We start from the raw sequence: 109,723 nt of genomic DNA on the forward strand, positions 1-109,723 counted from the left end.
GATACAGAGCAGGTTACAGAAGGGGATGCTCTGAGCTGCGAGTCACTAGACATGTTCCCAGAGGCCCAGGTCGTGACTCTCAGGGCAGGGGCTGTGGCTCTCCCATGGCCGGTGGCACCCTCAAGTGCCTGTGGAGATCCTCAAGACATGGCTGCCTTAGTTCTGAGGAGTCTGTGACCTACAGTACCCTGTTAAAAGGGGAGGGTCACCCTGACCCGGAACATCCCGTGAAATGACATCAGCAGGGAAGTCGCCCACTTCACAGCAGGTGGCCCAGACTCTCCCAAGGGCACAAGCCTAATGAAGGGGACCTGAGAGTGAAGGAGCTGTGTGTGGAGACCCCAAGCAGGGATGTTCCAGGCATGGCCCCTGGACACCTCGGCCCAGGCTGCTTCATGAAACCAGGAAGCTTCCCTCCACGGAGATGACTCTGAGCTGCCCCAGACCACGACCTCACAAAGAACAGAAATTGGTTTAGACAGAGATCAGGCTAAGAATCTCTGCTCCAAAAATAACACTTGTGTCCTACAGGGAGAGAATTCTCGGGCTTTTTCTTCACAAAGCAAGGCTAAGGCAGCTTAAAAACAAAGTCATTCAGTATTATGCCAGAGTGTTTAAAAGGGAAAAAAAGAGAGAGAGGAAGGAGGACGGAGGGAAAAAAAAGAGCTGGTCAGTCTTTTTCCAAACAAACAACCTCTAGCACACTCTCTGTCAAAACATCACTGTGATGGCCATGGTGGGCCTGAGCAGAGCCTGCCACCTGGCCCCCGGAGCAGATATGCGCTTGGCCTCACGCTACCAAGAATTATGTAATGAACTCGTGGGTGCCCTTTGGCTCTGCACTGCTGCGCTGTAAACCATCGGACCAGTGCAGAGGTGGAGGATCTGCATGAGTGACCACTGTTCAGAACCATCATCTGCTTTGCAACCCACACTAAAAATGTTGATACTTTTTTTTTTTTTTTGTCTTTGACAGGTCATCCCAGGCTCACATTTCTGAGTAGAGAAAAATCAATCGGAGACTCTCCCCTAAGTGGGAAATGGCTTTCCTGTTTTTTTGTTTTTTTGTTTTAAGAGTAAGGTTCTTTTGTTTATTTTAAATGTTTATTTACTTATTTGTCTGTGTTGTGTCTTAGTCACGGCATGTGGGATCTAGTTCCCTGACCAGGAATCAAACCTGGGTCCCCTTCTTTGGGAGCTTGGGATCTTAGTCGCTGGACCACCAGGGAAGTCCTTCCTATGGTTCTTATGAATATAGTGGCAATCCAGCAGGGCAGAACTTTGAGAAAATGGTATGGCTGTCATCACATCACTATTTAACCTCACTGAAAAAAAGATGTTTTTCACTGATGCCTGTATCTGCTATGAGCTGCTTGATTCCACTGGCATGGATACTTACTTTAAATCGCCAAGTGATCACTTAACCCTGCACTGTCCAACACATAAATGCAAGGCCACAGATGTAATTTCAGATTTTCTAGCAACCACATTAAAGAAACAAGTGAAATTAACCTTAATAAGATATTTTACTTGGCCCAATATGTGCAAATTATTATCATTTCAACTTACATTTGATATAAACATTGCTAATGGGATATTTTACATCTTTTTTCGTGTCCTGAGTTTTCAGAATTGACTTTGTATTTTACACTTGCCAATTCAAGTCAGTCACATTTCAAATGGTCAGTAGCCACATGTGGTCAGTGGCCACCTTGTTGGACAGTATGGACAAATTTTCTTCATGTAGCTTTGTCATTCATAAGTAAGAGAAAGTTTTTCTTATTTTTTTTTCTAATTAGTAATACTATAGACCATCTGGGTAAAAAAACTTTCTTAGTAATTAAACATGATCTGACTGATGAGAATGGAATTTAAATAGTATGTTACAAAGTTTAGAATTTATAAAATGATTATACATCAACTACTGCAATTTTAAAGAGTACCATTATTTTTAAAATTTTACCCACTTGAAACAAAAGAAAGGTCTAGTTAAAAATGGAACACTTGGTGTGATTACTAACGATTAGGATTCAGGGGTTTTCCCAAATTGATGAAACAGTAATTGTAGATCAGTTAAAGAACAGCACTAAATCCTTAGCTTAGAAGCAGAGCCAAGTGCTGGGCACATTCAAGGTACACTGCACCAGTGGAGGAAATCATCAGAGATCTTGGACTGGAGATGTGGCCCTATGGATATAAGCAGCCCAGCACAGCTTGGGAGAGCTGAGTCCTGGTTTTAGCAAGTCCTAGCTGTGTGACCTTCTGCAAGTTAGTTAACTTCTCTGAGTTTCAATCTAATTATGAGAAAAGAGAGATGATCTATATTTATGCTTTTAAAAAATTATAGTTGGTATACAATATTATATTTTGCAGGTATACAATATAATGATTCCCAATTTTTAAAGGTTATACTCCATTTATATCAATGTTGATTTTTGAGTAAGTTCTTGAGAGAATTAAATACCAAACAGTTACTGGCACAAAGTTGCCAACAAAGGTCCGTCTAATCAAAGCTTTGGTTTTTCCAGAAATGGTATGGACCTAACAGAAGCAAAAGATATTAAGAAGAGGTGGCAAGAATACACAGAAGAACTGTACAAAAAGATCTTCATGACTCAGATAATCACGATGGCGTGATCACTCACCTAGAGCCAGACATTTTGGAATGTGAAGTCAAGTGGGCCTTAGGAAGTATCACTATGAACAAAGCTAGTGGAGGTGATGGAATTCCAGTTGAGCTACTTCAAATCCTAAAAGATGATGCTCTGAAAGTGCTTCACTCAGTATGTCAGCAAATTTGGAAAACTCAGCAGTGGCCACAGGACTGGAAAAGGTCAGTTTTCATTTCAATCCCAAAGAAAGGCAATGCCAAAGAATGCTCAAACTACTGCACAATTACACTCATCTCACACACTAGCAAAGTAATACACAAAATTCTCCAAGCCAGGCTTCAACAGTATGTGGACCGTGAACCTCCAGATGTTAAGGTGGATTTAGAAAAGGCAGAGGAACCAGAGATCAAATTGCCAACATCCGTTGGATCATCGAAAAAGCAAGAGAGTTTCAAAGAAACATCTACTTCTGCTTTATTGACTATGCCAAAGCCTTTGACTGTGTTGGTCACAACAAACCGTAGAAAATTCTTAAAGAGATGAAAATACCAGACCACCTTACCTGCCTCCTGAGAAACTTGTATGCAGGTCAAGAAGCAACAGTTAGAACCAGACGTGGAACAACAGACTGGTTCCAAATCAAGGCTGTATATTGTCACCCTGCTTATTTAACTTATAGGCAGAGTACATCATGAGAAATCCTGGACTGGATGAAGCACAAGCTGAAATCAAGATTGCAGGGAGAAATATCAATAACGTCAGATATGCAGATGATACCATCCTTATGGCAGAAAGTGAAGAACAAAAGAGCCTCTTGATGAAAGTGAAAGAGGAGAGTGAAAAAGTTGGCTTAAAACTCAACATTCAGAAAACAAAGATCATGGCATCTGGTCCTATCACTTCATGGCAAATAGATGGGGAAACAATGGAAACAGTGAGAGATTTTATTTTTGGTGGCTCCAAAATCACTGCTGATGGTGACTGCAGCCATGAAATTAAAAGACGCTTACTCCTTGGAAGAAAAGCTATGATCAACCTAGACAGCATATTAAAAAGTAGAGACATTACTTTGCCAACAAAGGTCTGTCTAGTTAAGGCTATGGTTTTTCCAGTAGTCATGTGTGGATGTGAGAGTTGCACTATAAAGAAAGCTGAACCCAGAAGAATTGATGCTTTTTTTTTTTAATTTTTATTTAATTTTTAAACTTTACATAATTGTATTAGTTTTGCCAAATATCAAAATGAATCCACCACAGGTATACATGTGTTCCCCATCCTAAACCCTCCTCCCTCCTCCCTCCCCATATCATCCCTCTGGGTCGTCCCAGTGCACTAGCCCCAAGCATCCAGTATCGTGATGCTTTTGAACTGTGATGTTGGAGAGGACTCTTGAGAGTCCCTTGGACTGCAAGGGATCCAACCAGTCCATCCTAAAGGAAATCAGTCCTGAATATTCATTGGAAGGACTGATGGTGAAGCCGAAACTCCAATCCTTTGGCCACCTGATGGGAAGAGCTGACTTGTTTGAAAATACCCTGATTCTGGGAAAGATTGAAGGTGGGAGGAGAAGGGTATGATAGAGGATGAGATGGTTGGATGGCATCACCGTTGCAATGGACATGAGTTTGAGTAGGCTCCAGGAGTTGGTGATCGACAGGGAGGCCTGGCGTGCTGTAGTCCAAGAGGTCACAAAAAGTCAGACATGACTGAGCGACTGGACTGGAACTGAATCAAACAAAGTCCACAGTTTACACTAGGATTTCCTCCACCACTCCCCCTCTTTTTTGCTGGAATATTTTAAAGAAAATCCCATCTGTAAATACTTTGGTATTATGTATATATATACTGGGTACATATATGTACATAAATATTACATACCTTGTGCAATACAGACAAGTAGGATTTGGTGAAGCAGCTCAGAGATGAGCTTGAGCAGAAAGCTACTCCCAACCAGGTGCTGGGGAAGTGTGTTCCTAAACCTTAGGGCCACAGACACCCAGTGATGGGGTTGTAGGAGGTTGAATGAAGCATTCAAGTCCTAAACCCCAGTATGTGTGAATGTGACCTTATTAGGAAATAGGGATTTTCACAGATGCACTCAAGTCAAGATGAGGTCACACTAGATTTGGGTGGGTCTTAAGTCTGGTGACTGGTGTCTTTTAAAAAAAGGAGAGATCTGGATACAGAGACACAGAGGAGATATACAGAAAAAAAAAAAAAAACAAAGACAGAGATTGGAGTAATGTGCCTATAAACCAAGGAACATGAAGGATTGCTGACACCCACCAGAAGTCAGGAGAGAAGCATAGAACATGTTCTTACTCAGAGGCTTCAGAAAGAACCAACTCTGCTGACAGCTTGATCTTGGACCTCTGGTCTCCTGAGCTGTGAGAGAGTGAATTTCAGTTGCTTAAGCTTCTTTAGTCTATAGAATTTTGTCAGCAGCCCTAGCAGGTTGATACAACAAGGGAGGCTGGGAGGTGAGTCATCTGAGATGTAGATCAGAGAAGGGCAAAGTTAGAGGACATATCTGAGAATAAGCAGATGGATAGTCAGCGTAAGTATCATGCCATTATCCCCCAATCACTGTTACCAACAATTCCTTAATATAATCTCATATCCAGAATAAACCTATATGTATTAAGTATTGAGATTTGGACGTTTTGTTTCCTATCAAAATGGCAGACTTTCTAGTTGTCAGGCTTCTGAGGTATTGTGGTATAGCACCAAGAATTTCATTCAGCTCTATTGCAATTGATAATGAAACAGTCACTGTGCATCTGAAGGAACAATCCTTTCATTGGCAGGAATCTTGACCTTCTTTAAAAGCTATAACAGATTTCCTTAGTGGTCCAATGGGTTGAGACTCCATGTTTCCACTGCAGGGAGCATGGGTTTGATCCCTGACAGAGGAAGTTCCACATACTATGCATGTGGCAAAAAAATAAAATAAAAGCCATACCAAGAAATTTTGGTTTTGAGGCTACTTAGACTAGAAGATTGGAGAAGGTAATGGCACCCCACTCCAGTACTCTTGCCTGGAAAACCCCATGAACGGAGGAGCCTGGTAGGCTGCAGTCCATGAGGTCGATAAGAGTCGGACACGACTGAGTGACTTCACTTTCACTTTTCACTTTCATGCATTGGAGAAGGAAAGGGCAACCCACTCCAGTATTCTTGCCTGGAGAATCCCAGGGACGGGGGAGCCTGGTGGGCTGCCGTCTATGGGGTTGCACAGAGTCGGACACGACTGAAGTGACTTAGCAGCAGCAGCAGCAGCAGACTAGAAGATTCACTGGAAAAGACCTTGATGCTGGGGAAAGTAGAAGGCAGGAGGAGAAGGGGGCAACAGAAGATGAGATGGTTGGATTGCATCACTGACTCAATGGACATGAGTTTGAGCAGCTCCAGGCGATGGTGAAGGACAAGGGAAGCCTGGTGTGCGGCAGTCCATGGAGTTGCAAAGAGTCACACATGACTGAGCGACTGAACAACAACAATAAGACTAGAAGAGGTTGCAACAACCCAAAGAATCTGTGGACATTGTTTAAATTCATAAATATTGATTCTTAAGAGCCATAATCTGGTATTATATAAACATCTTCCTCTCTAAATAAGACTCTGATTGTTCTAATAATGACTACACACCCATAACAGAAGATATTCTTCTTAAACAAGGAGTCGAAAGAGCTGAAAGAGAAAATTAAGTAATTGGTATATTTGAAGGAAATAGAAAATACTTCCTGATAGAGGTTTAGTTTGAAAGTGGATCATGACAGATGCACAAAAGAAAATGAACTGTGTATATGTTTGCACAATGATACTTTAAACATTTATAAACAATTCTCCAGAGAGTAAGATATTTTATTAAAGAAGGCTAAGAGGTTATTAGAGAAGACCAAACAATATAATGTTAACAAAGAAAAAGCAAAATAAAGTCTACTAAAAATATTACTATATATTTGATATATGGGGGAAATGTGAGAAACAGCAAGAAAAAGTTCTTGTGGTTACGATGAAGAGTAAAACCAAGTTTTGGTAGAACATAAAAGACTATTGTGGAAGTATAAACTATCAGGTTGAAGATAAGCTACAAAGATATAGCAGACATAAGGCTTCCCTGGTGGCTCAGTGGTAAAGAATCTGCCTGACAATTCAGGACACATGGGTTCAATTCCTGGATTGAGAAGATCCCCTGGAGAAGGAAATGTCAGCCCACTCCAGTATTCTTGCCTGGGAAATCCCATGAACAGAGGAGACTGGTGGGCTACAGTCCATGAGGTCAAGAGTCAGACACGATTTAGCGACCAAACAACAGCAAGTATATTGTACAACACGGAATATGGCCGATATTTTATAATAACTATAAATAGAGCATAACTTAAAAAATTGTAATTCACTGTATTATATGCCTGTAACTTTTATAATATTGTACATCAACTATACTTCAATTTAAAAAATCAGTTGTAGTGAGTCCCAGTTTAAAAGAAAGACTATATTGTGGAATGGAATGGAGAAGTGTTAAGTGTTTGCCACAAATCTTGGTAAGTCTGCTTCTAAAATATTTTCTTTTTTCATATTCAGCAAAGAATAAAATATTAATAATTATGAGTTGAGAAAATAAGAGAATTATAAGGAGAAGTGAACCAGCCAAGCATTTGATCCCAGCTCAGGGTCATCTCGGAGAAGGCAATGGCACCCCACTCCAGTACTCTTGCCTGGAAAATCCATGGACCGAGGAGCCTGGTAGGCTGCAGTCCATGGGGTCGCTAAGAGTCGGGCACGACTGAGCGACTTCAATTTCACTTTTCACTTTCATGCATTGGAGAAGGAAATGGCAACCCACTCCAGTGTTCTTGCCTGGAGAATCCCGGGGACGGCGGAGCCTGGTGGGCTGCCGTCTATGGGGTCGCACAGAGTCGGACATGACTGAAGCGACTTAGCAGCAGCAGCAGCAGCAGCAGGGTCATCTGGTGGGGAGGGGAAGTTATATTAAAAATATTTTCAAGTATATAAATACTGTCATGTTTGATTAACAGTGGTAACACTGGGGTCATTTGGTAATAGCAAACAAGATGAAAGCTTTATTTCCATATACAGTGCATGCATGCTCAGTCCTGTCAGACTCTTTGCAACCCCATAGACTGTAGCCAGCCAGGCTCCTCTGTTCATGGAATTCTCCAGGCAAGAATATTGGAGTGGGCTGCCATTTCCTCATCCAGGGTATCTTCCCAATCCAGGGATGGAACCCGAGTCTCCTCTGGCTCGTACATTGGCAGGCAGATTCTTTACCACTGAGTTACCTGGGAAGACTTCCATATACGGTAGGGGCCGTAATAGAAGGCTGGCTCTGGCATGGGGTAGCCTAAAGACAATGCAACATGATTCAGCTGGTGAGACTTAAGCATCTCAAATCTGATCTTCCATTGCAATAATGACCTTGATGTAAAAAAGGGGGATTAGGAAAGGTGGAACTGAGGACTAAGTCATGCATATCAACTAAAATCCTTATATCACTCTCCTGACATCTTTTCATTTGTTTGTTCTGTGTATTCATTCATCCCACTGGTAGAGATAGATAGATACATAGACAGGAGACTTTTCTGGCGGTTCAGTGATTAAGAATCTGCTTTCCTTGCAGGGGACAAGGGTTTGATCCCTGTAGGGGAACTAAAATCCCACGTGATGCAGGGCAATTAAGCTGGCACACAGCGAGTACTGAGCCCACACACTGCAACTAGAGAGAAGCCCCAAGCACCATAGCTAAGACCCAGTGCCACCAAGTAAATGAAAAATAAATTGAAAAAAAAAATAGACAGATAAATAAAACATATTATGTCAGATATTGTTCTAGGCACTGGGTGTGCAACAGTAAACAAAAGAGAAAAAAAAATCCCTGTCTTTATGGAGATTACATTGAGTGGATGAGAATATCAACAAACAAAATAAGTAAAATGTATAATGCATTAAATTGTGGCATTACAAACTACCCCAAAATATCATAACCTAAAATAATGATTTATACCTTCTCAGGACTTGGTGTTTCATTGGGCAACTCTCTTCGAGTTTCACTCAGTGGGCTCATTTACCCGGTCAGCTGGCAGATGGCTGAGCTCGGCTGGGACATCTGGAAGCCACTGGAAGTTTTCAGCAGAGGAATGCTCTGCGTGGATGGACATTTTAACAGGAGCACAAGCTGAAGGGGCCAAGGCTAGAAACAAAATCAGTTTGGAGTCTGTGGTAGTAACTCTGATGAGAGGTCAGTGGAAGGGGTAGGAGGGTTTGCTCCTGAGTTGAATGTGGGGTGTGGCAGGAAAAAGATCAACTCTGGGGTTGGGGCCTGAGTAACTGGATGGATGAATTTCCTATAAATGCAGCTGGAAATCCTCCAGAAGGATGGGTTTCAGGAAAGATGAAGAACTCCGCCTTGCACCTGTTAAATCTGAACTGCCCGCGGGGCAACTGAATGGAGATCTTAATTCATCTGCTGGGTCTGTGAGTCTGGAGTATAGGGGAGAGACCTGGACTGGACATGTTCGCTGTCACCAAGCATATAAATGGCATTTAAAGCTGTAGGACAGGATTGCGACACAGTGGGGTGAGAGCAGAGAAGTTAAGGACTGAGCCCTAGAGGTCAGAGGGCAGAAGGGCAGAGGATGCTAGCCTAGAAAGGATGTCCAGGAAGAGTGATGACAGATGCTGCTGATAGACCAAGCAGGATAAGCATTGAAGAACTGATCGTCGTTGACAGTTTTATTGGCTTCCTTGTGTTGGAGAAGACTCTTGAGAGTCCCTTGGACTGCAAGGAGATCCAACCAGTCCATTCTGAAGGAGATCAGCCCTGGGATTTCTTTGGAAGGACTGATGCTAAAGCTGAAACTCCAGTACTTTGGCCACCTCATGCGAAGAGTTGACTCATTGGAAAAGACTCTGATGCTGGGAGGGATTGGGGGCAGGAGGAGAAGGGGATGACAGAGGATGAGATGGCTGGATGGCATCACCGACTCAATGGATGTGAGTCTGGGTGAACTCCGGGGGTTGGTGATGGACAGGGAGGCCTGGTGTGCTGCGATTAATGGGGTCGCAAAGAGTCGGACACAACTGAGCGACTGAACTGAACTGAACTGAGCTGTGAAGCTGACAAGGAATATCAAATGGGATAAAAAAAATGCTAATTTTACTTATAAAAGTGGGTACTTATAAATGAGAGGTTATGCTATGTATAAAGGAAAGCCAACCAACTAGCGTTGTAGTATTTTCAGAGTGGCACACCAGCATTTACTATTTGGGCAGATAAATGAACTCTGTTTGACACTTTTAATTCAGAATTTTTCCAAGGTGTTTTTAGTGGCAAACTTGACTGAACTATTTCTGTTGGTCACCGTAATCAAGGGTATTGACATCACTACTATGTCATACTGCCTATTTTGGCAGGGTAAGGCGGTGGCAGGCAAGACAAAGTTCATATAGTTTCGATAAACAGTGATTAAGTATGTTATTTTAATAAGATCCTGAAACAAGAAATTTGCAATTTAAAGCTCACTGGGGAACTTGGCAAGAGCAGTTTCAATGGAGTGATGCGAGGAAATACTTATTAGACTCAGTTAATAGGGAATGGAAGGAGAAAGTTGGAACCAGGCAGTATAAGCTTCTCTTTAAAAAAAAAAAAAAAAGTTATTTATTGATTTATGGTTGGGCTGGGTCTTCGTTGCTGCTCAGGCTTTCTCTAGTTTTGGCCATGGGGGCTAGTGTCTAGTTGGGGTACATGGGCCTCTCATTGCCGTATTGTCTCTTATTTCAAGCTCCAGGGTGTTGGGGCTTCAGCAGCTGTGTCACGTGGGCTCAGTAGTTTTGGCTCCCGGGCTCTAGAGCAAAGGCTCAGTAGTTGTGGCACACTGGCTTAGTTGCTCTACAACCTGTGGGATCTTCCCAGACCAGGGGTCAAACCCACGTCTCTTGCATTGGCAGTCAGATTCTTTACCACTGAGCCACTAGGGAAGCCCAGTGTTAGCTTTTCTTTTAAGGAGTTTTGCTCTTGGATGTGACCACTGGAGTGAGTGTCCAAGGTAGGGGTGGAGAGCACACGATTACTGAAGGAGAAGAGATCAGGGGTTGAGAAACCAGGGTATTCGTAGCATCATTCATGTGAATGTTGAAGTCACTAAGAACGACCCAAAGAGTAGTGATGAAGAGATACACAGAGAGCCAGGAGCTAGAGTCTTCATCCAACAAAGGGGAGTGATTATGAGGCCATTAGTGAGAGGTGGAGTCTAATGATATAAGCATCAAAGCTGGGTGGTTTTAGGGAGGGAAGCAGCAACAGAGAGAAATTAAGACATCCCACATATTACCAGGCCCATCCATACGAATAAGCAGAAGGGTTGAGAGGAAGCAGTGTTCTCGGGGGAGAAGAAGGCTTGAGAGAGAAGAAGAAAGTGAAGTGGAGAAGGATGAAGATGGAGGAAACTTTTTAAAATAAATTTAGCTTTATTTTATTTTTTTTGGTTGTACTGGGTCTTAGAGCATGCAGGATCGTCAGTCTTCGTTTTGGGTTGTGGGCTCTTTAGTTGTGGCATGCAAACTCTTAGCTGTGGCATGTGAGATCTAGTTCCCCAACAAGGGTTGGATGCTTACTCCTTGGAAGAAAAGTTATGACCAACCTAGACAGCATATTAAAAAGCAGAGACATTACTTTGCCAACAAAGGTCCGTCTACTCAAGGCTATGGTTTTTCCAGTGGTCATGTATGGGTGTGACAGTCAGACTACAAAGAAAGCTGAGCGCTGAAGAATTGATGCTTTTGAACTGTGGCGTTGGAGAAGACTCTTGAGAGTCCCTTGGACTGCAAGGAGAGTCAACCAGCCCATCCTAAAGGAGAGCAGTCCTGAATATTCATTGGAAGGACTGATGTTGAAGCTGAGACTCCAATACTTTGGCCACCTGATGTGAAGAGCTGACTCATTTGAAAAGACCCTGATGCTGGGAAAGATTGAGGGCAGGAGGAGAAGGGGACGACAGAGAATGAGATGGTTGGATGACATCACTGACTCAATGGACATGAGTTTGGGTAAACTCAGGGAGTAGGTGATGGACAGGGAGGTCTGGTGTGTGGCAGTCCACAGGGTTGCAAAGAGTCAGACATGACTGAGTGACTGAACTGAGGGATGGAACCCAGGCCCCATGCATCGGGAGCTTGGAGTCTTAGCCACTGGACCACCAGGAAGTTCCAAGACAGAGGATGTTTCATTAGTATGAATATCAGAGGTCACAGAGGAAGAGTTTCAGAAATTGAGGAGGAGTGGGACTGTGTGTGTGTTTAATTGCTCAGTCGTGTCTGACTCTTTGCAACGTCGTGGACTGGAGCCAGCCAAGCTCCTCTGTACGTGGAATTCTCCAGGCCAAAGAGTGGGTTGGCATTCCTTTCTCCAGGGAGTCTTCCTGACCCAGGGATTGAACCCAGGGTTCCATCTCCTGAGCTGCAGGAGGATTCTTTACTGTCTGAGCTACCAGGGAAGCCCCAGGAGTGGAGATGAAGGAATAAAAGGGAATGTAAAAGACTACTTGGGATTAGATTTAAGAGAATGGGAGGTAAGTTGGAAAGCCTGGGTTTCTTCAAGGGCAGGGTGGTCTCAAAGCAGAGGGTGGTACCCAGACCCTGAGTTTTCCAGGCGGGGAGGGGTGCACACGGAGTGCTGGAGCTCCCACTGGAACGATATGGCTGGAGTCAAGGGAGGTCTTATGTGCAGCACTTGGGCCCCTCCACCTGGTCTATGTAGGCAGAGCTCGCAGAGGTTTGGTCTGACCTAAGCTGGGAGGACCTGGTGTATTCACATGGTTAGATGATGGGTTTGAGAGCAGCCTGTGAGGACCTCATAAGGGCTTGAAGAGTAACTTCTTGACTTTACATCTGCCTTAAGGACCAAATGGCAGGGCTGTGGAGGAATTGGAGGGACTTCAGCACTCCTAAACTTCAGTAGGTATCTGTATGCACTCATAAAACTCCAATTCTGGATCATCAGTCAGACAGAAACTCAACACTACCAGCCTCAGGGCTGTTGAGGGCTATTTTAAGCCCAAGGTCTGGAAAAGATACATATCCATATCTTTATCCTTAAGAAGATTTAAGCCTATTATAAAAATTCAGTGTTAGTGTGTTCAATTTAGAGTTCAGTGAAGAATTTCAGGCTACCCTAAAATCTCCATCTTATAATTGGGGGAAGCTGCAAGATTCTGTATGTTTAAAACCCTGAAAAACATACTAGAAGAGAGTTGGAATGAATAAAATGTCTGCTCTTTTAAAAAGTCACTTCTTCCTTTACTTATTTCTTCTGTATTTTGATAAACTTCTTGAAAATGTAGCCCTTCTAATGAACTCCAAGGAGCTTTCTCAAATTACCTCCACAGGGGACCAGAACAAGATGAGAAACACAATTATTTTGATTTGAGTGCTTTCTTGAAGAGTTGAACAATAAGACAAATGAAACAACCATTAGTGAATTTTCTTGTATTTTCCACTTAGTAACAAATGTAAAAAGGTGTTGGTTATGATCTTAAATAATAATATCCATTTCTGTTTTTAAATGCAGGTTTATTTTATATAGATTAAAATGCATAGCTCTTAAGTGTACAGTCTAAGAATTTTGACAAGTATGTAAACTCATGTATCCATTACCCAAGTCAATTTATAGAACTTTTCTTTCATCATTGAAAGCTTTCTTGTGCCTTTTCCAGTCAATAGCCCCTCTGAAAGGCTACCATTCTTCTGATTTTTTATCACTATAGTTTAGTTCTACTTTTTATTGAACTTTGTAGAAATAGAATCATACAGTTAAATACTCTTTTATGCCTGGCTGCTTTTGCTCAACAAAATGTTTTGAGATTCATTCATGTTGCACCATGTATCACTTTTTCCTTTTATTTTTTTAGACTGCTACTCTATTCATTCCATTCTATGAATAGAATGTTATTCTTCTATTGATGGACATTTGGGTTGTTTCCAGTTTGGGGTTAGTATAAGTATGAAAAGTGCCTTTAAAGATTCATCGACATTTTTTTGTGGTCAAATGTTTTCATTTTTCTTGGGCAAATACCCAGGAATAGAATTGCTGGATCATAGGATAGATGCATACTTAACTTTTTATGACCCTGCCTTTTATTTTCCAAAATGGCTGTTTCATTTCTTATTCCCACCAGCAAAGAAGGAGAATTCCAGAGCTTCTGCATCTTCACCAAGACTTGGTGTTATCAGTCTTTTAAACTGGAGCTATTCTCTGGGGTGCATAGAGGCATTTCATGGCAATTTTAACTTACATTTCTGATGGGGAAAGTTAGGCATATTTTCATATGCTGACTGTCTATTTGTATATCTGCTTTTGTGAAGTATCTTTTTAATTCTTTCGCCTGACATCTAGTTCTTTAATTAAGCTTTTGTTGACAATATGGCCTCATCAGGCAGTATTCTGTTGACTGACCACGTTCTTTAGTAGAGAAGCTGAATGTTTTGTAGACCTTGAGGCAGTGAAGGCAGCAATAAGATAGTTAGATAAGAGCTTTAGGTTTATATCTTTCTAAACAGTTTACATTTCTCAGGAAAATTATAGAAGCAATCAATTTTATCTGTGAAAGATTTCATGCACTATTTCAGTTCAAAGTTTCAAAATATAAAGACTAATTACTCTACAATCTCTGCATAAAAATAGAGTCAGGAAAAATATCTAAAAGTGGTATTATAGCCTGGATGATATGATTTTTATAGAGTTATATTTTTGAGACATATAATTTTATTCAAGAACTATCCAAATTCGTGTCATAAGGAACATGTACTCAGGCTCATTAGAGTTTTTTGCTTTCCAAGTCAGCATATTAAAAAATACAAACACAAAGCTGTCATTTCAGAGAGAAAATGAGCTCTAAGATCCTTTCCAGTTCTAGGAATCTATAAAAAGAAAGTGCATGTGTTACAAAATCAGGCTGGTTTGCCTGATGCATAGCAAGCCAAACCCTGAGATGCCAAGGGTTTGCAGCAGAGAAAGTATTGACGAGGCAGCCAAGTGAGAAAATGGGAGAACAAGTCTCAGATCTGCCTTTCTGAAGGCAAGGGACCTGAGACATTTATGGGATAAATGAGTAGAGTGGTCTCAGGAGTGGAGAAAGGTGATTGGAGGTAGGGAAAGAGTGAGGTGATCGGTGTTCTGTACAGGTGTATCATGCTTCTTGGGAGACGCATGGTCAAAAATAGAGGTGCTTAGCATGTTCCAAAGGTGGAGTTTTTGACCCTCTGACATCTAAAAGAGTCATTCATGGACACCTATACAGGCCCAGTTTTGTTTTTTTTTTTTTTTTCAGTTGCAGCGTGTGGAATCTAGCTCCCTGACCACGGGTTGAATCCAGGCTCCCTGCATTGGGAGCTCAGAGCCCTAGCCACTGGACCACCAGGAAAAGTCCCAGGCCCAGTTATAAGATCAGTGGTTCCAACCAGTCTTAGCTGGCTTGAACTGGACAAGAGCTGACTCTAATTTCCTAAAAAACAACTTATGTTCCAGTTACTAGCAAGCCATAGGTCAGAGGTGTCATCTATAAAGGTGGTTTATGACTCTTGTGATAGATTACCTAGGCTATGTGAAGATCAGAGGTAGACAATTAAGGAAGAAAAAAAAAAAACTAAAGCAAGCTTTACTTTGGCCACCTAATGCAAAGAACTGACTCATTGGAAAAGACCCTGATGCTGGGAAAGATTGAGGGCAGGAGGAGAAGGGGATGACAGAGGATGAGATGGCTAGATGGCATCACTGACTTGATGGACATGAGTTTGAGTAAGCTCTGGGAGTTGGTGATGGACAGGGAAGCTTGGTGTGCTGTAGTCCATGGGGTTGCAAAGTGTTGGACACAACTGAGCAACTGAACTGAAATGAAAGCAAGCTTAACCAGTAAGGGCAGGTTACAAGCAGAGGGGTTTTAACAAGTTGTTCCCTTATTTATTGTTTCATAAGACAAGCTCAAGAATTTCTGTTAGTCACCAGCTTCGTGGGGCATGGTTTCACATGTAACAACAACTCCCCAAGTATAAACAATTGTTAAGTTACTTGCTAACATGAATTGTGGCAGATGATATAGGTTGATTCATCCAACACCTGTTCCCAATGACTTTTCCTTTTTAATTCCTCTACTGTAAAACTTGGTAAGTCAAACTTTTTTTAATATAAATATATTTATTTTAATTGGAGGCTAATTGGAAAATCAAACTTTATCTCCCTTTCCCTTTGCTTTAGAAGGGGCTGTGTGACAAAATTCTGGCCAATGAGAAATAGACTAAAGACAGTGGGAAGGGTGGCCCTTCCCAAGTAAAAGTCAAAGTCTCCTTAAGGAAAAAAAAATCCTTCCCCCACACCTCCTCACTTTTCCCCAAGAATGTGAATATGAGGCATGCAGAACAGCAGCAATCCTGGGACCATGGGGGAGAGGGCGTGAGAATGAGATTTTAAGATAAAGATGTCAAGGGCAGAAAGGAGAGAGTCTGGCTCCTGATAGTGCCACCGACCATTGTATTAGCCCTGCTTCCTACCCCGGCCTTCTCATTGTGAGACAATTACCCCCCATCTTTTAAAGCAAATGTGCTCAGGTTTTCTGATATTTGCTGCCAAATGTATTGCCAGCTGGTTCACTAGTGTTTAAAAGATACCAGAACAAACATGCAATTAACTCTACATTATGCACCATTATCTATTTGTTAAACCTGACTTATTAAGGATATAACTAGGTTTTCCAGGAACTCCAAGTCTTGAGACATAATTATACTTTTACATGGGAAGAAGGGCTTAACATTTTTCAGCATATTATTTGCCCCAGAACTTCAGATGTACAAGCTGGATTTAGAAAAGGCAGAGAAGCCAGAGATCAAATTGCCAACATCCACTGGATCATATAAAAAGTGAGAGAATTAAAAAAAAACACAAAAACCTGCTTCATTGACTATCCTAAAACCTTTGAGTGTGTGGATCACAACAAACTGTGGAAAATTCTTAAAGAGATGAGAATACCAGACCACCAGACCTGCCTCCTGAGAAACCTGTATACAGTTCAAGAAGCAATAGTTAGAACCGGACATGGAACAACAGACTGGTTCCAAATTGGGAAAGAAGTACATCAAGGCTGTATTTTGTCACCCTGCTTATTTAACTTATACGCAAAGTACATTATGCGAAATGCCGGGCTGGATGAAGTACAAGTTGGAATCAAGATTGCTGGGAGAAATACCAATAATCTCAGGTATGTAAATGACACCACCCTATGGCAGAAAGGAAACAGGAACTAAAGAGACTCTTGATGAAGGTGAAAGAGGAGAGTGAAAAAGCTGGCTTACAACTCAGAATTCAAAAAATGAAGATAATGGTATCTGGTCCCATCACTTCATGGTAAATAGATGGGGAAACAATGGGGTGACAGACTTTATTTTCTTGGTCTCCAAAATCACTGTGGATGGTGACTGCAGCCATGAAATTAAAAGACGCTTGCTCCTTGGAAGAAAAGCTAGGACAAACCTAGACAGCATATTAAAAAGCAGAGACATTACTTTGCTGACAAAGGTCCATACAGTCAAAACTATGGTTTTTCCAGTAGTCACGTACGGATGTGAGAGTTAAACCATAAAGAAGGCTGAATGCCAAAGAACTGATGCTTTCAAACTGTGGTGTTGGAGAAGACTTTTGAGAGTCTCTTGGACTGCAAGGAGATCAAACCAGTCAATCCTAAAGGAAATCAACCCTGAAAGTTCATTGGGAGGACTGATGCTGAAGCTGAAGCTCCAATACTTTGGCCACCTGATGCGAAGAGCTGACTCACTGGAAAAGCCCAGGATGCTGGGAAAGATTGAAGGCAGGAGGAGAGGGTGACGACAGAGGATGAGATGGTTGGATGGCATCACTGACTCAATGGACATGAGTTTGAGCAAACTCCGGGAGATGGTGAAGGACAGGGAAAACTGGGGTGCTGCTGGCCTACAACTCGACATTCAAAAAATGAAGATCATGGTATCCGGTCCCATTGCTTCATGGGTGGCAAAGAGTCGGACATGACTGAGTAACTGAACAGCAACAAAATAAACTTTTGGGCTTCCCTGTGGCTCAGGGGCTAAGAATTTGCCTGCCAACGCAGGAGACAAGGGTTCAATCCCTGGGTTGGGAAGATCCCCTGGAAAAGGAAATGGCAACCCATTCCAGTATTCTTGCCTGGGAAATCCCATGAACAGAGGAGCCTAGTGGGCTACAGTCCATGGGGTTGTGACTAAACAACAAACCAAATTTTAAAACACTGATAAATCTAGTACTAATAATAACCTGCTTCAGTATTATTTGACCATTTATGAAAAATGTACCACTTTAATATATTACTTTTTTTTAAGCCAAAGATTTTGTCATAAGCACCTACTCTTTTTAAGTAAACATAAACTCCCTTTTCAGCATATGAACTTCTGAATTTATTTTTTTCACTTTTATTGAAGTATAGTTGATATACCATATTATATGTTACAGGTGTATGATATAGTGATTTTTAAAGGTTATATACTCCAGTTACAGTTACTATAAAATATTGGCTATATTCCTTGTGTTGTACAATATGTCTTTGGGTTTATTTTATACATAATAGTTTGTACCTCTTTTGAGTGTTTGAATTTAGGTCATATATGGCAGCAGTATGCTAGGGCACAATAAAATGATGCAGGACACAATAAAATGGTAGAGAACACAATGAAATGGCTTGGCCAATATACCGCAGAATATACCGCTCTAAAACACAGTTATAAATCGAGAAGTATCTTCACAGAATTGAAAACAGAAATGTGTGAACAAACTTTAGAAAAGCAATTTTGGAGAAAAATATGTTCAAATAAGGTATTCTATTAGGATAATATAAAGTAAAAAGTGTTAGCCACTAATTCATGTCCGACTCCTTGCGACCCCATGGTCCATAGCCTGCCAGGCTCCTCTGTCCATAGAATTTTCCTGGCAACAATACTGTAGTTGCCATTTCCTTCTCCAGGGAATCTTCCTGACCGAGGGATTGAAGCCACTTCTCCAGCATTGGCAGGTGGATTCTTTACCGCTGAGCCACCAGGGAAGCCCACTGGGATAATACGGGCTAGTGATAAAAACACAGATTCTGGAACCAGTCTGCCTGGATTTTCATCCTGCTTTTCATTCCGTGGTGTTTTAAAGTTGGGCAGGTGTCTTAGCTCAGGCTGCCTTAACAACATACCATAGATTGAGTAGCTTAAACAACAGGAATGCATTTTCTCAGTATCTCAGAAACGTATTTCTACAGTTCTGAAGGCTGGAAATTCTAAGACATCAGCGTCAGTGTCTGGTGAGGGCTTTCATGGGGTTGCAGATGACTACAGACACTGTGTCCTCACATGGCCTTTTCTCAGCGCATATAGGAGTGCCAGGGTAGGAGGAGACACACACACACACACACACACACACACACACACACATACAGAGATGTCTTTCCCTTCTTAAAAGTTCATCATTTCCATAGGATAGAACATATACATTAATTTTGGGGGAACACAATTTAGTCCATAGCAATACTTAGCCTCTTATGTCTATGTTTCCTCAGCTTAAAAAAAAAGAGTTAATGATAACAGAGAAGGGTTTTGTGAGGATTAAATGAGTTAATACACGTAAAGCTCTTAGAAGAGAATTTGGCACATAGTGTTATACAAGGTTTATCATGGTTACTGACCATGTTTCAGCAGGCTTCTAATAGGGAATTCTACCTTCTCAAAAAAATGATCAAAATGTATATAAATTAGCATTAACCAGGATTTCTCAACCCCAGTGCTATGGGGCCCCATAATCCTCTGTTGTAAGGGACTGTCCTGTGCTCTGTTGAGTGGTTAGCAGCATCCCTGGCTTCTACCCACTACATCCCAGTAGCATCCCTGATCCTAGTTGTGACAACTGCAAATGTCTCCGGACATTGACAAATGTCCCATTGCTATAAATCTATCAAGGACATAGAAGCAGGTACTTGAATTTACAGTTTTATATATATATATATATATATATGACCAGGAATAGGACTGCAGGATCACATGACAACTATATGGGGCTTCCCGTATGGTGCAAGTGGTAAAAAACCTGCCTGCCAATGAAGGAGATGGAAGAGATGTGGGTCAGGAAGATCCTCTGGAGGAGGGCATGGCAACCCACTCCAGTGTTCTTGCCTGAAGAATCCCACGGACAGAGGAGCCTGGTGGGCTACAGCTCTTTGGTCGCAGAGAGTCAGAGATGACTGAAGCAATTTGGCAGCATAAAAAAAAAAAAAAATATATATATATATATATATATGCTGCTAAGTCACTTTAGTCGTGTCCGACTCTGTGCGACCCCATAGATGGCAGCCCACCAGGCTCCCCCGTCCCTGGGATTCTCCAGGCAAGAACTGGAGTGGGTTGCCATTTCCTTCTCCAATGCATGAAAGGGAAAAGTGAAAGTGAAGTCGCTCAGTCGTGTCCAACTCCTAGCGACCCCATGGACTTCAGCCCACCAGGCTCCTCCATCCATGGGATTTTCCAGGCAAGAGTACTGGAGTGGGTGCCACTGCCTTCTCCAATATATATATATATATAATGGACTGTTGCTGAACCATAAAAAGAATGAAGTCGTGCCATTTACAGCAACATGGGTGGACCTAGAGACTATCATGTTAAGTGAAGTCAATCAGAAAGAAAAAAGCAAATACTATACAATATTACTTACATGTATTAATAGAATCTAAAATACAGCACAAATGAATGTATCTATGAAACAGAAACTGGCTCACAGACATAGAGAACAGGCTTGTGCTTGCCAAGGGTAGGTGGGGTGGGGAAGGAATGGAGTGGGAGTTTGGCATTGGCAGATGCAAACTATTATACATAGAATGGATAAACAACAAGCTCCTACTGTATAGCACAGTAAAATACATATGATTTACGTGAGAAACCATAATGGAAAAGTATATAAGCATATCATCTTAGTCGCTCGGTCATGTCCGACTCTTTCCTACCCCATGAACTGCAGCCTGCCGTGTTCCTCTGTCCATGGAATTTTCCAGGCAAGAATACTGGAGTGGGTTGCCATTTCCTTCTCCCAGGGCTCTTCCTGACCCAGGGATCGAACCTAGGTCTCCTGCACTGTAGGCAGACTCTTTACCGTCTGAGCCACCTGAGCCACCTTTACCGTCTGAGCCACCTTTCATGCGTGCGTGCGTGCGTGCGTGCGTGTGTGTGTGTGTGTGTGTATGACTGAATCATTTTGCTATAATAGTAGAAATTATTACAACACAGTAAATCAACTGTACTTCAAAAAGAACATATTTTTAAAATGTTTAATTCTTTCTTTTTTGCCAAGGATAATATTTATTAGTAAAATAAGGCTCATGTTCAACATTCTAGTTTCCAGAGATAATCTTTTAAAGGGAAGGTGGAAGGACACTTAAAACAGAATTGAATATACCTAAGGCTCCCATGGAAAGACCTAATGGAAAGACCCATTCTGATGGAAAGACCTTATAAAATGGATGGTCTACACCACCACTGTCCAACAGAACTTTCTTGCATGAGGGAAATGTTCTGTTTGTGATATCCGGTATGGAAGCCATCATCTACATGTGACTGCTGGGTGCTTGAAATGTGGCTGGTATAACTAAAGGACTGAATTTAAAGTTTTACTTTAATTAATTTAAATTTATTGGCTAGCAGCTACATTATTTTTTTTACAGCCTTTTATTTTTAATTGGGGGATCATTACTTTACAATATTGTGATGGCTTTCTGCCATGCACCAACACGAATCAGTCATAGGTATATATGTGTCCCCTCCCTCCTGAACGTCTCGCCCACCTCCCTCCCCATCCCACCTCTCTAGGTTGTCACAGGGCACTGGCTTTGGGCTCCCTTTGTCATACAGCCAATTCACACAGGCTATCTACTTTACATATGGTAGTATGTATGTTTCAATGCTACTCTCTCAATCATCCCACCTTCTTTCTCCCCAGCTGTATCCAAAAGCCTGTTCTTTGCATCTCCACTGCTGCCCTGTGGATAGGCTCATCAGTACCATCTTTCTTGATTTCATACATATGCATTAATATACAATATTTGTCTTTCTTTCTGACTTCACATTGTATAATAGGCTCTAAGTTCCTCCACCTCATTAGAACCAACTCAAATGCATTCCTTTTTATAGCTGAATAATATTGTATTGTATATATGTAACATAACTTCCCTATCCATTCATCTGTCAATGGACATCTAGGCTGCTTCCATGTCTTAGCTATTGTAAATAATGCTGCAGTGAACATGTGTCTTATTCAATTATGAAAAAGACATAATTGGTTATAAGGTAAGGTTATAAGGCCAGTAGTGGGGTTGCTGCATCATATGGTTGTTTTACTCCTAGTTTTTTAAGGAATAGCCATACCGTTCTCCATTGTGGCTGTATCAGTTTGCATTCCCACCAACAGTGCAAAAGGGTTCACTTTTCTCCACGCCCTCTCCAGCATTGATTGTGGACTTTCTGATGATGGCCACTCTGACAGATAATACCTCATTGTAGTTTTGATTTGTATGTCTCTGATAACGAGCAATGCTGAGCATCTTTTCTGCTTATCGGCCATCCGTATGTCTTTGGAGAAACGTCTGTTTAGGTCTTCTGCCCACTTTTTGATTGGTTGTTTTTCTGGTATTGAACTTCATGAGCTGCTTGTATATTCTGGAGTTTACGTATTTGTCAATTGTTTCATTTGCTATTATTTTCTCCCGTTCTGAGGTTTGCCTTTTCACCTTGCTTATAGTTTCCTTCACTGTGCAAAAGCTTTTAAGTATAATTGTGTCCCCTTACACTAGTATGTGTATTGCTGTGGTTTATGTCAGAGTGTTTTGCCTATGTTTTCCCTGAAGTTTTAGTTTCTGGTCCTACATTTAGGTCGTTAATCCATCTTGAATTTATTTTTGTGTATAGTGTTAGGAAGTGTTCTAATTTCATTCTTTTACATGTAGCTGCCTAGTTTTCCCCGGAGAAGGCAATGGCACCCCACTCCAGTACTCTTGCCTGGAGAATCCCAGGGACGGCGGAGCCTGGTGGGCTGCCGTCTATGGGGTCGCACAGAGTCGGACATGACTGACGCGACTTAGCAGCAGCAGCAGCCTAGTTTTCCCAGCACCACTTATTGAAGAGACTGTCTTTCTGCAGTGTATATTTTTGCCTCATTTGTCAAAGATAAGGAGACCATAGGTGCGTGGATCTATCTCTGGAATTTCTATCTTGTTCCATTGTTCTATATTTCTATTTTTGTGCTAGTATCATACTGTCTTGATGACTGTAGTAGCGACACTACTAAACAGCGCAGATCTATACCTTCAAGAAAGAAATGATTTCACATGCTTTCTTCCTTAAGGGAGTCTGATTCGCCCATGGGCAGGCCCCCCTTCTCCCCTTACCTTACATAGAAGGATACTACCAGGCAAATATGAGGGTGTGTGCAGTGTTGATAGAACCGAAGGCGATGTCTTTTTGGAGATTTTTTTGTGTGTGTGACTGAAAACTATAGACTGCTTCATGTATTGGCATGTCATTCTTGCTCAGTGGCCATACTAATCTTCTCTGTATCATTTTTTGGAATCCTGGATGTAGGAACTGAAGATATGGACGGCTGACTGTACTGTATATGTTGCGAGAGAATGTGTTCTGTCCCTTCTAATTCCTAGAGCACTGAGTGTCTCTTAGACGGTACATTACATTCTACTACACAATGCTGTTGTAAATCTAACATTCCCTAACAGACCTGCCACCTCTGAAGAGAGAAAATTTTGTATTTGTATTCAAATTCCTTCTATTGGTATGCCAAGCAAGAAATAATAAAATTTTATTATAAATATGTAATGTTATTCCCAAGTGGAACAGTGGTAAAGAATCTGCCTGCCAATGCAGGAGATGCAAGAGACTGGGTTGGGAAGATCCCCTGGAGGAGGAAATGGCAACCCATTCCAGTATTCTTGCCTGGAAAATTACATGGACAGAGGAGCCTGGCGGGCTACAGTCCATGGGGTCGAAAAGAGTTGGACACGACTGAGTGCGCACACACATTTACAATGTTATATATAACTTTTTATAAAAGTAGAGAAATAGCAGAGTAGGAATTAGCATTGTAGGGTTTAATGTACAATAAAGGTCTAAGAATTGCTATTATAACAACCACACAAAGCTTGTTTTATGCTATGTATTATTTGGATTTATAAAGTCACATCCATGGTGGTCTGGCAAGAATTATGATTATTCTATTACACTAAAATTTTGGGATAAAGAATTTAGTTATATCTTCTTTGTAAGTCCCAATAAGTTAAGACAGTAGGCATCTTCTTACAGGCTAGGATAAAATTCAACTGGCATAGAACATTTCATCTGTGCTAAAATAGTTCCATTTTTTTTTTTTTTTTTTCTTGGCCGAGGTGAGTTAGTAGCATGCGGGATCTTAGTTCCCCAATCAGGGATGATACTCGAGCCCCTCAGATTGGAAGCTCGGAGTCTTAACATTGGACAACCAGGAAAGTCCCAGTTCCAAAATTTTTACCTAAGATTGTCATCTGGGTATTTTTTCCTAACTCTTCTCCCTGCCCATCTGCTACACACATCCTATTTTGAGAATCTTTCTGGGAGATCCCATTGTTACTGATGAAATGTGCTTTTCAGATGTGTTGAGGTGGTTAAAAAATAAAAGGTTGAAAACCATTCTTCTAAAAACCCATGTTGACAGTTCCATACACGTTGTAGGGACATGCAAACATCAGGATTCTTACAAGAAGCAAACAATAAACCTTTCTGAAAGGCCATTCTCTGATTAAGGCAGAGATGGGCAATGGCAGTAGTGACCTACTGGGTTGGCTAAAATTTCCTTCAGGTTTTTCGTAACATCTTGCAGAAAAATCTGAAGGAAGCTTTTGGCCAATCCAATACAAAGATGGCTACCATTTATTGAGTGTGTACTCTGTTTCAGGCATTGTTCTAGGCAGTTAACATCACTAATTCATTTAATCTTCATAGCGGCTCTATGAGGTAGATAATATTGTTATTCTATTTTAGGTGAGGAAATAGGCACAAAGAAGTTAAGGACTTTGTGCAATATCACACAGATGCAGCTACAATTCCAAGCCAGGCTGAGTGGCTTCAAAACAGGCGGTCTTACTACTATGCTGCGTGGCAGCTACAGCCACTCAGGAAGGCTTGTTTCCAGCTAACCTAGGAAAAGCAGCTTGAGTTTCAACCGTTGACTCAGGTTTAACAAGTGCATGGGCAAGAGAAAGTATCAGATTGATCGTAAAGCTTATTCCTAGAAAATCTAGGAAGATGAAAACTGAGAGCAATCAAAAAAGATACATTTTTCTAAATGTGTGGATACGCCCCAAATCAAGTGGTTGAAAAATATACTGCTTGATAACAGAGAACAGATTTGTGGTTGCCAAGGGGGAGATGTGAGGAGGGAGGGATGAACTGGGAGTTCGGGATTAGCAGATGCAAATTATTAAACATAGAATGGATAAACAACAAGGTCCTATGCATCACAGGGAACTTTATATGGGCTTCCCTGGTGGCCCAGAGGTAATCTGCCTGCAATGCAGGAGACCTGAGTTTGATCCCTGGGTTGGGAATAACCCCTGGAGAAGGGAATGGCAACACTCTATTATTTTTGCCTGGAGAATTCCAAGGACAGTGGTGCCTGGTGGGCTACAGTCCACCGGGTTGCAGAGTCCGACACAACTGAGTGACTACTACTTTCATACACAAAACTGAATCACTTTCCTGTACAGCAGAAATTAACTGCTGCTACTGCTACTGCTAAGTCGCTTCAGTCGTGTCCGACTCTGTGCGACCTCATAGACGGCAGCCCACCAGGCTCCTGTCTCTGGGATTCTCCAGGCAAGAACACTGGAGTGGGTTGCCAATTCCTTCTCCAATGCATGAAAGTGAAAAATGAAAGTGAAGTTGCTCAGTCATGTCCGACTCCTAGCGACCCCATGGAGCCTACCAGGCTCCTCTGTCCATGGGATTTTTCAGGCAAGAGTACTAGAGTGGGGTGCCATCGGACAACATTGTAAATCAACTGTAATTCAATAAAAAATTTTAAATGTACTGCTATATTCATATCTGTAAGGTCTGATGAAATATTTCTGAGATGGGAAACCTAAAATTAAAGAGAGCTCAACATTTACAAAACCTTTTAATATAAAATCTAGAAATCTTGACGTGAATGATTAGAAAAAAATTTAACAGGCAAGTCATGAAGGTCTCATTACCATCCTCCACAAAAACTCACAGCGCTACAAGAAATCTGTTTATAACAATTTTTCCTCAGAATACTTTTATTCAGAAGTTAGGAATGTTTTGCCCCATAACTAAAAGCACAGTATTTTTTAAAGTTCCACTTCTGTTAAAGCATCTTCCAGAAATCACTAAAATGAAGTAACAGCAGCACTTACCATGCACTAGGAGCTGTTTTCAGTTTTACATTTGTATTAACACATTTGGTCTTCAGTCCTCAAAACGATCTGGTGAGGGAGGTATCGTTATTGTTATCTACATTGTACATGAGGAAACTTAAGTAAAGGGAGAAGCAACTTGTTCAAGGTCATACAAGAAAATGTTGGCACTGGGATGCAAATCCAGGTGTTCTGGCACTAGAGTTTCAGCTCTCAGGCTTTAAACTCAATATCAACATGTAGAGAAAAGACTTCCTGAAGGCATATTTTTGCTGAACAAAACCTGACCGTGGTAGAAATGGAATGACATAAAGATGGCTATAGAGGAACCATTATGTAAGCTTTTCTCATGTATTTTGTTATACCATTCAAACATCCAATACAGAAATAACTTACATTTATTTGTATTTAATTCTAATTTTCCTTACATACAAATCAGTGATATTTTTAAAAATAAGGATTCACTAAGCATGGAATTTTTCTTTCTTTTCAGAGTATTACTCAAAGATAGCCCTTGGCAATATTCTAAAAAGCAACAAAGCATTGTTTTAATATTTCCTTTCTTATCAGATGTCTACTAAACTTCTAAAGGAACACTTAAAACACTTTTCTCTGATTCTAAAAGCTTTCTATATTAGTGTCACTTAAATAATTTAAGGCTTATTCTTTAAGCCTAAAGTGAATATTCACCATCACATGTATCCTAGGTATTGCACACTAATTTAATAGTGGTTCACACCTTTAGAGATGAGGGCACAGATCAGTAAGATTTGGCTCTAGGTAGAATAGCAGCTATTCAAGATTCTGAATCCTATATATTTAAAACAATGTATTTTCTGTGTCATATTAGCATGTTTCTCCAAAATAGTGCCAGCAAAGTATACATCGCAATCGCCGGTACAAGCACTGAAACCAGTGTCCCCCCAAACAGCCACTGCTACCTCTAGAGGGGATGGTTTGGAAATGTTTTCTTTGGATGGCACCACTGGTGTTTGGTGAGTGGAGGCCAGAGAAGTGTGGTACCTTGTAATGTATAGTCTCACAGGAAGAAACATAGTTCAACATCCTACATGACTTTCAAATGTCCACTCATGCAGTTGAAAAATCTGATTATCTGTGGCTAGAACCTGATTTCTTTCTACATGTAGACACAAAGCACAGTTCTGCCTAGCTTTAAAATCCACTGAAGTTACCAAATATGCAGTTAAAATGTAAATCAAGATTGTACATTGGTTTTGTTCAGAACTTTACTAGCACAATCCACCATTTTGGGAGGAAAACATCTTATCAGTGGAAAAGCTCCTCACCTTTCTGAGTAACAGCGGTCTACATTGTTGCTGTCTTCCTGCAGCGATTACACACACACACACACCACACACACACACACTCACCAGCCTACTTCATTACGTCTTCTGGTGTAATTGTGTCTAAGAATTTACATACTGAAAAAGAAATGAATTATACTTTCATTTCTACTTTATATTACAATTCAATTATTACTATATACATTTTAATTATGTGTGGAGACATTTACGTTAGTTTACTGCAGGAGAGAAAACAGGACATATTTTATTAAAAAGCAAGTAATAGGTTTGGTAGGATGATATCTTCTTAGATGTCAGCTGTAATACAAGAATACAACTTGCAGAGATAGAAAATTAAATAGCCCAAGCTCACAGATGTGTTTCCAATACACTGCTGCTGCTAAGTCACTTCAGTCGTGTCCGACTGTGTGACCCCAGAGACGGCGTCCCTTAGTGAAGTAAAATTCAACATTGTTTAACCAAATGGAAAGAAAAACCTGTTCACTGCTTAACTTCTGCACTGGAACTCATGTCACAGTGTGCCCTTTCTGATGAAACAACGTATATTCAACCTTCAGATGGCTATGCAGATGAGCTGGTATCACCCCAGATGGGTAGGATCAGGGCTGCATTGTCCCAGTCCCTCCTCCTCTTCTACCCTCAGATGCTGATGTGGAATAGAAACAGAGCTTTGTTAGGAGGTGGCCTGAGGTTTTGCTGTGTGGAAAATCAACTTATTACCACCATTCTCCAGATTTCATTTACATACTGTCATACAGACTGAAATAACTCAACATTCTTACTAAACATTCTTACTATTTCTCTCTTCATTGCAGAGCCAAATATTTGGTTCACATTTTATAGACACCACCTTTTAAGAAGGGAAAAGAGAAGCTAAAATAGCTTACTGCACAATAATAAACACATTCAACTGGTCCAAACATCAACAAAGTACAAACATAGTTGTATATTGTAATTAATTCTTTCAGTAGCTAATTGTGAAAAAAATAATAAAGCAAAATTTACAAGAAATCTAATACATAGTAAGTAAGTTGAAAGCATACAGAATTCTAATTTTTAATTATTATACTTTTAATATTCTTTTATGTATCCACATTCCTTAGACTCAAAAAGATTCAGACTGGCAAACTCCACAACTGCACAAGTGAATGATTAAGATTTCAAGATTTTAGTTGGCTAAATGCATAGCAATAGCCTATGTTATGAAAAAGTTCAAAATGAACTTGTGGCTTCTAAATTATCCTAAAATATTTCCATTGAATGTGAATTGATAAAATTTAAGTATTTTCTTACATTTATGTTTGTAGGTAATAAAGTTATTAATAATTTTATTATTACCAAAGAAAGAACAAATGAATATTTTTTCAAATTAACCAAAAGCATTCACTTGCCAAATTAGTTTAAGTTGAAAGTTGAGCATAAACTTGCAATAATGACAATTCAAATGAGGTAAACAGAATAAACCATTTATTAAAACATCATGTGGTAAAGTTAACTTTTTGACCCAATGTGACAATGGTAAACATTTCCCCCTAAAACACAGTTAAATTATAACACAATACAACCAGAAGCTGAAAAGACTTCTGTCCTTTACCACTCCCTAGGTGAGTGCAGATCTAGGTTTTCTTGATGAGTCAAGAGAGAGAGGATTATAAAGACACTCGAAATCCCATATACCCAAAGGTTAAATTTTATTTACCCTGTTCCCTGGTCCAAACTTAAAATTATATCAAATAAAAATTTCATTAATTATCCTCCCCCCTGCCAAAAATAAATATTAGGAACACATTAAGGATAAGAACTGGGTAAACTGTACTTTATTTGTTACTATAACATTGTCTTTTAAAAAAATTGATCAACCATAAGCATGCAAAAAATTCTCTTCTGAACGGAACCGCTTCAATAACTCCTTGGATATCGGTAAGTAAATTATGAAGGTTGTTCAATTTATAGTCCTCTCCTTTATAGCACTTCTAAGCAGTGTGTGAGACACATACCACAGAGGTAGGAAAGACCATCCTTAATAAATTATCTTAATTGTAGAGAATTTCTGAAAATAAAACTGAAAAAGGCCAAACCATGCCTTTGATGAGTCCCAGAAGACCACAGATCCATCTCCTATTCGAAGACTTAGACCCCTGGAGAGTTCTAGCCTCTGTAGGGCACCTGATAACAAGATCCACCAGGGCTCCAAACAACTGACTGCTTGAAGAACACCTTCGGCTGCTCTCACTTCCCGATTCTCTGGACCACCCAGTCCTGCTGGCAGAGAGGGCAGCGATTGTTCTGTTTCACCCACAAGGACATGCAGCAGTTGTGGAAGGAATGATTACATTCTCCCCAGACCACTTGGAAAAAAGAAAAAAGAATATCTGACATTACATATTTCAATTTAACTTACTGAACTCAAAATTCTATTTTGTTATGTAATAATTATGGTTCATAATCTTAAAGATGGTTAACTGGCCAAAATAAATTTTTTTTAGTCATAAAGAAAAAGAACCTTACATATAGAAATTACACTTTAAAAAATGAGGTAAGGGAACTTCCCTGGTGGTCCAGTGGCTAAGACTTTGAGCTCCCAATGTAGGGGGCCCGGGGTTCAATCCCTGTTCAGGGAACTAGATTCCGCATGCCACAACGGTGCAGTCAAATGAAAAAAACAATGAGGTAAGGCACCATGCTCGGAAACCTGACATCACTGTTGGAATCTGAGGATGCTGTGGTGGCTTCCCACTCCTACATAGCTCCACATGCTGTCAGTCTTTCTCACGTTGGGAGATTAAAAGACCTGTGTACGTGTACTAAGTCGGTTCACTTGTATTTGACTCCTTGCAACCCTATGGACTGTAGCCTGCCAAGCTCCTCTGTCCATGGGATTCTCCAGGCAAGAATAGTGGAGTGGATTTCCAGGCCCTTATCCAAGGGATCTTTCAGACTCAGGGATGGAACCCACATCTCTTGTGCCTCCTGCACTGGCAGGCAGGTTCTTTACTAGCACCACCAGGGAAGCCCTAAAAGATGAGTCTTCCTTAGATCCCAAACCACTCCACTCATGCACTGACCTTGGAGACCTTTTGGGCCTTTAAGTTAGTTTATTGAAAATTGTCCTCCTGATTTTTAAATTTTCTTTCTTTATTTTTGGTTGTGCTGGGTCTTTGTTGCTGCTTGGGCTTTTTCTCTAATTGTGTCGAGCAAAGGCTACTCTCTAGTTGCGATACGTGGGCTTCTCATTGCCATGGTTTCTCTTGTTACAGAGCACGGGCTCTAGGTGTTCGGGCTTCCGTATCTGCAGTTCCCGGGCTCCAGAGCACAGGCTCAGTAGTTGTGGCACATGGGCTTAGTTGCTCCACGGCACGTGGGATCCTGCCGGACCAGGGATCAAACATTGTCTTCTGCACTGGCAGGGGGATTTCTTACCACTGAGCCACCAGGGAAGACCCTCCTGAGTTTTATCTACTAAGATATAATGAGTTTTAAATGTTTTCAGCTCATAGCAGGCTATTATAAATAGGTGGCATGCTTCTAAAAAACATTATTAGTGGTACCTCTGAACTGTTTCTTTCCTTGGACTGCAAGGAGATCCAACCAGTCTATTCTAAAGGAGATCAGCCCTGGGATTTCTTTGGAAGGAATGATGCTAAAGCTGAAACTCCAGTCCTTTGGCCACCTCATGCGAAGAGTTGACTCATTGGAAAAGACTCTGATGCTGGGAGGGATTGGGGGCAGGAGGAGAAGGGGACGACAGAGGATGAGATGGCTGGATGCCATCACTGACTCGATGGACGTGAGTCTGAGTGAACTCTGGGAGTTGGTAATGGACAGGGAGGCCTGGTGTGCTGCGATTCATGGGGTTGCAAAGAGTCGGACACAACTGAGCGACTGATCTGATCTGAACTGTTTTCTGGAAGTGGTGGTGATCTGTGTTAAGTCATTCATAGGCAGTGCAGTTCCTCATGTGACAAACAGAATGGAATTTTCAAAGTGGTTGGCTTTGAAAGACAGGGCTGTTTCAAGAAAAGAAGGGCCTCTCTATGATTAAAGAAAGCTGGCCTACCCCTCACAATCCTCAATTAAATTAATATTTTTAAAACAGCATCAAAGAAAAAATTTAAATCAAGGGAAATCACCCATAATACGGAATACAACCTCAAACATGGGCTTCATTTGTCCCTTGCTTGACCAACTTAGCTATATAACAGAACAATGAAAAAGAAAAAAAAAAAACCTTTTAATGAAAATTGGTTGTGGGGGTTGGAAGCTAGGGGGACTCATTTTAAGTCTTTCAGAAGAAAGAAACAGGATTTGATTAAAACTACATGAATCATTCAGAAGCTGTATGTAAACCATATAAACAAAAGTACAAAGTTAATCTTTCATTCCAGGAAAATCTTTATATACTTTTATATAGCAATCTTAGAAGTGATGACCTCAAGAGCTAGAGCATAAAAATCTGAGTTGCTTACAATATTTAACCTAAGACAACTTTTTTTTTCCCCTAAGACAACTACTGTAGTACCACATGTAAGTAAAATTTAACAGATTTCTATCTATAAACTACATCCAAAGGAATCTGGAGATTTAGAACTGTTTTCACCTTAGTAGAAAAGTTAAATACTGGATCATAAAAGAGTACTGAAAACTGAAATGCTTTGTTAGAATAAAATCCTGACTGACCAAAACTAACCTGTAACATACTCAAAATTTAAAGGATGTTTTGGCAAATTCCTTATTTTATATTTTTCTTAATAGAAGAAAATATATTTCTTTTTTGATTATTAAAACATTTACCATGCCCATGTCTACAATATATAATCAATTCTTCTGAATTACAAGCAATTAAAGGACTTACAGATAATCCTATTAAAACCCTTTGAGAACCAACACATTTTATATTAATAATGAATCGCTGCTTTACAGTTTATTTTTGTGTATTGATAAAGCCAATCTTAATTGCAAATTCAAACATCCCCACTGAGAGAAAACCTTCAGTTGAAAAAGCAGGAGAACAAAATTACAACATACCAACACAATCCTCTTGTTTGTTTTCAGCTTGACATCTAAGACAGGCATCTGAAAGCAAACAAACAGCAATTCTCATTCTGATGCTCAGAATGCAATTTTTAAAACCCCACATACTTTAAAGTCAAATAAAAGGCCCAAAGGGTTAGAGATGTAGATTAAAAGACTCATAATATTAATTTCTCATCTGAACATAACTGCTTAAAGATGAGTCAAGTACAAGGCACTCTACTAATTTACTTATGACCAGGAGCAATTTCACAAGGGTTACTGACCCTCTATTTTTACAAGCGCTGATGAAAAGATGTCCTGACAGTGGATGTAACCTCTAGAGAAAAATATGCTATATTCCGCTATATTACTCACTGGACACATGCACACGTATCAATTTTATGCATAGTTTATTTTCAAGACATCCTTTAAAATAAGCCACACATATATATTGGTATTTGCTTACATATATATAGAAACTCTAGAAGGATATTCAAGAAACTAATAATAAAGTTCACCTGGGAGGAGATGGACTGGGAAGGGGTTTTTCACTGCATACTTTCTCAAGTTTTTAAGTTGTGACTGTACAACCTACATAAAAATCAAATTTAAAAAAACCCTAAATATTAGGTTTCTCTCTTATTTTTTCTTTTTTAAGGAAATGCTCCCTTTACAAATAATCTGAGCCTAATGCATTTACCCAACAACGGTAAAATATTTTAATAAATTACCTGGGAGTAAATATGAGGAAAGGGAACCAAAAGGATATACTAGACATTTTCAAAATTCAGGCTGTACTACCATTTGCTTGATGAAGAAGGTAATATAGAATATTTTAGGAACCAAAGAAATGGACTCATTCACTAGCTGACAGCAGTCAAAGCTGGGTGAAAGGAAGTTCAAACTAACAGAAAAAAAATAGATTTTAATATAAATTAGAGAAAAATTCTATAAAAATAGAAACAGGATAGAGTTGAAGCCTGCTTCTTTTCTTCCACTGGATATAGCTCAGGCATTTGTTTGGTCCTCTCTGCATGCTCTTACCCTTAAAAAAACACACCACCCTGGCCTCTTCAGTGTGGATTAAAAACAACCACTGCCTCCTGAGGCTTTCTTCAATTTCACAGTTACTGAGTACCTACCCTGTGCAAAGAGTAATGCCCGGGGGGCCACCAAAATGACCAAGTCTGGGTCCCTGGTCTCACCAGTAAATGGGAAAGCAGATAGGTAAACAATTAAATATCGCAAGGATCATGATATAAGGGGGAAGACATGCCTCTGGTTCTGTGCAGTCACAGAATTAGAGTTCATGATCCCAACTGTCTCTTTTACAAGTTAGGAAAACAAGGCTCCAGAAGGTTATGTCAAACGTCCAAGTTAACGGATAGCTGTGGAAGGTTACTCTGGCTCTTTATCCCTTCACAGTGCAAGCAAACCTAGTCCCCTCTTCCTCACTGGTGCTTGCTAGCTGCTCCTTTCACAATAAAGTCGGCAGAGTGGAAACCAAGGAAGAGTGTGTTAACTATATTAGAATGGGCTGACTGGCAACTCTTAGATCAAGAAGTTATAACAAATCATTTAGGTGTATGAGATGAATTCAAATATCAAGGACACGGGATTAAGTGGGCTTTTTATAGAATCTAGAAGTCTCTGAATTATGCCTACAGCTTTGATTTAGATTCACTATCAACAACTGACCTGAACAGATAAAAATTCCTAAAGTTTCAGATGAAAGAAAACATTTTTTTTTGATGATGTTCTTAATATCTAAAACAGCGCATTTCTAAGGAGTACAGTAACACCTTTTAGAATGATGCCAGAAAACAAACTTCCTTCTGCTGTCACCTGACCACTAAATGGATTTTAACACTTCATAAACAAAATAGAGAGGTCTAGCCCAGAATACTTTCCTGAACCCAAAGTACAGCTGTTGTAAATCTGAAACATTAATCCACAGTAGCCAAATACTTGTTATAATTAGAAAGTTAATGTGAGAAGTGAGTCATTTATAGCCCATACTTTGACTTACCTTAAATATCCCAGTAAAGTTTATTTCTTGCAAACTTTCAACCATTATATTTTGCATTTCTACCTAATTTAAAAGTTTTCTTTGGGGAGAAAAATAAAATGCTCTTTTAGGAAAATTATTTTAAACTAAAAAAGAAAAAAATCCCACAAACTGGAAGTTATGATTCTAGCTTTCAAGAAAGGGTTAGGGCAAGGGGGCTGTATTGCAGGCCCATAAACTAAGTACCTAAAAACCCGATACACAAAATAAGTGGATCACATCTGAAATCTAGTTCTTTTTTTAAAAAGTAAAAAAAAATTTGAATCCCATAGTTGCAAATTCTCTTTATAACAAATTCCTACGAATACATAACATAAGCGCATACCACAGAGAGAGTAAATTGTGAAATCTCTTATTTCTGCTAGGTCTGAATTTTCAATGCTCAAGAAGGGAAAGCAACTTTTAAGTTATTTTCTCCAACTGTCTCATTTTTCAATGCAAGACACAAAGTTTTCAAACTACAGAAGCCTCAGTTTTCTCCAACTACCTTCAAGAAATGACATTTAAGACGCTCTTAAATGCTGTAGTTTTAAATGCCCTGTTTAAAAATATAACGGGCATTTAAACAGCAATTCTGTTTTAAGGTCGTCTAAGATCTTAAAACAGAGACCATATAAAACACGAGATGAAGCTGTTCTGAAATGCTTCATTTGGTCCAATATTTTTATTAAAAATATCATAGAAAGAAGTAACAAGTCTGCAAAAGAGGGCTTTCCATAAAGGCCGGACTTGAGGACACTACCCTTCTCCAGGAAATGGCATGCTAGGATGGGGAGTGGCCAGTAAAGAGATGAAGCTTCATGTCTCTGAATAAAAGGGTTTACATTCTTCTAGTTCAAGCGAACCGAGCGCTATCTGACCAATCTTCAATCATCCAGGTTTAAAAGCCAGCAGAACAGTAGCCAATCCAGAAAGGGGACGGCTAGGAACTCTCTTCTTCCCTGAGCCTCTCCAGAGCACGACTAGTGGTCATTTTGGGGGAAGATGACTCCAGAGCATCACTTTGATGTGTGACCAGAACCATCAGACTGACCCGCTGACTCAGGGCCTTGACCTTGACCTCTGTGTGGTTTGCTTTCGGAAAAGGGTGCCGTCGCTGGCCACACAAACCGAAGTGGCTCCTCTCAGCTCCCGTTAAATCATCTACTTTTATTGTCGTGATCACACCGATCACTACTGGAAATGACCTTGTTTAATTGTCCTGCCTGCTACTCCTTTTTTGCCCCCAGAATACCCGTCCCCGGCACAGGTCGCCTGCTGAACGACCCCTCGGCCCCTGGCAGCGGCCGCAGCCCTCGGATCAGCGGCAGCTCGGCGTGGCCCGCGGTCTCCCGGGGCCGGGGCAGGGCGATCCCGCCCTTACTCCTCCCGGAACGGTCTCTCGGAGGCTTGGTCCTTCAAGCCCCTACGCCCGATGCCGGGCCTGCGGAGGCCGCAGCACAGCCGGGGCCTCGCGTGCTGCGCTTACCCATCACCTGGACCCTGCAGATGGCGCACGTATCGCACTCCACGTCCCAGCTCCACATGGCCACCGCGTTCCACTTCTTGAGAGAGAACATTTTGTCGCCGCCCGACTTGGATCCTGCGCTCCCCGAGTGAGAGGACAGGGCGCAGGGTTCCTCACCGTCTTCCACGTCGGCCATAGCGGCGGCGCGGAGCCGGCGACGGAGACGTTGGGTCGTGGGAGGCGGGCGGTTATGGCGGCTCCGTGGGGCCGTCCGACGGGCCACAGCGCCGCCCGCAGGCCGCGGGTCGCCGCGGGGGTCTAGGACGGGGGAGCGCCCGCGATTGGCTGGCGCGGCCCAGTGACATCACCGTACGCCGGCACCAGCGGCTTCCCGGTGTGCTGGTTCCCGGTACTCGCGTCCCCAACGCCCGGCCAGCTCAGCGGGCTGAGAGACCCCGGGCCGACCCTGCGCGGTGGAAACACATGTCCTGTTTTATGTCTTCATGACACCGCTTTTAGAAGTTGTCTTGTTGATATATTCGTCCCTCTCAAATGTAAACGCCCTGGGAGCGGGGACTATTTCTTGATCATCGCCTTCGTTTAAGAAATGCAGCCTCGGGAAGGGACAGTTATTTGTTGAGTGAATGAATGACGAGCTAGAAATCTGGTTCAACGGTTCTCAAATATTTTGGTCTCGGGACCCCTTTACACTTAAAAATTACTTAAGGACATTTAAGAACTTTTGTTTGTGTAGGATGGATGTGTACATATACACGCTTATACACATGTATTTCCTTTTTAAGAAAACGGGAAAATTTTGAATATATTAATTCACTTCAAAACAGTAAGAAATCCATTACAAGTTATCCTTAGAATACCAATGTTGTACACTCACAAGAGAGAATGAAGAAAAATAGCTATGAGTGCTGTGCTGTGCTTAGTCTCTCAGTCGTGTCCGACTCTTGGCAGATCCCATGGACTGTGTAGCCCGTCAGGCTTATCTGTCCATAGGATTCTCCAGGGAAGAATACTGGAGTGGGTAGCCATTCCCTTCTCCAGGGGATCTTCCCAACCCAGGAATTGAACCGGGGTCTTCTGCATTACAGACTGATTGTTTACCAGCTGAGCTACCAGGGAAGCTCATAGCTATGAATACTGTTATGTAAATAGTTTTGACGTTGTTGGTCCCCTGAAAGGATTCCAGGAACCCAGGAGACCACACTCTAAGAAACTTCAAGCTAGTTTAACTTTTTATATGCAGGAATAATGAAGTCCCAAAAAGTAATTTATAGTAATTCTGCTATATTTATAAAAGTAATTTATAGTAATTCAGAAAAGTAATTCTGCTATTCTGAGAAGGGGACAGTGGAAACTAGGGTTCTTCTATTACTACCAGCCCAGGGTCATGTTATTTTGTTTTCCCAAGCAAAGCAGGTAACATCTTCATTTAAAAGATACCGAAGCTGAGGCAGGGAGACCGGAAGATGCTTGGTCACCACTACCACCTAGTGGTGGCCACCCGCTGTGTCAGGATTAGGACTCAGAGCTTCCCACCTCTTTTTATTGGGCCTCATCATTCCCTCATCTCCTGCGGTCACGCCTGGTGCCCCTGGGTCTAGGCTAACCAAACTCCAGAAATCTGGCAGAGGAGTCAAGGATGCATTAAAATGTAAGATTACAAATATGGACACAGGGTCACATTTGTGCTGTTTGTTGAGTGGTGCATTAAGTGCTGTAAGACCGATGGTAGATAGTGAAGTTGCTCAGTCCTGTCCAACTCTTTGCGACCCCATCTTTGCGACCCCATGGACAGTAGCCAACCAGGCTCCTCCGTCCATGAGATTTTCCAGGCAAGAATACTGGAGTGGATTGCCATTTCCTTCTCCAGAATACTGGAGTGGGTTGCCATTTCCTTCTCCAAGGGATACTGGGTTGCCATTTCCTTCTCCAAGGGATCTTCCCGACCCAAGGATCGAACCCGGGTCTCCAGCACTGTGGGCAGATGCTTTACCATCTGAGCCACTGAGGAAGTCCAGTTGGGTAAGAGACAGAAACCTTCCTCAAGACAGATTGAGTGAGGGAAAGCCTCATAGAAGAGGTAAAGTTCGAACTGGGGGGGAGATGGGGGGCCTTGGAGGCCAGGAAGTAAATGGAGAAAGCAAACGGACAGAGCAGTAGTAGTGGTAGCAGATGTAAATTTGACCACAGTAACTTCATGAGCCAGACAAAAATGTCTGTAAACAAACCCAGATGAACCATCCAGAACATGTTTCATTCACATTAAGCTACCGCATATCTGACTATAAATGATTATAAATGCTAGATAATTAATTTAAAAAAAAAAAAAAAGACTGGAACCAGAAGAGGATAAAAATGCCCCAATTGGTGGGAACTGGGCAGTTTGAAAGAGAAAAAGAGGGACCTTAGATGAAAGGCCAGAGGATGATTAAGAAGGAGTGGTACCTGTTGGTGTTGAGTCTGAACCTCACCTCCCCACCCCTGGATTATTGTGTCCTGACTTCCTTCCTATCTCTGCTCCCCACTCTAGCATTCAATCTAAAGTGCCTGTTTAATTTTCCTATACTCCTTTTCCACCCAGCACTCTCCTGTTCAAAATGTTCCACGGCTCTGCATTATCATTACAGCAAAATCTAAATGTGCCAGTTGGTCCCTTAAATCCTGCCGCAATATAGCACCAATCCACTTTTCCAGTGTCATTTCCTAAACACTCCTCACTGGGACCCTCATCAGATTAATTAGCTCAGGCATCCAAACACACCGAGGACTGTCTTTCCCCCCCCCTCACATTTTAACATTTCTGAAATGGGTCAGAACTTCTCTCTACCTGTTCCAGCTACATTGCTTCTGCATTGAGGAAAAACTCACTTATCTTGTTGTCCTTAGTGAGCATCCTTTGCCACTATTCATTCCTCCCAGAAAAATCATGACACGTGGCACTTACTGTGTTTCTTCCTCTCTTTTGGCACCAGGTTATATAACAACCCCAAAGTGCTGTTACTGATGTTCATCAAACAATTGTAAGGTGTTTTTTTTTTTTTAATTGACAGCTCATAAATGATAAAAACCTTAAAATAGTAAATTGAGTATCCAATGGGAAAAAAGCAAGTACTATAATAGACTCTTCAGAAACTGCTACATATATACTAGCAGACATGTAACACATCAACTCATTTAAAAACTTAAATTGTGGTAAAATATATATAACGTAGAGTTTACCATCCTAAAGATTTAAACTTTATTTACTTACTTATTTTTGGCTGTGCCGGGTCTTCTTTGCAGGCGGGGGCTCTTCCAGTTGCAGTGCCGGGCTTCTCACTGCAGTGGCTTCTCTTGCTGTGTGGCACAGACTCTAGGGCGCAAGGGCTTCAGTAGTTGTGACTCCTGGACTCTAGAACATAGGTTCAGTAGTTGGGGTGCATGGGCTTAGTTGCTCCACGGCATGTGGGATATTCCTGGATCAGGGATGGAACCATTGTCTCTTTCATTGGTGGGTGGATTCTTTTTCCCATGAGCCACCAGGGAAACCCCCATCCTAACCATTTTTAAGTGTATATAGTTCAGTAGCATTAAGTACATTCACATTGTTATCAACCAATCTCTAGAACTTTTTCATCTTCTTTTTTTTTTTTAGAACTTTTTCATCTTCCCAAACTGAAACTGTATTCCATACCCATTAAACAACTCTGCATTTCGCCCTTGTCCCTCTGGCACCCACCATTTTCCTTTCTGTTTCTGAGTTTGAATAATCTAGGTACCTCACATAATTGGAATTATACAGTGTTTGTCTTTCTGTAACTGGTGTACACAGCATAAAGTCCTCCAGGTTCATCCATGCTGTAGCATGTGTCAGAATTTCCTTCCTTTTTAAAACTGAATACTATGCCATTGTATGTATCGACCACATTTTGCTGATCTATTCATCCATCAGTGGATACATGGGTTGCTTCTATCATTTAATTATTATGAATAACACTTTATGAACATAGGTGTACAATTATCTCTTCGTGATCTTGCTTTCAATTTTTTTGGATATATAAACCCAGAGATGAAATTGCCAACTCATATTATGCCAGTTCATTTTAATGTGAAATTTTCACATTCACTATTCTCCAGGCTGCTCTTTTTGTTTAATAGTATGACTAGCGCGTCTCTCCACATAAGCTTTTTCATATGCATGTTGTTCTTCCTAATGACCGCACAGTATTCCACTATATACATTTCCTGTGATATATGTCTCTGAGAACCAGTTGAGAGACATTTAGTTGTTTCCAATGTATAATTAATAGTGCTGCTGTAAACATCTTAATACATATTTCCTTAGATATTTCTATATACACGGAGAAGGCAATGGCACCCCACTCCAGTACTCTTGCCTGGAAAATCCCATGGATGGAGGAGCCTGGTAGGCTGCAGTCCATGGGGTCTCAAAGAGTCAGACACGACTGAGCGACTTCACTTTCACGCACTGAAGGAAATGGCAACCCACTCCAGTGTTCTTGCCTGGAGAATCCCAGGGACGGGGGAGCCTGGTGGGCTGCCGTCTATGGGGTCGCACAGAGTCGGACACGACTGAAGAGACTTAGCAGCAGCAGCAGCAGCATATACATATTTCTATAGATAGATATACTCCAGACACGTGCAAGGAAATATGTATGCATGCCTAAGTCAAGGCTATGTTGTTTTTTTTTTTTTTTTCATTTTGATAGACATTGTCAAAAGACCCCTAAATGTATGCATGCCTGAGTCAAGGCTATAGGTTGTTTGTTTGTTTTCATTTTGATAGACATTGTCAAAATACACCTAAATGAACACACAGATTTTACACTCCCATCCCGTGGATGTCAGTGGCAAATCTTTAAAAAGTTCTATTTTTTTTTTTTTTTAGCAGAAACAATTTACCAGGAAGCCTCACACATCTTAACATCAGATATATAAGTTCTGGAGATTTGTTAAGTTGCTGTCACTATTCCATAGGCTTGCTTACCCTGACTATTTCAACTCATGCCCTAATGTTTACTTTTAATGAATGAGGATCCTGACTTCCTTGCTAGGAGCTAAGATCCTCAAGAGACGACATAATTTACCATAACCATCCTCACCTCCACAATTAGATTTTTGCCCGGAACATACCAGAACTTGTTACATTATACATAGAATCAATGGCAGTTTCTAAGTGCTAAATGAAGAGATCTTAAGCCTTTTTTTTTTTTTTCTATTTTTCTTGTGTAGCTATTGTAAGTGAAATAACTGGAATCACTCAATTCTAACATCAGCAATAATACCAGTCATTAATATTAATTTTTGAAAACATACAATGAAACAGGTATTATCTTAAAATACTTGATATGTGTCACCTCATTCAATGCTCACCAAATGACTATGTGCTCTTCTTATCTGTATCTTATGTAAGGAGAAACTGAGGCACAGTGAGGTTAACTGACCTGCCCAAGGTCACCTGAAAAGCAGCAGGTTTCCACAGAGAATTCTGGTTTCATTTTAATTGCCCAATCTATGCTTTTTATCCCTGCAACATGTACAATTTAACAAACCCAATTTATCATCAATATATTGATCCATGACACCTCTTCCATTGCCCATGGAGCTGTCTGAAACTTTAATGCGGGTATAGGTTGCAGTAAGCGGAGGTTTCCTCATTTGGGGTAAGATCCCTATTTTTAGAGATGTTGTCTTTCAGAAAGTGGTTATTATTTCCCAAATTCCTGTTGCTCCCAACCATAGATACATTTATGAAAGAAGATTTTTTTCTTTTCTAGATAAAGATCATAACTTCCTTCAAATTATAAACTTGACATGCACAAGAGCCCCAAAGAAGAATTCCACTTATTTTTACTAAGACCTGTTTGTGAAACCCACATTTTAGAAAATGATAAACATGATAAGACTAACACTATTCTGAACTTTCATAAAAGAGTCTTATCAAATTTTAGAACTTGAAAGGGGCTTGGTTACAGTGATACTTGGTTACAAGCCACTTGGTTACAAGCAATATTTTTCCAGGCGCATCTAGTTGTCCATGGAAATAGATAGAATCCATATGGATACATGGCATTCGTATTCAGTTTTTAGCCTGTGAAAAAATGGACAGGAAATCATAATTAGAAAAAAAGAAAAAGGAAGTTCAACTTCATACAGTAGAAAGGAAGCATATGTAAATCATTACCCGCCCTAAGAGGCAGAATACCGAAGACTGAAGAATTGGTGCTTTTGAACTGTGGTGCTGGAGAAGACGCTTGAGAATCCCTTGGACAGCAAGGTGATCAAACCAATCAGTCCTAAAGGAAATAACCCTGAATATTTGTTGGAAGGACTGATGTTGAAGCTGAAGCCCCAGTATTTTGGCCATCTGATGTGAAAAGCCAACTCACTGGAAAAGATCCTAATGTTGGGAAAGATTGAAGGCAGGAGGAGAGGGGGTGACAGAGGATGAGATAGTTGGATGACATCATCATCTCAATGGGCACGAGTCTGAGCAAACTCTGGGAGATGGTGAAGGACGGGGAAGTTTGGCGTGCTGCAGTCCATGGGGTCACAAAGAGTCAGATACAACTTACTGACTGAACAACAAAAAGAGGCAACACAGCACAGCTTCATAAAGAATTGATATAAATTCACCGTTGCAGACCCACAGTAGGCTAACAGGAACCAGAATATGTGTGTGTGTGTGTGTGTGTGTGTGTGTGTGTGTGTGTTGGGGTTGGCGGGGAAAGTTCAAAGAGAGGCGGCAGAGTTTGCACTAATCTTTGAGAGAACTGTGCTGTTCTCTTCCTGCTTGTCCCTTGGTACAGTCATCATCCATCAGAGTGCAATGATGGTTTAGGGGAGTGTGACTTCGAACTCAAATGCTCATGCTCTCACCAAGCCCATGTGCTACCCATGGTACCATCTACCCCAACAGAGTACCCAGGCTCCATTCAGTGGAGCTGCTACTCACAAGCATAGATAGCCAAGAGCATACCTTTTTCTTCTTTTTATGAGTACTACTAGATTTCTTGCTGTTTTTCCAAATAGATCTGAAGGTGTCTGAAGAGATCTGGGGAGTGACTGTAATTTTTAAAACTGGCAGTTTACCTGAGAGGAGGAAGAACATAATAGTGATGGGTAGGCTATTTCACAATTCCATGATGGACTGAGTCTTAGCATTCTGAGCAGGGCATTCTCCCACATTTTATTAACTGGGCAACTTTCCTTTTACCTAATATCTTTTCCTTATATCTCCTTGATGTGAGTGATCATAATAATTTCTGTAATAACTTCTTGTACTAGTCCTTTCTTTTTCTATTCCACTGTCATATCCTTTACCTGGATCATTCTAGTTGCCTTCTAACTAGTCCTCCTAACCTCAGACTTCCACAATCCCAAATCCATCCTGGACCCAGGTTCCAGATTAATCATCCAAAAGCAAAATTCTGATCTTTTAGTTCATCAGCTCTGATAACATTATTGACTCTCCATCTTTAGCAGATATCTCTGGTTTGTGCTTGCCAAGCCTCCACTGTGGCTTCTTGCTGGAACAGAACATTGAGTTTCCTTTGGGGTTCCACTCCCTGCCCTCCAGGGTTGGGTATATAACTCAGACCTGGCTGATTCATGCATTTCTTCTCCCTGGCAGTGACTGGTCAATGGGTGTCCATGTAACTTGTGCTGGTCCAATGAATGTGAAGAGAAAGGATCTTTCTTAAGATTAAACAGGCAGAATGTAAACTCCTAGCTTGTGCTTCCCTACTTGCCACTGTGCAGAAAGAATCTGCCTAAGAATAAAGTCAACCTAGAAGCAGGACTTCCAGGAGGTGGGAGTAGATGGCATCATTTGAATTCCTGATTCTAAGGGAAACTGTTCAGTTCAGTTCAGTTCAGTCGCTCAGTCGTGTCTGACTCTTTGCGACCCCATGAATCGCAGCACACCAGGCCTCCCTGTCCATCACCAACTCCTGGAGTTCACTCAGACTCACGTCCATTGAGTTGGTGATGCCATCCAGCCATCTCATCCTCTGTCGTCCCCTTCTCCTCCTGCCCCCAATCCCTCCCAGCATCAGAGTCTTTTCCAATGAGTCAACTCTTCGCATGAGGTGGCCAAAGGACTGGAATTTCAGCTTTAGCATCATTCCTTCCAAAGAAATCCCAGGGCTGATCTCCTTCAGAATGGACTGGTTGGATCTCCTTGCAGTCCAGGGGACTCTCAAGAGTCTTCTCCAACACCACAATTCAAAAGCATCAATTCTTCGGCGCTCAGTCTTCTTCACAATCCAACTCTCACATCCATTACATGACCACTGGAAAAACCATAGCCTTGACTAGACAGACCTTTGTTGGCAAAGTAATGTCTCTGCTTTTGAATATGCTATCTAGGTTGGTCATAACTTTCCTTCTAAGGAGTAAGCGTCTTTTAATTTCATGGCTGCAGTCACCATCTGCAGTGATTTTGGAGCCCCAAAAATAAAGTCTGACACTGTTTCCACTGTTTCCCCATCTATTTCCCATGAAGTGATGGGACCGGATGCCATGATCTTCGTTTTCTGAATGTTGAGCTTTAAGCCAACTTTTCACTCTCCTCGTTCATCTTCTTCAAGAGGCTTTTTAGTTCCTCTTCACTTTCTGCCATAAGGGTGGTGTCATCTGCATATCTGAGGTGATTGATATTTCTCCCGGCAATCTTGATTCCAGCTTGTGCTTCTTCCAGCCCAGCGTTTCTCATGATGTACTCTGCATAGAAGTTAAATAAGCAGGGTGACAATATACAGCCTTGACGTACTCCTTTCCCGATTTGGAACCAATCTGTTATTCCATATCCAGTTGTAACTGTTGCTTCCTGACCTGCATACAGATTTCCCAAGAGGCAGGTCAGGTGGTCTGGTATTCCCATCTCTTTCAAAATTTCCCACAGTTTATTGTGATCCACACAGTCAAAGGCTTTGGCATAGTCAATAATTCAGAAATAGATGTTTTTCTGGAACTCTCTTGCTTTTTCAATGATCTTTTTATTCATAACAAGCCCCTTCTTACCACGGGCTGGGGCTATGTTAATAAAGTGACTTTCAGAAATTCCCTAAAGAGTGGGACTGCTTGCCAAGGGAACCAACCTGGAATGGAGGTTTGGAACTTTCAGTCTCTGATTTCCAGGGAGGGGAGAGAGGCTGGCACTTAATGGCCAATGACTGGCCATTGGTTAATGGCCACCAACAGCCAACGATTTAACCAACCATGTCTATGTGATGCGGAGAAGCAATGGCACCCCACTCCAGTACTCTTGCTTGGAAAACCCCATGGGTGGAGGAGCCTGGTAGGCTGCAGTCCATGGGGTTGCGAAGAGTCGGACACGACTGAAATGACTTAGCAGCAGCAGCAGCAGCCTGTGTGATGAAGCCTTCGTAAGAACCAAAAGGATGAGGTTCAGAGAGTGTCTAAGTTGGGGAAACAATGCTTCTATGTGTCTCTGTGCTGGGTCCCAGACTCCAGGAGGACAGAAGCTCCTTTGGGACCTCACCCTGTGTACATCTTCAGCTGGCTGAAGATTCATAGCCTTTAATGTCCTTTGCAATAAACTGACAATTGGTGAGTAAACTGGTTTCCTGTATCCTAATTAAACCTAAGGAGGGGCTCGTGAGAGACTCTGATTTATAGTCAGTTGGTCAGAAGTACAAGTAACAAGGGGCTTCCCAGGTGGCACTAGTGGTAAAGAACCCGCCTGCCAATGCAGGAGACATAAGAGACAAGGGTTCTATCCTTGGGTCGGGACGATCCCCTGGAGGAGGACACGGCAACCCACTCCAATATTCTTGCCTGGAGAATCCCCATGGACAGAGGAGCCTGGCAGGCTACAGTCCACAGGGTCACAAAGAGTTGGACACAACTGAAATGAATTAGCATGGCAGCACGGCACACAAGTAACCACCTGGATATGAACTGAGGTTGAAACTTGAAGCTGGCTGTAAAAGTGTGGGATGAGGTCAGGCTGGGTACAGTAAAGGGTGGTGGAGGGCAAGGGGCTTGGAGCTGTAAGACAATATGGTTTATAATTTCAGGACTTGGAAAGGGCCAGAACCTGGGTCACTGAGGGTCTGGGTGGTAAAAATGTGGCTGGGAGAGAAAGGAGTCAGTATCCTAGCTGGATGATTTCCCCTGGTGATCGATGGTTATCAGTACTTGGTGTGCTAGGGAGTCCTTTCATCCCATGGCTCATACAAAAAATCAGGGTGTGTGTTAATGTGGTGGAGGTCTGCTCTGATGCTCCACAGTGGGGTTGGTCCAGGACAAAATCTAAGGTAATCATCTTTCAGGGGCATGCCTATATTGGGAGGGCATGCAGTAGCCCCTTGTTTTTCCTAGGTCTATTTTAAAATTAAATTAATTGATTTAAACTGAGTAATTTAAAAATTAAAAGTCAATTTAAAATTTAATTATTAAAAGATTAATTAATTTTGCTGTGTTGAGTTTTAGTTGTGGCTTTCGGGGTCTTCCTTGTGCCATGTGGGATCTTTTGTTGCGGTGCACAGACGCTCTAGTTGTGGCATGGAGTCTTGGTTGCACTGTGGCACGTGGGATCATAGTTCCCCAACCAGGGATCCAACCTGAGTCCCCTGTATTGGAAGGTAGATTCTTATCCATGGGACCACCAGGGAAGTCCCTTCTTGGGTCCACTTTTGGCCCAGGTGTGTGTCTTCTACGTTCCCTCGTAGAGCAGCAGGTTATACAGATGCAAGTCTGCTAGTTGACTCAAGGGGCCATGCCGAATGTCTAATAAGGAGCCTGGTTTCTCTCACTTGGGCCACTCTGAAGGGGTCACTGGCTTCAAAGGCCTTTGACAAAGGAGTGGCTGACTGATCTATAGCAATCTAAAAGAGTGAGGCAAAGACAGCCACCTCCCTGCTTGATCTCTTTTCTCCTCTTCTAAAAGAACTCATTTTTTTTTTAAGTGTAACAATGTGCCCAGCTATAAAAAAAAAATCTATTTTCCAGTCCTCCTTGGCATTAAGGGTGGGCATGTGACATACTTCTCACCAACTAAACATAAGCCAAACTATCCTGGGAATTTCAGAGATTTTCCTCATATAGGTGCCCACAATTTTTCCTTGTCCTTTCCTTCTTCTGTTGTGGGATAGAAATGGGAGGCTACTGGTGAAGCAGCCACTTTGCAACCATGAGGATAAACCATGAGGATAACCTTGCTGAGGTTAATGGTGACAAAAGAGAGGGAACCTGGGATGTGAATGACATGGTGGAGTGTCTCTTACCTCCCCAGTCTTCCTCTACCTTATTAGACCACTGTAGCTGGTTCTTTTCCACACAGCCAAGCATCATCTCAATAGGTGTGAATCATAGTCATGGAGAGAAACAAAGCTCAGAGTTGAAAAGAAAGAAACAGGATAGGTCCAAAGTAGAGGAAAACAAGGTCTTCAATAGGAAAACAAGGTCCAAAGTCTTGATCACTGAGAAAGGCAGGAAGAGTGTGGGATTCGTGGCTCTGGCTGAAAGGAGTTTCGGGGGTTGGAGACCATTTGAAATGGGGCCAGCAGTATGGTTTGGGGGCCAGCCTGAAGCCTCAGAATGTTGGTATAGCAACCAAACCCACAAAAGACTGTCATGTTCCCTGAACATACTTTCGATCATCAATTTCTTCTCCTTGTAAAGTTCTACCCATTCTTCAATGCTCAAAGTCCTTAGCAGAAGCTGAGATGACTTAAGATAGTATTAGATACTGAGATGGAATTATATAATGGTGACTGGCATGGTGAGAAAGCTATGCCCTGCTCAATTCTCTAAAAATATTTCAATCAAAATAATGCATGCTGCTGCTAAGTTGCTTCAGTCGTGTCCGACTCTGTGCGACCCCATAGATGGCAGCCCACCAGGCTCCCCCGTCCCTGGGATTCTCCAGGCAAGAACACTGGAGTGGGTTGCCATTTCCTTCTCCAATGCATGAAAGGGAAAAGTGAAAGTGAAGTCGCTCAGTCGTGTCCGACTCTTAGCGATCCCATGGACTGCAGCCCACCAGGCTCCTCCATCCATGGGATTCTCCAGGCAAGAGTACTGGAGTGGGGCGCCATTGCCTATTTGAAATAGTCCCCTTAATTTCTTTTATTTCTCACATAACTATCATTATTTCTTTCAAAATACTTAAGCATTTTCAATCCCCTATTAATTCAGTTTTTAATGCAATATTCCCCCTTTTTAAAGTCCTCCATTTTTCTGACCTAAACCATCATCTGGGACTCCCTTTTCTACACTTCTTCTGATTTCTGGATTCTGTATTCTTTGTCTATGTGAATTCCCTCACTTTGCTCAAGTATATTCTCTGGAAGCTTTCTGAGAATGGATACAGAGGAGGTACAGAGTTTGAGTCCTTTCAAGCTACAGACATCTCTAATTTCCACTCACACTTGGTAAGGAGTTAGGAATGTGTAGAGTTCTCACAGAGTCGTCATGGCAGGGCTCCTTTGCCTCTAGTTTTCAGTTACGAAGTCTATGATTTTCCTGACTTCCAGTCCTTTGTATGCAATCTTTCTTTCTCTTTTTATATACTGTTGTGTGTGCTAGTCGCTCAGTCGTGTCCAACTCTTTGCGACCCCATGGTCTGTCCATGGAGTTCTCTAGGCAAGGATACTGAAGTGGGTTGCCATTCCCTTCTCCAGGGGATCTTCCTGACCCAGGGATCGAACCTGGGTCTCCTGCACTACAGACAGATTCTTTACCAGCTGAGCTAGCAGGGAAGCCCCGTACGTTGTTAGGATCTACCTTTTATTCCTAGCATTCTGAAAGCCATGATTGTCATGCACTGTGCTGAGCACTCAGTGGGCTTTTTCAATATGCAGATTTATGTCCCTTGGTTCTGGGAAAGTTCTTGGTTTATTCCTTTGATAATTCCCTTCCCTCACTTCTTTCTTTTCTTTCTGAAATTATGAGTTAGCTACTGGTGCTCTTAGACTGATCCTCTTGCTCATATTTTCTCACCAATTTTTCATCTCCCTATCTTTTGCTCTACTTTTGAAGACTTTCTTGACTTCATTTTTCAACATTTGTTTGAAGTTTTTATTTTCACTTCTAATAACCTAATTTTTTTCCTAATCTTTTTTCATAGCATCCTGTTCTTGTTTTATAGATGCATGATCTTCTGTTTAACTGAGAGTGTTTTAACTTATTTCTTTTTAAAGTTTTTCACATAGTCTCTATATCTTCAGGGCTCTTTTATTCTCTTTGTTTCAGGCACGGTTTCCTGTGTTGGAGAATTGCTTCATGTCTCTGGAGATTCTGAGATTTCTGTTCACAGTGAAGCAAGAGGCATCCAAAGGCTGATGGGAAGCTCCTGTGTATGTGCAGGGCTGCTTTGAATGGTGAGGGAGTGGCCAGCTCTCAGCATCTGGAGTTCCTTTCTCTGGGGCTGTTCAGTTTTTCAAAGAATACCCCAGTCTTCTACATGACTATCAGCCTTCTGGAAGCAAGGCAGACAAAGATATCTTGGGTGAAAAGAAAGGCTGAATCCCAGATGTTCAATGTGTAGAATTTTCCTTACTCCTCCTATTTCTAGCTTCTCATCTAAAGCTCATTGCTGGGTGTCCTGGGTCTGCTGAAAGGCTGTTTCATTTTTCCAGAGAAAACTCCCTAGGTGTTTTCTTTGCTTCTACTCTTGCCTCCCCCGGAATCTGTTTCAATTTAGGGCTGGAATGATCCTGTTAAAACTCAGCTTAAAATTCTCAGGTGCTTTTCCGTCTCAATAGAGTTAAAAAAAAGTTCTCGTAATTGTCTAGAAGGCCCCCCACCTTCCACACTTACTTCTTGGAATTTTTACCTTATTACCTTCCTGTTCTCTCTCACCCCATTCCAGCCCTGCTGGCTGCCTTTCTGGCACTGGAACACACCAGGTAGCCTCCTGCTTTATGACCACTGTGCTTGCTATTCATTTACCTGGAATGCGCATCTCACAGATACTTATATGGCTTGCTCCCTTCCTCCTTTGGGTCTTTATTCAAATGTCCCTTTTCCCTGGCAGCCTCCAGCCCCTGACATATACACACTATCTCCTTTTCTTGCTTTATTTTTCTTTGAAATATAATCTCTATATGATACACAATCATATATATTTTCCTTCTTTGTGAAGTAGCTGATTTAATGTCTGTTATTCTCCACTAGGAAGTAAGCCTCATGGAGGCAGGAATTCATTGCTCAATTACCAGCATTTAGAATAGGGCCTGGCACACAAAAAGCATTTAATAAATGTATGTGAAAGAAATAAGTATGAATAAATAAACAAAGTGATCCTGAAGTATTCTTTTCAGGATTAGTCAAAAAACAGTGCTGTAAGATGTGGATTGAGACTTGTCTTTCTGTTAAATTTTTTTTTTAAACACATAAAGTTGATGTTTCTGAGGAAACATCGTTATTGTGTGTATTCCATCGTTAAAATAGGTCATTAAAAACTCCTTGGCTGGTAAATAAATAGCCTTAGGCTATTAATTTGGATTTCATGAGAGAAGGAGAATTAGAATTAAAAATTAGCGTAATAACTTATTAATTATAAGAACACAGAAGCAATCAGAAGAACATTAGTTCTCTAACCAGTAATATTACTAATTGCTTTTAATGTTTAAAATGATGTCATATTAGGGCTAAATGTCAAGATATTTTCCCTGTAGAATCCAACCAAGTAACCTTGGTTTGAAGGGTCTTTTCTGGTATTCAAACTAACAAATCTGATTGAACTGCTCCAGCAGAAATATCTCATAATTATTTGGTTCAAAATATGAATGCATTCAAACTATTCATATGTATTACCACATTTGGGAAAAGCGGATTTCTTGAACTAGAAGGGACATTTTAACGCTTTCTAAATGACTATTTTCAGGCAGGTATTTCATGATCATCTTCCTACTTATGCAAATTGAACCATTTACCAGGCAAGCACCATGTTTTGCAGCTCCAAATACGCGCTCAGTGATAATTATTTGCCATCAGCCATCTGAGACCACCCATCATGAGCACCCACTGCAGCCTTATAATGTCTCTGGTGCAGTGTGGAATGAGAAAGCTGCTACAGTGCCAAGAAAAACCAAATGAAATCATTGACCTGCCTTCTGTTTATTGAGCCTAAATTAAAGTTAAATTTAAGTTAATTTTAACAGAATAAATCTGTTTAGTTTAAATTCAACTTAAATGGACTAGGAAGTAGATGTTCTGTTTCTCTAAAAATAAAGGGAGGATCTTAAAATCCTGGAATAATTTGATTGTTAAATGGCAATGCAGTAATTTCAGTTTAAAGATGACAGTGGGAAAAAAAAGTGACAGTGAAGTAAACAGTAATATTATAATTCTCTCTAAAGCTGCCAGTGTTAAAAAAAAAAAAAAATCTGCAGTGTGAAATTATGTCATGCCTCTAATAAGACTTTTACTATAGAAATGATAGAAGACTGGATGCTTATATCATTTCATTCTCTCCACATAATCTACCAGATAGTGTACCAAGATGTGTCCCGTGTTTTACTGAGTTTGGATTTTCAAATGTGTCTATGCTGTCTTTCATTGAGCTTTATTGAAAATGACCTTTCTTTGTACACACTGCTATTTTTACAATGGATAACCAATAAAAACCTACTGTATAGCACATGGAACTCTGCTCAATGTTATGTGCCAGCCTGGATGGGAGGGGTTTTGGGGGAGAATGGACACATATACATGTATGGCTGAGTCCCTTCACTGTTCATCTGAAGCTATCACAACATTGCTAATAGGCTATACCCCAGTACAAAATGTTTTGGTGTTACAAAATAAATAGATAAATAAAATTTAAAAATAAAATAAAATGAATAAAATAAAATTTTTCCACCAGCAGTAAGAGTGGCTATCATTAATTCTGGACATGTGTATTGTGAAGGAGAGGACAGGTGTGGCCAGTACTAAACAGCTGGTTCCATATGTGAGCCTCTCACTTTCAAAGGATTTTGGTTGTTGCTTAGTGGCCCAGTCACGTCCAACTCTTTGTGACTCTATGGACTGCAGCCCACCAGGCCTCCCTGTCCCTTACCATCTCCCGAAATTTGCCTAAGTTCATGTCCATTGCATTGGTGATGCCATCCAGCCATCTCATCCTCTGATGCCCTCTTCTCCTTTTGCCTTCAATCTTCCCCAGCATCAGGGACTTTTCCAATGAATCAGCTGTTTGCAGCAGATGACCAAAATATTGGAGTTTCAGCTTCAGCATCAGTTCTTCCAATGAGTATTCAGGGTTGATTTCCCTTAAGACTGACTGGTTTGATCTCCTTGCCATCCAAGTAGCCCTCAGGAGTCTTCTCCAGCACCATAGTTCAAAGGCATCAATTCTTTGGCATTCTGCCTTCTTTATGGTCCAGTTCTCACAACTGTACATGACCACTGGGAAGACCATAGCCTTGACTATACAGACCTTTGTCGGTAGAGTAACGTGTCTGCTTTTCAATATACTGTCTAGGTTTTTCATAGCTATCCTGCCAAGAAGCAAATGTCTTCTGATTTCATGGCTGCAGTCAGCATCTGCAGTGATTTTAGAGCCCAAGAAGAGGAAATCTGTCACTACTTCCACCTTTTCCCCCTCTATTTGCCATGAAGTAACCAGGCTGGATGCCATGATCTTAGTTTTTTTCATATTTAGTTTTAAGCTGGCTCTTTCACTTTCCTCCTTCACCCTCATCAAGGGCTCTTTAGTCCCTCCTTGTTTTCTGCCATTAGAGTGGTATCATCCGCATATCTGAAGTTGTTGATGTTTCTCCTGTCTGTCTTGATCAGATCAGATCAGATCAGTCGCTCAGTCGAGTCCGACTCTTCTCGATCCCATGAATCCCAGCACGCCAGGCCTCCCTGTCCATCACCAACTCCCAGAGTTCACTGAAACTCATGTCCATCAAGTCAGTGATGCCATCCAGCCATCTTATCCTCTGTCATCCCCTTCTCCTCCTGCCCCCAATCCCTCCCAGCATCAGAGTCTTTTCCAATGAGTCAATTCTTCGCATGAGGTGGCCAAAGGACTGGAGTTTAAGCTTTAGCATCATTCCTTCCAAAGAAATCCCAGGGCTGATCTCCTTTAGAATGGACTGGTTGGATCTCCTTGCAGTCCAAGGGACTCTCAAGAGTCTTCTCCAACACCACAGTTCAAAAGCATCAATTCTTTGGTGCTCAGCCTTCTTCACAGTCCAACTCTCACATCCATACATGACCACTGGAAAAACCATAGCCTTGACTAGATGGACCTTTGTTGGCAAAGTAATGTCTCTGCTTTTGAATATGCTGTCTAGGTTGGTCATAACTTTCCTTCCAAGGAGTAAGTGTCTTTTAATTTCATGGCTGCAATCACCATCTGCAGTGATTTTGGAGGCCAAAAAAATAAAGTCAGCCACTGTTTCCACTGTTTCCCCATCTATTTCCCATGAAGTGGTGGGACTGGATGCCATGATCTTCGTTTTCTGAATGTTCAGCTTTAAGCCAACTTTTTCACTCTCCACTTTCACTTTCATCAAGAGGCTTTTGAGTTCCTCTTCACTTTCTGCCATAAGGGTGGTGTCATCTGCATATCTGAGATTATTGATATTTCTCCCGGCAATCTTGATTCCAGTTTGTGTTTCTTCCAGTCCAGCATTTCTCATGATGTACTCTGCATAGAAGTTAAATAAACAGGGTGACAATATACAGCCTTGACGAACTCCTTTTCCTATTTGGAACCAGTCTGTTGTTCTACGTCCAGTTGTAACTGTTGCTTCCTGACCTGCATACAGATTTCTCAAGAGGCAGGTCAGGTGGTCTGGTATTCCCATCTCTTTCAGAATTTTCCACAGTTTATTGTGATCCACACAGTCAAAGGCTTTGGCATAGTCAATAAAGCAGAAATAGATGTTTTTCTGGAACTCTCTTGCTTTTTCTATGATGCAGCGGACGTTGGCAATTTGATCTCTGGTTCCTCTGCCTTTTCTAAATCCACCTTAACATCTGGAAGTTCACGGTTCACATATTACTGAAGCCTGGCTTGGAGAATTTTGAGCATTACTTTACTAGCGTGTGAGATGAGTGCAATTGTGTGGTAGTTTGAGCATTCTTTGGCATTGCCTTTCTTTGGGACTGGAATGAAAACTGACCTTTTCCAGTCCTGTGGCCACTGCTGAGTTTTCCAAATTTGCTGGCACATTGAGTGCAGCACTTTCACAGCATCATCTTTCAGGATTTGGAATAGCTCAACTGGAATTCCATCACCTCCACTAGCTTTGTTCATAGTGATGCTTTCTAAGGCCCACTTGACTTCACATTCCAGGATGTCTGGCTCTAGGTCAGTGATCACATCACCGTGATTATCTGGGTCGTGAAGATCTTTTTTGTACAGTTCTTCTGTGTATTCTTGCCATCTCTTCTTAATATCTTCTGCTTCTGTTAGGTCCATACCATTTCTGTCCTTTATCGAGCTCATTTTTGCATGAAATGTTCCTTTGGTATCTCTGGTTTTCTTGAAGAGATCCCTAGTCTTTCCTATTCTGTTGTTTTCCTCTATTTCTTCGCATTGATTGCTGTTCTTCAGCTTTCTTATCTCTTCTTGCTATTCTTTGGAACTCTGCATTCAGATGTTTATATCTTTCCTTTTCTCCTGTGCTTTTTGCTTCTCTTCTTTTCACAGCTATTTGTAAGGCCTCCCCAGACAGCCATTTTGCTTTTTTGCATTTCTTTTCTATGGGAATGGTCTTGATCCCTGTCTCCTGTACAGTGTCACGAACCTCATTCCATAGTTCATCAGGCACTCTATCTATCAGATCTAGGCCCTTAAATCTATTTCTCACTTCCACTGTATAATCATAAGGGATTTGATTTAGGTCATACCTGAATGGTCTAGTGGTTTTCCCTACTTTCTTCAATTTAAGTCTGAATTTGGCAATAAGGAGTTCATGGTCTGAGCCACAGTCAGCTCCTGGTCTTGTTTTTGCTGACTGTGTAGAGCTTCTCCATCTTTGGCTGCAAAGAATAGAATCAATCTGATTTCGGTGTTGATCATTTGGTGATGTCCATGTATAGAGTCTTCTCTTGTGTTGTTGGAAGAGGGTGTTTGTTATGACCAGTGCATTTTCTTGGCAAAACTCTATTAGTCTTTGCCCTGCTTCATTCCATATTCCAAGGCCAAATTTGCCTGTTACTCCAGGTGTTTCCTGACTTCCTACTTTTGCATTCCAGTCCCCTATAATGAAAAGGACATCTTTTTTGGGTGTTAGTTCTAAAAGGTCTTGTAGGTCTTCATAGAACCATTCAACTTCAGCTTCTTCAGCATTCCTGGTTGGGGCATAGACTTGGATTACTGTGATATTGAATGGTTTGCCTTGGAAATGAACAGAGACCATGAACAGTATGAAAAGGCAAAATGATGTGATACTGAAAGAGAAACTCCCCAGGTCAGTAGGTGCCCAATATGCTACTGGAGATCAGTGGAGAAATAACTCCAGAAAGAATGAAGGGATGGAGCCAAAGCAAAAACAATACCCAGCTGTGGATGTGACTGGTGATAGAAGCAAGGTCCGATGCTGTAAAGAGCAATATTGCATAGGAACCTGGAATGTCAGGTCCATGAATCAAGGCAAATTGGAAGTGGTCAAACAAGAGATGGCAAGAGTAAATGTCGACATTCTAGGAATCAGCGAACTGAAATGGACTGGAATGGGTGAATTTAATTCAGATGACCATTATATCTACTACTGTGGTCAGGAATCCCTCAGAAGAAATGGAGTGGCCATCATGGTCAACAAGAGTCCGAAATGCAGTACTTGGATGCAATCTCAAAAATGACAGAATGATCTCTGTTCGTTTCCAAGGCAAACCATTCAATATCACAATAATCCAAGTCTATGCCCCAACCAGTAACGCTGAAGAAGCTGAAGTTGAACGGTCCAGCCTGGCATTTCTCATGATGTGCTCAGCATATAGGTTAAATAAACAGGGTGACAGCAGACAGCTCTGTCATACTCGTTTCTCAATCTTGAACCAGTCAGTTGTTCCAACAAGGTTCTAACTGTTGCTTGTTGACTCCCATACAGGTTTCTCAGGAGATGGGTGAGGTGGTCTGATATTCCCATCTCTTTTAGAGCTTTCCACAATTTATTATGATCCACACAGTTAAAGGCTTTGGCATAGTCAATGACAGAGACGCAGATGTTTTTCTGGAATTCCCTACCTTTCTTTCTCTATGATCCAGCAAATGTTGGCAATTTGATCTCTGGTTCCTCTGCCTTTTCTAAACCTTGTTTGGACATCTGGAATTTCTTGGTTTGCATAAAGCTGAAGCCTAGCATGCAAGATTTTAAACACAACCTTACTAGCATGGGAGATGAGTGCAATTGTCTGATGGTTAGAACATTCGTTAGTACTACCCTTCTTGGGAAATTGGGATAAAGATTAACCTTTCCAGTCCTTTTCCAGGCCAGACCCAGTGGCCACTGCTGGGTCTTCCAGATTTGCTAACATAATGAATGCAACACCTTGATGACATCATCCATTAGGGTTTTGAAGAGCTCTGCTGGAATTTCATTGCATCCACTAGCTTTATCAACAGCAATGCTTCCTAAGGCCTACTTGACTTCACTCTCCACAATGTCTGGCTCTGGATTACAAAAGGATTACATGATAAAAAAATACCCTTAACGCTCTCTCTGTACCTATCACACTTGAGCCATTCTTTGATGATCCAGGAAGCATATCAGAATCTTATGAGGGCTGTTACTTTAGTTTTCCAGTTGATACCTGGAGAAATCTTTGCAGGTCAGGTTGGGAGAAAGAATAGAGAACAGGAGACAGGTCCTCAGAGAATAGGTGAGGATAAGAATTCAGGGCTTCCCTGATGACTCAGTTGGTAAAGAATCTGTCTGCAATGCGGGAGACCCAGGTTCGATCCCTGGGGAAGATCCCCTTTGGTATTCTTGTCTGGAGAATTCATGGACAGAGGAGCCTGGTGGGCTACAGTACATGGGGTCGCAAAGAGTCAGACACGACTGAGTGACTAACACTTTCACTTTTCAAGAGCACAGGAGAAAAGAAAGAGCAACAGCAAAAATTTCATTTCAACAACATTTATCACCTAGATCAAAGACTACATATCACATCCTAAGAGCACTAGAACTTAATGCAAATCACAGGCCACACAATGGTGGCCAACCTGTGACAGTGATCCTGGTCATCACTTAGCTCCAGCCAGTTGTTCAGTGGAAAAAGTGGAGCAAGTTGTGAGTAGTGCAGCATTTGGGAAGGAGTGGATGTGGACAGGTGAAGGGGAACACAAACTGAAAACACCTACCTGTCTTTCTGGCTCTCAGTGCTTCAAGTAGGTCAACAGCAGCCTTTTCTCCCAGGACATTGTTTCCAAGGTCAATCTCCTTTAAGTGGACAGAGTATTTGATCAGGCTGACCAGAGAAAGTGACAAAACAAAATGGTGTTGTACCAAGCATGGTTATGCAAAGAAACGCAATCCAGTTATTTTGGAGTATGCTCTTTTTTCTTTTTTTTTTAAAGGTCCTCTCCACCGCCCCTCCGCTCCCTCCCAAAGATGCGGCACTGACCCAATTTGAAACTGAAGACATCCTGAATACAGTTTCCCCCCCAGTTTAATCTCTCTAGTTTGGGTGCCTCTCCTAAGTAAGCCGGTACGATAAGGATTTTAGCTGCCTTAAATATTCCATGTATTTATTTATTCAAAAGATATGGCGTGTTATTGCACAGTGCTTCTCAGTCTTTTAGATTTTACACACCAGTAAAACATCAGATAACTGGGGGGTGGGGAGACAGACAAACGTCACTTGGGCAACTTTTGGTAGGTCTAATAACTTTCACCTAGTAACACTATAGAAGAACATATATTTTTATATAAAATTAGGAAGAGTACAGTCTCACAATAAAGGATTTTTAAATTGAGTTTTAAAAAACGTTTATTGATTTGGTTGTGTTGGGTCTTAGTTGCGGCATGCAGGGTCTTCCGTTGAGGCACAGAGGCCCTAGTTGTGGTGCGTGGGTTCGGTCCTTGCAGCGCGTGGGCTCTCTGGTTGTGGAACGTGGGCTCCAGAGCACATGGTTCAGTAGCTGCAGCGCATGGCTTTAGCTGCTGTGTAGCCTGTGGGATCTTAGCTCTCCCACCAGGGGCTGAACCTGTATCCCCAGCATTGCAAGGTGGATTCCTAACCACTGGACCACCAGGGAAGCCCCCAAGGTTAGCTTTTTAAATGAAGTAAGTTTAGCTTTATGGAAAATGAACACTCTACCTATCTTTATTTTTCTAGTTTCTTTGAGGATCATTGAAACTTCATTCATTTCCTGGCCTTGGCCTGCCAAATGGACTTAGGGAGTCTCTGGCATTGTAAGTGGGCATGGAATCTGGGTGAGGTCCTAGGTTCTGAAGTCCTAGGCTCTGGATCAGCTTTTATGTTTTGTCAATTCTGTGATCATGGGCAGGCCACAAGCCATGTTGGGTCTTATCTTCCTCATCTGTAAATTTGGCCTCAAAAGGGTGAGTTTGCCTATTTCACAAGGTTGTGGAAAAATAGAACGAAGCCATTTTTATGAAAGCATTTGCAAAATGCAATACCAATGATGCTATTAATTCTGAGTGTATAGTTACTAAGTGCACATTAAGTGCCTGACATTGCAGGGACTAAAAGCAATTTAACACATGTTCTTGGGACTTCCCTGGTATTCTGGTGAATAGGAATCCCCTTCAGCTGCCAATGCAGGGAACACAGGTTTGACCCCTGGTCCAGGAAGATTCCACACACCATGGAGCAACTAAACCCATGTGCCACAACTACTGAGCCTGTGCTCTGCAACAACAGAAGCCACCATGGGGAGAAGCCTGCACGCTCCAACCAGAGAGTAGTTCCCGCTTGCTGTAACCTGAGAAAGCAGGAAGGAAGACCCAGGGCAGCCAAACATAAATAAATAAGTAAATAAATAAAATAAAAACAACCCATGGCCTGTGCTCTGAAAGAAATTATCATAACTATCAATAAAACAATTTTAAGCCTTTACCACGTGCTGGGGATATGAAATTTCAGTTAGGGTCAGTAGTGAATACAAGGCCATTCTCTTGCTACCCACAATTTCTATTGATTAAGGAGCCAGAATTCAAAGCCAGGACTGAATGGTCTTGCCAGACTCTGCCTCTCGATCTCACTCCCAAGGAAAGAGTCTGCCTAATCAGGACTTGACAAGCTTTGGCTTCCTGAACTGCCTGACTATGTCCAATTCCTTCAGAGAAGATGAGGGAGAGCTGGGATGCTTCAAGGAGGAAACGGAGAAAGAGAAGCACCAAAGGAGAATGGAGGGTGTTGAAGACAAATTTTACAACTCAACCATTCTATATCTAGGTCTGATTCCGGATGCCATGGATTTAACCACTATGCTTTGGATTTACGGAGCATTCACTATGCATCAGATATGATCATGGCCACCCACATGTTTAAGTACTGTGCTTGGCACAATGGGGCGTTCCAAGGGTATGAGTGGGGCTGAAAGCCAGCCAAGGTCTGTTTGCCAAGTCCTGGGCATGAAGCATAGACCTAGAAGGGATAACTTCCTCTGACTCACTGGTGAGAGGAAGTGCCTTTTAATTTCTCTACCCAAAGGGGCACTTTTTCTAACTCATATACAGGTGCTAGTTGGAGCCTTAGGCACTACATTTAGCACCTCATATATGATCTCATTTACCCTACAACAATCTCTTTAGTTAGAGATTGTTATTATCCCCGATTTTACAAATGAGGGACTGAAATACAGAGAAGTTATTTAACTTGCCTGAGATTAAATTGTGACACAGGGATGTGAACGTAGGCAGTTTGCTTGAAAATAACCATGAAGTATGATTCAAATATACCAAGGAAATGTTTGAATTTTCATTAGTTCTTAATATTTACAGTTTGATTAAATATTAAAAATAATAACCATGAAGTATGATTCAAATATACCAAGAAAATGTTTTAATTTTCAGTAGCTCTTAATATTTGCAGTTTAAAAAAGAGAACAAAGAGATCTAAGTATTTAGTGTCAGAACTAAAAAAAACAAAAAGATGCAAAAGGAATTCCTGGTCCTGGTGCACATTGTTAAGTTGTATTTATAACCCTGTCACACACGGCCAGCAGCTACACAGGACCCTGTGCTCAGAAGGGCTCCCCACTTGGTTAAGTGCTCTGTCATCCTCTTGAAATGCTTAATAATATTTGAACAAGGGCCCATGAGTTTCCATTTGCACGGGGTCCCTACAAATTCTGTAGTCAGTTCCTGTTGTCACGTTTAGTGTGGTCAGAGAAGAAGGTAAAATCTGACAGTCAGCGTTAAGTAATTATATTGTTCTGTCAGCCCTATAGACCACTATTAAAGGAATCCTGGTCAGAGGGAGGTGTGGTTCATGAGATGGGGAACCAGCAGGGTTCCTGCACCCAAACCAGCATTTGAGTTTCTGCCTTGAAGTCAAATCCTCTGATACTGCCTTTTGGGGTAGGCTTAAGCAGCAGAGTTAGGTAAAGACTCATCACACACAAAAGGCATATCTCTTGACCCTGGATCAGCTAATCTGAAGGTGAGGCTAGACCTGGGTGCTACCAAGGGTGCATAGTGCCAGGAGGCAGGCAGTTGGTTAGTGCCCCACGATCTCAATCACCAAATCTTACCCCAACATAAATGCATATGCATAAGCCACCCCAAGTAAACATTTAATTAAGCAGACCCATGGAGCTGATTTTGCTAGCAGGCCCCCTCACAAGTCCCTTGCCTCCTCATTCATCCACTGAGCTCCTCCTTTGTAAATCCTCAGGACATTCAATGATAAAAGGTGAGGAGCCATAAATCTGTTCTCCAAAGTGCTCCTGGAGCCTGTTTGCTCATCCTCCAACTTGGTCTACAGCTGGCGCAGAACTGGACTTGCCAGAGTGCGGGTGGAGGGTTGTGAAGATGGTGCTTCTACTTCCAGGGCATCAGCCTGTCAGAACTCATAGAGGTGAAGAAGGAAAATGAGTGTTAGACCTGCAGATGGAGAAATATGGAGGGGAGCTATCCTTGAGGTGAATATGCAGCTCATTTCAGAAGTCACACCAGAAAATAACCCATGAGATAGAGTGAGACTAAAAAACCCCAGAGAAGATGAATGATACAAAGGCCATGGATATTAAGTTTGGGCTAAGCTGTCTTTATGAGTTGATGTTGTAGGTCACTAGAGCAGTAAAGAGAAAGTCTTAAAAGCAGCCAAAGAAAAAGACAAATTATGTTCAAAAGAAAAAAGATAAAAGTAACTGCAGACTTCTTTTCAGAAACAATGTAAGCAGAAGACAGTGGAGCAACATCTTGAAAGTATTAACTGTCAGCCAAGTATTCTATATCCAGGAAAAAAATCTTAAAAAATGAAGGCAAACATACCACACATACTAAAACTCAGAGAAGTCATCACAAGTAGGTCAGGACTATAATAAATCTATAAAAAAAGTCCTTCAGATCAAAGGAAAATGATACTAGTGTTGTCTTTGGCAACACATATACTAAAATTGGAACAACAGAGATTAGCATGGCCCCTGAATAAAGATGAGGCACAAATACATAAAATGTTAAAAAAAAAAGGAAAATGATACCAGAGAGAAATTTGGATACATCCAAAGGAATGAAGAAGACTAGAAATGGTAAATGTGTGAATAGGTATAAAAGACTTACCCTTCTTTTTAAGAAAATATTAACTGCTTAAAACAAGTATAATGATAATATGTTTGGGGATTTATAACAGTAAAATATATGATAACAGTAAAACAAAGAATGAGAGGGAATGGAAATGTAAGATTTTTAAACTATAAGTGAAATAGTACATTATTTGAAGGTAAATTGTGATAAACTAAAATGAATAGTGTGCAATCACTAAAAAAAAAGTATAGCTAATGGAACAATAAAAGAGATAAAAATGGAATTATAAATATTATTCAATCCAAAAACAGAAATATACTTTAAATTGAACAGAAAAAAAACCCACATACGACAAAGAAAACAAATAACATGATGGTATGTTAAAATCCAGTCATATTGATAATCATATTAAATATAGCTGTCTAGATAAAAAACAGTTAAAAGACAAAGATTGTCCAAATAGGTTTTTAAAAAAATAAGATCTCAACTATCTGCTGTTTATAAGAATTTAGATAAAAAAATATAGATAGGCTAAAAGTAAAACGACAGAGACAGATATATCATGCTAATATCAATCTAAAGAAGATTGGAGTGGATATATTAATATTAGTCAAGTTAGATTTCAGAGATGGGAATAAGACCAGAGATAAGAGAAAAATATTACTAGGGATTTCATAATGATAATAAGGGTCAATTCTGCAAGAGACTTAAGAACCCTAAAAGTTCATGCAGCTAATAACAGTGCTTCAAAATACATGCAGTAAAATTGATTAAACTGCAAGGAGATATTTGTTGTTGTTGTTCAGTCTCTAAGTCATGTCCGACTCTTTGCAATCTCATAGACTGCAGCATGCCAGGCTCCTCTGTCCTCCGCTATCTCCTGGAGTTTGCCCAAATTCATGTTCATTGAGTAAGTGATGCTATCTAACCATCTTATCCTCTGCTGTTCTAGTCTCCTTTTGCCTTCAATGTTTCCCAGCATCAGGGGCTTTTCCAATGAATCAGCTCTTTGTATCGGGTGGCCAAAGTACTGGAACTTCAGCATCAGTCTTTCCAATGAATATTCAGGGTTGATTTCCTAGAGGATTGACTGGTCTGACCTCCTTGAAGTCCAAGGGACTCTTAAGAGTCCTCCAGCACCACAATTCGAAAGCATCAATTCTTTGGCACTCAGCCTTCATGATCCAGCTCATACATCCATACATAACTACTGGAAAAACCATGGCTTTAACTATATGGACCTTTGTTGGCAAAGTGATGTCTCTGCTTTTTAATATGCTGTCTAGGTTTGTCACAGCTTTCCTTTCAAGGAACAAGTGTCTTTTAACTTTGTGGCTGTAGTCACTGTCTGCAGTGATTTTGGAGCCCAAGAGAAAAAAATCTGTTTCCACTTTTCTCCCTTCTGTTTGCCATAAAGTGATGGGACCAGATGACCAAATCTTAGCTTTTATTAATGTTGAGTTTCAAGCCATCTTTTTCACTGTCCTCTTTCAGCCTCATCAAGAGGCTCTTCAGTTCCTCTTCACTTTCTACCATTAAAGTGTATCATCTGCATATCTAAGATTGTTGATATTTCTTACAGTAATCTTGATTCCACCTTGTGATTCATCCAGCCTGGTATTTTGCATGATGTTCTCTGCAAATAAGTTAAATGAACAAGGTGACATTATACAACCTTGTTGTACTCCTTTCCCATTTTAAACCAGTAAGTTGTTTCATGTCCAGTTCTTTTTTTTTTTTTAAGAAAAATGATACAAGTAAATTTATTTACAAAACAGAAATAGACTTACAGACATAGAAAATAAACCTATGTTTACCAAACAGGGAAGTGGAGAAAGGGATAAATTAGGAGTTTGAGATTAACATATAAACACTGCTGCTACTAAGTCACTTCAGTCGTGTCCGACTCTGTGTGACCCCATAGATGGCAGCCCACCAGGCTCCACCGTCCCTGGGATTCTCCAGGCAAGAACACTGGAGTGGGTTGCCATTTCCTTCTCCAATGCAGGAAAGTGAAAAGTGAAAGGGAAGTCGCTCAGTCGTGTCTGACTCTTAGCGACCCCGTGGACTGCAGCCTACCAGGCTCCTCCGTCCATGGGATTTTCCAGGCAAGAGTACTGGAGTGGGGTGCCATCACCTTCTCCGTCATGTCCAGTTCTAACTGTTCCTTCTTGACCCACATATAGGTTTCTCACAAGACAGATAAGGTGGTCTGGTACTCCCATGTCTTTAAGAATTCTCCAGTTTGTTGTGATCCACATAGTCAAAGGCTTATCACAGTCAATTGAGGCAGAAGTAGATGTTTTTTTTCTGGAACTTCCTTGCTTTCTTAATGATCCAAGGAATGTTGGCAATTTGCTCTCTGATTCCTCTGCCACTTTGAAACCCAGCTTGTACATCTGGAAGTTCTTGGTTCACACACTGCTCAAGCCTAGCTTGAAGGATTTTGAGCATAACCTTGCTAGCATATGAAATGAGCACAATTGTATGGTAGTATGAACATTCTTTGACATTGTCCTTCTTTGGGATTGGAATGAAAACTGACCTTTTTCAGTCCTGTGGCCAGTGCCGAGCTTTCCAAATTTGATGATATATTGATACTTTTAAAATTACAATTATCTCGATCTCAATAATTGATAGAGCAAGTTAACAGAAAATTTGTAAAGATATAGCAGATGTTACAACACTTGAGCAACACTGCTGACCAGCTTGACCTAACTGACATTTATGGAATATTTTCCTCCAATAATAGCAGAATACACATTCTTTTCAAGTGCACATGGAAGATTTACCAAAATTGATCATAAATTTTGATCAGTTGGGTCATAAAACTGGTATGTTTTCCACCCACAGCAGAATTTACTTAGAAATCAACCAAAAAAAATATGAAAATTTAACAAATATGTGAAAACTAAACAGCCCTCTTCTAATAATCCATAGGTCAAAGAAGAAATCAAGAGGGCAATTAGAAAACAGCTTGAGTTGAATAACAATAAAGATACAATATATCAAAATTTGTAGGATGCAACAAAAGAATACATCAGTTCAGTTCAGTTCATTTCAGTCACTCAGTCATGTCCGACTCTTTGTGACCCCATGAATCGCAGCACGCCAGACCTCCCTGTCCATCACCAACTCCCGGAGTTTACCCAAACTCATGTCCATTGAGTTGGTGATGCCATTCAACCATCTCATCCTCCGTCGTCCCCTTCTCCTCCTGCCCTCAATCTTTCACAGCATCAAGGTCTTTTCAAATGAGTCAGGTCTTCGCATCAGGTGGCCAAAGTATTGGAGTTTCAGCTTCAACATCAGTTCTTCCAATGAACACCCAAGATTGGTCTCCTTTAGGATGGACTGGTTGGATCTCCTTGCAGTCCAAGGGACTCTCAAGAGTCTTCTCCAATACCTCAGTTCAAAAGCATCAATTTTTCGGTGCTCAGCTTTCTTTATAGTCCAACTCTCACATCCATACATGACTACTGGAAAAACCATAGCCTTGACTAGATAGACCATTGTTGGCAAAGTAATGTTTGCTTTTTAATATGCTGTCTAGGTTGGTCATAACTTTCCTTCCAAGGAATAAGTGTCTTTTAATTTCATGGCTGCAGTCACTATCTGCAGTGATTTTGTAGCCCAAAAAAATAAAGTCAGCCACTGTTTCCACTGTTTCCCCATCTATTTGCCATGAAGTGATGGGACTGGATGCCATGATCTTAGTTTTCTGAATGTTGAGCTTTAAGCCAACTTTTTCACTCTCTTTCACTTTCATCAAGAGGCTCTTTAGTTCTTCTTCACTTTCTGCCATAAGGGTGGTGTCATCTGTGTATCTGAGGTTATTGATATTTCTCCTGGCAATCTTGATTCCAGCTTGTGCTTCTTCCAGCCCAGTGTTTCTCATGATGTACTCTGCACATAAGTTAAATAAGCAGGGTGACAATATACAGCCTTGACATACTCCTTTCCCGATTTGGAACCAATCTGTTGTTCCATATCTAGTTGTAACTGTTGCTTCCTGACCTGCATACAGATTTCTCAAGAGGCAGGTCAGGTGGTCTGGTATTTCCATCTCTTTCAGAATTTTCCACAGTTTATTGTGATCCACACAGTCAAAGGCTTTGGCATAGTCAATAAAGCAGAAATAGATGTTTTTCTAGAACTTTCTTGCTTTTTCAATGATCCAGCAGATGTTGGCAATTTGATCTTTGGTTCCTCTGCCTTTTCTAAATCCAGCTTGAACATCTGGAAGTTTACAGTTCACGTATTGCTGAAGCCTGGCTTGGAGAATTTTGAGCATTACTTTGCTAGCATGCAGATGAGTGCAATTGTGCAGTAGTTTGAGCACTCTTTGGCTTGCCTTTCTTTGGGTTTGGAATGAAAACTGACCTTTTCCAATCCTGTGGCCACTGCTGAGTTTTCCAAATTTGCTGGCATATTGAGTATACTTAGCATTAATATAAATATTTATATTTGAATTAAAAAGGTTTAAAGTCAATAACTTAAACCTCTACCTTAATAAACTAGAAAGAGAGGAGAGCATATTATACCCAAGGTAAGCAGGATAAAAGAAATGATAAAAAAGAATAGATCAAGGAAATTGAATAAAGATTAACATCAGAAAAAGCCAGAAGTTGTTTTTTTGTAAAGATCAATAAAACTGACAAATTTCCAATCAGATTAATTGGAAAGGAGAAAACAAATCAAGAATTTCAAACATGGAAGAAGTGATATCACTACAGATCCCACATGAAAAAGATTATAAGAAAATATATGAATAACTTGATACCAATACATTTGAAAAGTTAAATGACATGAACAAATTTCTTGAAAAGACACAAAGTTTTACTCAAAAAAAAAAAAAAAAAAGCCAGAACAGCCATCTGTCGATTAAAAAATTGAAGTTGTAGTTTAAATATCTTTCCATAAAGAAAACTCTAAGTCCAGATATCTTCATCATTGAATTTTAGCAAATATTTAGAGATGAAATAATGTGAATTCTACACGACTTATTTCATTAAGTAGAAGAGGAGGAAACACTTCCTAACTCATTCTGTGAGGCCAGAATTACCCTGATCCCCAATACTGGCTGAAGACATTACAAGAGAAGTATAGACTAACATTCTTCATGAACATAGACACAAAAGTTATTTTCTTTTTTTAATTAAAAAAATATTTTCACTGCTGTGCATGGGCTTTTTCCTAGTTGTGGTGAGCAGGGGCTAGTCTCTGCTGCAGCATAAGGGCTTCTCACCATGGTGGCTTCTCTTTTTGTTGAGTACGTGCTCTAGAGTGTGGGCGCAGTAGTTATGGCACATGGGCTTAGCTGCCCCATAGTACATGGAATCTTCCCAGATGAGGGATTGAACCTGTTGTCTCCTGATTCTTAACCACTGGACCACCAGGGAAGTCCAATGCAAAAATGCTTAACAAAATGTTAGCAATATACTAAAAGGATAATACATTAGAATATAGCAAATCTAGTGTTGTACTATGGGTTAACAAAACTAAGTTTACTAATATATTTACTATAAAAAATACCAGCAAAGTTATCCAAGTTGTAAATCTCATCCTTCCTGAATAAGAAAATACATTAGAGAAGGAATTTATTACTTTATAAATAGGGACTTCCCTGGTGATTCAGTGGTTAAGAATTAGCCTTCCAACACAGAGGATGTGGGTTGGATCCTTCGTCTGGGAACTAATATCCCATGGGGCAACTAAACCCCTGCACCACAACCACTGAGGCTGAGCTCCAGAGCCTGCAGATCACAACTATTGAAGCCTGTGCACAGCAACGAAGAACGACTGCAGACAAAAAAAATAAATATACAAATAATTATTTTTTAAAAATAGTCTTCAATCAAGCCCTCAAGCCCCAAATCTTGGCTATGCTCTATTGCCCTTGATTGCCCCAAGATGCTATAACTACTGATGTCCTAAGATGGATAACTGTCCTAAGAGCCAATCCAGAAAGCTTTCTCACAGGGCTACCCATGCTCACTTATGGCTTGGCCTACTGGGCATGCATTTTCAGGAGAGTGGACAGGGAGACAATCAAGGGTGGGAAGATAAAAGCGGCAAGGAAATATTCTGTTTTCTAGAAGCTTCCAAGAGTAGCTCTTTCTCCTTTTAAGGAGATTGGGACAATTTTGTAATCAAACACAAAGGAGTGTTCACTCTTGAGTAGGCTGCCTTTCTTCCTCACGTCACATTGCTTAGATTTACATTATATCCTGACCATAGGGAAGAAAAATCTGGAAGTCATACCTCTTGCCTTGCCTTAGTTGTCAATTTTTTAAAATGGGGCTTCTAATGAGGTCTTCAAGACCCATTTGTGGGCTAACATACAACTATCTGCCATGCCATTTTCATGATTTCAGGCCTTCCCACAGATCAGGTACCAATGACAAGATGGATCACTGCTTTCCTGTCAGCTGAAAATCTCACTTGGCACAACTCACAAGCTGCAATTAAATGATTGTCCCCATGATTTAACCCAAGCACCTCATTTTGGAAGGTGAACAAATAAACCATTTTAGTTTTCTACTCACCATGTTAATATTTGAGTTAATTCCAACAAGTCATTTTCTCCTTCTTTTCCCTTTCCATCTATACCATTATCTGCTAAATACAACTTCACTAACCAAGGACCAGTTTCAGTCAAATCTTTAATTTTTTTCTTGATTCCTGTAGAAAGACCAGAGTATTTGATTATTTTTAGACAATAGTTCTCCCATTTCACCACCTTAATTGATTTTAATTTTTAAGATTATACTGATCTAACTTGTGTCGGAGAAGGCAATGGCACCTCACTTTAGTACTCTTGCCTGGAAAATCCCATGAACAGAGGAGCCTGGTAGGCTGCAGTCCATGAGGTCGCTAAGAGTCAGACACAACTGAGCGACATCACTTTCACTTTTCACTTTCCTGCATTGGAGAAGGAAATGGCAACCCACTCCAGTGTTCTTGCCTGGAGAATCCCAGGGACGGGGGAGCCTGGTGGGCTGCCATCTATGGGGTCGCACCAAGTCGGACACGACTGATGCGACTTAGCAGCAGCAGCAGTGGATCAGACAGGCAGCAGACCACCAAACAGTGACCATGACTGTTTTTTGGGTGCAAGTTTGGTTTTGGCAAGTGCTTTGGAGCTTCTTCTTGGTCCAGCCACTGAGGTAGTCATTGCTGATTGTTGTATACAATCCACTTTTTGTCACACATCACAATCCCATTGAGAAATGGTTCATTATTGTGTAGAATAAGTGATGACTCTTCAAAACGATGACTTTTTGATTTGTGGTCAGTTCATGAGGCACCAACTTAACAAGCTTTTTCACTTTTCAAATTTGCTTCAAATGCTGAATGACTGTAGAATAGGTGACGCTGAGTTCTTTGACAATTTCTCATGTAGTTGTAAGAGGATCAGCTTCGATGGTCCTCTCAGTTGGTCGCTGTCAATTTCCAACGGCCAGCCACTATGTTCCTCATCTTTAAGGCTCTCGTCACCTTTGCAAAAGTTCTTGAATACTGTATGTTAGCAGTTCCTGAGCCAAATGCATTGTTGATGTTGTGACTTGTCTCTGCTACTTTGTGACTCATTTTGAACTCGAATAAGAAAATTGTTCAAATTTGCTTTTTGTCTAACATAATTTCCATAGTCTAAAATAAATATAAAATGAACAGCTAGTAATAAGTCATTGGCAAATAAACAAAAAGAAAGAAATACACATTAAAATGATGTATAACACTTATTTAACTGTGAAGAAAGCTGAGCGCTGAAGAATTGATGCTTTTGAACTGTGGTGTTGGAGAAGACTCTTGAGAGTCCCTTGGACTGCAAGGAGATCCAACCAGTCCATTCTAAAGGAGATCAATCCTGGGTGTTCTTTGGAAGGAATGATGCTAAAGCTGAAACTCCAGTACTTTGGCCACCTCATGCGAAGAGTTGACTCATTGGAAAAGACTCTGATGCTGGGAGGGATTGGGGGCAGGAGGAGAAGGGGACGACAGAGGATGAGATGGCTGGATGGCATCACCGACGTGATGGACGTGAGTCTGAGTGAACTCCAGGAGTTAGTGATGGACAGGGAGGCCTGGCGTGCTGCAATTCATGGGGTCACAAAGAGTCGGACATGACTGAGTGACTGAACTGAACTGAACTGAACATAACCACATTTATTTAAGAATGTATTCCAATATGAAATGGCAAATTTCAATAATGCAAAACTGCAATTACTTTTGCACCAACTTAATACAAGGATTCAGCCCTCTAAAAGAGCTTGCAAAGTTATCACATTTTTTGAGTTCTAGAAGGACAAATTTGAAGAAAGAACCATCCTGCCTGAGTTCAGTGGTCCTGGAGCCTGGTTCACCCTCGTTCTATACAGCTTTCACAAAATTCACATTTTGGGGGGGTATTTAATTTTTATTGGAGTGCAGTTGATTCACAGTATCATATTCACATTTGATTTATAAGTTTAGGAGTTTGGCAAAGGAAAAAAAAAAACAGGAAGGAGATAGAGAAAGAGAAAAGAGTTATGGATATAATGCTGGTTTATCCACTCATAAGTGTGAGATGAGAGAGCTAAATCTCCAGTTAGGAAGCTGATGGCTTCCCCTGGGGCCTCCAAGAGTTTGTAGGTAAATGCTTTGTGTGCACTGACCCTGGGAATCACAGCCAACTACTTCACGAGAGGCTTGACTGAACACCAGTGACCTGTTCCAAAGTCAGGAAGAAAATGCATGGAACTTAGAGATAACATATATCTATACACTGTCTTGTGTTGGCGATTCAAAGGATTATAAAGGCTCATTTAGGGACTTTCCTGGTGGTCTGGTGGTTAAGACTCTGCACTTCCAATGCAGGGGGTGTGGGTTGGATCCTGGTGGGGAAACTAAGATTCCCACATGCCGCCTGACCAAAAGAAAAAGAAGGAATGAAGAAATGAAAAGGGAGATTTTAAAGGCTTATTTAAGGAATTTCCTGGCACTCTAGTGGTTAGGACTCAGTGTTTTCATTGCCATGGCCTGGGGTTCAATTCCTAGTCAGGAACTAAGATCCCACAAGCTGTGCATCCAGAAAAAAAAAAAAAAAGCTCATACTAATTTTGCCTGAGGTACTGACTTGAGAATCTAACCCCAGGGCTGGATGGGACTCTTCTGTTCTTGAATTCATTCAGCATTCAACAAATATTTTTGAGCTCTTATTATGTGCCAGCCACAGTTCTAGCTGCTGGGAATTTAACAGGGAGCAAAAGAGACAGAACTTCCTGCCCTCATGAAGCTGAGGGAGTACATTACCTAGTGTGTGGGATGAGCGAAGAAGAGACGAGAGTGGATGATAACTCAGGGTATGTTTTCAAGTCATGAAAGATAACTGACTTTTTAGGGAAACATGACAAATCTGGACATTGGATCATTCTAGCTTGCCAATTTAAAAATAAAAGCATGCTTTTAGAAAAGATCCAATTGGTTTATTTGGATATAAATGTAATCTGCTGAGTTACTAAAGGAAATAGGATTTATTTTCCTTCAAGACATAGTTGGAGGGATGACAACTAGCCTATCCTTTAGTTTTACTGAAGATAAGCCTAACTGGTCCACCCCTCATTTGTCCTTACATTCAGGGTATGAGAATGATAGCTAATGACAGCCATTATGAATAATATAACAGTGCCAATGTCCTAGCACAGCATCTGGCACACCATAGGTATTTAATAACTGTTTCTTGAATAAATGAGTGAATCAATGAATAAGTGTAATCCTGTTGTAGAAAATTTTATCTCACCATTCATTGTATTTCCAAGCCTGGTATAGTTAATAATGCCTTGAGACACACAACTCATGAACATGAAGAAAGTATGATTTTTCTGTTTTTGACATCTCTTCACAAATACAAATGCCTTTGAGAAGTTGACTACCCAGAATGATTAACAATGTGGATACTGATTGCAGGTGGCACTCATTTCTGTTTGCCCACTCCTGGCATGCCAGAAAGCAGCAGTGAGGAAGCATGAGGCCAAGGGGGCCAAGGCCAAAGGCCAAATTCCTGTGCAGCTGCTCAGCTTTGCAAGGAAAGAAACAAAATGGTCTCAGTCAGTCATCATCCTGCACTGAGCCAGCGTGGCATTAATGTGTGCAACTGGAGAGGAAGGAGGCTCCCCAGCTTGTTATTGTCCTGGTCCAGCTTGCATTCCCATGGATAAAACAATCCAAATCTCACTCCAACTGGTAAGAGAGGTAATAATGTCATCTGGGCCCATGAAAAATAACCAGTTTAGAAAGTGCTAGTCCAAGGCACTCTCCAGAATTTAGACCTCTAGGGAGTCCCACATGCCCTGTTAGAGGGTAGGAAGGCTAATGCTGCCTTAGGTCAGGGGACTTCCTGCTCCAAGACCCTAACTAAATTTCAAGCAGAATCAAATTCTCTTCTTTGAATGGGAAACAAATTTCTTGGAGTAAGAGTGAGTCCATGCTCAGCTCCTGGTAATACTTGATCCACCCCAGCTGTATTCACTCCAGCCTAGTTTTACCTAATCTTACACCTCTTTAAACAAAAACAAGCTCACCAACAATGAGCACTTTAATTGACCCTCCTCTGTCTCAGAGACCTTAGTAGTGGAATAGCAATGCCTGCTGTGCCTGCGACAGAATGGTGTACTGAAATGAGAAGAATCTCCAGGTTTGAAACCTCTCTGAAAAATGCTGTGTGACTCCCCAGAAAGTCACTTAACTTCTCTGAACCTAAATGTCCCCATTGCTGACATATAGATCATAATACTCATATCCTGGGCTTCCCAGTTGGCACTAGTGGTAAAGAACCTGCCTGCCAATGCAGGAGACATAGAGACATAGGTTCGATCCCTGGGTCAGGAAGATCCCTTAGAGGAGGGCATGACAACCCACTCCAGTATTCTTCCTGGAGAATCCCATGGACAGAGGAGCCTGGCGGGCTACAGTCCATAGGGTTGCAAAGAGACACAGCCAAAGTGACTTGGAACGCACACATGCACTCATATCCTAAATGCATTGTGAAGACTGACTGGGAAGCATGGTGGAATAAAGATTGCAGAGTCATGTAGTGCACAGCAAATATTACTGCCTAACTTTCCAGCTTCATTTCTGGATTGTGTGTCATTGAAATCCTGGGATGGGTCCAACCTGATGGAGAACCTCCAGGTATAAAATGTCCCCACTTCTGCCAGTGCCTCCCTGAGGATCAGATACATGTTTCTGACAACTGCATGCCTCACCAGGGAGCCATACCACAGATCCAATGTAGACTTGCCCTACCTTGAGCTTCCTCCCATTTTCTCTTCAATTAATCTCTGAGATTCCCCAGCTATTCCTGATTTCAGAACCTTTCTTACCACCCTCACTAGGTCCTGTCAGTTCTCCTTCCTAAATATATCTAGACTCTATATTTCCATCACTGCAGTCTCAGTTCTGCCCTCTATCTTCTTTTGCCTGATCTGTAAAAACCTCTAAACTAGTCTCCCATTGTCCTGATGTCCATCTCTAAAACAAGTGCTGCAAAGCTGCTGGAGGTTCTTTTTAAAAATCCAGCTCTTATTATGTCACTGTCTTGTTCCAAATGCATCATGGCTCCCCCTCTGCACACAGAAGAAAGTCCTGTTCCTTAACAACATTTGTGGCTTTTGGCCATATGTGTCCACTGGCCTCCAGCCCTCTCCCCATAATCACTCTGCAGTGAATGTCACACTTTCCAGATGCTGAACACTCCAGGCACTTTCACCCCGAGCCTTTTCTCACCTGGTTCCCTTTGCCTTGGAGAAGGAAATAGCAACCCACTCAAGTACTCTTGCCTGGAAAATCTCATGGATGGAGAAGCCTGGTAGGTTACAGTCCATGGGGTCGCAAAGAGTTGGACACGGGTCGCAAAGAGTTGGACACGACTGAGCGACTCGACTCCACTTCACTTCACTTCCCTTCCCTTTGCCTAGAATGCTCTCTCTTTCACAGCTGATGAACCTCTTCTCATTCCTTCCAGCTGCTGTGCTGTGCTGTGCTAAATCGCTTCAGCTGTGTCCGATTCTTTGTGACCCTGTGGACTGTAGCCTGCCAGGCTCCTCTGTCTGTGGAATTATCCAGGCAAGAATACTAGAGTGGGCTTCCATGCCCTCCTCCAGGAAATCTTCCCCACCCAGGGATCAAACCTGTGTCTCTTTCTCCTCCTGCATTGGCAGGCAGGTTCTTTACCACTAGCCCCACCTGGGAAGCCCCATTCCTTCCAGAGAGAGCTGTTTCCCATATGAGCCCACATCCAAAGATCAAGTGTAAATTTTTATGGAGCCAGAAATTCCCATCTAGCCTCTTCTGAGACCAACAGATGGGTATCACTCATTCCGGTGGGCATCAGAATGCGAACCATTACTCAGTGTTCATCTGTGGATGCCAGGTCCCGGTAGGACCTTCTTCTTGAAGTTGGCTTTTGTCTTTTTAAACTTATTAAAACAGCTTATTTCCATCAACAAGGAGCATGTGCGATTTTCTGTGTGATTACCAGAGGTTTATCAGCCAGAATATAAATCCTATTGATTGCAGGACTTAAGGAAGCAAAGTGTAATTAGTGTTGGGTGATTCACACCTTGGACCTTGGAACCTGTCCACAAAGATTCCATTGTCTAGCTATCACTCAGGATAAAATCTTGAGTAAAACAATTTCTGGATTATAACCAGTAATTTCCTGACTTGGAACTAATAAAGCTGTTTTGAAGATTACATCTTGACTTTTGAACTTGACCCTTGCATTCCTTAAAGCCACTAGCATTCCTATGGTCTGTGGCAATGATATAAACACGAATAGTTTATTTGGGGAAGTGAATTTGCCACCTGAGTGACTTTAGTACTGTAGGAAGGGTCTGTTCTGGAATAGAAAATGGCAACCTACTCCAGTATTCTTGCCTGGAAAATTTCATGGATAGAGGAGCCTGGTAGGCTTCAGTCCACAGGGGTGCAAAGAATCGGATACAATTGAAAGCACATACAAGCTTGGGGACTGAGCATGTGTCAGATTTTGCTCCCTGAACACATCTAAGCCATATGTTTGGGGCTCCCAGTTCTAAATCCTTGAGAGTTAGGACAATCCTGGAAACTATGGTGTGGGGCTTGGGCTGGGAAATGGAGCAGACCCAGGGGACAGAGCACTCCTAAGTCCTTGCTGGGTCTTCTGAACTTTGAGGGCCTTGAGGTGACATGACAAGTCAAGCTGAATGGGGCACAGGGAGCTGTCTTATCTGCAGATGACTATTTCTGATGACCTCTCAGTGATTTTCAGTGTTCATCCATCCTCTGGCTCCTTATGGACCTGACAAGCGTGTGACTAGGGTAGGCCAAGCCAGACCTCACCCACGTGAGTGCTGATGTTGTCAAGTTCCTGTAATTCATTTGGAAGGAATAGAAAGGGTGTCAGGCTTCTGAATAGGGGTATAGTAGAGTTCAACTTTCCAAGCAGCAGACCAAAAGCCTCTTGTCCACAAAGGGGCGAGCATAAAAATAGTTTGGCTGTTTCCAATTGGGACCAAATGGAAACCATCTGGACTCCTCACCCAGGAGGTTGATGTAAATCAGCTCTATCTGACTCTTATTTTGAAACATGTAGAACTCTTCTACCAAAGACCAACCTCATCCTCAGACAAATAAACACCTTATGACTGTGAAAGTAACTATCCAGTATAGGAAGCTATTTTTTAATTTGCTTTGTGAAGTCTGGATAGCATGAAAATGCTCTACTTTGACAAGAGGCTACAAAGTAAATAAATATTAGATACAAAGTGGTTTCTATTGATTCCAGGCACAGAATTCCTTGGGAGACAAAAGACTTTAATGCTCCCATTGTCTATTGGATTAAGTCCAAACTTTTGGCCTGGCATGCAATCCTCCTTAATGTGACCCACCCCTCTTGCCATGTCTACCCTCCCATGTACTCTTGTTCCAGCTAAGATTATAGGCTTGTGGCTTGCATTGCCTTTTTTTTTTTTTTTTTTAATTTTTAAAATGTATTTATTTATGTCTGTGCTGAGTCTTCATCCCTGCTGTATGGACTTTTCTCTAGTTGTGGTGAGCGGGGGCTACTCCCTAGTTTCAGCGCGTGGGCTTCTCATTGCCGGAGCTTCTCTTGTCGCTGAGCACGGGCCATAGAACGCGAGGGCTTCAGTTGTGGTTCCCGGGCTCCAAAGCACAGGCTCAGTAGCTGTGGTGCACAGGTTTAGTTCTTTCTCCGAATATGGGATCTTCCTGCATCAGGGATTGAACCCATGTCTCCTGTATCGGCAGGTGGATTCTTTACCCCTGTGAGCTGCCAAGGAAGTCCTGCATTGTTTTTTAATTTAAAAATGTTTTTAAATAGTGCTAGTGGATTTTGGAAAATCTACTAAAGGGGGAAAGAGGAAGGAGGAAGAGGAGGAGGAGGAGCACCATACTAGGTTATCATTTGTTTTAGACAGTTGCCATTTGGGAATATTTTCAACCAAAAATGCTCTCAGAGGAGTTGGCTGGGGTTCCTCTGGGGATGAGGAGGATCAGTGTGTCCAAGCCAGGTTGCCGTACAGAGGACAGTCCTTACACTGGGCTGGATGACATCTGAGGGGATAGGACTGTTGAGTCACTATTCAGCAGAAAGACTATTCACATCAGACAACAGCCAGGGCCTGATAAATGTTCTCACTTTACCTTTTCATCTGGCTTTTTTAGATCACTAAATTATATTTTTTTCAAATTCAGTGAGATTTCACAGAAAAGAAACAAGAATAATTCAAGGACAGAAAAAAGACCACATAAGAACAGATTAAAATTGGGGATGAGAAAGCCAAAGGGTGAAAAGCTTCATTATAAGGGCCTACTACCACAAATTACAAAACAAAAAAAAAGTGGACTAAAACAGAATAATAGAAAGTTAGGCTAGCCTCCACGAGGAATTTCCCAAAGACTGCCCATGACACATCCAGTGATCAATCATCTTGTGCTGTCTCTTCGTAACTTCAAAATGTTAAAGCTAGAGTGGAATTTAGGAAGCTGTGAGCACAAGTCCTTGACTTGCAAAACAGGAGGCTGAGACTATCAGGGCGAGTACTGGGAATGGAATCCTGGTTCCCTACCATTTAGTGCAAACCTTTAACACTTGGACAGCTTCTCTCTTAGTTTAATCTTGCTCAGAGGTTATGGAGCTGGTGACTTCTTAAAATTCCCTCTAAATTACCCTGTTTCTACCTTTTTTAAACTGGAGCATAATTGCTTTACATTGTTGTGATGGTCTCTGATGTGCAGCAATTCGAATCAGTCATGATTTTACATACGTTCCCTCTCTCTTGAGTCTCCCTCCTCCCCTCATCCCATCCCTCTAGGTCGTCACAGAGTGCCAGGCTGGGCTCCCTGTGTTAATCAGCAGCTTCCTGCTAGTTGTCTAGCCTTCACATGGCAGTGTATTTTTGTCGATGCTACTCTCAATTTGCCCTATCCACGCCTTCCCCTGCCATGTCCAGCAGACTGTTTTTCTAGATTCCACATACATGTGTGTGTGCGTGTGTGTTAATATACAATATTTGCTTTTCTCTTTCTGACTTACTTCACTCTGGATAAAAGGCTCTAGGTTCATCCACCTCACTACAACTGACTCAAATTTGTTCCTTTTTATGGCCGAGTAATATTCCATTGTATATATGTACGACAGCCTCTTTATCCATTCATCTGTCGATGGACATCTAGGTTGCTTCTGTGTCCTGGCTATTGCAAATAGCGTTGCAATAAACATTGGGGTGCATGTGTCTTTTTGGATTGTGGTTTTCTCAAGGTATATGCTCCATTTCTACCTCTAAGGAATGAGCAGAGGAAAAGAGTTTCCAAGCTGAATTTATCAGGCCTTCTGTTTATTGCAGAGTGTTCCTGTAATTTTTTTTTTTTTTTTGGACTTGTTGAATGTGGCAGAGTCATATTCCTCTGGTGGTTATAGTTCCCGTGGGTATGGCTAAGCTGGTCAGTACTAGGTTTATATGAAGCCATCAGACACTGAGTCTTTTTCTGCACTTGAATTTTTCTCTCTGTTTGGGGTAATTACTTTAGTAATTACACACAGGCTATGAAAGGAGGAAGTGATTTACAAGATGAATGAAGTAAGAGGAACAGTTTAAATAACCAAAAATACCTTTTTTTCTCTTCTTCCCTGAGGTAGGTTTCACTGTTACAGCCCTGGATGACTCTGCAATCTGGTTCAGAGGTGAACTTCCTCTCTGTCTGGCTGTATGAAAAAAATTAAAAGGTTAAAAAAAATAATAATTCAAAGTTGCATGCATGGATTTTTGACACTCTCTAATATCATTTATTGCCTTCATTTTATGTATACTTTGGGCAGAGGTATTTCTCATAAAAAAGAATTATCTGACCCACTGACTTCACTTCTGTCTTGTCTTTTTCATGTTTCTCCCCTCAAAGGCTTGAAGAAAGCATGCAGCCAGGCAGCACCTGAAGAACCAACCTGAGGTCCGTGTGTAAACCCTTCTTTCAGTTCCACAGTTGCCCTCTATACCAGTGGCTCCATTCTCAGGAATTAGTAAGAATGTAGCAGAGAAGAAAACATTTTTGGCACATTTAAATACATATATTGGAGACAACCCTAGTGGCCCAGTAGTTAAGAATCCACCTTCCAAAGCCAGGGACACAGGTTCGATTCCTGGTCCAGAAAGATTCCACATGCCTTGGAGAAACTAAGCCCATGCACTACAACTACTGAGCCTGAGCACCCTAGAGCCCCACAACTTCTCAAGAGAAGCCACTGTTGCAACTAGAGAGTAACCACTGCTTGCTGCAACTAGAGAAAGCCTACATGCAGCAGCAGAGACCTGGCGCAGTCAAAAATAAAAATAAATAGGTAAAATTATAAAATAAATAAGTATACATTCTGATATATTATCACACTAGGGTCACTCTGGACCCTTCTTTCCCTCTCTCTCACACCCCACATCCCATCGACCAGGAAGCAGTGTAGATGTAGAGCATCCTCTGCTGCCGTCTCGTCTCACCTGGGTGGAACCCTCTCACCTCTCACCACCACTGCTCATCTGAGTGACAACAGCCTCCCAGAAGGTCTCTGTGCCCCCCACCCACACTGAGTCTGTTTGCCACACAGACTGAGTGGTCCTTCTCAAACCTAAGTCCCGACTCAGTCCTGATTCCTCTGTGTTTTCCTAGCTAACAAGGAAGGCACGTGACTCCTGGCCCCGGGACTGCCCAGGCACCTGCTGCTCCTTGTGTGCCGGCCTTGGGGTGTTCCTGGAACACTCCTCATTTATCTGCAGGCTCGATCCCTCCCCTCCTGTGTCTGTGCACAAGTGCCACCTCTTCAAGGAAGCCTATACTCAACCATCTATTTAAAGTCACTCTAGGGACTTCCCTGGTGGTCCAGGGGTTAAGAATCTGCCTTGCAACGCAGGTGATGCCGGTTCGATTCCTGGTGAGGAAACTAAGATCCCACATGCCAGGGGTTAACTAAGCTCCTGTGTTACAACTACTGAGCCCACGCACTCTGAAGCCTATGTGCAACAATGAAAGATCACACAACAAAGATCCTGAGTTCTGCAACCAAGACCCAACACAGCCAAATAAATAAATGCTAAGATAAAAATAAAGTCACTAAATTCACATGCCTTTTGGCCCTAATTCTACTTCTAAGAATTTTCCGTATTGCTATATTTGCACCTGACCGTGTGTGTGTGTGTGTGTGTATTAGCAAACTATAAAGCTTTTTGTATTTGAGGATAAAAATAAAATAAAACCACACCCCAATCATTTTTTCCTTCCCCAGGTTCCCAAACTTACGTACCTTGATTGTTTTTTCCTTTTTTCCACAGCAGTTATCATCTTATAGTAAACTATAGCTGGTATATATTTGTTATGCTTTTTAAAAGTTGTCTGACTCCCCCCACCGCTCACACACACACACGTACACAAGCACACTGTGTTCCCAGCCCTCTCCTCAGGGCAGGGATCTTTGTTTTATGCTCTAACATGTGTGTAAGGAAAGACACAGGTAAACACACACACACATACATATGATAAAGGAAAGAAGGAGCGTTATTCCCAAAATTGCATTTTATACATTATAACAAGTAATTAAGAAAGCAAACTTGTCATTGGATAGTGAGGCATTCATGCCTCCTTGGTGGTCGGCAGTAGAAAGCTTCTGTGCCCACCTCTGGCAAGAAGCTACCAGGAGCCTCAAGTAGCTCACAGAGCAGAAAAGGAAATCAAACATTTGGGCCTTACGAAGCATTGGCCTCAAGACATTTTTGCCTTCAATAACACCCTAGAGGGAAATGGAAAATTTATAAACAATCTTGTAACTTTTTAGTTTGGTATCTACACTTGTTCATCATAAGTTTTAAACTTTCAAAGGATGAAAATTCTAACATATAGAAAATATTGACATTTAAAAATAAAATCTAGGGTGAGGAGAGGGATAAATTAGGAGTTTGGGATTAACATATACACACTGCTGCTGCTGCTGCTGCTAAGTCGCTTCCGTTGTGTCTAACTCTGTGCGACCCCATAGATGGCAGCCCACCAGGCTCCCCCATCCCTGGGATTCTCCAGGCAAGAACACTGGAGTGGGGTGCCATTTCCTTCTCCAATGCATGAAAGGGAAAAGTGAAAGTGAAGTCGCTCAGTCATGTCCAGTTCTTAGCGATCCCATGGACTGCAGCCTACTAGGCTCCCCCATCCATGGGATTTTATAGGCAAGAGTACTGGAGTAGGGTGCCATTGCCTTCTCTGATATACACACTGCTATATATAAAGTAGATAACCAACAAGGACCTCCTGTATAGTGCAGGAAACTATAATAAATATTTTGTAATGACCTATAAGGGAAAAAAATCTGAAAAAAGTTATATATGTATATGTAACTGAATCACTTTACATGATTCCCTTTTTTCCTGTGTTTTTACTAGTATTTTCATTTTAATAACTCTATAGAATTTTATATTTGAAAGTCATTTATGGGTCATCCTATAATACTTCTCTGTAAAAAAAAATGCTTCACTTACAAGTATTTAAATTTTAAAAATTTGTTGTGATCATAAGCCTCTAAAGTATTAAAAAGTCTTCTGTAGTTATTACTCAATGTTTAGACATATGCAATTGATGAATACAATATATTTTATATATTTTGATAAATCCTAATTAAATACAAAAATAAAATTTTATTGACCACCTCTCCCAAAGAGATGGATGGTGCTGTTTTATTTATTTTTATAATTAATTCATGTATTTATTAAAAAATATCACTGCTAAAATGAAGCAGACTTCAGCATCAGTGCTTTTTCTCTTTTTTATTGCTATAGTCGTAACTGCTGAGAAATCTTATTCATATGGATGGGAATGGGATAATAGCTTCAGCAGATTTACTCTCTCTTGTCCTCCAAAGACAGGACACCCAGTTCAAATTAAATGTCAGATAAACAAAGAATAATCATTTTAAGTGTATCCCAAACATTGCATGGAACATACTTATAATTAATTAATGGCACCCCACTCCAGTACTCTTGCCTGGAAAATCCCATGGATGGAGGAGCCTGGTAGGCTGCAGTCCATGGGGTCGAAAAGAGTCAGACACGACTGAGCGACTTCGTTTTCACTTTTCACTTTCATGCATTGAAGGAAATGGCAACCCACTCCAGTGTTCTTGCCTGGAGAATCCCAGGGACGGGGGAGCCTGGTGGGCTGCCGTCTATGGGGTCGCACAGAGTCAGACACGACTAAAGTGACTTAGCAGCAGCATCTAAAATTCAAATAAATCCCAGGAGTTTTATCACAGCAGTATTATTCAATTATTTGAACTCCTGCGTGTGTGCCAATTGCTCAGTCATTTCTGACTCTTTGCAACCCCATGGACTGTAGCCCATCAGGCTCCTCTGTCCACAGGGTTTTTCAGGCAAGCATACTGGAGTGGGTTGCCATTTCCCTCCTCCAGGTGATCTTCTCAACCAAGGGATGGAACCCGCGTCCCCTGTGTCTCCTGCATTGCAGGGGAATTCTTTACCTGCTGAGCCATCAGGGAAGCCCTTGAACTCCTGAGTTATGGGCTAAAAACTATATAGTGATTGACCAAAAAAAAATTTGTGTGTGTGTGTGTGTGATAAAGTTTTATTAAAGTATAAAAGAGATAGAGAAAGCTTCCGACATAGACATCAAAAGGGGGCAGAAGTAGTACCCTCCTGCTAGTCTTTAGTAGGAAGTTATATACCTACTAGCAGGCTGCTAATTAGAGAAAAGAAATATCTCAAAACTCAGAGACTGGCACCAGGCCCCTCACCTCAACATACATTTTGAGATAACATTGGCACAAGGTGAGTTGTCCTGGATCATAAAACAATTGACATGAATCTTGAAGAAAGGCAGTTTTCCAAGCAAAGACATAGTCTCATTAACATGGCTTAAGATAACATTTGCATGAGTAAAACATACTGGTTTGTAATGTCATTTCTGAGTCTTAGGCCAACCGGAACTGGAACCAATTTAAAGAAAGACAGAATCTAGGGTAAATACATAGTTCATTAACATAGTTTAAGAAAAACATTTCCATGAGAAAAATGTACTGGTTAGTTCAAGGTTTGAGAAAAGTTAAGTTCAGGTGGAACCAGGCATCATCATGGCAACATAGAATTTTATTTTATTTTTTTTATTAAAAATTTTTTTTTTAAATGATCTATTTATAACTTAATTCCTCCTTCAATTTTGTTAAAAGCAAAAATTCGAAGCCATGTGACCTGTAAAACATGATTTATTTCTGAGTTATTAGAGTCATTCATTTTTTTTTAAACACACTCATATTTTGAACTATCTCTTTGTTTCTGAACCCTAGGGGAGATACTCTGCTCAGATACTTGATGGGGGACAGGTGTGCCTTTCTTTCACAAAGTAGAATGATGATTGTGACCAATGATACCAACCACAGGTACTGGGTCATTATGAAAGGTGAGAATCTGGACATTTTAAGAAACCATCCACATTCCCACAAACGTTGCTACTGGGAAGTTTGTGTGTACTCTTTGTCTTAATGTGTTTGGGCTTTTATAACAAAACACCGTGGACTGGGTGGCTTATAAACAATAATTATTCTTCACAGTCCAGAAGAGGCTGGGAAGTCCAAGATCCAGGTACCAGCAGATTCAGTGTCTGGTGAGAGCCTGCATCCTGGTTCACAGATGGCTGTCTTCTTGCTATAATCCCACAAGGTGAAACAGTAAGGGAACTCTGGGGTCTCTCTCTTTATTTTTGGCTGTGCTGGGTCTTCAGTGTTCTTCCCTTATGGCTTAGCTGGTAAAGAATCTGCCTGCAACGCGGAAGACCTGCGCTTGATCCCTGGGTTGGGAAGATCCCCTGGAGAAGGGAAAGTCTACCCACTCCAGTATTCTGGCCTGGAGAACTCCATGGACTGGGTTTGTGCACAGGTCTTCTCTAGTTGCAGAGAGCGGGGGCTACTCCCTAGTTGCAATGCTTTGGCTTCTCATCGTGGTTGCTTCTCTTGTTGTGGAGCATAGCCTCTAGAGCACACAGGCTTCATTAATTGCAGCTCATGGGCTCAGTTGCCCTGCAGCATGTGGAATCTTTCCATGTCTCCCGCATTGGCAGGTGGATTCTTAACCACTGGGCCACCAAGGAAGCCCAAGATTAGTGTTCTTGTCAGAAACCAGAGAGCTTGCTCTGTCTGCCTTCACACACCTAGGAAAGACCCTGTGAGGACAAAGCAAGAGGGGGGCCATCAGCTGGCCAGGAAGAGAGCTCTTATCAGGAACCAAAGCAGTTGTAACATAGACCACAAACTTAGTGGCTTAAAATAGTACACGTGTATCATTTTACAACTCTGGGGGTCAGAGTCCAAAAGGGCTCCTATAGGCAAAAGTCAAGGTGTCAGTGGACCCGCATTCCTTTTGGAGGCTCTGAAAAGAACTTGTTTCCTTGTCCCTTCTAGCTCCTACAGGCCACCATGGCTTATGAACACTACCTCACGTCACTCCAACCTCTCCTTCTATTCTAATACTTCCTTCTCTCTGACTCTAACTGCCTGCCTCCCTCTTACAATGATCTTTTTGCCATGTGAGCAAAGATAGTCACAGGATCTGAAGATTAGGACAAAGACATCTTTGGGGACCTGTTATTCTGTCCCTACACATTCTCAGGAAGAAGAATCTCCTTGAATCACTGGGAAGGTCACCTTTAATTGCAAAACAAAGGTTCCATCTTTTAGGCGGCCCCAATGAGCCTAGGAGAATCCCAGGGACGGGGGAGCCTGGTGGGCTGCCGCCTGTGGGGTCGGGCAGAGTCGGACACGACTGCAGCGACTTAGCGACTTAGTGAATGAGCCTAGGACCAAGTTTCCCACAGCTTACCTTGGAGCAGCGGAGGGGGGTTCCCGGTGTCTGGTGAGGAAATGGCCAGTTGGTCTTTCCCCTGCATCTCTGCATACTCTGCCAGGGGTCTGAGGAGACCCAGAGCTCCAGAACATTGCAAGTAATTGCCACCGAGGTGCAGCTCACTGGGGAAGGGGCGAAATACACTGTTCATTAGATATTTTTTCCGCTCTGTCAAATTTAGATTTGAGGTCTTCAACTCATAAAATAATAGGCCTAGTTACAAAATAATACATAAATAATCATAATAAATAATAATAGGCCATGTCATAAAAAATAGACCTAGTAACTGCATCAGCCGGCCAAAACAGGCATTTAGCACAACACCCTTGATTCTCAAATATAACTAAAGGATCTTTCTATTATAATTAAGAAAAGAGAAATAAAATAACTAGAGGAGGAAAACATGATGAGAAACGTAATAAAAAATCTAAGAACTCATGGGTTAGCAGGCTCTGTAAGCAAGTGTTTATATAACTCAAGACGCAACAGTGCCAAGATGTGATGGGGCGGGGGTGGCGGGGAGCAGGGGACCCTCTCACCGAATGGCACTGTGGCATACGATGGAGCCCAGCCTCGGTCCATTCTGTGGCCCCAGACCACAGTAGCGCAGACTGAGGCTCTGAAGCCTTTGGTTGTTCTCCAGGCCTGAGAAAATACTCTCAATTTCTTCATGTGTAAATCTAAAAAGAAAGGATAGGAACTTTAAAATTTATGCTACCCATTGGATTATTAATGTTAAGTACTTCCAAGGCAGTGAGCAGCACTTCTGCTGGTCTCAGTTTAGGCTTCCAGGGCTAGGGCTGCCTGTGGGGGTCGGCTGGGATGAATGAGGCGGGCAGCCTGCCTGTGGAGGAAAGGGGACCCGGAGTCTACCTCCTGGGCAAAGAGAGCAGAGGACTGTTTGAAGTACCCATTCAAGGGAGCAGATGGAGAGCAAGTTGTGAATCCTGAAGACGAGAGAGGTGGCCCAGTTGGTAGTCTGGGAAGACTCATTGGTACCAGGACTCTGTAAGGAGAATCCTCTTAAGCCATGTCCACAGCAGGTTCAGGAAAGTTAAACCTCTCAGCCCTCCTTGGCCCTGAGGTCCTCTTGCCTTAATCTGCACAATCCCTAGAGTTTCAAAGTGAAATCACACCCATCATTTCATTCATGCCAGCAACAGCCTCTGTGGGTAGGTAGGGATTAGGTCAAGAAACTGAGGCCCAGCAACATGTTTGGGGAATTTGCAAAGTCAAGGCTTGAACTTTAAAATAAAGTGAGAACTTGCCTGGTGGCACAGGGCTTCCCAGGTGGCTCAGATGGTTAAGAATCTGCCTGCAACACGGGAGACCTGGGTTGGATCCCTGGGCTGGGAAGACCCCCTGGTGGAGAGCATGGCGACCCACTCCAGTATTCTTGCCTGGAGTATCCCATGGACAGAGGAGCCTGGCAGGCTACAGTCCATGGGATCACAAAGAGTCAGACACGACTGAACGACTAAACTCATATATACTCCCTGGTGGCACAGTGGATAAGAATCCACCTGCCAATGCAGGGGACACAGGTTCGATCCCTGGTCCAGAAAGATCCTACATGCCACAGAATAACTAATCCTGTGTACCACAACTAGTGAAGCCCACACGCCCAGAGCCCATGCTCTGCAGCCACTGTAATGAGAAGCCCATGCCCATCAATGAAGAGTAGCCCCTGCTCTCCACAACTAGAGAAAGCCCTCACAAAAGAAACGAAGACCTAGCACAGCCAAGAATAAAAATAAATAAAAATTTAAAAAATGAAGTGAACAGTACTGACAGAAATAACTTTAAAATTTATAAATGTATTCAACAAGTAATTATTGAGGACCACAGTGGCTGAGGGGATGCAGCTGTGTATGAGAAAGAGGGGCGTCCTGCCTGCTGGACTTCATAGTCTATCAGGGAAAACGCTGAGGACAGAGCTCCAGTCCCCAGAGGGCAGTTACCTGCAATCTATCCATGTTGAGGTCTCAATGCAGACTCCCAGCTACCCAACCCTGACAGCTCTAGGTGTCAGCAGCAGCAGTATTTCCACTGACAATTAAAACAAGCTGTTTCTTAAAGATGGGAATTCCTTCTTTCTTCCCCGCAGTGCAGGTCTCTGGGTACAGCACAGCAACTGGAGTCTAGAGGGTCTCCTAGCAGTGGGGTTGGTTCTACTTGGTCCATTTGGGGAACTCTGTGGCTGCCCCTGAACCACTGCACGGTGTCCCGAGGACCCTGTCCTTCTGCTGCTCTGAATTAAGAGACCCTAAGGCTCCTGGTGGCTCAGTGGTAAAGAATCCGCCTACAATGCAGGAGACATAAGAGATGCAGGTTTGATCCCTGGGCAGGAAGGTCCCCTGGAGGAGGGCATGGTAACCCACTCCAGTATTCTTGCCTGGAGAATCCCACGGACAGAGAAGCCTTGGCAGGCTTCAGTCTGTAGGTTCACACAGAGTCAGACATGACTGAAGTAATAGCATAAGGCCCCTCCCAGCATTTCAGAAACGCGGAGAATCTCCACAGAATATTGACTTTCCCCAGCTTGTGCTGATGGACTTGTTCTCTGTCACCACCAGGGCCCTAATAAGATCCCAGTCCTTTAGTGGGGTCTTTGTGTCACTGAGCTACCACTTCTCAGGCATGACTTCACAGCCCACTGGCCTTTTGAGTACAGGGCACCACCTGGCTCCGTGGCAAGAGTCACAGAATCATAGACTTGGGAAGTGGAAGAGATCAGCTCATAGATCAGAGAGGTGGCACGACCGACCCCAGATCACATAAGCAGTTTGAAATCTTTTATGGATTGTAAATTAAGACCCCAGCAATCTAGTATCATTGATTAAAGGTGGACTCTGAATCAGACACCTGAATTCACATCTAGTCTCCATCCCTAAGAACCAAATGGCCTTGAACAAGCCAGTTAATCCCCCTGAGTTTTTCCTTCCCTATAGTCAAGGGTTAGAAACGGTACATATCTATCATTATAATCATACATCTCTATGTAATGGTATATATTGATACATATCTACTGTAATGAGAAAATCCACGTCCTGTGCTTGGCACGCAGTAATAACCATTAGCAAATATTGTCATTATTAGTATTATTGACTTTGACCTCCCCTGACCACTCGGAGCCCAGCCCTCTGAAGGACTTGCTCTGCTCTTGTCTGGCACCATACCTTTCCTCCCACCTTCTTTCCTAGTGAACACTGACCATGTCTATGGAACTGCAATTCCCCTTATCCAAACTACTGCTAAAATGTATATCAACAACTTTTGTGATATTCAGACTTTCCGCCTTGTGCTTTACATAATCAAGAGCATGTCTCCTCCCTCTGTACACTGAGGACTCCCTTGGACAGTGGCAGTGCCTTAAGTACACTTATATCTTCCTTAGCAACAAGCACCATGCCTTGGACAAACTAGCCTTCGACAAATGTTTGTTAAAAGAATAAACAAATGACTAGAGACTCTTTTTGAGAACCCTAACATTTACTAGGAACATGAACTCTAAGGAAGTTTTAGGGTGTCCTTTGCAGCAATGACTTGATTAGACACAAGGAACTAGGATATTTCCCTCCCCTGCCTTTGCCTCCCCCAGCTGCCAGCGGGGGCGGGCGTAGGCATGGGGAACTTTGAAGGATCTGCATTCCAGCCTTACCTACAGTAGTCGAGGACAAGAACACGCAGACTGCTGAGATGCAAAGCCTGCCCAAGCCTCCCCAGAGACCATGGATCCATCTTGCAGTCAATGAGTTCCAGGGTGGTAAACGGGCAGCAGGTGTGCCCCTTCGATTCTAGAAGCAAAGCCTGAGAATGCAAGGTTAAAAGTGCAGACACAATGAAAACAAACATGATCTGTGTTTGGTTTTTTATATTCGAGTTTATTCTTCATTTAACTTTTAAACACTACTATGGTTGAATATCGGAGAAGGCAATGGCACCCCACTCCTGTACTCTTGCCTGGGAAATCCCATGGATGGAGGAGCCTCATAGGCTACAGTCCATGGGGTCGCTAAGAGTCGGACACTACTGAGCAACTTTACTTTCACATTTCAGTTTCATGCATTGGAGAAGGAAATGGCAACCCACTCCAGTGTTCTTGCCTGGAGAATCCCAGGGATGGGGGAGCCTGGTGGGCTGCCATCTATGGGGTCACACAGAGTCAGACATGACTGACGTGACTTAGCAGCAGCAGCAGCAGCATGGTTGAATATGATCTGTGTTTTTATAAATTACTTCAAAGTCACTTATGTTAATTATTCAACATTTTGGCCTCTAAGATAACTTTCTAGTTACCCAAAGAGAAAGTGGCACAAAAACAAAATAATTTCCCTTTAAAATGAAGACTCACTAGGAATTCCCTGGTGTCCAGTGGTTAGGACTCCATGCTTTCACTGCCAAGGGCCAGGTTTCGATCCCTGGTTAGGGGACTAAGATCCCACAGCTGCTTGGCATGGCAAAATAAATAAAAATTTAAAATAAAAGATAAAATGAAGACTCATTGAAGAATTGTTCAGGAAACATCAAGCTTTATGATGAGAGAAAATATACGGTAGCACAATATAAGCACAAGTCTAAGGCAAGGTCATTTCTTGCTGTAACGAAGGATCCCAATGACAGTGAAATTCCAACCTGATAGGAAAAAGTATTTAAAGCTAAAAAAACACGAAAGCTGCCTTTTTAGCAATTAGAATCACCATGACCTGAGGATTCCCTCAGTACAGAATTTAAGCCTGAAAATGACTTTGGTAGGGTTTGGAGGATGTAGGGTTTTGTGAGGTAATGACATGTGGGTCAGAGACAGGATTCCAAATTACAGCTTGGTTGAGAATAAAAAAGCCCTTGCAATCTTAACTACAGAGCTGGTGCCTGAGGCTTCTTTAATGAGAGAAAGTCTAGTTTGAGTGCTGGATCAGATTTCTCAAGCTGTATTTCTGACAGAGGAGGCCATGTGGCACATCCCTGCTGATGTTAACGTTGGTCTGTGCAAAATAAACTCTGGACCAGGTCCTAAAGATCTCAACCAGTGGTTTGCAGGGTTACCCGCCCTGCTGTGGGCAAGACCACGGCCGTCTGATAGAATTTCTCAGCAGCCTTCAGCTGACCGAGAAAGTGAAAAAGTAAAAGTGTTAGTTGCTCAGCTGTGTTCGATTCTTTGTGACCCCATGGACTATAGCCCACCAGGCTCCTCTGTCCATGGGATTCTCCAGGCAAGAATACTGAAATGGGTAGGCATTCTCTTCTCCAGGGTATCTTCCCCACTCAGGGATCAAACTCAGGAATCTCCTGCATTGTAGGCAGATCCTTTACCATCTGAGCCACCAGAGAAGCCTGTAGATTACCAAGAGGGCTACATTTTAAGGAACTGTTAAGGATCACTTTTAACATGCATGAATAGCATTCTCTTTCCAATTTGAATGAACTGAGTACCTGACTGAGCCTCTGAATAAAAAAAAATTAAAAATTCTGTTTATATATTTAAAATACCTTTTTAAAGATTCATTTTAAAATTAAAGTCAAAAACATATAAAATTTACCATTTTAATAACTTTTAAGTGTACATCTCTGTGGCTTTAAGTGTATTCACACTGTTGTGCAAGCCCCATCACCATTCCTCTCCTGAATGTTTTCCATTGGTCAAAACTGAACCTCTGTACCCATTCAACAAACGCTCCCATTGTCCTCAGCCCCCAGCCCCTGGCAACTGCCAATTCTACTGTCTGCTCTATGAATTTGACTACTCTAGGTACCTCATATAAGTGAAATGATACACTATCCTTTTGTTTCTGACTTATTTCACTCACTTCAAGGTTCATCCATGTTGTAGCATGTGTCAGAATTTCCTTCAAGTTATGTCCAACCTAGATAGCATATTCAAAAGCAGAGACATTACTTTGCCAACAAAGGTCTGTCTAGTCAAGGCTATGGTTTTTCCTGTGGTCATGTATGGATGTGAGAGTTGGACTGTGAAGAAGGCTGAGCGCCGAAGAATTGATGCTTTTGAACTGTGGTGTTGGAGAAGACTCTTGAGAGTCACCTGGACTGCAAGGAGAGCCAACCAGTCCATTCTGAAGGAGATCAGCCCTGGGATTTCTTTGGAAGGAATGATGCTAAAGCTGAAATTCCAGTCCTTTGGCCACCTCATTCGAAGAGTTGACTCATTGGAAAAGACTCTGATGCTGGGAGGGATTGGGGGCAGGAGGAGAAGGGGACAACAGAGGATGAGATGGCTGGATGGCATCACTGACTCGATGGACGTGAGTCTGAGTGAACTCTGGGAATTGGTGATGGACAGGGAGGCCTGGCGTGCTGTGATTCATGGGGTCACAAAGAGTCGGACACGACTGAGCACCTGAACTGAACTGAACTGAATATCCGACTGTATGTATATACCATATTTTGTTTACCCATTGGTCTGTCAGTAGATACTCGGTTTGCTTCCATCTATGGCTATTGTGAATAATGCTGCTATGAACATGAATGTATAAATATCTCTTTGAGACCCTTCTTTCAATTCTCTTGGGTACGTACTCAGAAGTGGAATCGCTGGATGATATAGCAGTTCTCTATTTTTAATGTTTGGAGGAGCCACCATACTATTTTCCATAGTGGCACCATTTTACATTTCCACCAATAGTGCACAAGGGTTCCAATTTCTCTGCATCCTCATCAACACTTTATTTTCTGCTTTTTTGAATAGTAACCATCTTAGTTAACATGGGGTGGTATCTCATGGTGGTTTTGATTTGCATTTCTCTAATGATTGATAGTGGCCCCAAAAAAGATTTTCACAACCAAGATAATCACGATGGTGTGATCACTTACCTAGAATCAGACATCCTGGAATGTGAAGTCAAGTGGGCCTTAGAAAGCATCACTACGAACAAAGCTAGTGGAGGTGATGGAATTCCAGTTGAGCTATTTCAAATCCTGGAAGATGATGCTGTGAAAATGCTGCACTCAATGTGCCAGCAAATTTGGAAAACTCAGCAGTGGCCAGAGGACTGGAAAAGGTCAGTTTTCATTCCAATCCCAAAGAAAGGCAATGCCAAAGAATGCTCAAACTATCGCACAGTTGCACTCATCTCACATGCTAGTAAAGTAATGCTCAAAATTCTCCAAGCCAGGCTTCAGCAATATGTGAACCATGAACTTCCAGATGTTCAAGCTGGTTTTAGGAAAGGCAGAGGAAACAGAGATCAAATTGCCAACATCCGCTGGATCATCGAAAAAGCAAGAGAGTTCCAGAAAAACATCTATGTCTGCTTTATTGACTATGCCAAAGCCTTTGACTGTGTGGATCACAATAAACTGTGGAAAATTCTGAAAGAGATGGGAATACCAGACCACCTGACCTGCCTCTTGAGAAACCCGTATGCAGGTCAGGAAGCAACAGTTAGAACTGGACATGGAACAACAGACTGGTTCCAAATAGGAAAAGGAGTATGTCAAGGCTGTATATTGTCACCCTGTTTATTTAACTTATATGCAGAGTACATCATGAGAAACGCTGGACTGGAAGAAACACAAGCTGGAATCAAGATTGCCGGGAGAAATATCAATAACCTCAGATATGCAGATGACACCACCCTATGGCAGAAAGCAAAGAAGAACTGAAGAGCCTCTTGATGAAAGTGAAAGAGGAGAGTGAAAAAGTTGGCTTAAAACTCAACATTCAGAAAACTAAGATCATGGTATCTGGTCCCATCACTTCATGGCAAATAGAGAATAGGGAAACAGTGGAAACAGTGTCAGACTTTATTTTTTGGGCTCCAAAATCACTGCAGATGGTGATTGCAGCCATAAAATTAAAACTCCTTGGAAGGAAAGTTATGACCAACCTAGATAACATATTGAAAAGCAGAGACATTCCTTTGCCAACAAAGGTCCGTCTAGTCAAGACTATGGTTTTTCCAGTGTTCATGTATGGATGTGAAAGTTGGACTGTGAAGAAAGCTGAGCGCCAGAGAATTGATGCTTTTGAAGTGTGGTTTGGAGAAGACTCTTGAGAGTCCCTTGGACTGCAAGGAGATCCAACCAGTCCATCCTAAAGGAGATTAGTCCTGGGTGTTCATTGGAAGGACTGATGCTGAAGCTGAAACTCCAATACTTTGGCCACCTCATGTGAAGAGTTGACTCACTGGAAAAGACCCTGATGCTGGGAGGGATTGGGGGCAGGAGGAGAAGGGGATGACAGAAGATGAGATGGCTGGATGGCATCACTGACTCAATGGCCGTGAGTCTGAGTGAACTCTGGGAGTTGGTGATGGACAGGGAGATCTGGCGTGCTGCAATTCATGGAGTCACAAAGAGTTGGACACAACTGAGCGACTGAACTGAATTGAATGATTGATGGTGTTGAAAATCTTTTCAGGTGCTTCTTGGTCATTTGTGTATCTTCTTCAGAGAATGTCTGTTCAAGCCCTTGACCATTTTAAAATCAGTTTGCTTATTTCTTGTTGTTGAGTTATATGAGTTCTTTATATATTCTGGATATTAACCCCTTACCACATATATGCTTTGCAATTATTTTCTCCCTTTTCACTCGGTTGATTGTGTCCTTTGAAGCACAGAAGTTTTTCATTTTTATGAGGTCTGATTCACTTAATGAGTGTGTGTGTGTGTTGCTTGTGCTTTTAGTGTATATCTAAGAAATCACTGCCAAATCTAACATTATGAAGCTTTTCCTCTATGCATTGTTCGGAGAGTTTTAAACATATCTTTTTAAAATGTGTTGATTGACAGGCAGGTTAGGGAGAAATATCCAAAGGTCAAAGAATGAGAAGAAAATGACCCAGAGCGGTATGCGGCCCTGAAGCCAGCTTTCCCTTTTGACAGCATCATTAAAGCAGTAGATTTGGGCTTTGATTTTAATGGATCATACAGTCCAGGGGACAAGGTGAGCAGTCCAACAGGAAATCCTGAATAGAGGTGTGGCTCAAAACATAAAGTGGATTGTAGTGCTATGTCCTTAGAGTAACAAAGAACTAGAAATAAACCCAACTCTTCCCTTCCCCAAAGGATCCCAGGGAAAATGGCCCATCTCAAACTGAGTATATGGAAAAAAATACATCCCCTGAGAACTCACAAAACTAGCCTTAGCACAGGTTTGCAACTTGAATTAACATCACCAGAATGGTTCAAAAAACCTTGAAAGTGAAAGTGTTAGTCACTCAATAATGTCTGACTCTTTCCATCCCATGGACTGTAGCCTGCCAGGCTTCTCTATCCATGGAATTCTCCAGGTTAGAATATTGGAGTGGGTCATCATTCTTTTCTCCAGGGGATCTTCCCAACCCAGAGACAACCCAGGTCTCCTGCATCACAGGCAGATTCTTTACCATCTGAGCCACCAGGGAAGCCCCAAAGAAACCTTAGATTAAGAACTTAATTTTGGGACTTCCCTGGCAGTACAGCAGTTAAGACTGCATTTCCACTGCAGGGGACAGAAGTTCCAATCCTTGGTTGGGAAACTAAGATCCTGAATGCCATGTGGTACGGGCCAAAAAAAAAAAACCAAAGGAAAAAAAAAAAGAAGAATTTAACAGCTCTGAGCGTGTGGTAGAAAAACCTGTAAATATTCTCTGGAGAGAGCTATCTGCAAATCAGAGCTCAAGAAATTGCCATAGCTATTTTTGTCCCCACAAAATATGAATTTACAGTAAAAAAAAAAAAAAAATCACAAAAACATACAAAGGAATGCCCTCATAAGTAAGAACCAGTAGAAGCAAGAGTCAGAAATGTCAGACTCCAAAATAATTCAGATTATTGAAATTATTAGACATAGATTATAAGTTTAAACATTCAGAGAAATAAGGGACTTTCAAAAAGGCTAGGAACTGGAAAAATTAGTGTTTTTTGTGTTCTGTTTGAGTTTTTCTCCACCCCAGAATCATGATTCTGGTGTTGTCCTAGACTATCTTCTAGAAACCTTATTGTTTTGCCTTAAATAATATATAATCCATCTGGAATTGATTCTGGGATATGATGTGAAGTAGAAATCAAGCTTATTTATCTCCCATATTGTGTATGTTAGCTTATCTTTTTGTCCTCAGTGAAAGGATTTACCTGAATTATCTGATTTGCCCTTGCCAGAAGTAAAGTCCTATATATAACTTATGACTCACTATAAAGGAAGTTCAATATAAAAAATAATGATATTTAATCTATAAGTGTGTTTTCAGCAAACCATCATTCAAGACTGAAGGCTATGTGTTATACAATAGCAGTCAAAATTAATAAACATGGAGAAATCTTGACAACATAATGTGAGTAAAAGAAGTCATAAAATCACACAAAGTACAATTCACGTAGGTAAGTAAAAATATACATGCATATGTAATAAAAGCATAAAAACATGAATGGGGTTGATACACATCAACTCCAGGCTAGTGGTACCTCCTGGAAGTAGATGGGGGAGAAGAAGAAAGATGGCACTTTAGCTCTTGCATTTGTAAATATCTTCAATATCCATTCCTTAAAAAGTATATTATGCAACGGTGAGTACATAGATGTCAGTTCTATTATTTTTTGCACTTTTATATGTCTGAAATATTTCACTAAAAATACTTTTAAAAAACAATAGTTTGGAGCATATCAGTCAACAACCACATAAACTATAGCTGGAACACATGATAATATGCTTACATTCAATTTTAAGGTTAAATGGAGAGCAATTTTTAAAATGCATGACTCACAAGTCTGGCGATCTCTGGGTTGCTCAGTTGAAAGCCCCAGATGCAGATCTCTCTCCCCAGCATGTAACACTCATCCCGAACAGTCATGAGCAAAGGTTCCAAGGAAATTGGTAGGATGCCTGGCGGGGAGTCATCAGGTCTTACCAGTACAAACTAGAATGTTAAAAAAAACTACAGGTGGGCATCATAAACGGAGGTTCATGTGTCCAAATATGTAGAGAAAAATATCATCATTAGACAACATTAGAAGGACATTACTTATTAATTTTGGATCAAGTGTGCATTGGGGTTCAACACAAACTTAGGGAGTTCCTGCCTAAGCTTCATGAAAAGTCCCACAAGGCAGAGATTTTTTTCCAGCAGGCTACTGTCCATAACTGGGTCAGGAAATCAATTTAGTGGGTTGTTACCAGCTTTTTCTTTATTTCTTTAATGAAACAGAAAAGAAGGGAAATTATCTGAGTATATACTATGCAGTAAGGAATAACTGTCTCATGACACTTTCATTTTACTGACGTTCGAAATCAAAATGGAGACCCAACCAAAGCAACCCAACATAAACAGCTCTTAGGGTCACACAGATTCCAGTACTTATATACTGGGTCATAATGTTAATTATATTTCTGATGGTGATTATAATTAAAAATACTTGGAAAATACTGCTGACATGGTTATAAATTTGAATAAAGTTTATGATTAACCCTATGATTAAGTAGTGCAGCCTAATTATAATAACTACAACTAGAAAAAATGAATTAGGCCAACGCAGGAGACACAGGAGACTTGGGTTTGATCCCTGCGTCAGGAAGTCCCCCAGAGGAGGGCATGGTAACCCATCCCAGTATTCCTGCCTGGAGAATCCCATGGATAGACCAGCCTGGTGGGCTACAGTCCATGGAATTGCAGAGTCGAACATGACTGAAGCGACTGAGCATGCGCAGGAGCGCAGGTCGGGAAGAGGAGAAGTGGAGAGTGAAAGCCTGAAGGAATATAGTGGGTGCGGGCAGCTTTCCTGAGAATGGGAGTTCAGAAAGAGAGAGAGATTTAGACAGGAACTGTGGGAGGGTTTCTCTGTGGAGGGTGCAATGTAATCACCCTCCCAACCCCAGAAACATTCAGGAAAAATATGGGTGGAATGGATTTGTGTCAAAGTCTTAAGTAATGGTATTTAAAGTACCATCTCTATCTAATCATTTTGTTTAATTTGTTGTCTTGCTTAACACCCAGCATTTTATGAAATCAGTAGGTATGTGGTTATTAAAACACAGACTGTCTTTCTGGGCTGGTGATAGAGAAGTTGTGAAGCTGGACAGTCCGTCTTTGGGTGCCAGGCTCCCCCTTCTGGTCACTCAGGCGCCCCTTCCTGAGCTGACCACTTAGGCTGGCCTCTCTTCCTCCCCCCTGACATTCAACCAGTAGATTTAATCTCAGAAAAGATGTGACATCAGGTTTTTTTCCCCTGAAATCCAAATGATATGCTGTCTTACTCCAAGTGAGATGGGAGGGGTGTGGGTATTTGCAGGTCAAGCTTGATGGCTTGGACGCATCAGATGTCAAGACAAGGAGACATTCTTTTGGAGGGTCGGGAGTGCTGGCGAGGGAGGTTCTGCAATGATGACAAAAGGGATGCTTTCGAGCTGGACTCTCCAGACATAGAGTGGGAGGAGAGGCAGGCTGGCCGTTCCGGAGGTGAAGCGGGGTGAGAACAGGCAGAGCTGCTCGAAGGATGAAGGACGGGGATGGGCAGACTGGGAGGGAGGAGTGGGAAGGTAGGAGGAGTGCCGAGCAGACTTTGGTGCCAGAGTCAGGCTCTGGACGGCATGCAGGCAGGAACGCAGAGCGGGCGACCCCGCCAATTCTGGGCTTGAAGGGATTGAGGATCCATGTTCCTTGGTTTCTTGAGAGGATACACTCACCTTCCTGAGAATCCGTTCATGGTTGATGCTGGCTTTCAAGTCCCTTTTGATGGCTGGACACACAGACGTCTGAGTCTGTACACAACGCTTCTCGTATGTTTTCAGGAACTTTTGAAGAATGGAAACAATGGACTGGGGTGCTCCTTTAGTTTTTCGTTTTCCTTGCTTTTCTCTTGGCATTGTTTCACAGCGTTAAATTCCACTTGGATTCTGAGAACTGTAACTTGCCCTGAAACCCAGCACACAGATATCTTTTTAAGGAGGAGATCACACTCTCCCACTAAAAATGAGCAAATATCGCTGCACACCTTCTCTGAAAATCATAAAGTACTTCACTAATCTTAAAATGAGAGTGGAGAATCAGAGCAGAAAATTTCAATTTGCAAGGACTATACTCATGGAAATGGATTCTTTCTTTTAGATTGTTTAAAATGGGGGAAGTTCTTTGAATTCAATTATAAAGGAACACAATTAACATTAATAGTGGGCTTTAAATACTTCCACGTTCATATTGATTTAAAAGTGGCATAATTTTCTTTCAGACATAATTCCTGCCACGCAGTAATTATAGTGGTTAAGAATGTGGGCTTTGGAAGGTAACAAACTTGGATTTTAGTCTTATCTCCACTACTTGATTTACTGTGTGGCCTTAGAGAAATTATAAACTCTTCAAGCCTCCATTTCCCAATCTGTAAAATGGATTATGGTTGTCATAAAGGTTAAATGAGATGAGTTTATAAAGCACTACACAGTGCCTGGCATGTAGTGATAAGGAAACATTTTTATTATTATTGATGTTATTTTTACTCTGCTGGCTGCAAGAGTCAGTTCTAATTTTTGTCAGTGGGATTGCTGGATCATACGGAATTTTTAGTCTTTTAAGGAACCTCTATGCTGTTCTCCATAGTGGCTGCACCAGTTTACATTCCCACCAACAGTGTAGGAGGGTTCCCTTTTCTCCACACTTTATCTATCACTTATTAATTTGTAGCACAAATTTTTGTTTTATATATTTTGGCACTATGGTATTAATACTGGGTACTTACAAATTTAGAACTGATAAATTTTCCTAGGAGATGTACTCTTTTGACATTACTTAACATCCCTTTTTGTCTCTAGAAATGCTTCATGTCTCAGAGTCACAGATCCCAAAATGTACTGAGATGCGTGGAGGCACTGCACACTTCCAGGGCGCTTGGGGATGTTTTAAATTTTCAAGGGAAGGCTAGCGTCATCTGTTAGAAGCCATACGAACTACTGGGGGTAGTCCACATTTTCAATTTAGGTCACACTTGCATTGGTATCCTATTGCTAGAAATTAGCCCATCACAAGTGAAAAACATTCTAAAAAGGGAGAGTAAACCCAGTAGAATGTAGAGACTCAGGTACTTGGGTAAGGAAAAATCATATTCTTAATAGCTCTGGTTGGGACTTTATAGATTATCTAATCCATGTAAGCTATCACTGGGATGACCCACTGTCTCAGGACTTTAAGTGCTAAAACCAGGAAAATACTGGGCCAACCAAAATGGCTCTTCACCCTACCACTCACCCGACCCATGGCCAGCACCCAGTTGTAGCTCCAGCATTCTGCTCATAGCTCTGCTCCAGCAGCTCCTGCAGAGCAACCAGACTTGGCAGCTACCCAAAACCTACTTTTCATCTTGGGGCTGGTCTAACTTCTTCTTTTATATGGAACAAAAATGAGGCCCAGGAAGGGAGAGAAGGGATTTGCTCTGGCTGAAAACAGAACTGAGCGTACTGATTCCCAAGACCATTAAAAAAATTTATTGGCATATAGTTGTTTTACAATGTTGTGTTAGTTTCTACTGTACAGCAAAGTAAATCAGTGAATCACTGAATCAGCTATATATATATATATATATATCCCCTCTTTTTTGGATTTCCTTCCCGTTTAGGTTACCACCAGGCACTGAGTTCCCTGTGCTATACAGTAGGTTCTCGTTAGTTATTTTATTTTATACATAGCAGTGTATATATGTCTGTCAGGAAGCATTTAAACAGGAGGCTTCCTGTGTGCTGTTTTGGATCTGTCAGGAATCTGTTCCTTATTAATTCCTGAATATCCAGGAATTAAGAGGAGAGGAAGCCTCTCCCAGGGGGCTGAGGAATCCAGGCATTTCCTTCATTAGTTTTTCTATATGGTGATAAGTACCCTTTTCCTTTTTATGAACCGTATGGTAAAAGTGATTATTTACAACTCTGTCTCTCAGGCTATTTCTTTGGAGCGCAGAGGTTCTCTGTGTTGACTTTGCTGCCCGGGCTTCTAAGACCCTCTCGAGAAAGTGCTCTGTGCCTTCACCCCATCGAGAGGGCGCCTGAGGCCTTTGTGAACAGAGCAAGCCCGGTGCAGGGGCTTTATTGGCTTCCTGCGTAAACCAACAAATATCAGCCTCTTTCTCTCTCCTTTATTTTCTTATCAGTCGACTCCAGACCACCAGGTTCTGGTCCATTAAAGGACCCCAACATATGTCGGGCTCCCCCAGTGATTCAGCAGTAAAGTATCTGCCTGCAATGCATGAGCCGCAGGAGACTTGGGTTCGATCCCTGGGTTGGGAAATTCCCCTGGAGGAGGGCATGGCTACCCATTCCAGTATTCTTGCCTGGAGAATCCCATGGACAGAGGAACCTGGCAGCATATAGTCCATGGGGTTGCAAGAGTGAAACACGACTGAAGTGACTTAGCATGCACGCAGTGTATATATGTCAATCCCAATCTCCCAATTCATCCCACCTCCCTTTCCCCCTTGGTATGCACACATTTGTTCTCTACTTCTGCTTTGTAAATAAGAAGGTTTATAACAGTTTTTTCGAATTCCCCACGCATAAATACATGGTATTTATTTTTCTGACCTACTTCACTCTGGATGACAGTCTCTAGGTCCATCCCTGCTAAGACCATTTTTGGAAAGCATCTCGAGTGCTGCTTATCATCAGGCAATTGGCAAACACTGCATAGCACCATGGGAGACTGTGTGGGTCGGGAGCGGGTGGCCTAGTTCACCGGAACAGGTTTGAATCCTGTTTCTGTCCATTACCAGCAGGGTGATCGTGGGCAATCAACTTCTCTTCCTTGAACCTCATTTTCTTCATCTGTACACATGGTGGGAATATTAACTCTTTGACATTTTTGAGGATTATATGAGATAACAATTGTAAAGATTTTTTCATCAGTAAGATGGAGATGATGGTGACAAAGAAGTGTTATGGGGAATAATGAGTTACTACTACTACTACTACTAAGTCACTTCAGTCGTGTCCGATTCTGTGTGACCCCAGAGACGGCAGCCCACCAGGCTCCCCCGTCCCTGGGATTCTCCAGGCAAGAACACTGGAGTGGGTTGTCATTTCCTTCTCCAATGCATGAAAGTGAAAAGTGAAAGTGAAGTCGCTCAGTCGTGTCCGACCCTCAGTGACCTCATGGACTGCAGCCTACCAGGCTCCTCCGTCCATGGGATTTTCCAGGCAAGAGTACTGGAGTGGGGTGCCATTGCCTTCTGAGAACAGAATCTGACACATAGCAGATGCTAAGGAGGGAACCTGAGGCATACTGAGTTTATGTGATTTGCCTAAGGGCAGACACTGGTAAGTGGTGTAGTTGGGATTCAAATTTAGACAATCTAGATCCATAGCCCCCATTTGTAACCACACTAAGGTATCATTTGTTAGAAACTGTTATGAATTGAATGTTTTCACCTCCCCTCCCCTTCAAATTCAAATGCTGAATCCCCAGTGTGATGATATGGGTTCTTTGGAAGGTAATTACAGTTAGATAAGGTCATGAGGGTGGGGCCCTAATGATGGAATTAAGAAGAGACAACAGAGCTCACCTCCAACTCATCCACACCCAAGCTGTTGAATCGGCCATCACCTACAAACCAAGGGGGCTGCCTTGGTGGCTCAGATTGTTAAGAATCTGCCTGCAGTGCAGAAGACCTGGGTTCAGTCCCTCAGTTGGGAAGATCCCCAGGAGAAGGAAATGGCTATTCACTCCAGTATTCTTGCCTAGAGAATTCCATGGACAAAGCAGCCCTGTGACCATGGAGTCACAAAGAGTCAGAACAATTGAGCGACTAACACTTTCTTTCCCTTACAAACCAAGAGAACAGGCTTCAAAATGAAATCTATCTTACTAGTATTTTCGTCTTGGATTTCCCAGCCTCTAGAACTGTGAAAAACATTTCTGTTGTCATTGGTATTCTATTATGGAAATGGCAATCCACTCCAGTACTATTGCCTGGAAAATCCCATAGACAGAGGAGCCTGGTAGGCTACAGTCCATGGGCTCGCAAAGAGTTGGACATGACTGAGCGACTTCACTTCAAGCTGACTAAGATGGTACTATCCAATATTGTTTGTTCAGTCGCCAAGTCATGTCTAACTCTTTGTGACCCCGTGGACTGCAGCATGCCAGGCTTGCCTAGCCCTTACCATTTCCAGAGTTTGCCCAAGTTCATGTCCATTTAATCAATAATGCCATCCAACCATCTCATCCTCTGTCACACTCTTCTCCTTCTGTCTTCAATCTTTCTCAGCATCAGGGTCTTTTCTAATGAGTCCACTCTTCTATCAGGTGGCCAAAGTATTGGAGCTTCAGCTTCAGCATCAGTCTTTCCAATAAGTATTCAGAATTGATTTCCTTTAAGATTGACTGGTTTGATCTGCTTGATGTGCACGGGACTCTCAAAAGTCTTCTCCAGCACCACAGTTTGAAAGCATCAATTCTTCGGCATTCAGCCTTCTTTATGGTCCAACTCTCACATCTGTACATGACTAGCCTTGACTGTTTGGATTTTGTCGGTAAAGTAATGTCTGCTTTTTAACCCACTGTCTAGGTTTGTCATAGCTTTCCTGCCAAGAAGCAATCATCTTCTAATTTCATGGCTGTGGTCACCATCTGCAGTGATTTCAAAGCCTAAGAGGAGGAAATCTGTCTCTGCTTCCACCTTTTCCCCTTTTATTTGCCATGAAGTGATGAGACTGGGTGCCATGATCTTAGTTTTTTTAATATCAAAATTTAAGTTGATTTTTTTCACTCTACTCTTTCACCCTCATCAAGAGGCTCTTTAGTTTCTCTTCTGCTATTGGAGTGGTTTCATCTCATACCTGAGGTTGTTTTTATTTCTCTAGACAATCTTGATTCAAGCTTGTAACTAGGGGAGGGAATGGCAAACCACTCCAGTATACTTACCATGAGAACCCCACTATTCAGTACTACTGTTCACAATATCAAGTATTTCTCATGAGCCTCTTCTGGGTATATACACATATATTCGATAAATATTCTACTTAGACCCTCTTAAATCTTGAGTTTTTCACTTACTATTTCAGTATGAGTATTTCCTTCTGTCATTTCTATAAGTGTGTGGCCCAGCTTAGCAATTACCTAGGTGATTGGCTAGTAAGTTAATGAATATTTATTGGAGGTTTCCGGAGTGGATACTCCACGGATGCTAGATTTTCTCATCTTGTCTGGTTGTGATTCTCCTGGAAATGGAAGGTGGGGATGGGGGGTGAGCAGGTGAGAGTAGGGGCCTGAGGGTCCTGCCGTCTGGAGAAGCGGTGAGGGGAGAAGAGCCCCTGCCCTGAGTTCTGAGTGCCCTGCCCGCCCAGCTCCAACAGCGGCTAGCTCCCAGAGGGGCAGCTACCTGGCAGGCCTGAGGGGCTGCCTTTTTCGGCCTTCTTCAAAACCCCTGGTGCACACAACAGTTTCGAAAGATCCCGGAAAGAATTCCCACTACCCACCGATGCCGGAAATCCCTACCCTGGGGATGTCTGGGTGGGGAGGCCTATGTCCCTGGGGCGGGGCAGGCGCAAACCAAGCAAGACCTCCACCGAGCCCAGGTCCCAGCGTGTCTGGAGCACCTAATCACGGTTCGGAGTGCCGGTGCAACCTCGCCCTCACCCCGCACGCGCTCCTGGCACCTGGCCCGCGCCCTGCACTCACTCATGCGCCGGGTCCCTGCCTCCCTCCACCGCCGCCGGGTGGCTTCCGGCGTCTGGTGTGCACCATGGAGACGGCTGCCAGGGGGCGGTAGCGGCTAGGGGCGGAGGCCGGAGGAAGTCAGCGACCCGCGGGGGCCAGAGCGCCAGGAGGAAAGGAGGAACAGCAGGAGGAGGGAAAGAGGAGCAGCAGGAAACAGCGTTCCAGGGTTCGCGGGGGCTCTGCCTGGGACCGGGAGAACTCCAGGTGCCCTTGCTGCGGATCTGGGTCCTGGCAGCTGATGGGGCTGCAAGGGACGAGGTCTAGGAGGGGACAGAGCTGGGGACCCGTGTCCCTGGTTATCAATGGGTCATTGGGAGGGAGGAGCAGAGGTCTCCAAAGAGTAGATGCCTCGGCCTATTTCCCGCCCACGCGATGTCAGCTGTGGACCGCACCGGAGCCCCTAAGTGGGTTTTTCAAAGAAACCGAGGTTATAAATGGTGGTTACAGCCCACAGCAATAAGCAGAAACCAAGGTGAAGAGGACTCACCTGCGCACTAGCGAGGTTTCCTTTTGCGACATTTTGTCTCCCCACTCCCAAGAGAAAGGGGGCGCCAGGATAAAGGAGGCTGTTCAGGGGCTGGGCCTGGGAGTTTTTCTGGGGAAAATGGAGAACACAGGTGCAAAGCAGTTGGAGCTTTGGGAAGAAGTGGTTGGGGGAGGAAAAGGGATTTTTTTTTTTAGATTTTTTTTTTTCTTTTTGGTCGTGCTGTATGACTTGCGGTATCTTCCCCTACCAGGGATTGAACCCATGTTCTCTGCAGTAGAAGCATGGAATCCTAACCACTGAACTGCCAGGAAAGTCCCTGAAAAGAGATTTTTAAGAAATCTTACTGTGGGCAGTGGCTTTGGGGCATGCAAATTTAAGGCCCCCAAAGATATCTATGCCCCAATCCTGGAAACCTATGAATATGGTACCTTACATGGCAAAAGAGACTTTGTAGATGTGATTAAAGTTATAAACCTTGAGATGGGACTGCTATCCTTGATTCCCTGGGTGGGGCCAATCTAAGTCTGAGAACTTGAAGTAGGGAAACTTTCGCTGCTGTGCTAGAGATGAGTGATGAAAAGAAAGGTCAGAGAGATGTAATGAGAAGCACTCAACTGGCTGTTGCTGGCTTTAAAGATGGCAAAAGAGCCAAGGAATGTGGGCAGTTTCTAGGGGCTCAAAAGAAGCGGAAATGAACTCTCTCAAACCCACATAAAAGCACTCAGCTGTCCTGACACCTCGCTCCTAGTCCAGTGATACCCGTCTGGGACTTTGACCTCCAGAACTATCAGATAATAAGTTATTTGTATCTATCTATCTGTTTATCTGTGTCTCTCACATAGGGTGTAGAATAGGCTCTTAGTAAATGTTTAATGAAACAATGAATAATGAAATAAATTGGATTAAACAAATTCATAGTAAACTGCAAGTGGAAAATAGTCCCACAACTCCTCCACACTGGCTATTTTTAAGTGTATATTTTAAACCCAAATGGATCTAAGTAGGCCCAAAGTAAACTGAAGCTGTGGGGAAGGTCAAGAAGGGCAGGGAGGGATCCTGTTTGGACAGACTGGACTGTCCAGTGAGCTGCCCCTAAAAGTTGTCACCCCTAGGTCATTTCTGCTTTGTGCAGCCTCTTCCTTTCCTCTGCTGGGCCCTAGTCCAGGCTTCCTACAATGTAACCAGAAGGACAGTGCAAGGAGTGTGGAGTGGGATGAGAGAGTGCACTTACATTTTATAGACCAGGACTCAAAAGCAGATGCTTAAGAAATAGAGAATGATCAGGAAGGTCAGAGCCCCTGAGGACAGGACAGAGCAAAGTCAGAAACTAGACAGGCCATCAGAGAGGAGATGAGGATCCCTGTGCACCGTGGGCAGGTTTGTAAAGGAAATGTAACACTAGGATTAGGATCAGCTGCAAGTGTCAGAAACCCATTAACACTGGTTGGAAAAAGATAGAAGTTCATTTCCCTTTCATGTTAGTGAAACTCATTGGGTGAACAGTCCAGAGCTGCTATCAAAGGCCCAAGATCATGAAGAATCCAGGCTCTTTCTACTTTATTACTCTGCCATCTTCAGTGTGACTTTCACACATGGCCCCAAATGGGTGCTGAGCTCCAGCCAATTTTGTTCCTATTTCAGATTTAAGGAAGGAAAACTGGACAAAGAAGGGCACTTTCTCTCCCTTTAAGGACATTTCCCGGAAATCGAGTGTAATACCTTTTCTTCTATTCCACTAGCCAGGCCTATGGACATGATCATGTGCTGTGGTGCGCTCAGTCGCTTCAGTCGTGTCCGACTCTTTGCATAGCCCACCAGGCTCATACCTAGGGCAAAGGAGGCTGGGAAAGATGGGAAAGATGATCTTTATTCCAGACAGACATGAGCCCAGTGAAAAACGAGAACTTTCGTTATTTACAGAAGAAGGGAAAGATGGATATTGGGAGATAACTAGCAACCTCAGTCACAGCAGCTATTAGCTGCCAGGACCACAAGGATGGCTGGGGCAGTGGGTGCGATGGGCACCAGTTTGAGAATATTATATGGATTCCTCATACATCCAGCATCTGTGAGTCAGGGCAGCCCAGAGCTCATTTCACAGTTGTTAACATTTTAGGGTGTGACTCACCAGGGCTGAATTACAGGACATGCTAAACATGTGTTTTGAGCTCCTGCAAAGCTGGGAGACAAAAACAGAAAATGCAAGGACAGAATTTGATATTTCATGTTTTAAGAAAAACCCTAGCAAAATAGTTTTGGGAAAAGTCAGAACTTTGTTGAACTTCTTTATCTGTCTTTTGCAGTGTAATGTTTTGGTTTTCTGTTTATGCATAGGAAGAGGGTAGATGTTCATGATCTTTTTGGTTCTCAGAGCCCTGATCAGACCTTAAGAATCAACACTAGGGGACTTCCCTGGTGGTCCAATGGCTAAGACTCTGTGGTCCCAAGGCAGGGGGCCCTGGTTCGCTCCCTGGTCAGGGAACTGATTCCATATGCCATAACTAAAGATCACATGTGCCACAGCTAAAAAAAGATCCTGCACCCAAATAAATAAAAGCAAATAAATACTAAAACCCCAAAAAACTACAAAAAAGAATCACCCCATAATCATGATTTGCTCCCCATTGACTCTAGCAATTGGAGTCTTAGAAGGGGTTTGAGATGAATTTGGCTTTTTGGGGAGAGAGGCTGTTCTGCCATAGAGGAGGAAACCCAGGAGACCTGATGATGGAAAAGAAAAAGAAAGGAAAAGGAGAAAGAAAGAGGGAGAGTGAGCAGAGGAAGGAAGAGATGCAAAGGACGGTGTGAGGTGAGACGGGGCAGAACAGCTCAGGGGCAGTCCACCCCAGAGGAAGTGGTTTATAAATGTCTCCACAACTATATCTACTCCTCCCTTCAAAAGGCAGAACCTAATTACTCTTTCCTTGAGTGTGAGTTGGATTAGTGACTCGGCTTCTAACAAATAAACTAGGACGGAAGCGGTGGTGTGCGACCAGGTCATAAAGGGCATCATGACACCCTCTTTGTCTCTTCCTTGTCTTCTCTGGGAGAAGCCAGTTACCACTTGGTAAGGTCATCCAAGCAGCCCTAGGAAAGGCCCCCAACCTAGGGCTGTGTGGATGAGATGTCCTGAAAGTGGATCCTTCAAGCCCATTTAAGCCTTCAAGTCCTGTAAGCCTATGAGCAACTCTGAGCCAGAACCACCCAGCTAAGCTGCTCCCAGAATCTCAACTCTCAGAAATTGTATGTAATCATAAACATTTGCTGTATTAAGCCATTACATTTTAGAGTAATTTCCTCCACCTCCAATATATAACTAACACACCTAAGTACTTCTCAATAAAAGATGGTTTACAGGGTGCATGACTCAGTCACTGGTGAGTGGGGAACATCCACTCTCTACTTCCACCTTGCTGACTGAACTCTATTTTGGCCTAGGGGTTAGTAAGCCAGGCATCTCTTCTTTTCTCAGCTATTTGTAAGGCCTCCTCAGACAACCATTTTGCCTTTTTGAATTTCTTTTTCTTGGGGATGGTCTTGATCCCTGTCTCCTGTACAATGTCATGAACCTCCATCCATAGTTCTTCAGGCACTCTATTAGATCTAATCCGTTGAATCTATTAGTCACTTCCACTGTATAATCGTAAGGCACTTGGTTTAGGTCATACCTGAATGGTCTAGTGGTTTTCCCTACTTTCTTCAATTTAAGTCTGAATTTGGTAATAAGGAGTTCATGATCTGAGCCACAGTCAGCTCCTGGTCTTGTTTTTGCTGACTGTATAGAGCTTCTCCATCTTTGGCTGCAAAGAATATAAACAATCTGATTTCACTATTGACCATCTGATGATGTCCATGTGTAGAGTCATCTCTTGTGTTGTTGGAGGAGGGTGCTTGCTATGACCAGTACATTTTCTTGGCAAAACTCTGTTAGCCTTTGCCCTGCTTCATTCCGTATTCCAAGGCCAAATTTGCCTGTTTTTCCAGGTATGTCTTGACTTCCTACTTTTGCATTCCAGTCTCCTCTGATGAAAAGGACATCTTTTTTTTGGTGTTAGTTCTAGAAGGTCTTGTAGGTCATCATAGACCATTCAACTTCAGCTTCTTCAGCATTCCTGGTTGGGGCATAGACTTGGATTACTGTGATAGTGAATGATCTGCCTTGGAAAGGAACAGAGGTCATTCTGTCATTTGCACCCAAGTACAGCATTTTGGTCTCTTGTTGACTATGAGGGCTATTCCATTTCTTCTATGGGATTCTTGCCCACAGTAGTAGATATGATGGTCATCTGAGTTAAATTCGCCCATTCCAGTCCATTTTAGTTTACTGATTCCTAAAATGTTGACATTCACTCTTGCTATATCCTGTTTGACCACTTCTAATTTACCTTGATTCATGGACCTAGCATTCCAGGTTCCTACGCAATATTGTTCTTTACAGCATTGGAATTTACTTCCATCACCAGTCCCATCCACAGCTGGGCTTTGTTTTTGCTTTGGCTCCATCCCTTCATTCTTTCTGGAGTTATTTCACCACTCTTCTCCAGTAGCATATTGGGCACCTACCAACCTGGAGAGTTCATTTCTCAGTGTCATATCTTTTTTCCTTTTCATACTGTTCATGGGGTTCTCAAGGAAAGAATACTGAAGTGGTTTGCCATTCCCTTCTCCAGTGGACCACATTTTGTCAGAACTCTCCACTGTGACCCATCTGTCTTGGGTGGCCCTAAAACACCATGACTCATAGTTTCATTGAGTTAGACGAGGCTGTGATCCATGTGATCAGTTTGGTTAGTTTTCTGTGATTGTGGTTTTCATTCTATCTGCCCTCTGATGGATAAGGATAAGAGGCTCATGGAAGCTTCCAGATGGGAGAGACTGACTATGGGGGAAAGTGGGTCTTGTTCTGATGGGCAGGGCTGTGCTCAGTAAATCTTTAATTCAATTTTCTGTTGATGGGTGGGGCTGTGTTCTCTCCCTGTTGTTTGGCTTGAGGCCAAATTATGATAGGGGTAATAAAGGCTGTATATTGTCACCCTGCTTATTTAATTTATATGCAGAGTACATCATGTGAAATGCCAGGCTGGATAAAGCACAAGCTGGAATCAAGATTGGCCAGAGATATATCAATAACCTCAGATATGCAGATGACACCACCCTTATGGCAGAAAGTGAAGAGAAACTAAAGAGCCTCTTGATGAAAGTGAAAGAGGTGAGTGAAAAAGCTGGCTTAAAACTCAACATTCAGAAAATTAAGATCATGACATCTGGTCCCATCACTTCATAGTAAATAGATGGGGACACAATGGAAACAGTGACAGACTTTATTTTCTTGGGCTCCAAAATCACTGCAGATGGTGACTGCAGCCATGAATTTAAAACACATTTGCTCCTTGGAAGAGAAGCTATGACACACCTAGATAGCATATTAAAAAGCAGAGACATTACTTTGCCAACAAAGGTCCGTCTAGTCAAAGCTATGGTTTTTCCAGTACTCATGTATCGATGTGAGAGTTGGATCATAAAGAAAGCTGAGTGCCAAAGAATTGATGCTTTTGAACTGTGGTGTTGGAGAAGACTCTTGAGAGTCACTGGATGGCAAGGAGATCCAACCAGTCCATCCTAAAGGAAATCAGTCCTGACTATTCAGTGGAAGGACTGATGCTGAAGCTGAAACTCCAATACTTTGGCCACCTCATGTGAAGAGTTGACTTCACTGGAAAAGACCCTGATGCTTTCCAGATCAGAAAGATTGAAGGCAGGAGGAGAAGGGGAGGGCAGAGGATGAGATGATTGGATGACATCACCGACTCAATGGACACGAGTTGGAGCAAGCTCTGGGAGTTGATGATGGACAGTGAAGCCTGGCATGCTGCAGTCCATGGGGTCACAAAGAGTCAGACACAATTGAGCGACTGAACTGAACTGAACTAGTAAGCCAGGCTAGGAAAACAACATCCCTGGCATTACTTGCCTATGGGGTAACCATGTGACATTGCAATGCTGGATAAGACAGAAGCAGAAGTTAATAGATGAGGCTTCCCAGAAAGCTCTTCAAACAGGCAGACCCAAGTCGTACGAGTATTTGTGTTTTGTTCTTCCATTTCTTCTCACTCAGAACACAGTCATCACATTGAAAGTGAAGCTGCTGTCTTGCACATCACCCTCAGACATCAACCGCAGCCTGGATGGCTGAGAAGATGGATAGAAAGAGTCAGGTCTCTGATAGCATCGTGGAGCCATTGAACCCATCCAGGTTGACCACCTCTGGGTTCTCATTACATAAGGAAAGGGAGCCCTGGTTTAGTTAAGGCAAAGCTGATCAGATTTCTGTTACCCCCAAGCACAATGGGAATTTCTGGAAACAGGAACTCCTTGATTGATGCATCTTCAGAGAATGTGGAAACATTCAATTACATGATGAAAAAAGGGTGCAGTGAGCAGGTTTCACAGTTTTGATTTGGATCGTTTTATTTAGAAGTTTTATTGTTGACCCCTCTCTGAAAGCACATAGTCACTGTTGTGAAGAGAACAGGATTGCAGAGGCAAGAAA

At 42.0% G+C, this 109,723-nt stretch overlaps 2 protein-coding genes, 1 non-coding gene and 1 pseudogene across 4 annotated transcripts; 1 reads left to right on the forward strand and 3 right to left on the reverse strand.

The window, feature by feature from the left end:
- Positions 1-23,192: 23,192 nt before the first annotated feature.
- On the reverse strand, positions 23,193-23,287 carry LOC133255124 (U6 spliceosomal RNA; annotated as a pseudogene).
- A 5,613-nt stretch (positions 23,288-28,900) lies between these two features.
- On the reverse strand, positions 28,901-36,285 carry RNF7 (ring finger protein 7). Of its 2 annotated transcripts, none has more exons than XM_061419871.1 (3): positions 36,007-36,285; positions 32,476-32,523; positions 28,901-29,798 (listed from the first exon to the last, which is right to left on the reverse strand). In XM_061419871.1, exons 1-3 carry the CDS (start codon positions 36,172-36,174, stop codon positions 29,742-29,744), a joined length of 273 nt encoding a protein of 90 aa, XP_061275855.1. In that variant the 5' UTR covers positions 36,175-36,285; the 3' UTR covers positions 28,901-29,741. The 2 variants fall into 2 exon arrangements, with proteins under 2 accessions (XP_061275855.1, XP_061275846.1); XM_061419862.1 differs by having other exon boundaries at positions 36,000-36,279.
- A 5,544-nt stretch (positions 36,286-41,829) lies between these two features.
- LOC133249441 (uncharacterized) lies at positions 41,830-102,716 on the reverse strand. The gene is made up of 11 exons (XM_061419882.1): positions 102,648-102,716; positions 96,680-96,908; positions 94,764-94,916; positions 87,725-87,873; positions 84,603-84,743; positions 84,040-84,185; positions 77,799-77,891; positions 68,194-68,329; positions 57,292-57,398; positions 42,976-43,088; positions 41,830-42,087 (listed from the first exon to the last, which is right to left on the reverse strand). Exons 2-11 carry the CDS (start codon positions 96,857-96,859, stop codon positions 42,076-42,078), a joined length of 1,230 nt encoding a protein of 409 aa, XP_061275866.1. The 5' UTR covers positions 96,860-96,908; positions 102,648-102,716; the 3' UTR covers positions 41,830-42,075.
- LOC133255132 (U6 spliceosomal RNA) lies at positions 61,489-61,590 on the forward strand. The gene has a single exon (XR_009738893.1). It is a non-coding gene; the product is annotated as a U6 spliceosomal RNA (small nuclear RNA).
- Positions 102,717-109,723: the final 7,007 nt, after the last annotated feature.

The sequence above is a fragment of the Bos javanicus genome, chromosome 1, assembly GCF_032452875.1.
Source record: "Bos javanicus breed banteng chromosome 1, ARS-OSU_banteng_1.0, whole genome shotgun sequence".
NCBI lineage: Eukaryota > Metazoa > Chordata > Mammalia > Artiodactyla > Bovidae > Bos > Bos javanicus.

Excerpts from the sequence above, each read along its gene's own strand:
- RNF7 (XM_061419862.1), bottom strand. The coding sequence starts at position 36,174 with ATGGCCGACGTGGAAGACGGTGAGGAACCCTGCGCCCTGTCCTCTCAC. Across the intron at positions 32,524-35,999 it reads CTGCAGGGTCCAGGTGATGG|ATGCCTGTCTTAGATGTCAA; the intron begins GTAAGCGCAGCA and ends GTTTGCTTTCAG. Across the intron at positions 29,799-32,475 it reads CAAACAAGAGGATTGTGTTG|TGGTCTGGGGAGAATGTAAT; the intron begins GTATGTTGTAAT and ends CTTTTTTCCAAG.
- LOC133249441 (XM_061419882.1), bottom strand. The coding sequence starts at position 96,859 with ATGCCAAGAGAAAAGCAAGGAAAACGAAAAACTAAAGGAGCACCCCAG. Across the intron at positions 94,917-96,679 it reads ATGAACGGATTCTCAGGAAG|TTTGTACTGGTAAGACCTGA; the intron begins GTGAGTGTATCC and ends TTAACATTCTAG. Across the intron at positions 68,330-77,798 it reads AGGGAAGAAGAGAAAAAAAG|GAATCAAGAAAAAAATTAAA; the intron begins GTATTTTTGGTT and ends GTCTTTCTACAG.